We start from the raw sequence: 133,768 nt of genomic DNA, 5'->3' as shown, positions 1-133,768 counted from the left end.
TCCAGTGCTTCAAACTGTCAGAGCAAAGTGCCAGCAGTCAACTCATTTTTGAATGTCAATCTCCAAAGACATTTTGGTCCTGGGTACATACAGATAAACACAGCAGTGTTGTGAGAAGTCTGGATCTTCCTCTGAAAGTCACAATATTTTCCTATGTTTAACTCAAGGTTATCAAAAAAGTTTAATTTTTACACGTAGGAAGGTAATACAAGTTTATCTACTAGAGCTCTTTCCCTCAGTGCCAACAGGAATATAATTCTTTCCTCCTTCTGGTGTATAGCATGAGTGGACTGCCTAAGCATGTTTCTTATCTTCATACTTATTTTCAAGAAACATTATATATGAGGCTTTAGGTTATATAGAAAATGAATTATGCATGTGACGGTATGGTACAGCCCTCAGTCAGCCTATTTCTAGTGCCTACTCTGCCTCTTCTACCTTCATATATTATGATCAAAAATAATTTTGTTTTTCTAAAGTTTCTTTTTTTTTTTTTTTTTTCATATTACCCCTGGGGAGAAAATACTTCGTATTTCTCCCTAACAAATGTTATTTTCAAACACAATGAGGTTATTTTTAAAGCACTAAAGATTAACTAAAACAGCAGGAAGCCAAAGGAAGGTGATATCTCTTCAGAAAGCAAGACAACAGCTTGGGAAAGCTGAGGGTTTTGTTGCTATTGGTTTGGTTTGTTTTTGTTTTGTTAGTTGGGGGGAGGAGGGATTTTTTTTTTTTTTTTAAAGTGGGAGTACACAGGTTAGGTGAGAAAGTAGATTTATAAAAATGTCATTAGTTACTTGTCTCTTTCTGACTCCACTGCCAGTTATAAAGTTTGATTATTTGATACTGACAATTCTATTTATGAATGACATACTGATACAGTTGGTCATCTGCTATAGTTTGTTTTTCTTTAACACGGTAGGGCTGTTGGGTAAAGTCAGATGTAAATTAAAGACAAACCATCCCACAACAATGTATTGAGTTTTCTCTTTCCAGATTAGGAATTTTAACAATAGCAAATTTTTGGCTCACCTGGTGCCAAAAGCCTTTCTTTCTCAGGAATGTTTCTGAAGCTGTTCTCAGGCCAGACCACTTTGTAACACAGCAAAGCAAAACTGCAAAGATGGAAGCCTTTTGTGTAGTGAGTGAAGTTAATTGGCCTCTTGTTACTTCTAATGAGGGAAGTTTCTCTGCCTGTTTCCCAACATACAAAATTTTAATTTCTATATACAGCAGTCTATGGAACAGCACATATGCTGCCTTGAGTCAGTCTGGAACCATTCCACCTTCCACATCCCCACAGTTTTCTTAAGAGGAAGTGAACTGAATGCCTCCATCTGAAGCAATAAATATAAAAGTACTACAGAACAATCTACATCCTATCCCCCTTCATGCAGCACCAATGGCCATGCAGAGCCAGGAATTTCTACAAACAATTGAGTGTGTGATTAGCAGATGAAGTGTAATGGTCACTCACCGGTCTTCCTGGGAACCCAGTAAGTCTCAGTGTTGAGGATAAATACACAGTCATGTGAGGTATTTGGGTCTTGATCAAGAAAAGGATTCAGACATTATAATGATCAGGTGCCTACCCATACTGTGTGTGAGGAATGCACATTGCCAGTGGAAAGTTATCATATTCAGTATGGAATCCAAAGTGCACCTAAAATGCACAGAAAAAAACACATGAATTTGGCGTATCATGTGGAACTGGCAAAAGCTAACTAACAAATAAAGTGGAAGATCTTGCTAACTCCTAAACACTCTTCCTCAGTCATGGCTCAGATGGATCTCCTGAAAGTATCTTCCTTGGCAAAGCTTCTACCATCAGTCCATTTTACAGAACTAGAGTAGCAGCTCATGTGCATTTACCTGTGTCCTAAAACAAGATGTTCCCTCTTCCTCCATCCCTCGTGGAAAGTTGAGTCCTCTTCACTGAGTCAAAGGCTCTACCTAGCCTTCATTTTTTTCCAGTGGATGGTCACATCAATCTGTAGCTTTAAGCAAAATTCAAAATACATTTGGTGAGTACGAATGTGTGATATTTCTCCTGAGTGGGCTTTAGACACCTTACAGAGATCCATTTTAAATGGATCGCTGATCAATCTATAAGCTGTTCTGAGTTCTACTCCGTGGCATATAATTATTCTCAAGTATTGTAAAGGGAGAATGGAGAACAAGCATCCATCTTAAGTTGGTGTGAGTTCCTCTGTTCCTTATAAGAGGGAGGGAAAGAGAGGAAGGGAGGGCATTTTGTTTGTCTGTGTTTTTTGTTTTTGTTTAAATTACCTCAACACTGAAACTAGCTAAGGGTACAAATTACTGAAGGAAACAAAAAACAAACAAACAAACAAACAAAAAAAACACAAATGAACAAAAGTCATGAACTTCTTTTAAAATTCTAAAAGTACTATCTGAAGTGTGCAATGCCACTGGTGTTACAAAATTCAGTGACCTACAATAGCTGTTGTTGCTTTCATTGACCTATAATAATAATTGACCTGGACTGGAACTAACAACACTCAAGAGCACATTTCCAATTTTCCAAATGGTCCATTTATCAAGACACACACACACACATGCACATACACACACAAAAGTTGATGTTACCTAGCTTTTAGTCTGCTTATGCTTTTGGTAACAATAGAAATATAATCATAAAACTATAAGGTAATGAATTTAATATCAAATAATTAATTACAAATCAGTAGACAGCTGTATAGAACATCAAAGATAATTTTGTCTTCAAAAAAAAACAATAAAAATATCAATAATCATCATGTTACAATATACAGAAACAACAGTGTTTTTGTTTATAAAAGCTAATATAAGGAATTGCAAAATTGAAAGACGATGAATATAGAATCATAGAGTTATGGAATCATTTTAATTTGAAAAGACCTTCAAGATAATCCACAAGTCCACCCCTAAACCATATCCCTAAGTGCCCCTTCCACACATCTCTTAAATACACCCAGGAACAGTTAGTTATTCCACCACCTCCATGGGCAGCCTATTCCAATCCTTAACCAACCTTGCTATAAGGAAATTCTTTCTGATGTCCAGTCTAAATCTTCCTTGGTACAATCTGAGACTGTTGCCTCACACCTTATCACTTGTCACCTGAGAAAAGAGACTGATATCCTCCTGGCTGCAACCTCCTTTTAGGTATTTATGGAGTGACAAGGTCTCCCTCTAGCCTCATTTGCTCCAGATCAAACAGCCCCAGTTCCTTCATTCACTCCTCATATATGTTTTTTTCTAGTCCCTTCACCACTTTTGTTGCTCTTCTCTTCACACACTAGAGCAACTTCTCTAAGGAGTTCTCAAATTCTTCTTGTAGTGAGGGGCCCTACACTGAACACATTATTCGAGATTTTATCTCATCAGTGCTGCATAAAGAGGGACAACCACTTCTCTAGTCCTGCTGGCCGCACCATGTCTGATGCAGGCCACGCTACCATTGGCCTTCTTGGCCACCTGGGCACACTGTTGGCTCATGTTTTTCTGGCTGTTGACAGCTCCTTCATCTCCTTTTCTGCTGGCAACTTTCCAGCCACTTTTCCCAAAGCCTATACCCCTGCATCAGGTTGTTATGACCACCTTGTTGAATGTCATGAATGCCCATTGATCTAGCCTTTTTTTTTTTTTTTTTTTTTTTTTTTCAGAGCCTTCCTACCCTTAAGTAGGATGTTTCTGTTTCAGAAGGTTAAGCATGGCAATACAAGTGTGAGGGGAATGAAAGCCTCTCACTAACAATTTGTGCACTGCACATACATAAGGCATCATACATATCACAGATATTTCTGTTTTATGATCTTTAGACATCCACAAAATGGTTTCACTATCACGAAAATTTCTAGCTTACACAGTGCCAGCTACTTCTTTCAGAGGTTAATCTTCCTATTTTTATTCAGCAAAAGAGTAGACATAATCCTTAAAGTTTCAGACTCATCAGACAGATCTGAGTTAATATTAGATGGAATATGAAAAAAAATAAATATTATTTATTATACTCTTATATATAATAATATTGTCATTATTATTTATAATATATATATTTTTTCTTTTGCCATGGTTCACTTAGTATCTCTTCCCCTGTCTTGATCTTCCAATTTCTGAATGCTTTTAAAACTTAAACAAATTACTTATTATCATATGAAGCATTCTTTCAGGAAAAACATTTTAATGTCAATGACCATATGTGGAAAAATACCTTGCATAATATGCAGAACACACAGGAGTGATATTTTGGGTTTGTCTTTTGTAATTTTTTGTTTATTTTTTGCCTGTTTGTTTGATTTTATCTTTGTGGCATGATACACATAATCCAAATGTGAACATACTAAGTTTCGGTTACATTAAAGCTCTCTGGATTGTTTCTTTGTGTTCTGCTTCAAGATCTCCTCGGTAAATTTATTTATAGTACATATTCAATTGAAAATATTATAGTACATATTCTATTGAAAAGAAGACTGAGAGGGGATCTTATCAATGTTTATAAGTACCTTAAGTGTGGGAGACAGAGGAATTTGGCCAATCTCTTTTCAGTGGTTTGTGGGGACAGGACAAGGGGCAATGGCCACAAAACGGATCACAGGAAGTTCCGCACAAACATGTGAAATAACTTATTCACCGTGAGGGTGATGGAGCACTGGAACAGGCTGCCCAGGGAGGTTGTGGAGTCTCCTTCTCTGGAGATATTCAAGGCCCGTCTGGATGCCTACCTGGGCAGCCTGCTCTAAGGAACCTGCTTTGGCAGGGGGGTTGGACCCAATGATCTCTTGAGGTCCCTTCCAATCCCTACAATTCTGTGATTCTCTACATAGAAGTGCTATATAGGCAGATACCAATTTTGAAAAGATGTACCTAAAAGGCAATCTACTAAGTAAAAGTTATTCCAGCTGGCTGTACCATGCTCATCTTCATTGGCTAGACAAATGGAATCAAGATATTTATATCCTCAAAGAATAGGAAAATACTAACATCATAGTTGACGTGTTAAAACTGCCATTTGAGAGAGTACATTCCTAAAATAAAATGTGAACATTGGATTAATTGTTATTTCATCTATAAGAAGAGTCGTAAGGAGGATCTGGGGAACTACAGATCTGTCAGCCTGACCTCGGTGCCAGGAAAGGTGATGGAACAGGTCATCTTGAATACAATCACACACTGTATGTGGGACCACCAGGCCTAGTCAGCATGGGTTCATGAAAGGCAACTGCTGCCTGACCAACCTCATCTCCTTCTCTGATCAGGTGACCTGCCTGGTGGATGAGGGAAATCCTGTTGATGTAGTCTGCCTGGAATTCATCAAGGCCTTTGACACAGTCTCCCACAGTATTCTTCTGGAGAAACTAGCAGACCAAGGCTTGGACAGGTACGCTCTTAGCTGGGCCAAAAACTGGCTGGATGGAAAGGCCCAGAGAGTAGTGGTAAATGGAATGAAAACCATCTGGAAATGCTGGAAATGCCTTCTGAGTTTTATTAAACTGCTTGCTGCATTTCTGATGTCTTGAATTAAATGGTTATTATGTGGAGCCCTAGAAATGTGCAGCACTGAGGAAAAGGAAGAAGTCAAACAGTAAAGTTGACTTTTTCAGCATTGCTTAAAATATATATTTTTTTTTTGTCAAATGAAAGTGCTATCAAATTGGAGGTAAAAATTTCAAATGTATTCTTCCTATCAGGTATATTCTGAGTTAAATCTGATTTAATCTGAGTCCAATAATACACATATGAAAAAAAATGGTTTCAGTTGAATAGAGCTACTAGATCGTAACACAATGCATTGAGTTTCTGAAACTGATTTTTTTTTCCTTTCCTATCATATGTAATTATTGTCTAATATGGTTGTGAAGTAACATCAGAGAATATTTCTTGATTAATGATAAGTGTGCTGCTGTAGACCAATATTTAGTCTCTTCAGATTCAACAGGGGTCTCCAATTGTTAATTATTCTAAAATTGTGGTTTAAAGCCATATCTGCAGTGTAACTATTGTGACTACACACTCAGCATTCTCTTTCTTAATAATCTACAGATAAAAAACAGATAAAATTTAAATAACTATATCAGAGTTATTCCCTCTAGCCTGCATTTTTAGTCAGAAGAAAAACAGACATGTCCAAAGGACATTTTATCTCATCTGTTTGAGACACTTCTCTCTTTCAATTCCATAAAATATCTTTTTAGATATCTAAGTTAGATCAAGCAAATACTTCCTATTCTAGTGAGTAACCCTCTCTTTCTGTAACACATGAAAGCTGAACAAAAAGGAAGTAAGATTTTGATGTGACTAAAGGCTTTTGAAAACTCAAGAAAATCTGTTTATTCATTAACTTCAGGTAACCTTGGCTCTCACAGTTTGTTAATGTCTGCCAATAAAACCTCGTCCATTTGCAGAAAAAAAATGCTATTAACATACCTCAGTAGCAATTTGAGTGATCAAATCAACAATATGAAAAAAAAAAAAAAGAAAATAAATTAAAAAAAAAAAAGAAAAGAAAAAACAGTCAGCTACAAGGCTTCTGAGGCATAAAGCAAATATATTTGTTTGTTTGTTTGTTTCTTTACATAAAAGGTTTACTATGCCCTTATGCCCTCAGTTATTTAGTTTCACTGTCTTCATTTCATCAAGGGCATAAAAATGTACTAAAACCCACTAGGAGTTGGTCAATTCCCTTGTCTAAATAACAGAAGCAATTTATCACAAAACCAAGATCACAATATAATTATCCCAGTCTGGTAAAAAGTTTTTTGTGGTCTTTTTGGTGAGAAAGGAGTAAATTAGTACTAGGGAATTTGAGTAATCAAATCCATTAAGAATTTTTGCCTGAATACAGTCCAAGGGAAGATGATGGACTCTGGTCCCTTGAAAAATTCAAAATACTTAATTGTCAAGGAAGCGACTGTACTTTCTGAGTGGCCAAAGACCTCAGGTGAAACTACAACATAAAGTATGTATTTCAGAGCAAAGCTAAGTAGTTCATCTGATAAGGTAAAATATGTACAGCTGGCTGTTCCAGAGGAACTAAGAGAAGAGAAGCTGGAATACACTGGAGCTGCAACAATCGTGGGGAAGAAAATAATAATTAAAAAAATATATATCTGTATTACTGCATTGTACCCACTATCTGCCAGTTACCATTTTCCAATTTCCATCTCAGAAAACAAAATGGAATTGCAGTCTGTGATTGGAGGGGCAACCTGATACATGGAAGCCTACATGGAGACCAGAATAAAGATACAAAGGCACACACCTCTGTATCTGATAACCACTTGGCATACTTCTTCTGTGTTCTCCAGTACTGGGAGCAGTATGCTACTCAGCATTAGGAGGCTATAACTTCAGCTAAGAAGCCATCTCTTAATGTGAATGTGAAGTCAATTAAAAGACATATTCATGACACACTCATAATTTACAAGCAGTATGTAGAAGATTAGCTGGAAGAAGCTGGATTACTGTCCCCAAACTAATGTGATAAGGGCCATCACAAAGACTTAAGGTATTAATAATTTCTATCTGTATCATATTAGTTCTGTACCTCAGTATGTGCTTCGACTTGTATGAAACAAAAGTTGTATCGTTATTATTTTAAGCCTTCCAAAATTTCAGTGAAAGTGAACGTTATTACACTGTGTAACACAGTGTAAAAAGTAGTGGTTAAAAAGAGGAAAGAGATGATCTGGAATATGAGCTAAATCCTTACTTCCTAATTACTGCAAAAAAAAACGTATGCATAGTTGATAAGCTTTAGTTTTTCTTTAAAAAAAATAATGTTGTGATCAGACTAGAAATATATTTAAAGTAATATTTCTCACTGTCAGAATATTTTTTTTTCTAGACAAAAAGAGACATATGCAAAACAGCTGGGATCATATGCAAAACATCATAACCAAAGAACTTGTATTTTTATGAAACCTCAAAAGAATTTGAGGGAAAAGTTGGTCAAATCTATCAAATGCAGTTGGTTCAAAGACTGCAGGATGCTTTTTGTCAAATGTATTTTCTCCTCCAGTGTTTAACAACTGATATGTGTGTTAACAAGTAGTTCCCAACAGCTGAGATAACTAGAAAAGAAAGCCTCATACACATCTTTCAGCCTTCCTATCAAACACATGCAAGAGTGCACAAAGAACCAGTCCTTGAAAACATTACTGGAGATCTGAGCAATGCATATCCAAAGAGATGTCAATCTTCCAGATCCAATTCTTCTGTAGCTAATCTTTACCCCAAGTTTTTGACCATCTTTCAATGTCATAAGGGAAAACAGTGCCAAGATACCTCTCCCACTATGTGCTTGAAAACAGGATGATCATGCTTGGTCTGATCTACAGTGACATGGAATGATCACAGCTTTCAGTATAAATGTGCGCACCAGATGCTCAGCACCTCTGCAAGCAAGGTCACTATCATAGAGTATGACACACTCATAGAGTCTTTCACATTGTAATCCACAACCCTGCACAGGAAGTTTAGAATATAAGCCATTTCCTTACTGAGCAGCAAAGCTCAGTAAGGAAAAAAAAGTTTATATCACTAAGAGTTAAAAGAACCTCCTTGACTTGTCCTATATTTCTTGCAGTTCAAACTCTTCAGAGAAGTGACAGCCTGTTAGTAAGGTCTTGTACCTCACTCAGTTTTTCTGGGACTGGGAAACAATACTAACACCAGTGTTTCCACTCTGACTGAGTTTCCCCACTGAAAGGCACCTAGGGGTCACACTGACTACTACAGTAACTTTTTTTTTTTTGTCAGCTGAATCAGTAGAATCTCACTGATGGTTCTTTCGCACCACAGCCTTGCTCAGTAGAACCACAGGCTCTAACAGATAAGTTTTTTGGTAGGTTGAGAGGACTGTCTGTATCTCTTGTAAATGTTGGTCAGAGTTGCCAAACTTAAATAAAATAAAATAAAAAATTGCATTTGAGATTTCCTTTCAGAAGTGATGGTCCAGATTGATTCATCTGGAAATGTTTCTATTTTCCACTGGAACACTGCCCACAGAAACAAGCCATTCAATTGAGTATCAATACCTCCTATAGCCTCTTTAATTAAGTCAAATTAATACTCTGTTTTACCATAGTAATAATATACTTCTTCCCATGTATTATAAATAACTATGGCACTTCCTGGATGGCTTGTCACTTGACTTCACTCGTGTTTTGCAACTTACTTGGATCTGTGGCATTTCAGGAATCCCACAGCAATGCTCCTACTTGTTCCTTCTTATTCACTAATTACAAACAGAATCTTGGATGCAATACTCCTGTGGGTGGAATATACCTGAATATAGAAACATAATAAAAGCAATGAATATTTTCCTGGGACTTTGAAAGTGGCTCACAAAAACACACACACACACACACAAAAGTGCAAATATATCTCTTCTAAACTGCTTCTTTCCCACCCCTCATACCATATCCCATACACAGCTAGAATACTTCTCCTTAAACTGGAGATTTATTGGACAAATTAGTCTTCAAGGAGCCTTTAAGACTTAGATGTTGTTGGTATCTAACGAGATAAAATATTATAGAGGTACCAGCTGCTCCAGAAAACTTTACATTCTGCTGCTACACTTGTGGTTTAATAAAAGAAAATGTATCAGGTGTAATGAAAAACTGGCTACTGTAATAGCAGAGGCATAGAGGCATCCCTACTCTATCAGAATGGTTAAGAATGATGGTTAAGAAAAAGTGTACAGTAATAGGTCAGTAATTTTAAGAGGATAAGATGAAAGAGAGATAAACTGAGATATCAGTGGAAAATAAAAGTTTAAGATATAATTTTATAGGGACTTCAGATTCATTCGCAAAAAGACGACTGATTCACTAAAACTAGGATTATAATCAGTCTATGAAATTCAAACTCCACATATATCAGTGTCAAAACCTAACTGAAATCCAAATGAGTCAATATTTCTCCATTGAAATGAATAAAATCAGAGCAGATGTGAGTCAACTAAAAGCATCTGTCATGTCCAGCTAAAACTAACCAGAATGGGATTGAGTTTATGTGTGCTTTTCAAACTGAATGATCTGCAGAACAGTTCACATGGATGAGAATTTAGTAAAGGACTTGGATACTTCAGTTCCTCTCTTAAATTATACATGTTTGCTGTGAACTGTATATACTGTACTGACTGTTCTATTTGTGTTAAAATTGAATGGTAAAGATATAAACTATTTATAAGGGTAGTACATATTGAGTGGTTTCCAAACCCTAGAGATTAGTGAATAATAAATATAGCTGGCCCTCTTATTAGTACCGTAATGTTCTAATGTTTAAGTTACTTATGATTTTTGTGCTAATGTCATTTCTGGATTGAAGTGGATATTTAAATGGTAGTATATTTCAGAGGGATCCAGTGAATAAAACAGAGCCTGATTCTGCTGCCACTGACTTTGCAAAGAATAGGGCAAAACTCCAATTCAGACAAACTATATCATAGTATTTACATGTCATGGCTGGAGGATAATAGGCAAAGGAATTAATGCGATTTGTTTATGGCGTTGGAGGAAGTCAGTGTTGGATATTTATGATTCCATTCTGCTCTGCTGCATTCTGTTCTGTTCTGCTCTGTTCAGTTATTTTCTATTCTACTCTACTCTACTCTACTCTACTCTACTCTACTCTACTCTACTCTACTCTACTCTACTCTACTCTACTCTACTTTACCCTACTCTACTCTAATTTGTTTGTGCTGCTGCCTTCATCCCCAAAATATCCAAAAGCATCCCAAGAGCTGTTAAACATTATGATCTGTATTTTTCACATAGTGTTTGCTCTTGAAAGTTGTAGAATTACAAAGAACTTGGGCATAAAGCTGCCTTTGGACTCTGATTCTCATTGGAGTTGTGGGAGAAAAAGGGAAAAGTATTTTTTTGTTTGTTTCTTTTGGACTGACAGCAATACTTTTGCTGTCCTATGTGTCTTCAATATCCAAGCTGATGTCAAATGCTGGCGCAATCTGGTTGCCACAGACTGTGGAGGTGTTCAAGGTGGTCCTCAGACCATGCAATTTAGACAGTTTGATCTCTTGTAGAAACTTTACCTATATGAGGGGCAGCTCCACTGTACTTGACAAATGTGATTGCCTTCCAGAATCTTACTCCTTGAACTCTCATCAGTAGCCTGGGTCCAGACCACTGAACACTTTAAGGCTAAAGACCTAGAGCTTGCAGAGAGCCAGTGCAAGGAACACAAGGCAGGTTAGCTATCCTTTTGATAGTCTGAGATGTTAAGGAAATGTGTAATTGGTCTTGCACTATCTGAAGTTTCCCAAGAGATGATAATTTCATGACTAGTTCTATGGCAGTTTCACAGTCTAGACAAATGTGACTGGAGACTATAAAATGAGAGCGCATAATTTTCTGCCACAAGAGACCTCTGGGTTCCAAGCAGCAGGAAATTGCAGTCGCTGCTCTAATTCGGCAGGACGTGCACCTTGCACCAAGCAAGTAGTCACAGACTCCTCAAGACAGTACTTTCATTTCATGCAGACACAAGGGCTCAGCAACACTACTTAAAACTGAGCCAGCTTTTAATTCCTGCTCTGCCTGACAGCAGCCATACCACAGCATCTTTCCACAGAAGGACATCTCAGGATTTTAATTTGTTAATTTAATTTTTTATTTATTAGATCCATGGAAGGACAACTCGAGTTTCTTATTTATTTATTTATTTATTGAATCCACAGAAGGACAACTCGTGGGTTTTATTTAATATTTTTTATTTATTAAATCCACAGAAGGACATCTCGTGTCTTTTAAAAATATTTTTTATTTAAAAAAAATATTTTGATTTATTTTTTATTTTATTAAAAAATATATATATATATTTTTAAATAAATAAATAGATAAATAGATAAAGGACATATCTTGTTTTTCTCCTTACAGTTTCCAGACGGGAGCATCTCCTTCCGCTGGTGGTCCCAGTGCCTCCCTCCAAGCCCCCCAACCCCTCTCCCCTTGCCCGCCCGCCCTCCCTCTCCGCAGCCTCCACCGCATCCTCCGAGGGCGCGCACCCCCCCCCCCCCCTCCGCTCCCGCTTCCCCCTTCCTCTCCCCCTGGAGCGGCGGGGGAGTGTCGTGGGCGGTGCACAGCCCGGCTCAGCCCGGCTCGGCCCAGCCCAGCCCGGCACGGCGGAGGCGGAGGCGGGGGCATGGGCACGGTCTCGGGCTGCCGCGGGGAGGAGAGGCGCCGGGCGGGCGGCGGAGCGGGCGCGCTGCTGGGGCGCAGCCGGCGGCGGAGGCCGGGCATGGGGCCCCCGGGCAGCCGCGGCAGCACCAGCAGCGCCCGCGGCAGCCTCCAGGTGAGGGTGGGGAGGCGGGAGGGGAGGGGAGGCTCCTTCTTCCCCAGCCCGACTTCGCACGCAGGAGCAAAATTATATATATACATATATATATATGTATATGCATGCCTATATATATGTTGGGTTCTGAGTGCTTTTTTGTTGTTGTTGTTGTTGTTCCTATTTTTTTTTTTTCCACAATCGCAGCAGCCGCGAAAAGTTTTTTTCGCTGGTGCTGCCGGCTCCTCGGGTTGTAGCGGAGAGCGGCGAAAAAAAAAAAAAAAAAAAAAAAAAAGCGGTTAAAAAAAAAGAAGGGGGGGAGAGGGGAAAAGATCCCCCGGGGCGACGACACCCGAAGTTATTTCGGGGAGCCCCCTTCCCTCCGCGGGGCGCTGGGGATGCACTTGTCAGCCAACGCCGGCAACTTCCTTGGCGCTACCCCTTCGCGGCCCCTCCGCTCAACTCGTATTTAAGGGTTTTTTAAGCGGGGGGCGGCCCAGCGGAGCTGCGAGGTGTCGTGGGGACAGCCGGGGGACCGTGGTGATCAGGGGCATGCGGGAATAATGGGGCTTTGGGATCGGCGGGGGTGGTGGAGGGGGAGTTATAGGGACAGGGACCCAGGGTCGTGTTTCACCTTGCTGGTGTGGGATGGGGAGTGGGTGAGGGAATGTTTGGGAGTCTCTTGGGGTGGGAGGGTGAGTGCAGTGCTGGTGAGATGGGGGAGAAGGTCAGAGCAGGGGGTATTGGTGCCCTTGGGTCAGCCCTGGCAAGGGAGCATGTGCTAGGGTAAGTGCAGCTGGTGCTGCCTGGAGGGTACAGATGGTCATGCCTTGGGAGTAGGTGCTGTACTGGGACGGGGAGGTGAGGGAGGAGGACAAGATGTGAGATATCTCACTCCTATTAGAGGGAGAAGGCTTCAGGTTGCAGATGCTGCACTCTCTGCTCGCTGTGTCTGTAGGGGAGGCAGTGGGCAAGGGGGTGGCTGCCTCCTGTCTCTCCTCCTTCTCTAACACCACCCTCTCCCCACGCCACTGTACCTCTCTCTCCCCAGCACTTGCTCCTCTTCCTCCTCTTCGTTGGACCTTTCAACTGCTTCGCCAGTTACAGCCGCGCCACCGAGCTCTTCTACAGCCTCAACGAGGGGCTGCCCGCGGGGGTGCTCATCGGCAGCCTGGCCCGTGACCTGCGGCTGCCAACGGCCAGCGGGCAGCACCCCACGGTCCCCCAGCCACCCCTCTCCTTCACCCTGGCCTCCCGCGGCTTGGGGGGACAGTACGTGCGTCTGGACAACCGCTCCGGAGAGCTGCACACCTCGGCCCTGGAGATCGACCGGGAAGCTCTGTGCGTGGAGAGTGGTGGGGCCACTGTCTTTGGGGAGGCAGAAAGCACATCCTCCTCTTCTTCCTCCTCCTCCTCACTGTCATCTGAGTCATGTCTGCTGCTGCTGGACGTGCTGGTGCTGCCACAGGAGTATTTCCGCCTGGTGAAGGTGAAAATTGCTATCCGGGATGTCAATGACAATGCTCCCCGCTTCCCTGTGCCTCACATCCACCTCTCGGTGCCTGAGAATGCACCTGTGAACACCCGCCTGGCTATCGAACACCCTGCCCTTGACCCTGATGTGGGCACCAATGGCGTCCAGACCTATCGTCTGCGAGATAACTATGGTGTCTTCACCCTGGACGTGGAGGAGAACGAAAGTGGAGAGAGGACCCCCTACCTGATTGTCATGGGGGCTCTGGACAGAGAGACACGGGAGGAATACGTCACGGTCATCATTGCTGAGGATGGGGGCACTCCTCCGCTTGTGGGCAGTGCTACACTTACTATTGGCATCAGCGACATCAATGACAACTGCCCCCAGTTCAGTGACTCGCAGCTCAACGTCACCCTTTATGGGAATTCCAGCCTAGGGACACACGTGGCCACTGTCCACGCAGAAGACCTGGACCTTGGGTCCAATGCAGAGATCACCTACTCCTACAGCCAGAAGGTCCCTCAGCTATCCAGAGACTTGTTCCACCTGGATGAAACCACAGGAGCCATCACTCTCTCCAGTAAAATTGATGGGGATGCCCCAAGGCTCCACAGGCTGATCATATTGGGCAACGGTCCTGGTTGTATCCCTGCTGTGATCACAGTGCTAGTAACCATCATCAAAGTCATGATGAGGCCACCTGAAGTTGTCCCTCGTTTCATAGCTAATGAAGTGGAAGGAGTGGTGTACTTAAAGGAATTGGAGCCTATTAACACACCAATAGCATTTTTTACCATCAAAGACCCTGATGAAAAATACAAAGTCAATTGCTATTTGGATGGTGATGGGCCTTTCAGACTTTCACCATACAAGCCATACAACAATGAATACCTCTTAGAGACCACAAAACCTTTGGACTATGAAACACAGCAGCTGTATGAAATCTCTGTAGTTGCATGGAACTCAGAAGGATTTAATGTAAACAAAATAATCAAAATACAAGTTTTGGATGACAATGACAACTCACCAGTTTTCTCTCAACAGCTGATAGAATTATCCATTGAGGAAAACAATGTTCCCAATGCTTTCTTGACCAAACTGCATGCTACAGATGCTGACAGTGGAGAAAGAGGGGAAGTGTCCTATTTTTTAGGGCCTGATGCTCCTTCCTATTTTTCTTTGGATAAAACCACAGGAGTTCTTACAGTTGCTACTCAGCTGGACAGAGAAGAAAAGGAGAAATACAGATATACTGTGAAAGCAGTAGATTCTGGGTTCCCTCCAAGAGAATCAATAGCAACTGTCACCATCACTGTATTGGATAAAAATGATAATAGTCCAAGATTTATCAATAAGGATTTCAGCTTTTTTGTGCCAGAAAACTTTCCAGGTTTTGGTGAAATCGGAGTTATCAGTGTCACAGATGCTGATGCAGGGCAAAATGGATGGGTTGCCCTTTCAGTCCTGAATGGAAGTGATATTTTTGTCATAGATACTGGAAAAGGAGTTTTGAGAGCTAAAGTCTCCCTGGACAGGGAACAGCAAAGCTCCTACGTGCTGTGGATCGAAGCAGTTGATGGTGGTGATCCTGCCCTGTCTTCTACTGCAAAAATAACTATCCTTCTTCTTGACATAAATGACAACCCCCCTTTGGTCTTGTTTCCACAGTCTAATATGTCTTATTTGTTGGTTCTTCCTTCTACCCTTCCTGGCTCTCCCATCACTGAGGTCTATGCTGTCGATAAAGACACTGGCATGAATGCAGTCATAGCATACAGCATCATAGGAAGAAGAGGCCCCCGGCCAGAGTCATTTAGGATTGACCCTAAAACTGGTAATATCACCTTGGAAGAGTCGCTCATGCAAAATGACTATGGCCTGTATCGGCTGCTTGTAAAAGTTAGTGATCACGGCTATCCAGAACCTCTCCATTCCACTGTCATGGTGAATCTCTTCGTCAATGACACAGTTAGCAATGAGAGCTATATTGAAAGTTTATTAAGAAAGGAGCCTGATATCAATATAGAAGAAAAGCAGCCACAAATATCCATAGAGCCTACACATCAAAAAATGGAGTCAGCATCCTGCATGCCTACTTTAGTGGCTCTGTCAATAATAAGCTTGGGTTCAATTGCTTTAGTAACTGGGATGGGCATTTACATCTGTCTGAGAAAAGGGAAGAAGCATCACAGAGCAGATGAAAACATGGAAGTACAAATCCCATTAAATGGAAGAATTAACCTGCACATGTTGGAGAAGAAACCAATGGAGATTTCCAACATATGATGTTTCCTTGTGGATAATTCAAATCAATATCTGGAAAACCTTAGACAACTCTGAAACACCTAGCTGTGGGTCATATTGACAGAGGTTGCAGTGAAGGACCACTAATTTATAACTTAATAATATTATAATTGTAAATAGCTGTTTACAGTTTTTTAAATTCAAATTCAGTGTACAGCTTTTTTATGAAAACTTAGTACTAACAGCTAGCACCCTGTCTATAAAAACATGGACATCATTTGCAGCTTTCATTAATCGATATGATCAGTGACCGTAAAAAAAAAAAAAACGGGAAGGTAAGAATTCTTTAAACTCAAGTTTTAAAAGTATTTTTAACCACAAGAGGGCATCAGATGCTCCTGAGCAGGGAACTGGTTGATGTACTGTCCATAACACAAAGTATATTTTAAATATATGGATTTTAATATAAAATATGCTTCGGCATACAGAGATTTACATAGACACACACACAAAAAAGATAAATGTCTGTCCCGATGTGTGTATAATTAAAAGAAGAAGGACAGTAAAATGCACTAGTAAAGAAATAAAAAAAGAAAAAAGAATGTTTATTACCTCACTAGTAAAGCTTTTACAGTAGGATAGAAAAGGCATTAACAAGAAGTGCAATTCCTGTTGAGAAAGAATGCAAGATATTATAATGAGAATCTGAACTGCTGTGGCATACCATCTTTCATTTGCTCGAGCTTTCACCCACACTCATTTGTTCCAGAAGTCTGCTGGTCATTTTTATGGAAAATTGTATTTAATATTTCCTACAGGAAATAAAGACAAAACCCCATGCTTATCCTTGTAAACATGCCAGATACAAGGAAGCAAGGGAATGGTTAAATCTTTAGTTGTCGCAGAAGTGGTAATATTTTTGGTACTTTTAGCAATGTCGTTAGTACGCCATCAGTTTGGTTGTGTAATAGATTTTTCATGTGATACTTTGAATCTGATCTGCCAGATGAAAACAAAAATCACTTCATATTATAGGGAATTATAAGACTTAGTTTGTACTGACTGTTGCTCCTTTTTGGATTGGTATTTCATGTGAAAGATCTTATTTCTGACTTCTGGCTACCATTCCTGGCTCCTTTTCATTGGCTTTGATTTTGGATTAGATCCAAAATCTGACTTGTAAGACTGGCGGCATATTTTCTTGATAATTTATTCTTTGCTGTATCCTCTGCAATAAAGCAGCAGGTTTATCAGTGATGTCTCACTTTCACTTCATTTTAAGAACTGAAAACTATATTTTGTATTATGATTACATCAGATTTCTCTGTGTGAACAAGATAAATTAGTGTTATGCTTAAAACTGATTATTTTGATTTCTGGCATCGTATGTCTGTAATGTACCAAAAGTGTTTATATGTCTGCAAATTAAAGCTATATATTTTCATAATAACTTATTCTCTATCTATCTTATCATGCTGAATATTATTTTAGTTACAAGGAATATATATTTCACAAATATCTGACTGCTGGCTATGTTAGATCTCATGTTACTTCCCCAAATTAGTACACTTCAGAATCATTACTGAGGATTTATACTATCCTCCTTGATATTGCTGGTAAAGACAAACCTGATGTAATTTGGGCAGCAGCTGATAACTGCTTTAAAAAGTAGTGAGTGCAATTTGAGGCAGTTTTTGATTTTCTTTCTGTGAGTGGCACATTACTTCACTCTGGGCCTATTAAAATATTGGAGCAGATGTTGATTATGCTTAGCCTAAGTAAGTGTGTTAAGATAAAGTCCAGATTTTGTCATTCTACCTATTAGAAATAGTGATTTTTTTCCATTTAGAATATTTTCTGTTTGTGCACAGTTTGTTAGATGAGTTTCATGAAAAAAATAATTCAGCCTTTCAGAGGTTTGTGGTTAATCTTTTTTTTTCTTTTCATTTATTTTAATATTATTAAAATATGGAATTCCTGAAATTAATTTGTCACAGAGACATTGTTTATTATCTCTAAAAAAAAATGACATTAGTTCTTTGGATCTGGCTTCTGTATTAGAGATACTCTGTAATCTCGGGGGCAGAGGTGGTCTAGATACTCTGTATTTTTTTCTTCAGTAAGGAGACAAGGTAACTGTTAGAAAGACAGGGTTCTTTTAATTGTTCTTTTATTATTTGAATTAGCAGTCCAGTATCTTCTCAAGATGCTATGAACAGGAGCAAAACCAAGACTTAAAAAAATACAATAAAACCAATAACCTGATCCTGCAATATGTGTTTGTGTGACACCAGACAGTTATTTTTATTCAGATTTCAGAAATACATAGACTTACACCTCTTTAATTAAACTCACTGAGTTTAAATGTGCTGTTCTCATTGTTGCTTTTCTTTGGTTTGTTTCATTCAAGCACATTCTTAATGCGTAATAAAATAAAATGGTATGAGCCTGTAAAACCCAAAGTACCACTCACTCATGAAGCATTTCTCTCCCTCAATTTTCCACACATTTAAAGAAAATCAGTTTGAAATCGCTTCTGCAGCCCTACCAGCATCATGACTTGTAAAAAAAAGTCTGTACCCAGAATAATACCTCATAGAGCATATTTTTGCCTTCCTGTGAGCAGCTTTTAGGTAGGAAATGTCACTGAAAATGGTAAAATATGCATAGTGAGTTCTTTTAAAAAAAAAAAAAAAATACAGCTGGCAGCAGCAAGTAATAAGCATGATATATAAGTATTCAATGTGAATCCTAACAGTGATAAAAAAATAAATAAATAAATAATCAGAAATCTTAAATTCATAGCACCTGGGATTTTTTTTTTTTTCCTCCAGAAAATGTTCTTATCCTTTCTCAGTGGAAAAATGCTGGATAACAGCTATATAGCAGATATTTCTTTGACCTTGCTGTTTCCAAATTATCCTTTACAGAAATTCCTTTAACATAAAAAGAAAAAAAAAAAAAAGTAAATAAAACGAATATAACTGAAGTAAATTAGACTCAAGTATAAAAGGCCTATTTTATTACCACCTTGTGGCAGTGCACTTGCCAAAATATATGCAAATCTGGTCGACACTGGTAGTTGAGCTGGCACAAAAATAAATGTCTCATTCATTTACAATATTCATTGAACAATCTTAGTGTGAGTGGGAGCTCTTTGTTCACTTTAATAAAAAATTAGTGTCCTAAACTTTGTGTTGCCAAAGCGTCATGAACTTGCCATGCAAATTCATCAGAATTAACAAATTAAAAAATAAACAAGAAATCGACAGAGAGCCCAGTGTCATGGGCAGAGAAAATTAGCTCAATCTTCTTGATTTCTATTTCATTTTATTCTTTTTGAAAGATCTCAGAGTCCCATTATGCTTTGAAGTTACTGTTTTGATTCAAAATTAACCTAACACCTGGCTCAATAAAGGATGATACTTGAAAGTGTGGAAGGGGAAGTAGAGCACTTTGCTTTTTCATGTGTCAAAACTCATAAAACAATTAATCTCATGGCCTTTTAAGTACCTTTTTCAGTACCAAGGTTCAAACAGACAACTGTGCTAGAATCCACTAAGGACAATGTAAAATTTCCATTGATCTTAATGGGACATTCATGGGAGGCCACAGTGGTAGTACAAATCTTGTCTTCCATGAAAGCAATGACAGACCCCTGATTTGACTAGGATTTCCTTGTACATTTTCTGCCCCAGCTGCTATTTTGAGATGGTTTCATTAAAATACTTGTGTAAAGAGAATAATCCATGAGTAGAATTTCATTCCTTGATTCAAAGTAATGAACTCTCAGGGAGCAGCAGCCTGCATCACAAAAACGGTTTGCAGTTTGACATAAGTGGAGATAAACAGCATCTCTGCTATGAAGAAATCAGCAGCTGAACACGCAGAGTGTTTCCTTTCACAATGCAGGTGTATTATCAGAGCCATGCGGGAAACTGCTACCTTTTTACTGTGCTTGTCGCCAGCTGCTTGCAGCCATTAGGTTCTATGTATGTCCCTTCTCACTCAAGTAATGTACTCTGAAAAAAAAAAAAAAAGGGGGGGGAAAAAAAAAGGAAAAAAAAAAAAAAGAAAAACAATTGATTTTTAAATATCAGCTAGGTGAAATAAAAAACTTTGATTTAGATAACTCTCCTGCAGAGCTGCAGTTTGAGAAGCTAAGCACATCCATCTTCCTTATCAAAATAATTTGATTTTAAAGGGGATGTCTAGTTAAATTTTAAATGGAAATAAAGGTATTCAGAACCTCTATTTCCTACAGAGTACAGTCATACACTTTTTTATATGGGAAGTAGTTGCAGAGACAGATAAAAGTTGCAGGAATTAGCTACATGCTCTATTTTAAAGGCAGTGTTTTGAGGGAACCATTTGAAGGCTTCTAACTTATTATTTTTTAACAGGTCATTCAGAGTGATGAAGTTTCAGATGACTTGCAACATGCCATATAGTACAGTCTTATGAGTTAAAGAATGTGTGTAAATACCTGAACAGGCAGTATTGGTGTTTCCTTTTCAGTCTCTGGACCAGACTGAAGGTGCAGATAAGAAGATAAAACTGCCTTCTGCATTCTAAGATAGAGGGATTCAAAGAATTTGGCTCAGAAACAAATGTGAAGTTAAACAGTTCTGTTTTTCATATTATCGACAAGAAAAACACTTTAATTCTAATCAGCACAGATTGATAGGCTGTGTATCTCATCTAACATGCTGCATACCCATGTTTCAGTGTTTTCTGCTCTGTTCTCATTCCACTTTCGTCAGGGAATGAATTTTAAAAGCCAAATTACACCTCCTAAATATTTCTGAAGATACCGTTCTTTGAACGGGTACTTAGAAAACATTTTTCTGAATGAAGTAATATTGAATCATTTCTGATGCATTCAGTCATTCATTCCACTACTTGTGAAAATAAATATATGTTTAGTGTTAGAGTTGCAGATTTGAATGTTACTACCTAAAACTTCTGGTAAGCAGTAAGTATTTAACTCAAATACATTATATGGAATCATTTAAACTGTGTTCAGATGGAGACAATTTGCATTCTAAGCATCAAGTTGGATATTGCTCTCCTTGCTGCAGTCCTAGCAAGGGAAATTTAGTCTCCTATCCTTCTATTTTGTCATATTTTCCATTTCCAAAGTTTTAGCTAAATACTAATCTTCAGAGCAAGTCAATGAGATAAGAGCACTTACATGCTTTGCAGAACCCAAGCAAAGACAGTGACAAATTGATTCCACTGCCTATGTGTCAGCATCTAGTGCCACTTGAGATGCCTTCAGGTATCCCACCTGGCCTCCATCTGCCAATCTGGAAAGATGTAGGTTTTCCACCAATGGACTGTCATAACTACCAGCCCAGTGTGGATGCTCTTGATATTTTAGGAGGGGTTCACTAAACCCCTCTGTGTGCTGAAGTGAGTTTTTGATGGGATTCAGCTCCACATGTGCACAACTACATTGAAATGTCTACAGGCAGCTACCAACTTCTGAGCTAGGAGCCTAGGCTTCTATTGTGGCCTCTGACAGTCTCATCAACACAGTCAGCAGAACTAGAGGGTGCTTCAGCTTGCTCTAAAGTTGACATTCAGGGCAAGATTTAACTGCTCTGAAAAATAATGTCAAGTGCTATCTGGAATGCCCTTGAAATTCTCAAACTTATGCACAGGGCTGTCAGGAAACCTTGTGCCTGTTGCGAGGACATTTGTTGTCGACGGAAGGAAGACACAGACGCTCAATATGAGTGATCAGTGAACTTCGATTTATTGGATAGCTCAGTCGTCTTTTATCTAATTCAATATAATTAGCTCATACATATTGCAAAAGCTAAGCTCATGATTGGTTAGTGCATTTCTCTATTTTATCAGCTAGTTTCTCACTCCCATCAACCGAAATAACACACTTAGTACTTTCCCAAACCTCCAACGGATATCGTGTCCTTGTGCCTGATTAGCTCCCAGACGTTACGTACTTTCTCAGACTCATATGAGCTGCGTTCGATACTTTTTTAGCTCGCGACCTCCTAGTTGCTCAACATTCACATGACCTACTTCACTTAACCATTCCTCCACATGTGCCTTTCTGGAGTGTTATAGATGCCAAGTGCTAGATGCAAAATAGCACCTAAAAAGACATGAGAAAACTATGGATAGGTATGCATATACTACTAGCGGTGATACATTACATATATCAACCTCTCATCTCCAATGAATAGAGCTTTAGAGACTATAATAAGAACTTAAAATATAGATCATACAGAGATATGATCTAATTCCTTAGAATCAGAGAAAAAAATAAAATAATAAAAAAAACCCACACACCTAACTGATAAGCTCTAAATTCATTCCATTTAATTTTGTTGATTTTAATGGAGCTATGTGTGTCCTCTGCTATGAGTGAAGAGATAAAGGATTGACTTTTATTTATTTCTTTATTGCCACAGGTATTTGGTAAATACTGGAGTCGCCTACTTCTCTCCATTAACTTTACAGATTACTCAGACTAAGATTTAACTTCCATGTTTCAAAGAACAGAAATCTAGGTCATGAAGTGAAGTACAGATTGCAGTGCTAGGCCCTTCCTCTAGCACTGTTAATTCATGGAGAGAAATTGGTGTCTCAGACAGCATCAGAACATCAGAACACCTAGTGTGCTAAGGAGGAGGCCATTTGCTTTCAGTGTTGGTACCTAGAGCTCAGGTGACTTAAGGCCTGTCTTCCAAACACATTTTCATAGACTGAAAAATTCCATCCATTTGGTTTTCACTGTCCAAAATGTTCTCATGGCATTATCTTTTTTTTTTTTTTTTTTTTTTCTTACCAAAATATTTCATGCAAGTTGCTCATACAGAATACAATAAAAGATGTACTGCTCATTTACATGAAAAAAGGTGTGTTAGAGTACTCACTGAGGAACTGAGAAATTTTGTTATCCTACAGAGAGTTTTCTGTGTGTCGAGAGGGAATGCAAAAATTTTTACCATTTTTGGTAAAGACACTGTCCATCCTTCATTTCGAGACTGAGCTATCATATTTAAAACAAAGACTCAAATGTCAAAATACTCCCAGTTTGAGGAGACAAAAGCATGCATTGCCTATAGGGGACTAGGGACCCCTGGGCTTGAAGTGCTGCTGCAAGCACTTTCAAAGCTTGTCCTTAAACAATTCAGGACGGGGAGAGAGACAGACAGAAAAAAAAACTTTTATGATCAAAGATAACAACCAGAGAGCTAATTAGCTACTGCTCTAGCACAGACCAGTCTACTTCATTGCTTACAGAGATGTCAGTGACAAACCTTGGAGCATCATATAAAGCCCATGCAAGACCACACTGAAAAGTGAAGTGATCTGACCAAGCTCACATATGGTTTTAGATATGGAAATGAGAACTCAAACCAATTACTGTGCTCTTCCCTCCACGACCAGCTACTTCTGGCATGAAAAATAAATAAATAAATAAGTAAATAAATAAAATAAAAAACCTCTGGAATACTTACATTGTACATTGTAGATCTTCTTCAGAGGTGCTTGTCTCTTCATAGTTCAGGATTTATAGATGCACTAATTTAAATCCCATTTTCTTTATGCCTACTGTAATCCCATTAAAATTGCAATCTCAAGACAGTTATGTGGTAGAAGTCTGTCTCCGCTGCCCAAGGCTCTGTTTTATGAAGAATGTATTTATAAAGCATCTGACTGGCAATCAGAGTACAAAGCAGAACTGCTTTTGGGAATGTGTTTTACTGAGGACAGACTGAAATAGAAAAGAGCAAAACAGACCAAGTATAAATAAATGCAGTGAAAATGAAAGGGCCCTTCACAAAGAGTGCAAGTGAGAAACAAAAAGAAGTGGTCAGAAACAGTATAAAGAATTGTTCTGTGTCTACTGGATTTACTATGTATCATCAGCAGTGTTAACAGTGCCCTTTCAGCAGTATCTCATCCGTTTTCTTAACTTATAAGTATGAGCATTGGTTGCAGAGCATCAGGATTTCCTCACACAATGTGCTAGCACAAAATACATTAAAAACTGATTCTTATTGTCAGCAGGTCAAAGTTGTATAGAGAAATAAAGGCTTTGAGTAGAATATCGTTGAAGTGTCTGTTTCATTATGATAACAGCATTCTCTTTCCATGGTGATTTTCTGTAATGTTATTATGTTGGCTACGTTCATTTTTGCTAACTAAGGACAAAAAGATCTTATTAGAAACATTTGTATCTTCTCAGCCAAAATAAAAGCTGATACTGTGACATAACGTTTCCCCGGGAATAGAGAATGCTGCTAATGAAATGAGAATTTTTCTGACAATACATAAATACCAGATATGCTTCAGTGTTCACTTCCCTAAAATACAGAATGATAACATAACCTTTTTTTTTCATATCTATGTCATATCTAGATGTCTACATTTGGTCAGATTATCAACAGATTACTTGTTAAACTACTTACATTTAGTACGGTGAAATCTAAAATCATATATCTCATAGCACAATATTTATGCTGTAGATCTGAGATAGAAGGTTGTATACTGAAGAGAAGTAATTCCTGTGACAAAATAAAATAAAATAAAATAAAATAAAATAAAATAAAATAAAAACAATTTCACTTGAACTACAATGTAATGCCAAAAAGAAACCAAAGGGAAAAAATGTTAGAATGATAAAAAAAAAAAAAAAAAACTTTTTTTCTCTGAAGACAAAAGTAAAAGCAGAAACAGAAAAGTAATACTAGTCTGTACACAACATTATTGTTAGAACAATACTTTAGAACATTGTAGAAAATGAATTAAATTTAGAAACAGTAGGCTCTGTCTTTTTAACTTATGTAAAAGAAAGTAAAGATTACTTTGCAAATAAGCACTGAACACGGCACATTTTCTATTGGAACAAAAATAAAGGAGTAAAAAGTGGACATTTGGTGTCTTCAGATCAAGCCTGAATGACATGGTAAGGTTAAAGAAAACCAGGCACAACTAGACGTACAATATATGATGAACAAAATACAGACTGGATGTAGTGGTGCTGAACTTTTTGAAACTATCATATAGGTTCACTTTATATTATCTTGTATTTACCTCTTTTCCTTTCTTCCACTCCCCATGTTATTGGAGTGTTTAGTTGAACAAACTAGAAGCATCTTATAGTGGAATCAAATATATATATTTAGAAAGAACTTCAAAGGAAGATACTTTTAATAGTGTCTATAAAGAACTTTGAACTATAGTAATTGAAATAAAACCTATGGTCATTTTTTAATGGTCAGCTTTTTCATATATTTATTCATTGATATATTTACTAACTAGACATTTCTCTATCACTGCAGTTATTGGATACTTAAAAGCAAACAGAGAGGTTCTCTAACCACTGTAAATAAACTGTTCTCCATCCGCATATTTGTACATTTAGTGGCATAGGGTAGATTTAAGAAACAGATTAATATAAACAAATTCTATCAGACAAAAAACATAGATCATTATTACAGCAGAAAAAGCTTCCCCCAGAGTACTCCTTGGGATGAGACAAGGAAAGAATGAAGGGCATAGTTTGTTCTAAACATACAAAATGAATTTTGCCTGTAGTCATTCTTCATATACTTGAATATCAAGCATAATACTAAACCAAATACAAATGTATTAATATCATTTTGCACATTGTCAAGGTTCCTTAAGTATTTACTTTCTCTTGGCAAATTAATCTTTTTCTATCTCTTCTCTTTCAGCAGCTAGACAATGGAAAATACAATACAGTGCGGTATAGTGAATGTTAATATTTATGCATGCATAGATGTGCATACATATGTATATGTGAAGCATGTGAAAACTATATGACACGAATCCTAAATGGGAGACATGTACTTCAATTCTGCATTTAAGTATTAGGCTGTACAACCTTACTCTTGTCTCTTGCACAACTGAGCCTCCTCCTTCTGACCAGTAGCTTCATTGTTCCTGAACAACCTGGCCGTACAATTTCGTCTCTTGGTTAAACTGAGGTAAATCACTCTTGGACATTTGAAACAAGAGAACATTGAGAATCCCATATAGAGAAAGGAGAATCAGTGCATTGATTCTTGCCCATCATTCAGATTGCAGCACCCTGTGGAGTGCTCACTCTAGGTGTGTTAAACTGCTGTATTACATAAATGACTGAGGAAGGTGAGGTTGGGAAAAAAAGCTTCTACTCAGCTGCTATCAATTTGAACATTTAATAGTATTGAAAAGTCCAGTGGGATATTAATACTCAGTAATTACTGGACAGATGACTGCAATAAAGGCGGGAGGGGGTGGAGAATGGGGAGGGATGGATATTAAACAGAGGATCTTAAGCATTACTGTATAACTGTGACCTGGAGTGGTTTGAACTCAGAAGTGTTAGGTCCAATATAAAGCTATTACTCTTGTGAGACTGTCATTCCTCCCCAAAACACTACTGTCAATGATTATATACTGGCTTTATCATTGTCAATTTAGTAGCTTTGAAACATTTTGAATCCCCAAGTGTTTCAAGTGGAATAAGTGGCTGTAGTTATGTAATAAAATCATACTCAAGCTCATATTATCTGTCACAGATAATCAGTTTTAAATTGACATCAAACTAGCCAAGACTTTTTTATTTTTTTTAATTACAATTAAGCTACTATAACAATGACTTTTAATATTTAATATGCTCATTGTAGAAGTCCAGCTTTTAATTATTTTCATGTCAGCCAGTACCACCCTCTCAGCTGCTCTCTGTAATGGACAATTTGCTTCATTTTGTGTTGTAGGTCAACAGTGGGGCTTTAATTTCCCTAGCAGACATATTAAGGACCCAAGGATGTAAGAGTTAATCACTCTTAAATGCATACCTTGATGTATCCTAGGTTTATGAAAGACATCAGGCTGCTCTATGATATATATACTATGAAATGCTATGTATTCTAGAAAATGGACTGATTATTGCAATTTGCTTAATGCATTTTTACTTTGGCTTAGCTAGACAAAACAAAACAAAAACAACCAAACACCCTCACCCACCGAAATCATCAACAGTCTCATTAAGCATTCTTAAACTTTAATAAGTATTCTCCTATTCTGAAAGACAGCAGCTGTCAGAAGCAAATTTGAGGAAGGGATGAGACAGGAGAGTACACACACATACAAATAAGCTGGCACCCCCCATAAGAAAATACAAATAATAATAAAAGAAAATCCCAGGTCTTATCCCAGGTACATGTCGATGTATGTAGATATCTGATTCCTAAGGAGTGAATGAATTCCTTGTTTTGCTTTGCTTGCACTCAGAGCTTTTGCTTTACCTAGTAAACTATCTCCCACTTGTACCTCTGATTCTTTACCCCATTTCACCTGAGGAGACTGATCTAGCAGCTGTGTGGTGCTGAGCACCACAGGCTGAGCTGCCTGCTGGGTCCAAAAAGGACCCAAATATGGGCCTTGAAGGGTTTGAGACAGATGACAGATGATGACAGACTTAACTGAGTGTGAAGTGTACAGAAAAAAATTATAAATGTTATAGCTCTTTATCTGTTAGTTGGTGGGCTTCTGTGCTTGCTACAGGGATTGCTTACCTTACTGTATGTAGCATTCCATGCTTATTAGTGGCTGCTTTCCCTTCTGCACTTTGCCCCTTATCATTTTGCTTTGCTGTGCCTGGGAATATTCTGATAACAGCCATGGCCATGTGCCAGGGCTGGCAGATGGCCAAGGCATTGCTGTTGTTCCTGTGCTGCTGTAATGGACAGGCTGCAACTCCAGAGTGAAGTCTAGTCAGAGTGACTGTGACCTGTGGATGAGTCTGTGTGGGAGCACATACACTTCAAAATGTCTGTGGCCATGGATAAGTCCACTCCAGAGCAAATACAGCTCGAAGCACCTGTAGCCATGCAGAAGTTCATGCCATAGCAAGTACACCTTGCAGTATCTGTGGATTAGGTCATGGAATAACATCTCAAAGTGGCTCTGGCTGTGGATAAAAACATGACTCAGCAGGTGACTGAAGGGACCTCTGAAGGGACTGTGACATATGCAAAGGGGTCAAACCGCAACAATCGGGAAGCATTTCTTTACTGTGAGGGTAACAGAACAATGGAACTAAAGAGGTTACCTAGAGAGGTTGTACAGTTTCCATCCTTGGAGATATTCAAAAGCCACTTGGACTGTTTTAGTGGATGTAGGCATCCCTGCTTGAGCAAAGAGGTTGGACCAGATGACTTCCAGGGGTCCTATTCAACCTCAACCATTCCATGATTCCTAGAATCTATAATAATAAAAGCTTGTAAATATAGAGTTTTAGCAGTTTTTAATAACATTTTTTTCTATTAATTTAAACTTTATTTTCACTGAAAATTAAACAATAAATTGGTCTGAGATGGATATTTAGTCACACTGTTTCTCAATAGTCATATGTTTGCTAAAAAGAAGACTTAGAGTTGCTGAAAAAAAAGTCATACTGTTAAAGCAAATTTACTCAATCTACAAGATGTTATAGAAAAAGTCCTGGTCTTGCAGAAGAAAAATTAGTGCAATCAAAGGCTATTTGCTAAGGAAAAAATGCTGCAAACCAGGAAGGATATATCTAGAGAGCGGGGCCAAAGGACAGTCAGTTCGATGTCTGTGATAATGACAGCTATTCATCTGCCTGATTTGAAATCCTGAAAGCCCAGCCAAGGGAATTGTCTTTAAAAAGTGGTTTGGATTGACCTATATTTAAAATACAACCTTACACAAACATATCTCAACCCAATGAGAATTATTTTGGAGCACATGAAAGATTAAAGTTTTGGTTTCTTTCAAAAAAAGTAAGTCAGCAAGGGAGTGCTGATGGAATTGGAGATGTTACCACTTTCTTGCTTATTATTTATTTCATTTACTTCTTTTTCAGTCTCTGTGGGAGACCTGTACTCATATTTTTCTTTGCAAGAAGCTATTTAGACTTCTGTCTAAAGAAAATACACTAATACTATTGCTTTATTTGAGTAGGTGAATGTTCTTAATCTCTTTTACTGCTGTTATACTTTGAATAAACTATTAAATATTAAGTAGAGTTTAGGTGTCTTATCTGTCAGGAAAGAAAAGTAACCATCAGGCTCTTTCTCTGCTCGTCTGCCTGTGTTTTTTTGTTTGACGACAGTAGAAGTTCTTAATTTGCTGCTGATTTTTGTATCTAATTAGGTTCTTTCTTTGTGGATGGATAAACAAAGGAATAGATTTACAGTTGCTGTATTACAGACCAGAGTACTAAGCATTTTTTCAAAAGGAAGAAATAATGAAAGCATTAAAGAAAAGGATAAGATTAAGAGAGAAGAATAAAAGGAAATGAGTAATTAAATGACAAATAGCCTCTGTAATAATAGCCAGCTTTTACATCAAGTAAAATATCTTGTGTAATAAGCAAATCCCATACACAGTGAAGAGGCAGAAAGAAGAAATCCCACAGACTATCTACAGATATTGTGAAGCAGTTCAGTGATTGTTCCATATCTATGAGCAATTCGTAAGAGACACTATAATCATGTGAGAGAAAAATAGAGAAGCACTGAAGGTCTGACCATAGTTTCTGAATCTCACCATCCACTTCAGTGTTGGGCAGAAAGTAGCTCTGCTCTGTAATTCTTTGCCTCTGATATGGTTAACTCAGTGAACTCAGTACTTATTCTTCAGCTGACAGATGGACCTATTAAAAGTTTTCACTGCCTTACTCTCATTTTAATTTCCAAAATCCAAAATTCCCCAAATACTCATAAACAAATTCACTGCCTAAAAGTTCTTGACATTCTGGATTCTTCCTTTACATTAAAGCAACAACAATAACACAGATCTTTGATGATTTCTGATAAGCAGAATGGCTAGCAAGTAACCTGGCAAATGGACTATAACAAGCTTCTTTCAAATATGCTTTTTTTTGTCTCTGAGTATCTGAGTATTTAGGTATGGCATACAAAGTTAACAGCTTCATGGCAGTTAACTAGAGAGATCACATAAAAACAAACAAACAAACAAACAAACAAACAAAAAAACAAACAAACAAACAAAAATACTGAATGCCCTCTAAAAATAAATGACATAAATAAGTTGTGTCAGGAACAAGTCTTTTATATCTCAGGTAACATACAGAACCAGAGAGTAAGAGAATAAAAGGGAGCAGCCATAATCTGTCATATACTTTTGGGAGAAAAAAGATTGTCTAATTGTACTGGGTCTACGTAGCGGGGAGGCTGCAGGGATTCTTCTGTGAGAAGAATCCAGAAGCTGCCCCATGTTAGATAACGGCCAGTTTCAGCCAGTTTCAGCTAGCTCCAAAAGGGACCTGCTGCTGGCCTGTACCAAACCGTTAAGCCATGCTGTTCATGCCTCTGTGAGACCATTTTTAAGAAAGGGGAAAAAAATAAAAAATAAAAAATAAAAAATAAAAAATAAATAAATAAATAAATAAACAGCAACAAAAACCTGCTGCACAGCAGCTGCTGGGAGAACAAGGAAAAGTGAAACCCCAGACCCCAAGGTCAGTGCAGAAGGAGGGCAGGAGCTACTTCAGGGCCTGTGGCGAGGCCCCTGGTGGAGCAGGCTGTCCCCCTGCAGCCCATGGGTCCCACAGGGAGCAGATCTCCACGCTGCAACCCAGGTGGATGTGGCCTGGAGGAGGCTGCAGCCCATGGAGAGCCCCCGCAGCCGCAGGGGTCCTGGGGGGAGCTGCCACCCATGGGGGACCCGTGCTGGAGCAGTTTGCTCCTGGGGGATGGACCCCATGGTACGGAGCCATGTGGGAGCAGTTCTTGAAGAGCTGCTGCCTGTGGGAAGCCCCCACAGGCTCAGTTTAGGAAAAATGGCATCCCGTGGGAGGGACCCACGTGGAGCAGGGGCAGAGAGTGACAGTGAAGGAGCAGCAGAGACAAAGCATTAGGGACTGACCACTGCCCTCATTCTCCGTTCCACTGTGTTGCTTTGGGGGAGGAGATAAAATAGGGTTGGGCAGTCCCCAGCATGTACTGGTGCCTGGGGTTGTTCTTCCCCAGGCTCAGGTCTTTCCACTGCTCCTTTTTGAACTTTATGAGGCTCCAGTCGGCTCATTTCTTCAGATAGTCAGCATCCCTCTGGATGACAGCATGAACCTCTGGTATATCAGCCACTCCTTCCAGTTTTGTGTCATCTGCAAACCTGTGAGGGTACAGTTTGCCCCATATCATTAATGAACTTCTTTAACCAGATTGGACTGAGCATTGACATCTGGGGTACACAGCTTGTTTATGGCCTCCAAGTAGACTTTGTTCCACTGATCACCACCATCTGGGCCTGTCTGTTCAACTAGTTCATTTCAATGGGTTTATCCAGACCATTTTTTCAGAAAATTATCCTCCTTCTTGTATGTGATAGATAAATGATGATGACAATTAAAACAAACAAACAAACAAACAAAAAACCTATTCTGCTTAGTATCAGAGGGTGCAGACAGTGCTTTGAACAGAACATTTTGTATATTTTTTGGCAGATTCTGCTCAAGAGATACTGGCTTTCCAGTGCTTAGATAAATGCTTTAGTTCTTGAGGATTAAGCAGAGGGGGTATATCACAAGAGTTTTTCCGCATGAAAACTGTCAGTTAATGTGTCTTTCTGTGGATTTAGTTCATTTTCTCTCATGAAGCATTGTAGACTGGAAGACAGGTCAAACATATATGAAAAATATATGTTTTCCTACTTTTTTACAGTTACAGTTTTTAAGTTAAAGGAAATCTCATTTGTTATTACTTCATCTCTCCTTTTCTGCAGTGAACTTTTCTCATCTTTTCTCATCTTTCCTTTTCTGCAGTGAACTTTAGTCAAAAGCAGTATGGCATGCTGTTTTATCAAAGACAGATATTACAGACTCGACTACAATTTTCAGTTAATCATATGAGAAAGAAAAGAACTGTGAGGTTTCTTCTTCAAAGCATCTTTTTTAAATTATTTATTTCTTATATTTATAGCTCGTAAACCTGATCCTACTTAAGCTTTCCCATGTGACATTAGTGTCCTCTGCATTCAGAGGCTCTGTATATCATCGGGGTTTTACCCTAGTGCTTACATACATCCTTTCTGTGGATTAAAAATAGACCATTTTACTTAATGAACTGTAATATCTTGTCTCATCATAGTTCAAGTCAATATTTTCAGTATAACTTCTAGTTGCTGAAGTATCAGATATTTTTATACTTATTTCATATTGGTTAAATGCAATTATCTATTAATAATCTAAAAGTGTTTCAGAGGTCAATTATGTATATACATATATATGTATATATATGAAAAGGAGGAATGTAAATTCTGAGGCAATTTGGTTAGGTAAAATATTTAGTCTTGTCAGTCTTAAGATTTTTTTTTTTTTTTTTCTTAATCTATTCTTAGAACAATGTTAGCAGTTGGTAAATCATCAGAAGTAGGTATCCAATGGACAAAAATGACAGTGCAAGATAAGGCATTACAATGAAGAGGTAAATATTGACAAAGTCAATTTTAGAGGAAAAGTAGTTTTAAGCTTTCACTTAGTTGTACATTTCTTCTGTAAGCCATCAACAGTCATATAGCTTAGAATTAGTGCATTCTCTCTAGCCACTATATAAAGCTAATTAGACATGAATAGATCTAAAAAGTTGGACAGGAATTAGGGTGATAGAAAAATACCACCTGTTTAACTGAATAACTATACTCTATAGTTCTTTACTATAGTTCTATACTCTATAGTACTCAAAAAAAAAAAAAAAAAAAAAAAAAAAAAAAAAAAGTCATTGAAAGTTTCTGAATTAATCAGGTCTCCGCAGAAATTTCATTCATCTAGACATGACAGTAATTTGACCCTTATACTTCTAAATTCAATCTTGCTATTTAAAATATTATTTGATGACTGTGTCCATAGAATTTTCAAAAACAACCAGGTAGCTCCTTTCTTACCCAAAGACTTCATAAAAACAGTTTATCAGGTCAACTTATCCAGCAACCTAGATTACAATATGGTCGAAATGAAGAGAATGAGGCTGTCCAGTTCAGCTGAAGAAGCTGCATAAAAGAGGTGAGACATCAAGTTGTCCATGCATTTCTCCTTTTTATAGAGGGAACTCAGAGCTACTAACTCAGATCAAAATATCTACAGTTAGAGAGGCTGAGTCATATTCCCAGTCCCCTTTGATTTTCTACATGTTTACAAATTCTGAAGTCACAGAAGATAAATGCCAGGTCTTTTGCAAGACCCAGTGGGCTGTGCAAAATGAAGGCAATTCTTAAATTCCCAGTGGAAGCCCTAAACCAAAAGACATTTGCAATTTGACTTCAATACACCAGAAAGGAGGAATGAGACCCCCACAAAACTCAGTAATTGCTTTCTGATGCGGTGGTAAAGTTAGCACAAACCTCCTACATAATAATGAAACGGGTAGGGTGCTTGATCTAGAAGCTATAGGCCAATGTTCTATTCCTCTCCTGCATGAATACCCCAAATATGTGTGTGGCTTTTTTTAGATTTTCTTTCCTTTTCTTACACTTCCCCTGTATTAAGGGAACTTACAATAGGACCCTGCTGCTCTACTTCAGGCTAAGGGAAAGATTAAGTTCACTTTCATACCTAAAGTACGTCTTTGGTGATAAACGGTTGTGTAAGCCAAAGAGCATTTGTTTTTCAATAGTACCTTAAGTTGCCTGAATTCTGTCAAAATTATTTGAACTGATTTTTCCTCCATATCTGAACATAACAAACACTGTGATTTGAATTGCAGTCTATTCAACCTCACATAAGTTCTATGTGAGTTCAAATTTAAAGTCTTGTCTGTGTGATGAGTGCAACAATATAAGGTATCCATTGTTTCCTTCCTATAAAATAAATCAATAAATAAATTCAAAAAGGGTTTTTAGTTCTGGGGGGAAGATTGGGGGATAGGAGGTAGGAGGAGAAAAGGAAAATGCAGCACGATAATTAAAGAAATTGCTCAGAAATGAGAAAGCTGTACTCAGTTCCCTCATCTGCTTCAAGGTTCTAGAGTCCATATCTCCAATTGCCACAAAAATCTTTAGTATGTTCAGTTCTGTTCCTTTGTTTCAAGTGGAGTGCCCATGTAGCCTGGATTAACAGACTCAGAAAATTGACTCAGCCCTTCACGAACTTGAATATTAAACAATATGTTGGTCTTTTTGTAGACAAAAAAAAAAAAAAAAAAAAAAAAATTACCTCCCACAGCACTGGTTGTTAAAATTTGCAGAGAAGAAAATCATAAATATTTTAAAAGTGAAAATGAGAATATGGAAAGCTAGACTAAAATTTTCAACATATAATTCTTTTTTTTTTTTTTTTTTTTTTCTTCTTAAATGTTCTGCAAATGCAATGACAGAGAAGAACATAACATATAAGATGCTTTTAACAACAAAGTTTCTATTTATTTTGATAAATCAGTACAAAGTTTACATCTAGTCTACTAAGTGGTCCAAAACTTCTCAGAATTTCAGGTAAATTTTTCACTTTTCCAGGTCTTATGCTAGGGTTATTAATGGCAATTTTGTTTTGTTTACTTTACTTTACTTTATATTTTATTTTAGTAAAGTAAAGTAATGTTAGCTACTAGTCTGAAAATTAAAAATTAAATTGGTCTTTAAAGGATCAATTTACAAGTGAACTTTAGTGCCTGGCCCATTTCAGAAATTTGCATCCATCATCCATCAGTGTTATTTGCAGTCAGTGGTAAAACCAGAAGTTAAAAAGGAAACAGTATATCCATGTAAAATTAATTAAGTTCAGCCATGACCTCATTACATTGATGGAGTGTACTGCAGCTACCTGAAACCAAAACAAATTTATTTTGATTGCATATACTTCAGTTTATGAAAACAACATATCTCACCCAAGTCACAGGATTTGAGGAACATATATATGGCTTTTATTCCAAAGTTCAGCTTGCATTTATATTATGAAATGGAATCTCTCTTGTTCCTTTTGAGTCTGTGACACAAGCATTTGATTTGCAATGAACGCTGCATGATCAGTTCTTTGGCAGAGGTTTCATTTAATCGGATTTAATTTTAAAGTTCATGTATGTATTAACATAAGTATTAAAACCATCAGAATACTCTCTACTGACACCCTGAATCCTGTTAAAAAACAAACAAACAAACAAGCAAACAAACAAACAAACAACTATTAATCTCAGGGAGAACTTGGTAGAAAATATTTTTTTTTCCAGTTCACTAAAGCATTTGGAATTTCAGCAAAATTCCTAGACGGCAATGATATATGATACTCTGACTACAGCCTTAGAATTACTAGTCGCTGGGAACATGAAGTAAGAAAGCATTAAATCCTTCATATAAGGGATTTAATCCATGTCTTCTACATCCCAGATAAATATCCTTTCTACTAGGTTGTTCTTCTGGGATTTCTCTTCTTCACTTTTTCCTGCCAGAAATTCTATCCAAGAGCAGGGAAACCTTTCCAAAAGTATTTAATTGAAACCAATTCAATGCAGCAAAAAGGCATAGTTGGAAGAAAATTGCATTTTCAGGGGACAAATTCACTTTATTGAAATATTTTTGGTTGGCTATTGCTCACCAGCTCTGAGACTTATTTAGATTATTATATGCACAAATTTCTTACTAGCTTAACACAGAGAGAGAGAAAAAAAAAATAAAAAAGGAAAAACAGAGTGAAAGAAAAATCCACTGGGATGTCACCGATGCCAGCAGTACACTTTGCTCATGAACACAGCTTGCCGAAATAAATTTTGCCTCTGGTTTGCAATGCATGGCTCTGTGTTTTTATCATTTTAAAAACATTACACTTGATATTGACTTGTACACTGGGCATGGTATGCAGATAAATTCATTTTAAGTTTAGGTTCCTAACTAGATCTTCAGAAAAACGAGAATGAAAATAAAAGCAAACAAACAAACCAAAAATCAAACAACAATAACAATAACAAACATAGCCTAATGTTTAAAACAGAAGATGAAGAAATTTAATTGTAATCCTAGCTCTGCTAAACATTTTTTGCAGTGTTCTGGATAAATTACTGATCTCCTACTTCCCTATCAGAGGGAACAACATATTAATACTAAACACAGAAAGGTGAGATGATTCATTTGCCTCAGAGCAGTAAAATATTAATCTGTACAATCCTGTAGAACTATAATGTGATTTTCAAAAATAATTTCACCAAGAATCGAATAGCATTAATATGGCATTTCTTACGTCTTTAAAATGATACTTTTTTTTTTTTTTCTGTGAAAGTAGAGCTTAGATTTAGATGGGAGGCAATGCTATTACAGAAGATACTACATCACACATAGTGTCATCTTGTCCCTTAACACAAAAATACACTGACATAATAATTAATGAATTATGTAACTACTATAACATACTGAGAAGTGTTTTCAAATCAAATTACTGTAATTTACATCAGCATAGTTCCAATAATCAGGTTATATTTTTATACATAGCAATGAAAATTAATGCAGTGCTGTTGTTTCTCCCAACATCAACAACTTTTGCAATGGTAATGACTAACAGAAAATAAAGTGTACAACTTGAGACTGATAAATATTACTTACTATATTTTGCTGTGTAATTCTAGCACTCAACAGCCCTTCAGTTTTTCTTTTAACACTTGCAGATTATGCCAGGACCAAACTGTATGCTTATCTAACTTGTTGCATATATGTGGGATGTGTACAAAATCAGGAGGCTTTTTATAAGAAACACCTCCATTACGTTTAGAGTAAATATAACACGTTTATAATTGAACAGTGTTTTGCTGTTGTTTTTTGTTTGTTTGTTTTTCTTGTTTGTTTATTTTAAAGATACACTAAGTGAAGAATTAAACCATCTTTGACTAGTAGTATTGCTCCGACATGGAATTTCCTTCTCTTGCCCTGATTTTGAAGAGCAGTTAATATTGTCTTACCTCTGACAAAACCATTCTGGAAACTAGAGTATCTGAAATTACATTGAATTATTTAATTGTGTGGACAGCAAGTAGTTAGTATCACTTCTAGACTGATCAAATTTCTAGATAGGCATTATTGTTCTATCTATGTCATGAACAGAAACAATTACCAGGCCAATAAAGCAAGAGGTAGTGTTACATAGGATTGAAATAATGATCATCACATTGACCTGGTTATGATACAATTTAACTTTCTCTTTTGCTTCTTTTCTCTTTAATAATTCAGACCACCTTTTTCTACATTTTCTTGCTTATGTTCTGACTTTGCGGTCTTTATATTCTTGATTAAGTGGTATTGTTAACATGTTCTTTCTGACAATATTTAGCTGCTATGTTAAAAACAGCTTGCAAACAGTAGTTCAAATATACCCTGCAATGCAAAATAAAATTATCTATAGGCAAATATATTCTAAAACTGAAAAAACAGTTTTTGTTGTTGTTGTTTGTTTTTTACTGGTGACCCTCGAGGCTTTCATAATATGCATGTCTGCATAATGGGCAAATGCAGTTTATTGAATTCTTTACTTTTCTGTTGAGAAAATACTAGAATTCACAAGAGTTCACGAAAATATTTTCCACAATGAAAACGAACAAATGCATACTAGAAATAGAAAACTGCGGGAAACTATCATAATGGCAAGAGGTGCAGAAGGGAGAAGGAAGACAGGAAAGAGAGTCTAAAGGGGATGGAAAGAGTAAAAAGATGGAGAAGAAGGTGGTGTGTATGTTGAGGGGGGAACAATTCCTTTGAACAGAAAAGGATTTTTACTCGTGTTATAACTCTCATATAAAAATGTTCCAGAATCTTCAAGTAAAGAAACATTATAGATCTGTGTTGCTATCTGTAGCATATTATATAAGGGTTATTATGTTCTTTAGTAAAGGAAAAAAAAAAAATCTTTATCCCCATGCATTTTGTGCTACTTTTTAGTTTCTTTTCTGGTTTCTATCTCTCTTGTGTATAAATAGATTTCATGTTACATTAAAGTCATGGTGGAATTTATTACCACTGTTATTTTCATTCTGCTGTAAACTGAGTTTACACAATCCCCTCCTTTACAGATTTCTTCATTGCCCTTATCGTTTAATCTTCAGGGTCTGGTTAGTTAGCTCTAATCCATATTAAGCTATTTCCTGTAGTCTTTATTTTTTCAGATTATTACCATTTTCTAAACCATTTTTATACACTGAAAGTTTCATACTCTTACTGATATATTTTATGGTAAAATAATCTGAAAGGTCCTATCAAGATCAGACTTTATTCTTCTGCATGCACATTCAGGCATCGAAGTATTATAGTCTGCATTTCTAGAGGATGAGCACATGAAAATAATTATTAGATCTAAAAAAGTATTTTTACAAGTGTTGTGTTAAACACATTTTACAGCTAAATAAAATTGTCTTGGAACAAAGAGTAAGAATAGAACTGACTGTCCACTCTGTTTAATGGTAGCTCCCCTCCTGGGTTTCCTTGGTTCCTTTTTCAGCTGTTACAGCAGTCTTAAAACCAACTCCACTATAACTCTAGGCAGTTTGACTGGACACTATCTTGTGGTTCCTGTTGTCATGGGGACTACAGACTACTGTTTATCCACTTTGTACTCAGCAGTATTACCACTGACTGTTAATCTGCCAAGTGCATTAAAGAAAAGTGTTTAGACACAGTAGAGACTATGTACTTTTATTATTAAAAAAAAAAAAAAAAAAAGCCACAGATATTCATCAGAGATGGGAACTGATTCAAATCTGAATTACTAGGTAACCACAATTCACATTTGCTTCCTGAATTGTTATTTAGCATATTTGTCTTAGGTTTGTTTTGGTGCTGGTGCTGGTGGCGTTCTGTTGGACTGAAAGCTTGACCTGAGACAGCAGTACATGCTTGCAGCTTGGAAAGCCAACTGCATCCTGGGCTGCATCAACAGAGTAGTGGCCAGGTCAAGGGAGGCGATTCTCCCTCTCTAATCTCTTCTCGTGAGACCCTATGTAGACCCTACGTGAGACCTGCGTTCAGGTCTGGGGGACCCAGCACAATAAAGGTTAGATGTTAGGAGGAAATTCTTCACTCAGAGGGTGATGAGGCACTGGAATCAGTTGCCCAGAGAGGTTGTGGATGCCCCATTCCTGGAGGTGTTCAAGATCAGGTTGGATGGGGCTTTGAGCAGCCTGGTCTAGTGAGTTGTGTCCTTGCAGATGGCAGGGAGGATGGAAACAGATGACCTTTAAGGTCTCTTCTAACCCAAACCATTCTACATGTATGATTCTATGATATTTTATAGCCTTTATTCTATGGCATTTCCCTCTTTTTTTTTTTTTTTCTTTTTTTTTTTTTTTCTTTTTTCCCCCAGAACTTTAGTCATTTTAAGTGACATATATTGGCATATTGACATGATTCTCTGAAAGGCATTTTTAGGTTTGTCATTGTGTTAGGAAAACTCAGAATTGTAAGTACCTTTCTCCCCATGCAAAAAGAAGATGCTACCTGTCTGTGACTTAGAAATGCATACCTGAGAGCTGGAGAAGATGAGACACAGACACTGTATCCACAAATAGGGAGCTAGAGAAGATTTATCCCAGATTATTGCAAAGTCATGTCAGAGGAGAACTGCAAGGTAGTACAAGAGATAAGAAATGAAATGCTGTTTGTTAAGCCAAGAAGAGATGCACCATTGTTTGGTCTCACAGTGGCAACATAGTAGATGCCTAGAGAAGAATCATAAGAATGGGACAGGTATGGATTTTTTTTTTTTTTCCTGGTTTATCATCTGTTAAGAATGTCAGATTCTGCAAAAGAAAGGGGATTTTCTGAGGTGGATGTGTCTTTGTCTGTTCATGTTTAATAACACTTTCTTCCATTAGTTTTTCCAATATTTCTTTTGGACTCCATTAAAGGTTTTGGCATCCACATCTTGTGACAATGACATCTACAGTGTAATTACTGATTATATGGAAAAGTAACTCCTGATCTTTGTTCATAAACAGTCAGTTAATTTATTCTGATGAAATAATAATTACCTCCAATTCTTGTGCTCTTCACCACTTTCATATGATTCATGATTTTGAAAATCATCATGATGATTAAAAAAAAAAAAAAGATTTAAAAATCATTTCATGATTTTAAAAATCATCATTAAGTCAGTCTTCTACAGGCTCCATGCTCCCTTTTTTTTAAAGAAGCTTTCCATATCTCTGATCATCCTTGATGAAGTACCTTTTCAGTTTTCCTATATCTTGAAGTTGTAAAAGAATAAGCTTGAATAGACCTTCACAGTTACAGACGTGGACTCATCATGGGTTTAAGTACGGGTAAAATATTGTTTTCTCTTGTGTTTGTTAACCTTTTTATAATAATTTTAACATGCCTTTTTGAGTTCCAGAGAACACTGAGCTAAAATTTTTAAAGCACTACTCACCATGACAGAAAGATCTCTTCCTGAATGGTAATAGCTAATAGGTCTCAGCTTTGTGTGTATATATAGTCAATGATTTTACCCACATATTTATTTTTTTGTAGTGGTCAACACTGAATTTCATCTGCCATTTTACTGTCCAGTTATTCAATATTGTAGATGCCCCAGAGACATTTCACAGCTGATAAAACTAAATATATCCTGAAGGATTTTGTACTTAATTTTTAATTTTTGTTAATTTTGTTAATTTTTAATAATTGTTAATTTTTGTCAGTTTACCACATGCTCCCTTTTCTAGATGATTTATAAATCAATTGAATAGGACTAGGAAAAATCTTCCATTTTGGAGGCTGGTCATTTTTTTTCTCATCTCTTAACTAGGTATTTATCTATGTGGGGATCTAACATCTCGTATCATGACAGCTTCATTTACCTTTCATAAGTCATTTTCATTACTTCGACATGATAAGCTCTGAAAAACATACCTGGCTAAGGAGGGGTAAGAAACAGTTGTTCCACAGAAGATCTCATGCAAGAAGCATCCTCCAGCTATTGTAAGATGGCATTAGATCTACATTCTCCAGATCATCTGGAAAAAAATAAAAATAAATGATAATCAACATCCATCCCCCACAGAAAAAGATGACATGAGATTTTCCAGGCCATGGAAGACTTGGATCATGTGCTACTATTATTCCTATATATGTAACTAAGAGAATGCCCAACCCGTAAGCAGATTCATGGCACAGATCTTCTAACAGTAAGAACCACAGAACCAGCTGCTAAGAAACAGATAAGAAACTGAGCCATTGTCAATGCATACTGATGAGAAAACATGGAAAACATTCAACCATGCCACCAAAGAGAATATCCTGACTAGTTTAGATTAAGGAAATCTAAACTCTCACCCAACTAATTTCTATCTTTGTTTTGTTCCATCCATCATTTATACAGTAGCTGCTACAGTTTCCTCTGCTCTTCATATAACCAGTAGCAATTCATAGACTGAAGGGCATGCAAGCTTTCACAGTAGTAGAACATTTGCTAATGTATTCTATGATCACAGAAAGTAATCTGTTTGCTCAGACTTTAGTTTTGCTCCCAGACAGTTTCTCATGTTGTTCTGAGAGCAGAAGTCAGAGAGCAAGATCAAAGAATATTTAAATGTGGTTAATAAAAAATGCCTAGTTTAGGTGGTTTGCATTATTTATCCCATCCTTTACTCAGTCTGACACAACTCCTGGGTCATGGTAAAGAGTTTTTACTTTTCATCTTCATGGAAAATTGAGACTAAATTTTTATTTACCCATTGGCAACAAAATACTGCTATTTATCCCAGCTAATGAGGGGGAAAAATAATGTGACAATTTGTTACTTGAAGATAAGAAACAGTGAAGGATTCTTTCTCACTTTTTCTTCTCTGTGCCTGTTGTTTCACATTTGATTTATGTTCTTTACATTCCTTCCTTTCTCTGTTTAGAACAAGAACAATGGAGACATATGACAACATATCTAGCAAGAGGCAAGAATAAATACCAGGCATTTACATTAATAGTACCAGAAAGAATTTACAGGAAGACAGGATACATGAAAAATACTGTCAACCTGGATAAAAATGCCTATAAATACACATGTACAGCTCTGACATTTTATTCCAGTGCATGACTCAATATAACCCTGCAACAATGAATGCCCTTCTATTTCAAAAATGATCAAAACATTTTCAGCTGAATTCTGATATACTTATTTCAATTTAGTAAAAGTTTACTTTGACAAGAAATATAGTGACTTGGAACAACTTGTGGATCTGTTAACTTTTCAGAATATATGGAAGCATCAATCTGAAAATTAATTGCCAGTTAATTGAGAAACCTCACTCTGATTCTTTTATTTATCTGTTTCTTACATCTGATTTCTACTTACTGCAGAATAAAAAGTAAAGTAAAAAAGTTAGAATGTTCATATGATACCACCACATATCAACTAGAATGGCTATAGCTTTGCTTAAAAATAAATAAATAAATAAATAAATAAATAAATGCAACCTCTAATGTATATCTCAAATAGTGGAAAATATACCCTTGTCTCTTCTAACAAAAGAACTTCTAGACCTTGCATAACAACATTTTTAAAGGTTTGATTTTATGTAGTGAGAACACCTTCACTGTACACATTTTGTTTAACATTTAGATGTTTTTAAAGCAGTGTTTCAAAGAGATTCTAAATGTGATTCTGTGTGACAGAACAGGTGGAGCATAAGATGACTCACAGCAGAACAGAGGAAAGGACTATCAAAACCAGGATACTTCCTCCAACAGCTTCTTACACCAGACGTTTCAGAGGAATAAAATAAATAAATAATTCACTAGCTAAATGTGTGAAATTCGAGTAGGAGAGGTGTAGTAGGGAGTGCTCTTTGTGGAGCTTGGTTGGGTTCTTTTACATGTATATCACAACCATGATGAGACTGATGACCTTTACAACATCATCCGCAGTAGGTTATTCAAAAAGCCTACTGTTCAGACGACCACTTTGACCTTCCCCAATCTATCTGCTTTGATATACTTTGGAAGCAAAAGGCAAATATACTAAATAGTCTCTTATCCACCCATGCTTTCATATAGGGAGGTTTCCATTCCTGTCTCTATTTTGTGCTCCAGGCACATTCAACAGCACTGAATTCCACAGTTCAGATGAATTCACAAAGCAGATATTTACCAAAAATAAAAACAGAAAAAAGATGGAGTTACACATACTTGAAAACAATGAAAAGGACAGATACAAAATCAATAATTAAAAAACGTGTATTACAGAATTAAAAATACGTTTACATATACTCATCAATATATTTATTTGTAAATGACTGAAAAGTAATATTTATAGCTTTCTCATAGTTTATACTATGTTTATGCTATGTTTACATAGTTTATACTTTAGATTATTATTTCAGTACTATTTAATGGCCTGAAATACAGGAATGCAGTGTTTGGAATAATAGACTACCATAAGAATACAAGGGTGTAATTCACTGAAAGAACTTGGCAGATTTCATAAACTAGGATTCAAAAGGTTGATTGTTTTTTTGAAGTGCTGTAGAACTCAGAGACTGAAATATAGCTGGGCATCTAGTGGAAAGCCATTTATTATTATTTACAATATATTCCAAATATTTATCTGATCATATAAGGTTTTTCCAAAAGTAAACTTCCCCATATCCCACTTTTGCCAAGAACAGCGTAACATAGGCAAGTAATAACACAGATGGCTTCTTCTACATAACTCCATTAATGAGCTAGAATAAGGGCATATATGCTCAGAATATAACTGAGCATATATTTGCATATGTATGATAGTTTTTTTATTTACTCGATACTTTGTCCCTTTTCAGATATCATCAGTGAGTAAGACAGGTCTAGCTGTGAGGGAAACTAGATTGAAGTTATCACACCTCACAAAAGCCCTGAATGGTAATAACTTTTTAACATTAATAATTATGAGTTGCAGTTAAAACTCCAGGTTAACACATTTACAAATTATGGCAGTGAGAATCCCAATGTACAGCTCTGGTGAAGTACTGTCTGTAGCTGAGAAACAGCCAAAAGTTGAGACTCTTTTAAAATGTACCTATTATCACTGAAAATATTTTTTATTCATTTTTGTTAGGAAACAGTCTCTGTCTTCAAGCCATTAAAAAAAATAAAAATACAAAAAGTTTTTTTATGATTTTGTTTCCACCATTTTTTAACTTCAGAGGCCATATTTAGATATCAACCCAATCAAGGTTTCAATGACTTATCAGTCGATGACTTATGCCATTTCTTTACCGCATTCAATAAAACATAAAATAAAATAAAATAAAAAATTCTAAAATTATGGTAAAAAGGCTTGAAGTGCAAACATTTTGAGGATATGATATACCTACTCAACCTGGTAGGCAGAAGAGATACAATGTGTCCAAGAGTCATGAAGAATCTGCAGTTTTCAAAATGTGCAAAATTGATCTTTCTTATCTCTCACTGGAGTTAAAAAAATTGGCCAGGCTTCAGAAAATCTCTTTGGATTTTACATCTGAGAGAAAACAAGTAAATGCATCAGCTTTCTTATTTTGCACAAATACTTGTCATTTCAAGTAACTTGTCAGTTTGCTAGTCCATTTTAAGAATGTTGCTGTATTGATGAAGTACCAAAAGAAGTAATCAGGAAGAAAGATAGTTCCCATCCACAAATCCCTCAAGAATGTCACAAGTTGATTCTACTTTTAATGTTTTAATATGTTTCTAAATGTGAAATAAAAGAGTAGGTCTGCTGGGAGAAGATTCCTCAGAAAGATTCAAAAGATACCCAAGCTTTTCTAAACCCTAGAAGGTTTACAGGGGAATAATCCATTGTTAAAAGTGTAGAAAAAGTTGTAAGAGTTGTATTATTTTTAACCCTATATGTATTTTATAATCCACAGCATATGTGGTATTGAATGACATATTCTTTAAAATAGTGGAAGGACTAAATGCAGAGGTGAGAAGCTTAGATGAGTGCTATTTGTGTGGAAAAATACTAAATAAGCATCCTGCTTTTTAAAATCTTGTTGCATAGCAAATTAATGATGTTTACTCTGCATATTTCATATGAAATGGACATTAATTACCCATGCATGCTTTAGCGATTTGCAGTTCACATGGCAATACTTATAAATAATCATAAGAAAATGCTTGGGGAGATTCCTTCATTTGACAGAAAGAATCAAATTTCTGCTCTCAGCTGATAACTTAGGCAAGAAGTGCATCTGGGAAAAAAAAAAATTAAAGGCTAGAGAGATGGAAGAAATAGATGTTGGAGAACTATTATATACAGAGAAAAAGTTAAAGAACACATTCTTTTTAGCTGATCAAAGAAAACAGAATTGTCTTGATTACAGAGAGTATGGTATCTCTGGAGAGATGAAATAGTGAATATCAAAGGACGAATACCAAAGGACTCTTTAAAATGGTATATGCAAAAAACAAACAAACAAACAAAAAACATTGTGACCCCCAGATATTGAAGCTGTACACAAAAAGATTAAATCAACTTCCTTGAAAAATAATAGTGTTAAACATTTAGAAGAAACTTAAGTAGTGGATTTCTCATCTCTTGATGGCATCAAATTATGAAAATGTTTTTCAGGAGGATAAACTTTAATGAAAAACAGCTAGGAAAAAGCTACTGAATGGAAACTTGGTATATTGGGATTAGGTTGGAAAATGTTATGTTCCATTCTGTTGTTAACACTTCAACATTTCCTAAATACATTTATTGGTGAATTATGTGAATAATTTGAATATGATGGTGTCCTGGGATAGAGCTAATTTTCTCGTAGTTGTTGCAGAGCAGTGCTTACACTATGTAAAGATCTTTTCAGCTTCTTGTGCTGCCCTGCCAGGGAGGAGGCTGAGAGTGCACAAGAAGCTGTGAAGGTACAGAACCAGGACAGCTGACCCAAACTGGTCAAAGGAATGCGACGTCATGAGAGGCAACAAAAGTTGGCTGGGGAGCTGGCATTGCCTGGGGCATTGGTCAGCAGCTGGTGAGCAATTGTGCATTGCTTGTTTTGTATATTCTTTTGTCATCATTATTATATTTTTCCCTCCCTTTTCTATCCTATTAAACCATTTATATCTCAACCAATGAGTTTTACCTTTTTTCTGATTCTCTCCCTCATTTTACTGTGTCAGGAGAGTGAGCAAACGGCTGTGCAGTGCTTTCCTGCCTCCTGGGTTAAACCTCAACAGATGGACAATTTATCAGAATTTTCTTCCCTATTCTACAGAAATTTATGTTTATTTAGAAGTCTTTCTGAGTTTTGTCTTTCGTAATCATAACTATTACATCTCAGTGCCTTCCTGTTTTTCAAGGTATTACATTTGTAACAATATCAAAATAAATGTGTCTTTATCACCACAAACAGTTATATATAAAAGAATATTTGATAGGATACTTTCAGTTAGGTATCCAACCACAATTACAGTCAGGGTTAGATTTACTTTGCCAATGTCATCACCTATGCCAATATTATAACATGGATATATGTTTATAACACAAATTAAGTAGTTTTTGAAAGACTAGGTAATTTAAACTTAATACCTCATCATAAAGATAGGCAAATCAGAGAAAGAATAATGAAGAAGACATTTGTCTCATTTTAATCTAGCTCTCTAAAAGTTATTTTATGTTATCATTAGGTTCTTTCTTTAGTTATTGTGGCCAGGAAAATCCAGAGAACAGTTTTTTTCCTGTGTGTTAATACCTTTGGATGGGATGACTCAGCCTCTGGAGTAGGCTTGTATACCTCTGCTATCTGTGAAAACTTTTGGTTAGACTGGATACCTGCTTTTATGTAATTAAATATAGGCAAGATGAATGCCATCTGCAGCACTTCCTACTTCTTACTGTCTATTCAGTGTTGTTTTGATAGTACATGCCCGTGGATTTCTATTTCTCTTGGAAATCCATACAGATCCCAGAGCAGAAACTTTGTCAGCTGTCCAGTTACTTTTCTCACCAGGAGTGGAGAAGCCTCGACTTCTCTACTCAGTTGTCTCAGGCCACACATCTACTTTTCTGCTGTTGTGGGATATTGGGATCTTTGGACAAGACCACAAGGTTTGAAATGCTTATGTACCCCATAAGCATTTATGCTTATGCCCCAGTTGTGAGAAAAATGCTAACTCCCTCTTTTTAAATAAAAGATGGCCAAAGATATTACATTTTTTTTTCCTACCTCTGCTACACTCCACTTGCAGATTTGTGGTTGAATTGCTATCTCATACTGCCTTTGCTACTATCTTCTTTGTGTCCAAGCACTCTGTTAATAGTGCACTGTTAACAGTGCATCCACGGCAAGCAGTGAGGCTTTTTACCAGTGATGTGAGGGGGGCTGGAGTCACACCTGGCACTGTGACTACGTATTTCTGACAGAAATTGTTTGAGTTTATTTAATAATAATTAATAAATTAAATAATAAATTAATTTCAATAATTATCAAAATAATTATTGAAAAACATTTTAAATTTTTAAAATTATTAAAAAATATTTTCTCTCTTTATTGAATAAATAATTACTTCAACTAGAATATCACCAGTGGACCAGACAGAAAAACATCTTTCGAAAGCACTCTTCTGATTACTTCAAGCAATTTCATAGGGTTATGTTACCTCCTAAACTGGTATTAAAATAGCACCAAAATATTTTGTTTTGTTAATAGAACTGATTTTAATTGGAACTGACTTTAATTCACCTACACAAACAAATAGATATGCAAAAGTATGAAAACAAATATATATGAAAATATCTCCTGGAAAATCCAGATAGTCAGAAAGTGATTTGTTTCACTTTTAGAAATGATTTTAAATTGGCCAGATTATATGTTAACCCTGTTTTTGTACCCTACCTTGTCACTAATTCAGATTATTATATCTCTTACCCTACCTATGCTAGCATCTAACTGTGGTGGTTTCACACTGATGGGCAGCCAAGCTCCACCAAACTGCTCCATCACTTCCCTTCATCAAAAGAACAGGGAGAGAAAATACGATGAAAAAAGGATCAGGGGTTGAACTAAGGACAGGGTGATCATTCACCAGTTACCATCACATACAAAACAGGCTCAGAATAAGGGAGATTAATGCAATTTATTGCCTATTACTAATAGACTACAGCTATTAGAACTAGAAATAAGCTAGAAATACCTTCCCATCCCCATCCATCTTCTTCTACCTCCTCCACCAAAGCAGTGCAGGGGAGTGGGAAAAGGGGGGCTGTGGTCAGTCCCTAATACTTCATCTCCACTGCTCCTTCACTGTCATTCACTTCCCCTGCTCCACGTGGGGTCCCTCCCACAGGATGCTGTCCTTCCCAAAGTGATCCTGTAAGGGCTTTCCACAGGCAGCAGCTCTTCAAGAACTGCTCCCACATGGCTCCGTACCATGGGGTCCATCCCCCAGGAGCAAACTGCTCCGGCACGGGTCCCCCATGGGTGGCAGCTCCCCCTGGACTCCCTGCTCCTGCGTGGGCTCCTCTCCACGGGCTGCAGCTCCAGACCAGGGCCTGCTCCTGTGGGTGCTCTCCATGGGCCGCAGCCTCCTCCAAGCCACATCCACCTGCTCCACCAGGGGCTCCTCCACGGTCTGCAGCGTGGAGATCTGCTCCATGTGGGACCCATGGGCTGCAGGGGGACAGCCTGCTCCACCAGGGGCCTCTCCACATGCTGCAGGGGAACTTCTGCTCCATGCCTGGAGCACCTCCTGCCCTCCTTGTGCACTGACGGGGTCTGTAGGGCTTTTCCTCTCACATTTTCTTACTCCTCTCTCCCAGCTGCTGTGGTGCAGCAGATTTTTCCTTTCTTAAATCTGCTCTCATAGAGGCACAACCAACATCACTGACTGGCTCAGTTCTGACCAGCAATGGGTCCTTTTAGGAGCTGGCTGGACCGGGTTCTAACCAGCTGCACCTAACATGGGGGAGCTGCTGGGCTCTTGTCACAGAGGGTATCTCTGCAGCCACCATGCTACTAAAATCTTGCCACATAAACCCAATACGCTAATACAATTAGCAATTAGTCCTAAAGCCCTTGCATGCCCCCTCAGTCTCCTCACTGGCAGGGCAGCACAAGAAGCTGAAAATTCCTTACTTATTGTAAGCACTGCTCTGCAACACTACAGGCTTGGAGGAGAGCGGCTGGAAAGCTGTGCAGAGGAAAAGGATCCAGGAGTGCTGGTCAATGCTCACTTGAACATGATCTGGCAGTGTGCCCAGGTGGCAAAGAAGGCCAACAGCATGCTAGCTTGTGTCAGGAATAGCGTAGCTAGCAGGACCAGGGAGGTGATCGTCCCCTTGTATTCTGCTCTGGTGAGGGCAGCACCTCAAGTACTGTGTTCAACTTTTGGCTTCTTACTACAAGAAGGACATCAAAGCCCTGGAACGTGTCCAGAGAAGGGATGTGAAGCTGGTGAAGGGCCTGGAACGTAAGTCCTTTGAAGAGCAGCTGAGGGAACTGGAGTTATTACATCTGGAGAAGAGGAGGCTCAGGGGAGACCTTATTGCTCTGTACAGCTACCTGAAAGGAAGCTGTGGGAAGCTGGGGGTCGACCTCTTCTCGCAGTTAACCAGTGATAGGACTAGAGTGAATGGCCTCAAGTTGTGCCAGGGGATGTTCAGATTGGAAATTGAGAAATTTCTCCTCAGACATTGGAATCGTTTGTCCAGGGAGGTGGTGGAGTCACCATCCCTGGGGTTGTTTAAGGAAAAGTTGGACCTGGCGTTTCAGAACATGGTATAGTGGGTGACATTGGTGTTAGGGGGATGGTTGAACCAGATGATCTTGGAGGTCTTTTCTAACCTTAATGATTTTATGTTAGTTAGAAGCATTTTACTCCTCTACCTTCCTGATGGCAAAGAGTCACTAACATACTTCAGTATTGTTCCAGTGATCACAGACAAAAATATAATTTAATAGGACACAAATACCAAGTTTCATAGTTTTATACCACAATGTCAAGTAAAGAAGAGAAGTAGTTGTTTAATAGCCATTGTGTTAGCCCACACTTTAGGAAATAAACACAGTTTGTCTTCACAGTTTTTCTGTGTGATGTCCAAGCAAGTCATTCTCCTCAGACCATCATCTGTAAAGGGGAATGAAGAGGTTTTGTCACCTGACAAGAATAGTGAAAATATTGGTACATCATCTATACAAGTTTGATACTTTAGAATGAGATACAGCCTCTCTCAAATTAAGTTAGACAGCACCTGGTCCAGAGATGACTTGTGACTGGCCAACCCAGAATGCTGGAAGAGCTAGTACATAACTGCCTGTATCTGCTTATACAGACATGTTTAAATGGACACTCTTAGCCCATAGCAAGTATTTCCAAAGTCACATACAGTCAATCAACTTTTGTTCTTTGTTCAGGTTATCTGTCAGAGATCTAGAAAATAAACAAAACAAAAGGAAAAAAATAATATGAGAAGTCACTATCTTACAACAAATGACACAAACTTCAATTTCTTTAAGTATAGGTAAAGCAGCTGTAAGGAGATATGGTAAAACTGTTTAACTTTTACATTATGATCATCTCCAGATGAGCATAACCACCCATTCCACGAGATCTAAAATAAGCACCATGGTTCTCTCCGTCCTTCTCTTCTCTCTCTCTCTCTTTTTTTCTTCCCCTCCCAGAAAAACACCACAGCTGAAAAGAAAGGCTTTCCAGAATTGCTGTCTCTACCTCAACAACTTGGAATTTTAAAGGAAAGGATTCTGTTCTTCCAGGATATCAGTGGACTGCTTTCTAGAGCATAAAAGCAACGTAGAATAAGAATAACTATAGTAAATTATATCTTAACATGACCCTTCAGTAAGGGCTGATTTCACATGATCTTTGCGAAGCAAAACTCTGAGAATATGTTATAATACCATTACACAACATTAGCTTTTTAAAAATATTTTGGTGTGCGTATGTAATTTCAGAGAAGCAATTATATTTATATATTATTTCAGAATTATAAAAAGGAGGGAGAAACATTTTAACGATAATCCAGAACCATGTATGTCATGGCTGCTTCAGGCTTACTAGGTCAGCAATTCCCTGAAAGAAAACATCACACAATAAAAGTGAAATATAAGTCAGAGGAGAATTGGAAAAAAAAAGAAAAAAAAAGTCATAATGTACAAATAGGATCAGCAGAAGAGTGCACTAGAATACCTCAGGATGAAGACAACCCTTAAAACAGCAGGAAGCAAATTACACCATCTGTTTAAAAAACAAACAAACAAACAAGAAAAACACTTATCAAAGTACCTTTAGGGCTGCACATAAGAAGTGTCTCAATTGCCTTTTTCAGCATGTCTATTACTGCCCCAAAAATGCTTCAGAAGAACAACCCACTGAGACCTATAATCTGTAGTCAAAAGCAATCATTATAAATGCATCTGAAAACATAGCTGTTTTCAAAATCTCACCACGTATTTTCAATGGTATCTCAGAGTTCTAACTCTGATGTGATGTCAGAACCTACTAAATTTTAGACAAGCAACTTCAAATAAATATAAGGTATCTGAGCATTTACAAGTTATATACACAGATGATACAGCAATGCCAAGAAGATTTGATAGGACTTTTGTCAGTTTTTTTTCAAGAATGAATTTATTCCAAGGTTTAAAACAACACTTAAGATTCTTTATATACCAATATCTAATCTATGTACAGTATATAGATGAAAATTAGACTTAAATTTGGGTAATAAGCTATTTAAATAAAAATATACAAAGAAACAAATAGGGAAGGAAGTCTTTTCACCAGCTCCCACAAGAAAATATCTGAGAAAGAGCTAGGGAGAAAAATCATTCCAGATCTTTTTGTTGTTGTTGCTGTTCATGCTTGAAAGCTTAAAAAGAGTATAGATAAAGGAGGTATCTACTTAGGCAGAAATACAGGTATTTCATCTTTGGCCTGAATCACAACATGAAATTCTTCAAACTATTTGGCAGGTTACATACGGGGGCAGAAACGGGGAAACACACACACTAAAGTGATCAATATACGTATACTAAGATATTAAAATCACAGCCTCTACATGGATAACTGGTCTCATCCTTGGAGTTCTATACAGTTCTGTAATACCGTACCGTTGTTATTAGCCTTGAGCTTTATATTGAGCTTGAACAGCCTCAGAAATAAGGCTTGTCAAGCCTGCTGTGTCTGAACTTATCTTGACCTGCATACAGCTGTGATTTACTTAATTTAACTGTGACAGCCATTTTTCTAACTGACCAGGTGGTGATGGCTACTTTTTTTTCAAATTGTGTTTATCCATGTATAGTGCAAACATAATTTTATATAGATAGCAGTAAGAAGTAGTTCTTACATATAGAACAAAATATTCATGATTGTACCATAATGATGCAGTCTGCATCGTTACACGGACCTTGAGGAGTGGGGACACAGGTTGCAGAGTGGAGGACTGCAGGCATGGCATGATGAGGATTGGGGCACAGGCTGGTGCAGTAGACCCCACAGCTATGAACAACTCACCCATGATCAGTTACAGTAATGCTGACCAGAGCTGTACAAAACCTAAGGATAACAAACAGAACCATGGTATTTAACATTCCTAGGAGGCTCCACATATAGAACTTTCAAATGTCATATGGTGCCACAGACAAATGAAGAAAGAACAAAGGCTTAAAAGTATGTTAGAAAATATATTAAAATGTTAAAATTAAAATAGTACAACATTAAAATGGGTATGCTACAGTGAAGAAGAACCCATTAATATGAACACTCCACATTCTTCCCAGCAAAGTTCTTCAAGTGCTCATTATTCCCACAATGAACAGAATGAAGCCACCGATCTTAAAACCAAAAAGAATGGGGAGACATCCATACTAATAACCTGTGAGTACTGCATACCACAACCATCAAAAATACCTAATCACTTCTTTCTGTATGAATTAGTTATAGCTCTGAAATCATACATAGTGTTAATTCACACTGCGCATAATGTAGATTTGTTGATAAAAAGGGAGCCGGAAACACATATCCATTTTTCTAAATAAAGGAACATTTTTAATTCAAATGACTTCTGATATTTATGGAAATTTATTTTTATTTTCATATTGATTTAAAATAATTTTAAAGAATTTTTAGAGTGGTGGCAACCAAGAATTTTAAAACATTTATTGCATAAGTAAACCAATAGTTTAAATTTAGGTCATATGTATTTTCAGGAAAGTAGTATTAGTACAAATATATCATCAATAAACACTAAGATGCTAGCAGCTAGCATAAGAATTTCATTTTCAGTATTTCCTTTCAGTTTTTCTTGTTTCCTTCTACACCAGATGAAACGTCACTGTTTGAAAAATGTAAATAATGACTTTGTCTCCAGAAATAAATATATATTAGGAAACATGCATGAAGTCTAGCAATAAGATTTATATCAAATGCATTCCTTATTAAACTCCTCCCAGATATCAAGTATTTTTTCTCTCAAAAAAAAAAAAAAAAAAAAAATCAAGACTGCTACTTAACCTCTTATTGTAAAGATGTACTGCAACTACAGCAACATTCTTCCTTGAACCTTTTTGGTTTTCCAATAAAAAGTATCATAAATCCATTTTTCCTTCTACCATTTTACAATAACTACCTGCAATTTCACATAGCTTTTGGCTGTCATTTGTTTATTGAGACTATTTAAATTGAACTACAACACCTGTTTTTCAGTCGGGTCTTGCTTACATCCAATTTTCCAGCTGAGTTGATTCAAGCCCTAACAAGATCAAATTCATTCAATGGTCATCTGTGTTAAAGCAATATCCCTTTCAAACTTTTCACCTTATCTACCTACCACAAAAGGAGAGTCCAGTATGCTTTTAGCTACTTCTCAAAATAAAATGCCAAACGAGTATTCCTGTGTCAATAAAAAGTGAAATAAGTTGCTAATTAAAAAAAAAAAAAAAAAAAAACTCCTCCTCAAAGTAAAAACAAAACAAAACAAAACAAAAAAACTCCTCAACTCCTCTTGTTGATCAAAACATATAAATCTCATAAAAATTTATAGGCTTACATGGAAAACTATCTCTAAGATATTGCTAGGCTCTTGCACATAAACAGACTGCTGGCAGCTAATCTCTCTGATTATGCAAAGATGGAATTATAGTACAAATTACTGATGGGCTCATAGGCTTGAATTCCCCACTTCAAAAAGTGGATTCTTGCTTTTATATTCTGTGACAAATGACCTACCTAGCTGTTCACCCATGCAGTGGAACAAGCTCAGAAGCTGATAGGACTATTGGTACTGGTGAAACTTGATTGTAAAAGAAACTCATTTACCCTGACTGCTAGCAGATTGTCTCAATATAATTAATGTTATGTCCTCTCTGTCAGCTTTATGTTTTGCTTTCATTCATCACAGTGTTAGAACATGAGAGAAAGAAATAAAAATTGGATCAGACTTTGGTGGGGAGCCTTCCAAATTTTCACAAAATGAACACATATAATGGTTAAAAGACAAAATTAAAACTATCATCAGTGAAATTCAGTGAAATTGAGGGTGTCACTATAAACTCATTATAAACTTATAAACTTGTATTTTTTAAACTGTATGTAAATTTATCTGAGTTACATAAAAAAATAATAATAATCATTGGAATAGAAGAATATTACATAGAGACCAGATTTTCAAAGTCTCATGCCTTTTTGATATCCACTGAATATTAAGTAAAAACTCTGATTCCATTCAATATGTAAAAGAAATGAGCAGCTACTCAGAGGCACCTAAGCACCACATCTGCTAATAATAATGGCGTAGTATTGGTGGTTTGCTTTTTCATTGGCTTATCATTTTTTTCTTTCAGAGTGGAATTTATTTCCCTCTTCTTGTTCCCTACTACCCTTCTTATTCATATAAAAAATGAAATTAAACTTCCAGTTTCCAAAGAACTTGAGGTTGGCATACATTCACTAAGTATTTTCTGCCACTTAAATAACAATTGATCAAGGAGGAATTTTTAGATGGCCTTAAAGGACGAATACAGAAAATAATGCCAAAAAAATTATTGAAAAGTAAAGACTTGACAGATAGGCTATGGTAGATATAAATTTCCTTGTGTGATCTGAATTCTTTTTATTTATGATCCTCTTCAAAAGCAAGGAACTGGGGATGGAAAGAAGATTCCCAGGAAGACAGCAATTTTTTTAAAGGTTGTATAAAAATCTATACACAGGAAGTGTGAAAGCTGCATATACACAGGCTAGAGCTACTATTTTTTTTTATTTTTTTTTTTCAATTTGGATAGTGCCCTTAATACTATGCTTTATGTTTTGATTAAAAAGACGTACTGCTTTGGCCCACAAAGATTATACCAGTCATAGTGTAAATCTGCTTTCCGATTGGCACAAAGGAAGTTCATGCTCCCATTTTTGAATTTCAGAAGCTGAGAAAAGATATTCACTACTCTCTGATCTTTCAAACTGCAAGCTTTGAGCAGTCTGTTCAGCCATGAGAAATGCCAAAGCTTGAGAGAAAAATTGTCCACAAAAAATAAAATAAAATAAAAATAAAATAAAATAAAAAATAAAAAATAAAAAATAAAAAATAAAAAATAAAAAATAAAGTCAAGCAAAGCAACTACACATGGGTCATTCAAACCCATATAGTTATTTTTAATAGTTATTCTAGCCCTTCAATATAGTTATTTTTAAAGCTTAAGGGCCATGATCCCCTGAAAATGAATAATGACTCAATTCTCACAATATATTATCTCTCCAAAATACATCTTTGGCTTGACTCATTTTGTAACTCTTTCTTTGAGTCAGTAGGACTTCTTGAAGGAAGGCTGGAAGCTTTCTAAGATGATATCTGGTAATGATCAGTCCAAGCAATTTTAGACAACATTAAACTTATTCCTTAACACTCTGGTTATAAACTTGATTCCTAAATGAAAAATCCCTAGATTATTTCCCCCTGAAGGAATAGCAGCGTCATAAATAAACTACTGGAAGCAGATTTGTTGGCTCTGTACAGCAGACTTTAATTTTCTCCATCACTTTTAAAAAATTAATTGCATTTGCAAGTGTATCTACAGCACTATTTGTGAAGAGTGAAGTCATACATCTTTGTCTCCTTTACTTGTTTAACTGCTTCATGGTATGTCTTTGGCTAGCACATTGTAGGAACATTGTGTGATGGTGTGCTCCACCCATACTTTCCTAACCTTTATTTCCCGTAACCCTTCTCAAGAGATAACCACCAGTGGCAGTCATGATGGCTGCATCCAACTTAAGCAGATAACCATCAGTGGCAGTTGTGGTGGATGCCATCTGGTTGTGATGGCTGCAGCCAGACTGATAACACACACTAGCCAAGGGGCCAGTTGAGCAATGTGCTCACCTGACCACAATGGCGGTCATTATCTCCCTCAAATGAAATTTGACAGAAACTAACATCTGCAGTTGGTATGCAAATATGACTGTTAGTCAACCATTTAATCCCATAAATAGTGAGCAACCCAAGAGCCCATTGAGCTCTCCTATATGACAGTGGTCTGAACAACAGGATCTCCCCTTGGGCAGGGACTCCTCTCAAGGTTATGCCTTTATGCCTTAATGACAATAAATTCCTTGTGGCTACAGATCCTTGGTAAGTGATTAATAGCTGGATAAACTTTGTAAGCTTCACTAAGATTATATTTTAGATTGATTGTACACATGTAATCTTTGGGCATAAACCATTGACAAAGTTTTGGACTAGGATTGGATCCAGCTGCACCTAAGCTCCCTAACTTTTTGGTTCAAAGAATTTTGAAAGCAAGAGGGTCCATTCCAAACCTTGTGAGTCAACAGGGGTGTCTCTTCAACCTTTAGACATAAACTGTTGACCAAGTCTGGGACTAAGTTTGGATCCAGCTGCACTTAGCCTCCTCTGAGGAGTTTAGAATGCAAGGAGGTCTACTCTGAATCTCGTGACCCATGAGACAGTCTCCTGGATTAGTATGTTCAACCCTATATTCTATCCCATAAATGACTGAGTATAATTCCTTCCTTCCTTCCTTCCTTCCTTCCTTCCTTCCTTCCTTCCTTCCTTCCTTCCTTCCTTCCTTCCTTCCTTCCTTCCTTCCTTCCTTCCTTCCTTCCTTCCTTCCTTCCTTCCTTCCTTCCTTCCTTCCTTTCCTTCTTTTACATATGATTTTTTATCTATTCAGGTATTCATTCAAATCTATTTTAGCCCAGAAATTAAATGACTTGATAGTTTTAGTAAACTTAGAGAAGTTGATAACTTATATAACACAGATTCCATTCTTAAGGGAAAACTTGGATAATTTCATAACCAAGCTTCACCCGATATTACATCAAACTGTGAAAATGAATTGCATATGATTCAAAAGCATGCTATAGTCAATGATCTGAAATTCATAGATCATCATCTCTCATACTAAGCTGGGTTTTTCTGTTTGTTTGTTTTCAGCTGAAATTGATATCTTGGCATGTACCAAGATCTGTATCCAGTCTTTTGTCAAATGCTGTCTAAGGTCAACAAATTTTGGGAAAAAAAAAAAAAAAAAAAAAAAAAAGATAACCACAACTGCAGATCATATGTGATAGACTAAATTGCACAGCTTGCTTTCTTATTCCTCTTGAAAAATACCAACCCAAATCACCAATTCATAATTAAACTCAGGCATATTCTATACAGTTTCAGTTTGTTATGTGAATATTTCACATAGGTGCTATAAATATTAGACACAATTTACTGACATTAAACAGAAGCATAGAACTCTCAATGCTTACCAAGTAAGTCTGTTAACAGAGTCCAGGAATTCTGGTATTTCCTTTTTGTTCTGAAATAAGAAAATATAAACTATATATAGCCCATTAAGTAGTATTTTTATTTGTTTTTAAACGATATTAATAATTTATAGTATCACATTATTTTATAAGTTGCCATCTTCAGCATAAATTTATGCTTCTCATTAATTCAGAACAATAGGATAGGCAGAAATTACAAGGTGAGATGTTACCACAAAAAATAATTCACTGGGGGCATCATATGCAAGATCAAATGACAATGACAAGTTGAACGGTAACAGTTGGTTTCAGTAGTGAAAGTATATTAAAGTAAATTGAACTGGTTATTTAGGACAAAGCAAATGGTATTACTTATCAATCATCTCATGTCATTCAATTTTGTGGATGCGCTGAAATTAAACTTAATATTCAACTAACCTTGTACTTGACATCTTGGCTCTCTCAAACTGAAGGTATATTCTAAACACACATGTAAAGAATTAATGGTGAAAAAAATGACTACAAATGCAAAAAAAAAAGTGTGTCAATGACACTAGTTCCTTCAGGAATTCATTACTTGGGGGAGAATGCAAATGTAACTCAGACACTTATTTAGATAAGGAATGATGTTAAGTAAGTAAATTTGGGGGCTGGATGGAAGTGTGCATGTGGGGAGGGAGTCTAGAGGCAACTGTAACCATTAGCAGTATGACAGTTTAAATTATTTATCAGCTTTTCACCATAGTGACAAGACTTACTCTTTGGTTTCTCCTGGATTCGGGGTGGCTTCTCAATTTGGAGATAGCATTCAGAAAAAAAAAAGAAAAACATTTTTTCCACCTGTCAAAAAATCTGACAGCCCTTCCAAGGAGATACAGGAGTTGCTGCTTTGGTGTATGATTTTTTGTCTGTTTTTATTCTTGCAAATTATTTTACCCAACACTGGAAGTCATTTCTGAAAAGTTATTCTGTCACTTACTGCTAGTCCTATTGTATACCATTTGCAGCAAGAAAGTTCATGTGCTTGGCAATATATGCTGTTTCATTCACTTTAGCACTTATCTTCAAAAGAATGCTAAAATTCTTCTGAACAGAATATGTGCAGAACATAACTTGTAAGATTCTGTATGGAAAAAAGCTCCATTATATGGACATCTTTACTAAGTGAGCCTGGTCCATTTGCATAAAAATAATCAATCAAACAAAAAAGTAAGAATAAAAAGAATAAAAATAAAACCAGACTGATGGCTTCTTCTGAACATTTGACTGACCTTCAAGAAGAACTTCTCTGTGCTTATTCTCTCAAGAAAATTTGTCCATGGTTACTAATTTTGCTTATGGGATTTCAGGTGGCAGTGCGAAAGGGTGAAGATATGTTCACAGATGATGGAATCTCTTGTGCTCTCTAATTCCATGAAAGTCTTAAGAATGTATGTGTAAGCTCTCTAAGAATTACTTTTATTTGGAAAACAGTCATTTTTATAAAAGCTTATATATTAGTTCTTCATTTTTCCTTTTTTTTTTTTTTCTTTTTTTTTCTTTTTTCTTCCAGAACTCTACCTGAAGATCCTATTCTAACACACTCACTCAAGTAACACTGAGATCAATACACTTTTTACCTGAATAAGGAACACCAAGTTTGGAGAGGAGGTGTCATTCATAAGTCATGGAACAGCTTCTTTGTAAGGAGCTGTGAATCATACAACAGATTTGCTGAACAGAACACATATTGCTGTGGATGAAAAGCTGATTATTCCTGATTATAAATCAGATAATATTCAGCAAGGATAATTGCAGATTTTACAGCTCAAAAAGTCATTAGGGGTTAAAGATAGGGTTTAAAAAATGATAAATGAAGTATCCAAGCCAAGCTGGATAGTAGCAGTTCCTACTTGTTTGATATGACTGACTAAATCTAAGAGTAAGTATAAGCAGTCCAGAAAAAAAAAAAAAAAAAAAAAAAGCAAGAAAAAAAAAAAAGCAACAAAAAAAAGGCTGTAAATACATGCTTAAAATACTATAGACACTAGCTCAAACTACTATAGGCTACAGACCATGAAGAGCTGATCTATCTGTATCTCATGCCATATGCCTGTTTCTTTACTTAGTGTATTCTAGGGAACAGATCTTTTAGAGTTTAAGTCCTAAGCACACTTTTATCAGCTTATGGTGTGAGCATTACGTAGTACATACAACAGCAAGAAACTATTTAACACTAGCACTTTCTTTACAATGATAACTAAGGCAACAAAATGTGGTGGTCCTAGATTGCACAAATGTGAACCTAGATCAGCAAATGTATGTTAATAAAGACCTGCATCATGATTTTTTTTTCTCCCCACATGGATGTATATTTTTAAACTTATGTGTCTGATTTTGTGATAAAATATCAGTAAGCATAATCTACAGGCTTTATGCACAGTCCGCTGTAAACCATTTAGGCAGGTCATCGTAACACTCATCTAACTTTGGACAGTTTACAGAGTTAGTATTGTGTCCCTCTCTTTTAAATGTTTACCTCTGAGCTAGTTATCCTACATGTTCTTCATAGTTAAGAGTTGAAATAGGATAAGACAAAGCATATCCTCAAAATGTTTGTTTCTCCACTGACTACAAGGGGAGTTTAGGGTTACTAGCTCAGATATGGTTGTCTACATTCAATCAGATGAATTTTTTTCTAGGTGCTTAAATTAGCAACCCCATTTCTGCTGGCCACCTGTAAAGAGAGCCATGGCTAGAGCTTAGTGCCATACAGGACAAATAAGAACCAAAGCTTGACCAAGGTGTTCTGAACCATTTCTTAATCCATTCATTTTGCACAAAGCCTTACAGGATCCTTATCTCAGGCATCACAAGTTAGATAGTGAAGGCAGACAGTGTGAGTATCCACCCTCCCAGCAAATTAGGGGGAAACAGCTAATTTAATCTGGCATTGATTTAGAGCAGCTTTTATGAGTATATAAAGCCCACAGAAATTTAAACTGTTATATATAAACGTGGAAACAGAAATATTGGCTGTAAGGAACCTCTGTAGTTCATCCTCCTACTTGAAGCAGAACTATTACTAACACTAGATCTAGCCCTGATCTGCTTATTTAAGTCCTAAAAACCTCCAGATGTGGAGATTCCTCAGCCTCTGTGGGAAAACAGTTATTGTTCTGGACTGCATTTGTAATCAGTATATCAGTTCTTCAAGTTCTAAAATAAATTTGCATTATTTGAAAATGAGATGTCCAGGATGTAAACTACTCATATCAATAGGGAAAAATTCATTAATTCAGTCAAAACAATAAAACAGCAACAAGTACTTTGAATTTTTATAATACCTTTGCTTTAATGAACCAAGATAATTGTGACTATGTAGATTAGGAATATGTTTATTTATACCATATATTTTTTATAAACCATTGAAACACCCTTAAAATTCTAATGCTAGTGCAAGATACTGTTCCACATAATTTTATTGCATTTCCAATTATTTCACCTTTTTACTGTTGTTCTTGAACTAAGGAATTAATTCCTTAGTTCAATGTTTCAACAATAAAGTCTTTCTGACTTTTTTATTTTATTTTTTTTTTACTTCATGCTGCTGAGCCCTTGTGGTTCATACTTATTGTATTTATTGTTTATTTTCTACAGTCTTTTAGTGATTTTGGATGATGTAAGTGCTCAAATGTCACAATGATAAGCCTAGTATGAAACTTCAATAGACTAGGTTTTTCATAAAAATAACTGGATGTACAGTTTTTCACACAATTTTACAAAACTGGGCAATTTATTTATTTATTTATCAAGCTAAAGACCATTTAGAGTTTTGGAAGTACCCATAAGCAAATGGCTAAATGCTTGGGCGATTTGACTCTAATTTCTCAAACAATCCAATCTGCGTTGGATTCTACCCCTAAGCATGCCATTCTAGGAAGTAATATGTAGAAGAGTTTTAAAGGCATGTGGGCTAAGGATATATCATAAGTCAGAGGCAGCAGCTGTTCCCTTAGCTAGCCAAGCCATTTCAGTAATGTTTGCTCATCAGTTCATTTTTCCTTAACATGATCCAAGCACAGTGACAGAAAACAATGAGTGTCTCAGTTGACAAAAGGCTTGGATTTAGATATAACCACACTATTCTGCCAAAATTAAATGTTTATACCAAGTTCTGGTTTTGGCTTTTCTCCTCAAGAGCTGTTCAGGGATTCCAATTACCAAGGTCAACAAGGTCCCTACATGGGTCTTATCCAAATTAAGACAACTACAGATTGTTAAGTACCATTAAATTTTCAAGGACTATCAATAAATTCTGGAGATTTCTTTGGCTTACTAGCTGCAAAACTAACTGCTAATTCTTATTAAAAGGTCATTTTTATAGAGACTGGCCTAGTGGAAATGAAACATTTTTTCTTAACACCTTTTGTGTCCATTTTGGTTAATGAGCCAAAAAAACCTCTTTCAGCTTTAATGGCCCAGTCACCACCTGACTGTAGTCAACAATAAATGGAATCATCTAATTGCAGGAAGATATTCACTGAAGAAAATTGCAGTGACTAAATCGTTCTTCCACAAAGGGAAAAGAAAGAGCAAATTAAGGAAAACCTCCATTTTGTAAGGTGACTGGAAATTCTCAGTATAGAAGGCATAGCTCCCATCTCTCATCATAAATTACCAGCAAGTCTGTCGAGAACAATAACAACATCAGAAGGAATGGAAAAGAAAGAGATGATAGGGCAAGAGAGAGATTTTTCAAAACAGAATATTAGAGTCAAACCCCAGGCAGAACATATGCTCAGTTGTGTGAAAAGGGCAGTAAGGTCTTCCAGGAAGCTGACTAGTGGAGTTCAGCTCTTTTCCATGTCCTGTTAACATTTAAAAGCAACCTGCATACAAAGAACAAATTAAATGAACATAGTTATATTTTTCTTCTTAACAGCACTCTTGTGAAAACTGTTTATTTAAAGTTTACAATCTGCTTTTAAGATTAGAATGCAGCAGATAAGATATATTAGTTATTATTTAAGACAATAATCACTGGCATTAGACATCATTAGTAGAATGCTGCACTCTTTTAACTCTGAATTCTTAGTTTCATGAGATGCAGCTTTCCAAAATGTTTATAATTTGGGGAGATGCTACATGTAGCCCAACTTTGAGCAAAGACAGGTTTTTTTTTGTTTGTTTGTTTGTTTGTTTTTTGTCTTCAGGCTTTATAAATTTTGAGATCAATAAATATCTGTGTGTATCTAGCCTGGTGTTCAATATAACACATGACATAACATTTCAAACTGTAGTTCCTGCGTTCAGTAGAGAATAAGTCACAAATGAGCTGCATCTTCATTTTAGAAAAAGGTACACCTTGATTTTTCTCTTTTATTTTTTCTTCTCTTTTAGCAGAAAGTAATACTCACCATTACATTTTAATAAGAGTTAAACAACAAAATATACTTTTCCTCTTTAAATCTGGGTGGATATACTTCACCATAATTTATCAACTTTGCATCAAAATAATCAAAAACCAGGGACTAAAATTTTGCAGCATGAGATGTTTCATTAAATCCTTTATGAAAGGCTAGGAAATTTATTTTGATTTCATAAGAGTATACCTTCTTAGAATGCATACAATACCCTCGTTTCAGTATATATTTCCCCCAAGTACATAAAGTAAACTAGTGCTGCTACTAGGAACTTATTTGCACAGTAATGTGTACACGGTCCTACAGATCATGAAGAATTCAAGGGAAAGCTATTTGCCACCAGATTTGGAAATATAAAATTTAAGTTAGATTTCTGTGTAGGTATCAAAATTCAAAGATGATTCTCATCCCAGCTACTAAAAAGAAAGTAGAAAGACCCATATGAAGATGCTTTTTGAATGGTTTCTCCCCCTAGTACATTTCTCCCAGAGTTAGAAGCCTTGCTAGAGACCCAGCTTACTAGGCAGTAATATGGTTTATAGGGGCAGTTTTAAAAGCATGTTGATAGGAACTTCACTGTGACTGACACTGCTTATCATGCGTATTTCTTGCTTGTAAACAGACCCTAGATATTATATCACCAGCTTTTACAACTTAGAGATTGCTGAATAAAAAATTAAGTGTTCTTAGAAATCATGGAATGAAAAACACCTAATCAATTGTGACAAGTCACTGCAGATTAAGTATGTTATATAGAGTAAGAGTGTACATATGCCAGCAACTTTGAGATAAATAAATATTTGATCCTACAAAGGTCTGCATTTACTTTGGTGATTAGTACATGAGTACATGGGAATATTTCTTCTCCATAAGAAATGTATTCAGGATCAGGCTATTAGTTTGGTAGTTAATGGACATAGCTCCTAAAAAGCACCTAATAAAATTGGCACTGTTCAGACATATGCTACTAAATTAGCTTAGCTAACTTGCTCACCCTCTCAATTACATTGAAAGAAATCTATACTTCTAGAAAGAAAACATATAGCACAGTTGCTGATTAAAATCCCATTCCACAAGGCATTTTAGCAAGTGCTTAGTCTGAAACATCTGCTTAATTTCTACTGAAGTTAAGGACACTTTTATTCATGTTTTAGGGTTTTACTGAATAGAATGATTTGCCAGTTGAGGGGTAATGTTATTGAAATATGTACCACGGACAAAAAAGAACATGTCAGAAAAGGTGTGTCTTACAAGGCATATATCCTTAAACATACTTTAGTTTAAATGCAGAAGACTAATAATAATAATTGTTATTATAAAAATAAAAATAACAACAACAAAAAATAACAAAAATAATAATACATATGGACCACCAGTAACATAAAAGTACAGATACTCTTCTAAGAAATTGGTTTGCATTATAATGTATATATTGTTAGAGATTACAAACACTTATGCACTAGGATTATACACAAAACTTTGAACTTGTCACTCCCTATCTGTACAGTGCTCAGACAGACAGGCTTAACAGTTTTTCACTGTCATTCTCGTTATGGATTTATTATTCATTTATCCTATGAGAATTGTTTGATAAAATTAACAAGTAGTATTAAAGCATTTTAAAACAAGGTAAGCTACGACTGGTGATTTAATCACTAGAGATAATTGCAAGAAACAATTATACAGAATCATACTATTCCAGGGTATAATTCCACATGCCATTGTCAACTAGATAAAACTATCAGAATGCAATAAAGTAAGATACCTGTTTTTCTGCTGATCCACGTGTAAATCTCCTATATAAAATAAATATTAATAAAAGCTTGGAGATGGCAGCAATGTAAGTGACTTCAAAGAATGAAAGCCATCCTTTCCTTAGCAACTCTTATGTGTAGTGCTGTGTTTCCTTGTTTTTATTTAGCTTGTTTTGTGGCATGAGCTGTGAATATGAATGAGGATTGTAGTCTGTGTACATTTGCTCAGACCATACAATGTTATTTAGAATTCTTTCAAGAGCTATTACCAATAAAAGGAAAAGGAAACTACACCTCTTAATGTGCAGAGCATGAAGTCATTTAACATGAAACAGAGGAGACAGAGAGTTTTTAAGCTATTTTTGCCTCAAGCTTCTCTATGGGAAGATGATACAAAGTTAAAGAGATCTGTGGCTTTATTTATAACCCTTTTTAAATCACAAAAATAACTCCAATTTTTTCATAAAATATCTCATAAAAATATTGCTCCAGAAATCTGTTTTTAGTTTGCTTTCGATTAAGAAATTTGCATCTCATTGAAACTGGAATAGCATTATATATTGGGAACATATATCTTTATTAAAATGCTGTTAATGATACTGGGGGATGGTGAGTGAAAAGATAGAAAAAATATTTTTTGTAGAACATATGGTCCAATATTAATTGTACATCAAATATATATACATCAGGTCTATGAAACAAATAATATATTTACCCAGATAGGTGGCAAAATACTTTCCCATTAAGAGAAAGATAAGAAAACGGATTGTAGAGGAAGAATGGAGGAAGTAAAGAGAGAAATGGAAGAGTGGATAAAGAATATATTATGAGAGAGATGAGTATCACAGGTAATTTGTAATTTTTTCAATGGTCATACAGCAGCAGATAGATGATATGATATGATGTGATGTGATGTGATGTGATGTGATATGATGATGAGATGAGATATGATACGATAAATATAGTACGATACAATACGATGCGATATATTATGATAGAATAGAATAGAATAGAATAGAATAGAATAGAATAGAATAGAATAGAATAGAATAGAATAGAATAGAATAGAATAGAATAGAATAGAATAGAATAGAATATGTATTGGGAGAGGAAAAACCCATAAAGTACCTGTTTACTCCATGGAATATTTCGAGTCAGTATCATAGAAAAGTTCACTATCTGAATTCCTGTTCAGTCTCCAGAAGCACTTCTGATAGCAGCTTAAGGGAACTCGAAATTGCCCATTATGGAGCACAGCTCAATATGGTAGCTCTTGGTTTGGTAAGCAAAGAGTAAGAGAAAGTATGTAATGGAGAGGGACCTGTAAAATGGAGGCAAGAATAAATAAGGTATGTGGGGAAAAAAAAAAAAAAAAAAAAAGCAAATCGCATTTACTAGAAAAGAATTCCTAGTAAATGTGATCCTTGAGGAAGTTAATCTTCACTGTTGGTCTGTTTGGAGCAAAATACTTTAACACTCTCCACAGATCAAAGTGATAAGAATTCTTGAATCTCAACCCTACATCTTACCTAAATGTTATGTCTAACATTCAAATTGCATTTAAAAGAATTCCACATATTTCCAGTGAAAACATGATACCCTCTGACTTGGGAATGATGAATCTACTAGTTTTTCAGCCCCTTGAATATAAGCTAGATAACCTTCCTAGCTATTCTTGATTAGAAAGTTGAGGGCAGATGTTTCTGTTATCCTCTTTCTATGTGCCTGACACCAACAGCTTATTAATCATAACATCTTACTTAAAGCATCACCTTAGTTTGTAGCCCATCAACCTTCCACTGTCCAGTCTAAACTTCATAACCATGAGGAAGACTTAAATTTGTCTGACCAAGCAGCTGACTATAGATAGTAAATAATCTATATGAATTCCTTTGGCATTCTATGAATATGTTGAAACTAAAAAAAAAAAAAAAGGGGGGGGGGGGGGGGAGGAGGAGGGGAAGGATTGGAAGCAAGTCCACAAACTGAGCCCCTGGAATTCCACTTAATGTATTTGTTTAGACCACTCTAGGTAGTCCACTCTAGGACAAAGACTGAACACAGCTCTGAGATACTGTTTTGGGCACCATCCACAAAAAAAAACAAAACCAGAATTGAACTGCACAACTTGGAACTTGGCTACTTTGCTCAGAATAGTCACTTGGGATTTTGCACCCTTGAGGATCACAGGTTTATCTCATGCAACAATGAGGATTTGGAACAGTGTTGTGCTATGAAAACACTATTCTGGTAGGCTGAAATCCAACCTCCACATTATTGCAGACACATTGAGCTGAAAAAGCACAGAAACTGATAACTACTTTGTAAGAGCAAAAAGCTACAACATAGGGCCTAGAGGGCTGAGTGCAATGTAGCATGGATGCAGCTGCTCTGCAAATCAGCCTTAGGCACCACAGATATTAGACAGTCTACACCAGGTGCCCTTAGAGATGAAGGGACATAATAATATTTCTCTTTGTCAGTATCATCAGAGTCCATGTATCCAGCTATAAGTGCAACATTGGCTAATGAAATCTGTCAAATGAACCATCCAATGGATTTCTAAGAATTAATGAAAAAATGAGCAGCAGTGCAAAAACGTAGGGGTGAAAACAATGAACAATCAAAGAAGATAAAGAGCAGAAAATTCAAATATTGTTGCTATGTCAGTTCTAGTAAGCCAAATGTGCCTGGGACAATTCTGTGGCACAGAGAACAGATGGTATGAGATGACCTGTATCTTGCTAAACACTTTTCACCCTATGGTAGAGTAAGACAGCGTGCAAACTGACTGTTGAGAATGTTCTGTGGCATATGCTAACCCTTTACAGGTACTGAGGAAATTTTTCAAAAAAACACTAGTTAATACAGTAGCAGTCTAGTGTTTTCCAACATAGATGACTGAGACCTGCTGGGTGGAAGGATCAAGAATCACCTCTTCCAAGCTTAAGAATGGTTCAACCCAGAGAACAGGAACTAAAGCAAGAATGGCAAGAGGCCTGCATGGATGAATAAGGAAATGCTGAAAACTCAAATGTAGAACTGAAACATACAAGAATTGGAAGCAGGACCATGTGAGCTGGGACAAATATAGAGAAATATAGAGACATTGTCCAAGTATGCAAGGCTACAGCTAGGAATGCCAAAACCTACCTGCAATTGAACCTGGTGAAGGATGTGAAGGGCAACAAGAAGGGCCTTTACAGACAAATCACCAGCAACAAGAAGAATAGTGAAGACATGGATCCTCTCATTAATAGGTTGGGGGATGTAGTGAGAAAGGATATGAAACGAGATGAAGTACTCAATGTCTTCCTTGCCTCAGCCTCTGCTAGTAAGATCAGCCTTCAGAAATCTTCAGAAGGATAGTGTCTGCTCCTTTATTAGTATTGAGTCAAGGGCTTTTTTAAATGCATAAAAAATAAAGAGATAACAAGAAAAGAAAGGAGTCATAAACAAGAACTCAAGGGACACAAACCTGAACAACAAATGATAAGGGAGGCAGTGACAGGAAACCAAACCTGGCCAGTCAGACTAATTGTTGAGGAAATGTGAGACTATGAGAACATTTATTCCAGAAAGGTTATTTGATTGGGTTTCTTGTCAAATAAGAAACTAGGGGAAGAAGGAAAAGCCAGAAACAAAATAAACAGAGACATAGACCTGATAAAACAAACATAGGAGACAATGACAAGAAATAAGCCTCCCAGACACATAGATAACTTATGGGTTATCGAGAAACCACAGATGCCACTTCCAGTAAGATCAACCTGGACAACAGATAAGATTGTAAACCAGGGTGGGGGCAGTCTTTGAGGAGTCTATGAGGAATTGTACAAACCCATGAGGGGAAGGGGAGGGAAAAGGGGGAGCAGGGAGGAAAAAGTGGGGTAGACAGAAAAGGAGAAAAAAAGAGCCAGTTATGTAAAACAGGGTGGATCGGTATGTTTATCAGGCTGACCCCTGCACCTGTTCACCGCTTGTCTTGTCTTATTAAATCTTTATTATAACTGTTTATTATTATTATTATTATTATTATTATTATTATTATTAACTATCTTTCTGTGTAAACCGACTCTCTATGCTCTGTGTGTGTGCTGAAAGTGCTCAGTGCCAGCTACCAGGGGCTGGGCATGAGAAGAGTGGGTGCCAGCTGCTGGAGCCAGACCTGGGTGGGTGTGGGTGCCCTGCCCTGTGGTGGCAGCTGCTGCAGCCAGTGGGGTCTCAGCATCGGTTCCTGAAGTGTGTGGGGTGGGAGTGGTGTTTGTCCCCAGACCTGCTGCTTTGGGGGGAGGTCAGTGAGCCAAGTGAGGGGCTCTGTGCTGGCAGCTGGAGCAGGGTCACAGCTCACAGCCTATGTGCCTGGTGCTGGCTGCTGGGGACAGTGTCTGAGTCTGTCCCAAACTGGGTGTGTGGGGTGTGTGTGTGTATTCACTGACAAACTGTCAAGCAGGGGACACGTAGGGTGGGTGAGAGGGGCTGGTATATGAACAGGGGTGCTGGGTGGGCTGTGTGGGCACTTGGGGCATCCATGAGTGTGCATGTGCTGGTGGGCCTGGAGGTGTGTGTTTATGCCTGCCCCAGGGAGCTGCTGTCTGTGCCCCGCCAAGGGGAGGAGGAAACTTGTGTGCAGTCTATAGCGCTTTGTCTCCACTGTGCCTTTTCAGTAACTCTCTTCCCCTGCTTCCACAGGGCTCCGTACCATGGGGTCTATCCCCCAGGAGCAAACTGCTCCAGCACGGGTCCCCCATGGGCAGCAGCTACCCCCAGACCCCCTGCTCCTGCGTGGGCTCCTCTCCACGGGCTGCAGCTCCAGCCCGGGGCCTGCTCCTGAGGGGGCTCCCCATGGGCCGCAGCCTCCTCCAGGCCACATCCACCTGCTCCACCGGGGGCTCCTCCACAGCCTGCAGCGTGGAGATCTGCTCCGTGTGGGACCTATGGGCTGCAGGGGGACAGCCTGCTCCACCAGGGGCCTCTCCACAGGCCGCAGGGGAACTTCTGCTGTGTGACTGGAGCAGCTCCTGCCCTCCTGCTGCACTGACCTTGGGGTCTGCATGGCTGGTTCTCACTCCTCTCTCTCCCAGCTGATGTTCCCCAGCTTTTTTTTTTTTTTTCCCTTTCTTAAATCTGCTCTCACAGAGGCACAAACAACATTGTTTATTGGCTCAGCTGTGGCCAGAGGCAGGGCCCTTATCTAACATGGGGCAGCTTCTGGATTATTCTCCAGAAGAAGCCACCCCTATGCCTCTCTGGTACCAAAACCTTGTCACGTAAACACACTACATGTATTTATTTTTCAAAATACAATGTGACTCATCCTGGAAGTTGTTCCTATTCCATTCCTAGTTCACACAAATGATACCCAGCATGTTTTAAGAATAATAATTTTAAGGCTTTTGAAAATAAAATAAGATGAAAAAGAGAAAAAGAAAGGAAATGCCCTTTATACACCGAGAACTGAAATAGAGATTTAAATTACTTGTGGAATGTTCTAAAATTTAAATGAAATCTTTAGTTTTCAATATGAATAACAATATTGAATGTTGTATCAAAAAGGAGGTAAGAGTAAAAAAATGAAAAGATCCATATTTGAAATGACAGTAAATTCAAGCAATCCAGTCAGGGGTAAATTATTGTCTTTTCCTGAAATAATTTGCAAATGAAATTGCAAGCCAATGTAATGGCAACATTTTTTGAAAAATGCATCATTAGACGTAGATCTAAATTATCAAAGAATAGCATTCACAGTTAATGAACAGAGATGATCTGGACAATAACAAAACAGGCCTTAAAAGTATGCAAAGCTTTCAAAGGTATTTGGAAGGAAAGAATAATCAGAGACATGAAGGTAAATGGTAAATGGGATAGACTGTAATAAGGAAAGATCATGTGAGCTATATGTCTTTCTTTGACACCTCTTTTTCAGAGAAGGGAAATGTAGTAGATGAAACCTGTCTGGACTTCAGTGAAGCAGATGACATGTTGCCACAGGAGAAATTATTCATTGAACTTGAGAAGACAGCAATTCATAGGTAGAATTGGAAGTTGGAAAATGAAGGTTACTAGAACAAAAGCCTCATGGAACACTGTGAAAAATAAATGTGTTTAGTATATTTATTTCTTTTTAATGACACTCAAGAAATCACATCACTGAATGCTGAGAGGAGAGGAGAGGAGAGGAGAGGAGAGGAGAGGAGAGGAGAGGAGAGGGGAGGGGAGGGGAGGGGAGGGGAGGGGAGGGGAGGGGAGGGGAGGGGAGGGGAGGGGAGGGGAGGGGAGGGGAGGGGAGGGGAGGGGAGGGGAGGGGAGGGGAGGGGAGGGGAGGGGAGGGGAGGAAAAGTAAAATAAAATTTCAGTCATGCATTTAGGACAAAGTATGCTAATCTACTAAGTGCTGAGGACATTTGAATATGAAAGGAAGGATATATAGCATAGTATTTGGAAAAATGCAGTGCAGGATCAAAATAAAGGCAATATGAACTAGAAAGCATTCCAATTAAAACAGATATGAAATAAGGCACTCATTAAACTATATGTAGAACACCATATACAGTTTTGGTCAACTATCCTTAAGAAAGCTTAGCTTAGACTTCACAGCTATAAAAGAATATTTAACAACATATTGGGAATGGTAAATGTGTCTTACCTTCGCAAGTTGCAGACAAAAGAGCATGGTTTACTTACTGTGGCAAAAGGAAGAACAAAAGGGAGTAGGATTGCTATGTAAATTGCTGGGGAAAATACCAAGCAAAGAAAAGAACCATATTTTTTACAAGATGTATAGAAAACCAAGAATACATTTCTGTCATTGTTGGAAAAATTGCAATAATTTTTCATATAATGGAAGTTACATTCAAAACCAGTTTCCAGTTTGTGAGCAGACTTCTTTTAAGCAATCTCATAAACTTTGTATGAGGGATTGGATTAGATGGTTCCTTTGAAGGAATAAACTGGACTTAAAAATGCTGGAGGTATCTTCCAACTCTACATGCCTGTGAGAAATAAGAGACTATGAAACTTTCAAGCTGCATGTTTTAAAGCATTTTATACCTGATTATATAATCTGCAGCCCTGTTTCAGCAACTAATTTTCAGAGACTAATTTTCAGCAAGATTAAAACATTCTAAGGATCAAGGACAGGACAAGAAGCTTGCTACACCAGTTTTATCATTATGCAAGTTAACAGAGTTTAGGGTAATGATGACTTCTTATATATCAACGGCCTCTCAGCCAGTTCTGAGAAGAAAACACTCTAGTACCTAGATCCTAAAATGACACTGGCTTAACTGGCATAGGTAAGGAACAGGAAGCAAACTGGTATCCATCCTGCTTTTCTCCATAATTCCTTTTCTTTCATAATTCCTGACAAACGAGGGATTTTTTTCTGCATGGTAAAAAGAAAAAAAAAAAAAATTGCTTGCTGTCTTCCATGTAATCTGACAAATGTTGTGCATATAACATTTTTATTTCTTATTTGAGTTATGAGGATCTATTTATTGATGGTCCATAACCATTTTTAGAAACAGAAATCACATAACTGAAATCTCCACTTTTGCTCATGAAAGATTAATGATAATAAGTGAATACTTTTAAGTAGCTTAGTAACAGTGATTCATAAGTGAATAGCAGTATGAATGTTACAGATTAGGAAAGAATGAATAAATTTGTCAATTATGGCTGGACAGATATACTTGAACATACTGATCTAGCAGTTATTCAGACTGGAGCATCTCTTGGAACCCTCTGAAACTAGGGCATGAACAGGGACAATCCAATGAACCTCTGCATTTTAGTGTGATATAGGGTCAAAATTAGACTGTGTGACCTCAATAATCAGAAGCCTTCTTGCAGGTCATATAATGTGAACTCACTCATAGCCACTGCTGTCATTAGGGACAGTTACAGCTTAAGTATGAAAAGAAGGGTCAACAGCTTGTCAGTATGCCTCCTACTATCTTGTACTAGGCTTCACACTTCCACAAAAGTCAAGCAAATATCAAATCTACTTTGCTAAAAGTTTACCTAAGTTTTTAAATGGGCAATAATGTTGCAAAGATTGGAGAAGTTACAAAAAAAATCAATTACTGATGAGTATAATTTATGAGTATAATTCATTAACAGTCTCAAGAGTCAAATAAAACTTGACATTACTTCGCAAATATTCTTGCAATTAGTAGTACATGGAGAAAGTTGAATCAAAATAAAATAGTTCTGAGAAACTTTTCAAGAGTGTTTTGGTTTTGGTTTGGTTTTGATTTGGTTTGGTTTGAGTAAATGTATAGTGTAGAAATAAAGAATGTATATTGTAGAAATAAAGCACAAATTTCACTCCAGTATTATTTGGGCATCTCATTTTGTGTGGGGGGGTATTTTCTACAGTTAGTTTCAGTGACAAAAAAATACAAAAGAATTTGTTACAGAGCTTTTTTTTTTTTCTTCAACTTTTTCAGTTCAATCACATTCAAAATATCAATTTTTTGAACATTACTCATACAATTGTTAAAAAATGCAGTGACAACAAGACTAGAATTTGATAGAGAAAAATGTGTCATTCATCTCCCTAACTTTAGCTATTTAATTGTCATGTAAAGCTAAACCACTTGCCTAGGCTCTATCAATATTCAGTGGAAAAAAAGGCAATTGAAGATGACTGATTTGATCCAAACATGGTCATCTAAGACAGATGTCTTGTGGTAGTGAAGAAATCCATACAGGAATACCAGATATGGAGTAGAGCTGAGAAAACTCTGTCCTGGAACTGAGTCTGGGGCCTGCAGCAGCTCAAATGGTAGTCAAGGTAGATGCAAGATCTGAAAGGAGGCACTTCTGTTGGGTGAGATGGTGTATTTTTTAAATAAGCAATTCTGAGTTAAAGGACTGACAGACACTAACATGGATGCAAGACAAGGAATCTCTCTAAAATGGGCAGAGTATGCAAGTGAGAGAATGGTGAAAGGTAAGCGAGTTTATGTTCCTGCAATAGCTTTCATTAAAGCAGAGACACTTTCTAACAATTTAGCCAAAACTGAGGAGTCTCTGTATCTCATTGGATTATAAATCTTAAAGACATTGTCTATTACCTGTTGAATTAAATCAGTGTTGCTGTGATTGGTACTATTTCGTTGGCTGAGATATTCAGATTAAATAGATGCTGGTCATTATCTTATCATTAACCTGTAGCTGGATGTCAGGATATTTAGTTCAATGACAGTCACAGGACATTTATAAATTTTTGGTTGTTCAGAAAAAAATAAAGAAGTTTTCAAAATAACTCATATGGGGGAAAAAAATAATAATAATAATAATGTTGAGCTGTGTGGTACCCTCCATCTTATGTGTGGTTCAAATGTCAGAAGTGTTCAAACTAGAACAAAGAATCAAACTTTCTTTTGTAGTCTGCATAAATTCTCAACTTCATATAGTGTTACCAGTTCAGTGGAAGAATCTTTATACTGATTGCCTACTGAACCTTTTCAAGAAGGTTTGAATTTCCTCTGGATGAGGGCATTAAGCAGTTGCTTTCCATATGCTTGATGAAAAATATAATCACTAAGTTAGTGATTGATCAACCTTTATTACTGGAGAAGGATCCTTGTCAGCACTTGGAAAGAAGAGCTGACAGAAGAGCTTCTGGGATATTCATCCCGAAAAGATAGATGAATGTCCCGGAGGACCATTATTTCCAAATTATATGTCATTTCTCAATGACCATGCTGATTCTACCAACGGGATTAATATTGTAGAAAGCTACATCTATACTAGTAACTCTTTATAACCAATAGAGGACAATTAGTAGTTTTAGGGACTGATTCTTCACCAACTGCTGATGTCTGAAGCATGTTAAATGAATCATGACACACAATTGCCTACTCTGTAAACTTATAGGGCACATTTCAGAGTTGTAGAGTAATTTGGATTAGAAGGGACCTGTAGATGTCATCTGTCTCAATATTGTTCAGGTTGCTCAAGACCCTTCCCAGATGAGTTTTGAACACCTCCACAGATGGAGATTCTATATCCCCTATGGGCAACTGGGTTGTGTTTTACTGTTCTCACATTTATTTATTTTTTTCCTAATACAGGATCACAATTTCTCTGTCTGTAAACTGTGCTTGTATGTTTTATCTGTCACTGTACACATCCCAGAAGAGTCTGTGTCTATATTCTCCATACCTTCCCGTAGGGTAGTAAAGGTAGTAAAGATCTCAGTCTTCTAGAAGATAAGTCTTCTAGAACAAACACAGTCATTTAAGTTGCTACCTCTACATAATATGTTCCAAGTCCCAATCATCTTTGTGACCTTCCATTGGACTCACTCCAATTCATCCATGTTTTTCTTCAGGCTGCCCAAGACATTTATGCAGGACTGATAGAACTGACAAGGAACCTACAAGGACAGGAGTGTGCGTAAGTGTGAAATCCTTAGGAGTCACAAATGACACAAGACATTCTATATTTAGGCAAGTGAATTGCACTAAAAAATGTCAGCTGTAATTAATTTCTCTGTTGACAATTCATTTCTCACCAAGCTGGTAAATTTGATCACTTCCTGTACTTCTAATGGGAAGTTTCTCCAGATTACACTTTGTGTTCCTTTTTGTCAGGTTTACATATTGCAATGTCCTAACTTTTCAAAATCAAAGTTCCTTTCTAACAACACAGACAATAGTATGATTCACAATTCTTCAGTTTGAAAGTCAAGAAAGAAATGTTCAACAATTCATCTGTTTAAAGCATTCGTCATTTAATATAGTCCGATAACCTCTGATGCAGGTATCTAAATTCTCTTATACAACAAGCATATGACTAAGAGCAAAGAGCAGAGTATGTACATGAGTCCTCATGTACAGAGGGTTAATACCCTTTAACCTATCAGATAACTGTTCAGTAAAGTCCACTAACTACTTATAACCTGAATTGCTTCAGTGATGATACAGACTGCTTTCAACTAAAATAATAACTAAGAAATATCGAAATAAACAAGTAAGAAGCAGAACCAGATGGACTACATGCACATACTATGTTTTCAAACATAAGTAAAATTTTCTCTTTTGTTCATATTTTAGCAAGTTTCTGGCCAAATACCAAGTTTTTCACTCAGATAACACTGCCATGGATCTCAAACTGAATGAGATACTCAGATCTTTCTAAGATATCTTAGGTATCTTTTTAGTTTCCACACTGTTTATTTGCCTGTTCACTCTGTTGGCACAAGTAACCCCACCAAATAAATCCTTTGGATATAGCATCTTGTTATATCCACCATACCCTTCATTAATAAATGCAGTTCCACAGATACTACATGCATTATAAATAAAGTATGTTATAATTATTATAATCTGAAATCAGAAATGTTCACCATCACTCTTCACCAATTACTCTTGTATTTTGTAATCACCCTGCTTGCTAGTTTTTTTTCCCAAACCTTCAGGTCATGCTATATGTTTTTCTCCCTGGCAATTTATAGAAATTCCCTAACTTTAAACATTTTACTTCATAAATGTGCATTAATGTATTTTTTTTCAGGTTTTTGAAGCATGTAACAAAATGCTTTGAAAAACAGTGCTGAAATAGCCGTTATGGTATTAAATATTTATGAGTGAGGTGATTTGAGTCTAAATTAGTTCATCGTAATAAAACTCAGCATCTGAACAGAATCTTATCTGGTTTCCAAGGTACCTACAAATGTACCCAATTGTAAGACAGAGGAATTACAGTAATGTACAACTCTCTGCACAAGAATGTGCTGGGAATCAATGATGAGATAGTCTATAACTATTTCTTTCTCGTTATTTCATTTTTAAAATTTCAATGATTTTTAAATGTTCCCGCTCTATTGATATGATCTTCAACAAAAATTGATCCAGGGCTAAAGGTAAAAAGTAATGAGATTAGAAAAGTACATGAATCTGCTGTGTTGGTTAAATTTCTTTGCCTGCTCTCAATTATTTAATCAAAAGGTAGTATAAGCAGAATTATGTATCTGACGATAGGATTATCTGACATAAAGTAAAAGAATGACAGGATTTGCAGACTTTGTAAATTAAATTGTGTGATTCGTGCATTTTCAGAGGATCTGAATGACTTTCAAATGATGCAAGCACTTCATGCTCTTTAATCCTTCTTATGAAATAAATGGGAAAAATATGCTGATGTCACTTTTTCTAATAATGCTTTCACACAAGTGCCTTTGAAATACATGCACCAATCATTTTATGACTTTTTTTTTTTTTTTTTAAGTGGTCGTGGTGGTGGTGGTGTTTTGTTTTGTTTTTTTTTTTTCCACTTGATCAGAAATCTGTAAAAGTACTTAAAATGACCTCTCTTCTTCTGTGTGATATTAGAGCTTGAAGACTTAGAACGGTCTCCAGCTATTTGTACTAAAAGATTTTCTGAGGTAAAAATAAATTTTATTATTGGGTATTTATATGATAAGAATGCTTTTACAGGAACAGGAAAGAAGCACTGAATTTAATCCATGTGTGATTTTATTAACTGAACTGTAATTTAGTTAGAGTAGATGAATATATTTGCATTTGTCAGCTTTTACTCTAGTATTTGAGAAATGAACCTTAACTGAGAAGGAGTGCAGAAATGGGTTTGAAATATTTAATTGGATTTATGTATCCATGGACATTTTTCAAAGATAAAGGAGGCGGGAAGTTTGTCTGGTTGTGTAAGTAAAATACTAGACTTTAACTTCAGTCTCTAACTTTCAATACCATGAGACCAACAGCCAGTCCCTAAAAGACTGATAGTCGAGCCACAAAACCACATCAGTCAGCTCAGCTCAGCACTGAGCTATTGTAGTAAGGATACTCTGCTATGTTTTCACCTATCTCCAAAATGTCCTTCTAGCAAGAAAGGGTAAAGCACTGTCAAGATGATCTAAGGTGAAGAAAAACAGAAGTAGAATGTTTGCATTCTGACTCCCAGAAAAACAAATTGCTAGTACCTTCAGGGAATGAAATATTTTGTTTCCACGGAACAGTATATATTTTCTATTATACAAACATTTCATGGGAGTGGGGGAGGAAAGGACTGAAATAAAAGAGAGAATCTTTTACAAAGTGTAAAAGGTGATACATAAGTGCACGTGTTATTTAAGACCAGAATAACACTATAAATATTCAGATTTCTTTCTTTCCTGTTTGTTTCATCCCCATATTTCTCATCATACCTGCATATCTCAGTGTAAGTTCAGGATAAGATTCTTTCAACATTTTAGCATCAAACTTAAAAACTTCAGCAAAGCTAGGATTTTATGAAAGATTTGTAACGACAAGAATATATTGAATGAACATGTACCAATAGTACATCTCTTATGGTTTTGTTAAGAACTGTATTCTGTGTGTCTGACAAGATGTTGTGTTTGATGTTTTGTAGTATATTTCTAAGCTCAAATGCAAAGAGCCCCCCAGTAACAAACTGTATTCTTTTATTGTACTGTCTAAAGAAAATAGAGAATAATTGCTGAAAATACAGAAAAATAAATGAAGTCTTGTGAAAAAATTTTAAATGTAAAAACAAGTGTTGACCAGAAGGATTAACTTTCACCAAACCTGAAGTAATTATTATTACTTTTTACATAAATAAATTCCTGCAGTAAATTTCATGTCTGAGTATTTGCATGTGATATGATTCAATATACTGAACCACACTACCTCAGTGATGGACATACTGTTTTTTCTTTTTTTTTTTTTTTATTTCTTTTGACCTTCCAATATGATACTGACGAGAATAAAATCATTTTTCCTGTTTACCCACTTTTAGCAGAGAAATAGACCAATTTTGGTTCATTTTTGATTCATTTGAACCATTTGGTTCAATTTTGATTCATCACAATAACCAAGCTTTGGTTATTGTGATGAATCATTGACTTATTGTAACCTTAGGCATGCCTCTTCCTTCCTCAAGTTCACTTTCTGTAAAATGATTGTACAGGGATAGAATAAGAGGTGTTTAGGAGACAAGAGCTGCAGAAAAATAACTGCAAAGCATTAATGCTTTTAATTTCTTTAGACATGAAAAACACATTGTTCATTGCCCTTCAGCTTGAAAAAGGGATATAATAAAAGTATGAATTGTTTCCCTTGCTTTAATGCTTTATTTCAGTTAAAACCATGCTGTTAACTTGTTTTTATGTTGTTGGTTTTTTTTAAGTCCTAAGATCTGAAGCATTCCTGCTTTTCCAAGGGCCATCAGCCAAAGACTGATTTTCCCTAAAATTCAGGATACTATTTAATTAAATCTTTTAAGCTGAATCATGTTTATAGATGGACTTTATAAGGAAGAAAATATGTATCTGTTTTTAACCATTTTATCAAATTTTACAGAACTGTTTTCCTATTTTTTAAGATTAAAAACAAACAAACAAAAAAAGTTTTCTTCTATTGCTGTACAAATACTTCTAACAGTAATGGATGAAACAATTAACTATAGTGAGGTCAGTTTAAAGATTAACCTTAAAGCAAGGCTTTTTATATGCTATCCAAAACATAAGAGGCAGCGGTCCAGAACACCAGCTTCCATTCAAACCTGAACTGTTTTTTTCCTCTACTTTTTTAGCTTTCCTATTTTAATCCAATTCCTGGTAAGTAACAAGGAGACTCTTGTATAAGCATTTGCCAGAGAGGTTATAATTATCAGAAATTGTAATGAAAAGGGCTCCATCAGACCCTGAGACAAATATGTATACATATATATATATATTTATTATCAAGATTTCATGTGCAGCAGAACTGTTACCATCTACAGGTATATACAAATTTATGGAAATGGACGTTTAGTCCCAGTGACTCACAGAAAATAATTAATGAAACATTTATTACATCCTTCCCATACTGATAATTGTGCAAAGTTAGGAATGGAGCTTTGGATAATAACTGTTTGCACGTTTTCAACACAAAATGCTATGAGAAGACCTTAGCATCATACTAAATTTACAGTGGCTTCAGGAGGCAGGGGAGAACAGGCAGTCTATACAGCTCTTTTACTCATAAGATATACTTCATCTCACTCATCATGTCTGAGGATGGTTACCATAAGGGTCCTTTACAGCAAAGGAAGTGAATGAGGGAACTTCAGAGTATAATAAATTACACTGTTCCAATTTCACTTCTTCTCCTAGGCACCAAACTAGTCATAACAACCTTTTTGTACTCTGACACTTTCAAAAATCGTAACTTAACACTTCAGCTACATTTTTTTTTGAACTAGTTACTTAAACTACAATGCTTAGTTTCTAAGATAAAATAGTAATAATAATAATAATAATAATAGTAATAATTTACTTAAAGTCTACTGCAGTAGGTAGCTGAGAACATACTGTACGTACTTGTGTTTTATTCATCCTTTCATGATAAAACTCAACTACGTAAGCATGTGGCTTTTACATGAATTGTATCTCCTGAGTAGTAAATGACTGCAGTGTGAAGAGAAGTGATGTCATTCAACATGTCCAATCCTGAAGAGAGAGCTAGAATGGAAAGTGTGCAGTTCTCTTCCTTACAATAAGTAACTAAATAAAGATGATGATGATGATGATGATGATAATAATAATAATAATGATGATGATGATGATGATGATAAAGCAGTAGAAGAAGAAAAAGATGAACACATACAGGGGAAAGTAAGTCACAAAGAACATTAGGTAACTGTTTAAAAAAACAATCTAGTATGTTTTGAAAAAAGAAGCTATTTCAAATCTGTTGCATATAGTATAGAGTTTAGTAAAATGATAAACTAGGATACAAGATATGAAAGGTATGCTTTCAGAATGAAACTGACTTTTCATTACTAGAAAAAGTAATTTCTGTTCTCATATTTCTCTGTTACTCATTCACATATCAGTAAATATTTTACCAAGGGAAAATTATCATATAAGTGGTCTTCTAGCTTCTGTGAAAGCAGAGGCTCTCTCTCTGCAGTCTTGTGATGTGTTCTAAGACATAACTTTTGATTAAGTTCATGTGTCATAGAGGCTAGAATCCATTGGACTCAAGAGCATTGCCAAAACTTACTTCAGACTACTGTAGCAGTCACCTGTGAAATAGAGTTGGGGAGCAGTCACAAAAATAAAAAAGAGATGCTCTTAAAAGACAATCCTTATTTCAGTGAGATAAATCTACAAGTCTGAAGCAATATTGAAAAGTATGAAAAACTAAATTCTCCTACAAATGTGTTATCAAATATTTCTTTCAGGCTCACATAAAACAAAACAAAACAAAACAAAAAACTGAAAATAGGTTTGATCATTGTAATTGATTACAAATTAAAGGAAAAGCTGCTAAAGTAGAGAAAGCAGCTGCAGTGAATCTGTGAAATGGAAATGAAATGATGGCTACAGGTTACTGTGTGCTTTATAAAGGTTATTTATAACACACATTTTTCATTAAAGACAAACAACAACAGAAGATATCTTGAACTACTGTTATAATAAATACAGAGGCTCTCTCCATTTTTGGAGGGTATGGGGATGTGGGATTTTGATTATTGTGTCATATGCCTTAAGAACATTAGGAAATAAGCCACATATTATAGTTCAGTCATTTTGACAGTTACAAGGCTGCAAACTATTCCTGAATACTCTTACTAATATAAGGTTTTATCTTTCAAAATTAGCTGCCAGAGGCATGTAATTTAGTAAAATTTGCCAATACAATGCAATTTTGATTATCTAAATTTCAATCATGTATGATTCCCTCTTACCCAAAGCCAGACAGTATTCCTGGCATCTATATATTACAGTGAACATTTCCTCAAACTACCCAAAAGCTGTTATCTAAACTACCTTGAATCCTCTAGGACTTTTGGGAAAATAAGGTCACACTGTAGTCTAGTGCTAGTTGCACATTATTCTTCACTAATTAAAGCAATAAGAGAAAAGAGAGAAGTACTTCCTTCATTATGATAATTTTGTACTTTTTATTTTTAATTAAAATGACTAAAAATATTAACTTGTGGCATAACTGCCAGAACTTATCTGGTCAGACTCCACACTCAATCACATCCGCCATCATCCTGAACCCTTCACACCCCACATTGAACACCAAAAAGGAGAGATGTGGTTTAACCCTGGCAGGCAGCTCAGCACCACACAGCTGCTCAATCGCTCTCCCTAGGTGGGATGAGGGAGAGAATCAGAAAGGTAAAAGTGTGAGAACTCATAGGTTGAGATAAAGACAGTTTGCTAGGTAAAGCAAAAGCTGTGCATGTGGGCAAAGCAAAACAAGGATTCCATTCGCTACCTCCCACCAGCAGGCAGGTGTTCAGCCACTTCCAGGAAAGCAGGGCTCGTCATGCGTTGTGGTTTTGTGGGAAGACAAACACCATCACTCCAAATGTACCTCCCTTCCTCCTTCTTTCCCTCAGCTTCTATTGCTGAGCATGACACCATGTGGTATGGGATATGCTATGGGATATCTCTTTGGTCAGTGTAGGTCAGCCGTCCTGGTTCTGTTCCCTCCCAGATTCTTGTGCACCCCAAGCTTCCTCATTAGCAGGACAGCATAAGAAGTAGAAAAGTCCTTGGTTCTGTGTAAGCAATGATATGCAACGATGAAAACATTGGTATGTTATCACCACTATTTTCATCAAAAATCCAAAACACAGAAAATTATCTCTATCCCAGCCATAACCATAACACAAACTTAATATGGATCTATAAATTCTTGGGTTTTGGCTTTAGGGTGGGCAGGGGAGGGACAGTTAAGGTGGAAGGCTAGATCTTAAAGAATAATTTTGTATCTAAATTTTCACAGTTCCTTAGGTGACTTTTGTGGCACTGTCCTCTTGACAGAAATGTAGGAGTCTAGGCTCTATAGTCAGTATTTGAAAAGCATTAAGGTCTCACTAGAGGCCAACATATACCAGGACGCTGCAAATTCAGTGAACTCTGAATTTAACTGAAAGTTTCTATAAATGAAACACTAAGGAGAAATCTGAGTCTGAAATCCCACCTCTAGCTTACTGTGGACAAAGAGCCTATGTGACCATTAGTTGATCAGGGATGAGAACTCACTATCATTTCTTTCAAAGGATACCCTTTCCCTTCACCCTTTCCATGTCTGTCCACATAGGGTTGAGATGTGTAAGAATCCTCAGAGTCAGGATGCTGTCACAGCAAGAAAGAGAACCAAGTTTAGTCCTTTCTGCTGCCTGCTAAGAGCTCAGATCTTATTTTCTACTTGTTAGCACAGTACCCAAATAGCCAACCTAATGCACATCCCATAATGCCATAGTCTCAGCCATGGGCATAAAAGAACTTATGGCACTGTGGGTCATGAATAGCACAGAAGAAATTTAACCAACTAGTGCCTGCTCAGTGAGGAGTTCCCAAATCTGGGAGAGGAATTCTTCAGTGCACTGATTTCAGAAATCTCAGTAGCACATGCAGGATCATCCTAGAAAACGGGATCTGGATTATTGGCATCAGGACTGAGATAAAGAGTATATAGCATGCTCTGACCAAAGTGGACAAGGAGCCTCCTACAGTCTTTGGATTGCCAGCTTTCATGGTATGACACACTAGTATGTGGGATCACAAGTGCAATCCAGTAGGTGTCTAAGCACCACACAGCCATTTGCTCACTCACCCACAGCAAGACCGGGGAGAGAATCAGAAAAAAAAAAAAAAAAAAAAAAAAAAAAGTTGAGATAAAGTTTAATAGGACAGAAAAGGAAGGGGAAATAAAATAATAGCAACAACAACAGAAGATACAATGCAAGTGATGCAAATGCTCACCACCCACTGACCAATGCCCAACCCATCCAGTGGTGACCCTCCCTCTCCCCCCACACAGCCAGACACCCAATATATATTGTTCAGCATGATGCAATATGCTATGGAATATCCCTTTGGACAGTCTTGGTCAGCTGTCCTGGTTCTGTCCCCTCCCAGCTTCTTGTGCACCCCCAGCCTCCTCACTGGCATGAGGAGCTGAAAAGGCCTTGGTTCCGTGGCTCTGTGTAAGCAACAACTAAAACATCAGTGTGTTATCAACATTATTCTTCTCCTAAATCCAAACACAGTACATACCAGCCACTATGAAGAAAATTAACTCTATCTCAACCAAAACTGACAGCAAAGCTGCAACATCCCAACATGGAGATATGTGTCTGGGGCTTCTCTTTCACAAAGACTGGGGCAAAGAGGTACACATTCTGCTACTGCGAGGATAGCAATAGCAGTGGTCTCAGCCTATCTAGCAATAGCTTCTTTCTATGATCTAGGAAAATCTTTACCTTTTTGCATACTTTTTGCTTGAGAAAATAAGAAACAAACATCTTTCTGCTGCTCTGAGTCACAGGATGATTTTCTAGAAGACCTTTATGCATTTCTTTGATGTTGTTTCACTGACATTTAGCCCACCAAAAACATCTTGCTTCTTCTCAAGGTAATATGAGAATATATATCCCTGATGATTCTTCTTGAAGATATATTCCTGTTACTGTCAATACATTCAGAGAGTGAGGGACACTTTACTGGGACTTCTCATAAGATACCAATTTAATTGAACAGTAATGACTATTGCTTAATTGAGATAAGATTAGCATAAATTCCACCCAATAAGGATGCAGTCAGATGGTGCAAAAGCATTGCATGGTGTTTAATCAATGCAAATTTTCTAGCTTATGTCAATTAAAAAAAGTAAGTACATTACTAATAAAGTACTTTATTACTTTTAAAGTAATAATTAGCAATGTATAGCATGTGTGTTCAGTTTTCAAAGTACTGACTGAATATTGTAGTATTTGTAAGGTAGAAGTTACTATCATGAATTACAGGAAGAGAAATACAGGTCAAATAAAAAGGAGAAACTGGTAACATACATTGCAGTGATAATAGTGTGAAGATGGAAATACATGAGTGTTTTGTTTATCAGAGACCAGAATAATCTTGTTCTGTAGGCTGAAGCCCTCTGTACAGCATTAGCTTTGCACTGGAACAGGGTTGAGATCAATGATGGAGCAACAGGAGACTTCATAGCCTCACTGTGCACCAACAAAGGTCATCTTCCTGTAAGTATTCTTGCAGATTCCACTGCCTTTTAAAATTGTGTTATTATACAGGAGCTATTGAGAGTCAGCTGTGCCCACATTTGAGGGAATGAAGCCAAGCCTATAACCATAATGCCTCCTTTTCTTGGATCTGGGCACAGGCCCAGATTGAAGTTCCTTAGCAGAACACATAAAATGCAATTTTTCTGCTCTGGAAAGAACAGTTCAGGTCCCTACTGCTACCAGAAGTGGAGATGTAGGTCATGAGGGCAAAGATGTGAGAAAGACTGAAGTAAGAAATCAGGGTGCTCAGAAAAATGAAGCTTGCATCTTCAGCTACTTCAGCTATAGCCAGCCTGACCCCTTCTGTATACGTATATATAAATATATATATATTAAAAAAAAAAAAAAAAGACAACAAAAAAAAACCACCTAGTCAACACAAACACAGCTCTTAAATTGCTCAACTATTCAGCTTTTCCAGGCAGCAATTTTACTTTTTTTCTATGCCTAAAGGCAGCTTCATACAGGCAGATCACAAAAGCAGAGATGTTATGAAATAGCTTTTATTCCTCTTCAGTATCCGTTCAAGCTGTCTTCAAAGACAGTACATCCATTTTCTCAGTGTGATAAGTTTATTCAGTTTTTAGCTAATGTACCATACATGTACCTTTCATAGTGCGGTTGTTATTTCTGTGATGGTGTATTGGGTTTACATGGCAAGGTTTTGGTTGCGGGGGACTGCAGGGGTGGCCTCTGTGAAAATAATCCAGAAGCTGCCCCTTGTTAGATAAGAGCCAGTTTCAGCCAGTTCCAAAGGGACCCACTGCTGGCCAGAGCCAACCCAATAAGCAATGTTTTTTGCACCTCTGTAAGAGCAGATATAAGAAAACAAACAAAAAAGACCTCCTGCACAACAGCAGCTGGGAGAGTGAGGAGTGAGAAACAGCCTTGTAGACACCAAGGTCCGTGCTCCAGGAGGTGCTCCAGGCATGGAGCAGAAGTTCCCCTGCAGCCCATGGAAGAGCCCCCGGTGGAGCAGGTGGATGTGGTCTGGAGGAGGCTGCAGCCTGTGGGAAGCCCCCGCAGGAGCAGGCCCCGGGCCAGAGCTGCAGCCCATGGAGAGGAGCCCACGCAGGAGCAGGGGGCCTGGGGGGAGCTGCCACCCATGGGGGACCCATGCTGGAGCAGTTTGCTCCTGGGGGATGGACCCCATGGTACGGAGCGATGTGGGAGCAGTTCTTAAAGAGCTGCTGCCTGTGGACAGCCCCTGCAGGATCAGTTCGGGAAGGATAGCATCCCGTGGGAGGGACCCCACGTGGAGCAGGGGCAGAGAGTGACTGTGAAGGAACAGCAGATGACAAAGCGTTAGGGACTGACCGCAGCCCCCATTCTCTGTTCCCCTGTGGTAACTAACCATGGTGGGGGGTTGGGTTTGGGGGTGGGGGGTGGAGGAGGAGGTGGATGGCGGGAACGGAATGTTTTTAGTTTGTTTTTATTTTCTCACTGCTCTAGCTTGTTCATAATGGTATTTCCATGGTATTTTTTCCCCCTTTCCCTTTGAGGAGGGGGAGTGAGAGAGCAGTTGTGATGGAGCTCTGCTGCCCAGCTGGGTAAAACCAGGGGACCTGTGATACTAAACATTTGCTCAAACTATCATACAGTTATAACAATATATCATAACTAGCATCTGCAAAGTGTTTAGAAACATTTCAGTGAAAGCATTTTTCTTTAGTTTCCTCTCAGAGCACTAACAGTGCTTCTGCAGGTATAAATTCATCCTACTCTGCAGCCATTTATACCGGTTTTTTGTTAAAGTGACTTTGTTCCATCAAAAGATGACATACTACTAGATGACATTCCTCTCCTTTCTCTGTTTCATTTCCCTTGAAGAGATCTCATGTCATCAAATTGTTCAAGGACTTACACCTTATCTAAAAATTATCCTGCCACAGGACCAGCTTGTTCTTCTGGAAGTGAAAAATAATAATATAATAATAATAATTAAAAAAAAAAAAGTTTCTAATTAGAGGACCATGAAGAGAGAAATTCAGACATTTGAGGATTCACCAAAAATTATACAACATTAAATATTCTCTAGGCATTAATTTTGCTTTTTTTTTTTTTTTTTTTAATTTTAGATTTAAACAGTGAACTCCACTGCAGCTAGTACATAATGAATCAGTCAGCTAAAATGACATATGTAGGCTGGCAAATGGGAATACAGTCAAGCAAACTCTTTTATTCCTACCCTTTTTGTTAATGCTTCTGTGTAATTCTTTTGCAGCAGGTAGTGAGATCCATTATTTTTTTTCTTTTTACTTCCCAGATTGTTAGCTCTGCTATGTAAGTTGTGATTATTTTAATAAGATTGACTGAATGTAAGGAAATATAAGAACTACTTTCAGGAAAAATCTTATAAACACCTTTTAGAGATGCAAAAAACAGCTTGTTTTAATGGTTTTATTAGTCACTTCTGTCAACTCAAATACCTTCTGCTATGGAACAAAAATGTCCTTTAAAGACTTAGAAATACTTAAAAGATTCAAGTATTTGTTATTGCAGTGAACTTTTCCACAGATCTAATTCAATACTGTTTGAAAATAACTTTATTGACTTCTTAGATTAGGAAGTACTTGTTTTTCATAACAAGCTTAAAGCCTGTTTTTCAGACTTCTTGAAGGAAAAACAAAACAAAAACCACCTTTTTGTTTTCAGGAAAGACAGAATTGAGACTGTAAAGAGAATATGATTAGTTTACATGTCATATTAAAACTCATCAAAGGCTACATATATTAAAATTCTATTCAAAGTTCTTCAATGTAGGTTGTTATAAAGTGCTCAAGATCACAGTTTCTGAGAGAAGTATGACAAATAAGTAAGGTGACAAATATCTCTGGTGTATTTGTTCTTTGATATTCTTCCAGGGAAGATGAATTATATCCATTGATGCATTTGTTTTAAAGTTTTCAGTTCTTGTAAACACCTATATCTTGCCAGTCACTTGTTATAAAAAATGAGGCTAGAAAGGTGTACCTAGTGTTTAAAGTAGGAGATATGCAGCAGTGGTCCACAGCTTCTGGAGCTGCTGTTATTGCCTTTGTCCTGAGTAAGACCCTGAGAATGTTCTCAGGACAGACAAGCTGCATATTTTACTACAGGAAATTGTTTTGTACTAGAAAATTGCAACTGTAATGACTCTTTTGGATAGAGTATTTGATAATCCTTTAGCTGTGTCCACCACTTTGAGCCCTCAGTAAACCTCATAGTAGGAACAGAAACTTGGATTACGTACTAATACAAAACAGAAAGCAAGATCAGAAGACTTGTCTGATATAATAGCCATTGTTGCTGAGGAGATATGCTGTAATGTCCAGTACGCATTGAAGTTTCCTAAAACCTCATGGCAAGATATATTGTACTGCTACAGTCAAATTGAGAGGTAACAAAGGCATGAATAACTGAGACCAGGCCATTGCTCGCTATCATAGGACAGATTCTTCTAGATGGCCAGAGATTATAGGAAGCATTACTCATAGATGCTTCTATAGGAGAGGCTGATGTCAGTGGAGAATTTCAACTCTGTCAGAAAACTAAATTGTTTGTTTGAGAATGTGCACCTTCAACCAAAGGATATTGTGCCAGAGGTAGATCTAAAATTGTTTTATTTTCCCTGCCAATGGAACATTTGTCTTGCTCAGATTTGAGTTCTGAAAAGTTGTTTTATATCTTTGAACTGCCTACTACTACTGTCTGTAGTGTTATAACTGAACGTAGTGGAGTATTACGTAGTACATACTGGGTCTAGACACTAGTTCCAGGCCCAGGCAAACCAGGCAATTGACTATGGTAGTTACTGTTGGGAGTAGTAAAACAGCTTTGTTGATGATCTTTCAACATTCTTAAGACTACTTTGCCTTACAGAAAATGAAGATCAGCTGAAGCAGTGGCACATACTGCCTGAATATCTAGCTCTATCATGTAACTTCACAGCCTGACTTCTGCTGCTTCCACCTCTGAGAAAGGAGGCAACATGTGAGATGGTAACCACTACCCTGGCCTGGAAAGGTAGTGTGGATGCTAAGGATCACTAGATAGAGAATTGATCTTGATGGAATGCAGAAAGTTCATATGGCTCAGAGTAGTTTCTTGTTCTTTCACCTTTCCTGTGAGATTTGAATCATTTGGAGTCATTCCTCTGTACGTCTCAGTATCTCTGTCAACTCTCTAACATGAAATAAGATTGTATAATGATCAGTATTAACTTCTAGAAAAAGGATGCAGAAGGATGAGAGCCTTCAACTGATTCTACCCATCTTATCAGCGTGCTATTGCAGTGGTCTCCATCTTAGAAGGAACTTCTGCTATGCTGCATTTAATGTGCTTGTTTCAGTTAGACAAGATCAGAGTTTGGCATTGATCATGTGCTTTCTTAGTTCATTCAACATGATCAGTGTCAGATTATGTATAACCTATCCCACATAACCTTTTTTAGTTTTAGCCAGACTACTGCATGATTCTGAGAAGGGTCATATCCCTAACAGTCTGCTAAAGTTTAAAGTGCAGTATATACTGGAATTAAAAAAAAAAAAAAAAAAAAAAAAAAAAAAAGGAACAAAACAACACCACAACCACACAACCACCACCACCACCATGTTACCTGTTGCATCTGATCATCAAACTTCAAGATAAAACTAACTTTTCAGGCTACATTAGTCAAATCTCTGCATGTGACCAATGTCTCACAATCATTCTGTCATTGTCATCCTTATTTTTCCATAAAGAGACACATAAGTCTTTTGTGACACAGCTTTTAGATATTACATCCATTTGTACACAATCGGCTGGTTTTACTGAATAAATTTGAACAAACTAAGACTGTATACTTAAGCACCTTCCACTTTTTTGTTTACATATCATGATGATAAATTAAGGGCTTATCTTCTGTCCTCCAGTAGCTAGGATAAGATTAGCTAAATGTTTGCATTATACCACCCATATCTCAAAACACTTGTTTTTCACATGTTTACTTTTCAAGTGTTTATGCAATGAAACAGCCTCGTGTTTTTTGTTTTTTTGTTTTGTTTTTTTGTTTTGTTTTGTTTTCTTTTCTTTTCTTTTCTTTTTCCAGACAGAGTAGTTCTTCTTTTTTTTTTTTTTTTTTTCCTTTGCTGTTGATATCTTCTGAGTACATCAAACAGTTTATGGATCCAGGTTCTCACCAGGGAGGGAATTCTCTTATCTAGGCTGTTCTTGACATACAAACTATATTTAGCAGAATTCTGTAACGGCAAGTAACTTGTTTTAGTGGCTTTGAATTTGCTAATCCAGGCCATCACATCTGTATGCCATTCAGAATTCTGCACACACAAACCTGTTTGATGGCTACAGAATGGAGAACAAGTCTGCCCGTATCTCCAAGTTCCACACTTCTAACTTACACGCATAACTATGTTGCTTGCTGTTGTCACTGCTCTCAGCAAACCAAGCAAGGCCCATCAACAAGAAGCCCTTCCTAAGCCTGTTCTCTCCCTTTTACCAGAATACATGAAGTAGGCAAGAAGACAAAAGTCTTTCAGTATTCAACCACCCTCAGAGTAAAAAAGTTTTATTTCAGTGGAATTTCCTGTTGATAATCAACACAATTTGTGTTGATAATCTCTTGTGCTTTCAGTGGGCACTATTGGGAAAAGTCTGGTTCCACCTCTCCCCTCACACCCCAATCAGGACCTCCATCATACACCTTGAGAAGACCCCACAAGTCTTCTCTGGGCTCTCAGATCTCTTAGCCTTTCCTCGTATGACAGATGCTCCAAACCTTTAAACATTTTCATGGCCCTCCAATGGAGCCACACTCCAGCAAGCCCATGTCTCTCTTGTACTTCTGGGCCCTTTACTGAACCCAGCACTCCAGATTAGTCCCACCAGTACTGAATAGAGAGGAAAGATCCTCTCTCTTGACCTCCTGCAACACACTTTCCAATGAAGTCCAGGGAGCTGTTGGACTTATTTGCCACAAGAGTACATTGCTGGCTCATGGGCAACTTTTTGTCCACAAAAGCTCCCAGTTCCTTTTCTGCCAAGAGAATAAAAAGGAGCTAAGGCTCCAATTTCTCCGGGTGATGAGAAAGTAATCTTTCTGAAAGGTGCTTTCTTTTGCATCTTTTATTTTTGAGTGGTAACACATCACATCAAACACTTCATTACATTCAATTAAATAGGCTACACTGACTGAGTGACTTCTCTCTGTTTATTCCAAAACTCCGTCCAGACAATCTGAAAACCTCTATTCAGCAGCAGACTTCTTTGACTCCCATTCATACAAGGAAGATCACTGGGTCTGTAAATATATCTGCATGTTCACACCTATCATCTCCTACCATGGCATAACTACATAAAGGAGAAACGGTATTGCTTTATTCCCTCGCTTTCAGCAAATAATGATCCTCTCCCATAGGAAACTGTCCATTTCCCTTCCCCCTCTATCAATCAGTAAGCAGTGAACTAGCTGCAGAACACCAGAGGCACTGTGAAGTCACTTTGCATGGATGCAGGTGTGCTTTGCTGAGCCTTCAAAGCATGATCCATTTTAGCTAAGATAACAGCAGGGATCTCTAGTGGAGATTTCATTTCAGAGCCCAACCCACCCTTAGAGGCAAAGGACATGCTGTGTACATGGGTTCTTAGCTGCAGCCTCAGGGCAAATATCAAAAGATCACACAAATCCAAAGAAAATATATCCCTTCAGATCATGCTCTGGAGTCTATAAAGGAGACAACATGCTCCTCCTGCACAGCTCCAAACCTCCTTGTGGACAGCCTCCATTTTCAGTGTAGCTGAAGGCAAAATGGAATCTGAATCTGTCTGGAGACACACAGTGCTATGCACCATTGGCCAGAATTGATGTTCTGACACCTCTCCTCACCCCGAAGACAAATTTCTCAGCTTCTTATATGGATGCTTACACTGGATTAATTTCCTTACAAACTCAAATCATGTCCCAGGATGACTGCTTAAAGATGAGCTTTGGACAGGAAAACAGCCACTGGCACAGAAGTTAGTTTAAGTTAAGAAGAAATAATAAGACTCTAAGGTCATCTTAAAAGCTGTCAGCAAACTCTAGGCTAGATGCAGCAGAGAGGAAGGTGAAGGGCAGGCCAGTAAGTTCAGTAAAGAATTTGAAGTTATCTTCTGCAGATTGAATACCTGTAACTGTAAGTCCACTAAATCTTTACTTGATGTACAGTTAAGAAATGCGTGCTGAAATCTTAGAGCAAGAATTCTTTTTTTTTTCTCCTGTTTTGTGATTCAGCATGAAAGGTTTTCCAAGGATTTTTTAAGGGAATTCAAAAGCACCTGCTTTCTCTGGCCACTTTGGCCCAGGACTGCTCCTGCCTGGCTGCGGGAGCCCATCCCAGTGCCCAGGGACCTGGAGTCTCTGCCCAGGCAGCTACTGCTTTTCCCTTTTCAGGTTCAAATGGTAGCAAAGATGAGCACCTATCCCAGAGACAGCCATGCACATGCACACACACAGAACTGCCACAGACTGCCTTCAGCAGCACCCGCACACAGGCTTGCACACCACACCAGCACAGACAGTCCAGTCCCCTCCTCCTCTCAGGCTAGCAAAGACTGCAGCTCCCAGGTGCAAGCACACATAGACCCCTCCAGGCTCACCAGCAAATACATACTAGTGGGTGCCCCTAGCACCAGCATGGCCCCTCTGCCCACCCAGTACCCCTGTTCACATCCCAGCCCCTCTCACCCACTCCATGGGTCTCCTACTCACTGGCTAGTCCACTGTGGGAAATGTACACACACACATGGTTTGGGGCAGACACAGACACTGCCCTCATTGATCCTCCCTGCTTCCCCTTACCCTGCATGTCATCTTCTCGCTTGGCACAGTCCCACCAACCCCCCTCCGATGTCGTTCATCCTCAGGTTTGCATCTTTATTAGCTGCAAAGTCCTGGTTTGTGTGCAGTTTCACTGATATCATGTCAGTCCATGTGACTACCCAGATTCGTTTATGGTTACTGCCTTTGTTAACTCTTATTGGTCAGGTTTTATGTGTTTGTTTCCCTTCCTTTCCTTATCCTATTAACTGAAAAACAAACATCTTCACACTCAACAGATCTGTACCAAATCTTGTGAATTTCGGGTCCAGAGAAGGGCGACGAAGCTGGTGAGGGGCCTGGAGAACAAGTCCTACGAGGAGCGGCTGAGGAAGCTGGGCTTGTTCAGCCTGGAGAAAAGGAGGCTCAGGGGCGACCTTATTGCTCTCTACAGATACCTTAAAGGAGGCTGTAGCGAGGTGGGGGTTGGCCTGTTCTCCCACGTGCCTGGTGACAGGATGAGGGGGAATGGGCTTAAGTTGCGCCAGGGGAGTTTTAGGTTGGATGTTAGGAAGAACTTCTTTATCGCAAGGGTTGTTAGGCATTGGAATGGGCTGCCCAGGGAAGTGGCGGAGTCACCATCCCTGGAGGTCTTTAAAAGACGTTTAGATGTAGAGCTTAGGGATATGGTTTAGTGGGGATTGTTAGTGTTAGGTAGAGGTTGAACTCGATGATCTTGAGGTCTCTTCCAACCTAGAAATTCTGTGATTCTGTGGTTCTCTGAATTATCAGTATTGTTCTTATCAACACCTCCTTTACCACTTGTCCTTCAGATTTGTCTCTCTATGATCTTAGTTCTGGTTCCTTTGACTAGACACCCCTGGAGGAGCAGACTCCCTGCTTCCACATACCCTTACAGTCCTTCTATCTGCAGTCAACAGATGAAATCACCTTTAGGAGATGACTGATAATTTATCCATTCCTAAAGCAGTTATTTCAGGGACTAATTGCTAGTTTCTGGAGATGCAAATCTTTCTTTCTTTTTGAAAGGATGGAGATGACTGGATCATGTAGAACTTTTAAAGTGAATCCCTTTCTCAATAAAAGAAGGTTAATTAGGAAAAGGTAATGAAGGTGGCAGATTATCAGGATAGTGAATAAATGGAGAATAATTATAGTCACATGAGGTATTTACTGGTGCACTGGTTTATGTATATAATATCTTAGATGTAGTAACAAGTGCAGAATGAGACATTTTTAAAGTACTGAAATCCCTGTGATATCAAACTTTAATAAGTCTTTGGCATGTATTGGGGAAAATATTAGTTTTTCATGTTTTCTGTGAATTGTGTTGCAATTTTGTTGAATTATTGTATTTGCTGATTTTATTAGTATGATACCTAGCTTGCTGCATAAATACATATTTTTTCATCATAGTTTCAGACTTTATGTCTATTTCTCCGATTGCTTAACTGGGAAGAAAAAAAAAAAAAAAAAAGTAAAAATCATTACTTGAGTGATTTCTGTTTATAGAGATTTATGGTCCATAGAAACTAAAGGTTGTTTGGGGACTTTCATTCTTATATTTATCCTATTTGCCTGTGCTCTGAAGGGACTAATGAAGTACAAATGCACAGTGTCTTTCACTATTAGTATCACGCAGCTGACATTAAATCAATCTGAAAACAAAACATAGAATCAAGTTGTAATTAAAAATTATAGCAAATAAAAATGTCAGATCCTGATGAAAGCATTTTGAGTGTATGCACTGGGAATGTGCACAATCCTCTTATTAGTGTTGGTGGGTGAACCATTAAGATTCAGTTAAAACATAGATCCAAATATTGAAAATATTGATGTAGAACCACTCAGAAAAATTCTGTGACCTGTTTTATCTTCAGAAAGTTCAAGTAAATTGTAATGGTCCCTTTTGGTCTTAAACATAAAATGAAGATGCCCAACATCCACTGTGCTTCAAATCTGGTAACAGGTATTCTCCAGAGATTTCGTATTTTTCCTGGTTTATTTCATCATATTTCTTGTTAGAACAGTTTGCAAGTGTGCTCTAAGTCTTCAATCTGCAACTTATGTTTTATTGTATTTTTATTCCCAAGGGCAGCAAGGAAAAAGGAGAGACTTGATATGGGACCAGAACTTCATTTGAGGTAAATTGGCACATCTCTGTTGACTTTATTGCTTGTAATGTATACACTTGCAGTGTGACTTAAATAAATTTTCATCAGTTTTTGCTAGGTTTAGCTCTGATTTTCTTTCACTCAGCTTGCTTTTTTTTTCCCTAATATTTATCCAAGTTATTGATGTAAGTACACTTGTGTCACAAATAGTGATTTGTGATTAGTGATAATGTGATTGGATTTCTTGCAGCTATGGATGTCTTGTAGATATTTAATAAGAACCTCCTAAAATATAAAATTTCACTCTGTCCTTTCCCTGCTGTATTTCAGAGATGATGTTCAACTCCTAATAAGACCTGTCTGCAAAATGATAGAAGCCACCACAACTCAGCATTACACGGATGATGTACAAGGTCAGACCATGTGCCTGTACAGCTCAGTGTGTGTCAGTGTTTTATCTCAGACTCACCTTTCACATTCTCTGTTTTGGTGTCTGCTTTAGAAAAGAGAAATCATCACAAAATTACCACATCACTATCAATATAAACATTACTTTTGCTGTGAGTTTTGGTAGTTACCCATTTTGTTTTATACTAGCACCAGATTCTATATGGTACAAGCATGCAAAAACTTGCATGTATATGCACATATATGTGGTCTTCAATGTTACAAAAACAAAGTTAAAGAAAGAAATCTCACCTTACATCTCAAATGAAAACAATGAGAAAGAAACCGTGTTAAGGTTATAGTCTTTATTTTTACTGATGAAAGTATTTGCACTGGGGGAGTTTGTTTATGATACAATCTTTATGTCTTTTACGTAATATATTGATGGAGGTTTATGGCACTAAAATTTACTAGTCAAACACAGAGAAAATGGAATCAAAAGAATAAAAACAGGAAGAAAAAGAAAGAAAGAAAGAAAGAAAGAAAGAAAGAAAGAAAGAAAGAAAGAAAGAAAGAAAGAAAGAAAGAAAGAAAGAAAGAAAGAAAGAAAGTCAACTTAAAAAAGAAAAATGATATATGCCACTAATAAGAATGATTGATCATATTATTTAAGACTTTAAATTAAGTATTTAAAATAATTCTAGTAGCACCCAGAAATGTATTTTCATCAAAAATAGCTTAGTGTACAATCAGCTATATGTATTATACATGTAGATTTCATCATGTCTCTCCAAAATACCACATAATGATTAAGGTTGGAAGGGACCTCTGGAGGTCATCTGTTCCAAGATCACTTTTCACAGAAGATATTGTATTCTAGTTTAAGTACTTTTTTTTTTTCTTCTTTTTTTTTTTTTTTTTTTTTTCTGTTCTGATGCTCTTCTTCTTACAGCCAACAAGCTAAGTTTAGTCCATCCTGAAGTGCAAATATCTGTGCTTGCTTACCTGGCACAGATGGAATCAATTTCTGCTCAAAATCAATTTACAGCAGTACAGGAAAGAGTAATTTTTAGATAAAATGAAAACCTGGTTAAGTCATTTACATTTAGATCAAGACTAGCAAGCTCTGAAAGTGGCCATATATTTTGTTACTAATTCTTTTAATAAATAATACTTTCATTTGTTTATGAACAAATATTAAATAGAAACACATCTAAAACTAAAAAAAAAAAAAAAAAAAAAAAAGCTACAATACTGATTGGTATATGTACACACATCCAAAATTAACGGCATGATATTTACTTGCATGTATTTGTATTTTTGCAAACGTGCACCTATATATCTATGAACTACAAATATAAGAACTACACTGAAACAGATAGTCTTTTGGTTATGGAGCAAAGGGAAAGTTTTTTGAAGCACTAACATCAAGATGTGCATAATTTTAAGCCATGAAATGTAGTCATCTGAAGGTAAACCTCTAAATTAACAATGAGGACACCTGCCATCTGCTTCACTGTATGCAAATAGTATGTAGAATTTTGAATTTCTGGCTAGGCATCAGTTCAAATGTTGGGATCTCTTCTGAAAATAGCAGTGAATACCTAGGAGTAATAACAAGCATTCATGTATTTATTTTCTTCATTGCACATGGGTGCAACTGAGAGTAGGTGTGTTGCCAGTCTGATACAGTTAAGTCACAACCAAATCAAAACCAAAATATCAGCTGCCTTGCAAGATGCCATGGGACAATTAGTATTCAGCTAGTCTTCCACCCAAGACATCAATGTTCAGACAGCTAAGGTTAAATACAAAGACTTATCTCAGTCTGCCAGGCTTATGTATGCTCTGTACACTGATATGCCTAGTGATAGCTGTAGTTAAATAACTGAAATTCCCATATCCCGGATGCTCTTCATAATGTGGTTAAGTTATTGTTTAGCCTTTTAATTCTTAAGTATTCAAAATAAAACAATTACATTTTCAGTATATAGGCCTTCATATTCTGCTTATTTTGAACACTAAAGTGAGGAAAAAAAGGAGGACTGCTTCCAAAGCATAGCATCTTAGAAACCACTTCAGAATAGCCTGATATATACCCAAACAATATTTTTTGTTTGATGTGTAAGTTAAAGTTCAGCTCTAATAAGAATCACTTTTTCTTTTTCTATATATATACCTTGGTATAGGAATGCTGATGTAAGGTTTATTCTTTAATGCTCTCATTAACAGACCAACTGTCAAGGAAGAAGCAAATACTTATATTCCAGCCTACTGTTGGTTTGAGGGGGGCGTTTGCTTTTGTTTGTTTATTTGTTTGTTTTCCAGAATACTGGATTAATTTTGAAGATAGGTTATAATGTACAGAACATGATGAAAAATAAAAAATAAAAAATGTTTCCAGTATAGTAAACCACCAACAGGCAAAATATTTATCTTTCTCAGCTGAAGGAAATTCAAATCAAACCAAAAGCCTATAGATTAAGGATATCAAGAGGAATGATATCATTCAGAAAATAGTATCCTGAAACTTACATAAAAGGGTCTTCAGTTGCCATAGGAGAAAAAAACATTCATCTTGCTTATTCAGTGGGTTAGAGGTAATAAGAGATGCTATTAAATGGCCACAGATCCTACTGATATACATGTATTCTGAAAGGTTTGTAACACAAACAAGAAAAATCAGACAAGATTTTTGTTTTAATCAACCCAATAGAAAAACAAGTGAACTACATTAAGTGAGCCTCTGAATAAGGATTAAGGGAAAAGCAAACAAAGCAGACATCACTGAGGGAGTCTACCAGAGACCAGGATGACAATAATGAATAATAACTCTTTAAGGAAATAAGGGATGTCTCTGGATCAGCTGCCTTTATCCTTGTGGGTAGCTTCAACTTCCTAGACGTTAATTGAGAATACCACACAGCTGATACAAACAGGTGCAGGAAATTCCTAAAGCATGTTGATGGCAACTTCTTGGTACAGTTACTAAGGGAGCAACTAAGAAAGGTGCCCTCCTAGATTTGTTGCTTGTAAATGGAGAGGGTCTGGTGGGTGAAGTTACAATTGGTGGTTGTTGTGGTCATAGTGACCATGAAGTATTCCAGTTTAATATCTTTAGTGATACAAGGAAACCTACCAGCAAAATTTTGACTCTGGATATGGGGAGGGCAGACTTCAAGCTGCTCAGGGAACTAGTTAGTAAGGTCCCTTGGGAATCTGCTTTTAAAGGTGTTGGGATCCATCAATTTTGGTAACTTTTTAAGTACAACCTCTTAAGAGCGCAGGAGCAGGGAATTCCAAAGTGTTGGAAGTCAAGCAAGTGGGGCAGAAGATCAGCTTAGCTGAGCAGGGATCTTCTAGAGCTTGGGTAGAAAAAAGTACTTGGACACTGGAAGCAAGGTCAAGCAACCTAGGAGAACTACAAAGATCCCTGTTTGCCATTGTAAGGCATTAATTCCTGCAGCCACAGCTCAATAAGAGCTGAAGCTGGCCTCAACTGTGAGGAACAACAAAAAGGGTATTTCTGAATATGTTAACAGCAAAAGAAGGACCAGAGAAAACATTGGTTAATGTTGCACATTTGTGATAGACATTCAGAGTGATGACATTTGTCTTCCCAAGAAATCGTTACACATGACGAACCCTGCTTTCCTGGAAGTGGCTGAACATCTGCCTGCCAATGGGAAGTAGTGAATGAATTTCTTCTTTTGCTTTGCTTTTGTCCTTTCCTGGTTTCAGCTAGGATAGAGTTTATTTAGTGTAAGCACTGCTCTGAAACATCTAAAACATCAGTATGTTATCAGCATTATTTTCATTGTAAATCCAAAATAACACCATGCTAACTTTTAGGAAGAAAGCTAAGATCTTTTCAGCTTCTTGTGCTGCTCTGCCAGTGGGGAGGTTGCGGGTGCATAAGAAGCTGGGAGGGGACAGAATCAGGAAAGCTGACCCAGACTGGATAAAGGGATATTCCATACCATGTGGTGTCATGCTGAACTGGGGGTAGTTGGTTGGGGGAGAGCAGTGGAGAGGCAACCAGTGCTCGCAGACTGGCTGGGCATCAGTCAGCCAATGGTGAGCAATGGCATTGTGCATCACTTGCTTTGTATATTCTTTCATCATTATCATGATTATTATTTTCCCTTCCTTTTCTGTCCTATTAAACTGTGTTTATCTCAACCCACAAGTTCTACTTTTTTTTTTTTTTTTTTTTTTTTCTGATTCTCTTCCCAATCCCATTGGTGGCAGGGGGGATTGAGAGAATGGTTGTGTGGTGCTTAGTTTCCTGTGGTGCTGGATGAAACCACAACATGCCTGTGCAGCTTTTGTTTTACCTAGTAAACAGTCTTGATCTCAACCCATGAGTTCCTGTACTTTTACCTCTTTGATTCTCTCCCCCCATCCCAGTCTCTTGAGTTTGCTCAAGAGAATGAGCAAACGACTGCATGGTACTTAGCTGCCTGCTGGCATTAAACCGCAACAGTACCCAAGGGAACAGTATAAAGATGCATCAGGGGAGATTTGTATTGGATACTAGAAAAAGATTCTTCACCTCAGAGATTATATTTTATGTTTGAAAGCATCATTTGATGTCTGAATTGTGTTATTTCACTTGCCTCTTAAACACTATTAAAAACATTTCAAAATATCCTCTCCTTGATTTGATAAAATTAAAACTTCAAATAGCACGGCTTAATTACCACCCACAGTTACCACTTTGCTCTGTCATTTATTGATCTAAATGATTTCCATTAATTTTTACACATGTATTAGTACTCCATGGCAAAGTGTTGGCAGCAGGGGGCTGCAGGGGTGCGCTCTGTCAGGTGATGCTGGGACCGCACCATGCTGGGCACTGACAGTTCCAGATGGCTCCAGTGGAGCCACCAAAGGGCATGGCTGGGTCCCTCTGCCAAAATGGTGATGCACCAGGGAAAATATATTTCAGAAATTACAAAGTGCTTCATGCAATGAGGAAAATAAACACATTAGAAACAATCCTGCAGACATCAAGGTCAGGAAGAGTTATTCCAAGTGCTAGAGCAGATATTACCCTGCAGCCTGTGGAGAAGACCATGGTAGAGCAGATTATTTCTTGCAGCCCACGAGGAACACACTGCAGCACATATCCACACTGCAGCCCATAAAGGACCCAAACCTGGGCAGGTAGATATTCCCTGAAGGTACTGTGGATTGCTAAAGGCCCATGTTGGAGCGGGTTTTTGGTAGGAACTGTAGCCTTTGGAAGTAACCATGCTAGAGCAAGGGAAAAGTGTGAGGAGGAAGAAGCAGCAGAGAGGAGTTGTTGTGGACTGACCATAAACCCCATTCTTCATCCTTGCCTGCCCCACTCCGGGGTTTTGAAGGGAAGCTAAGGGATTCAAGAATGAATGAGTTAAGCAAAGTCTTGGAAAAAGCGATGGGGTTAGGGGTAAGGTGTTTTAATCTTTGTTTCTTACTATCCAAATCTGTTTTAAGTGGCAATAAAATAAATTGTTTTTACTTGAGTCAAATCTCTTTTGCCCATTACAGTAAGTACGAAGCAATTTCCCTGTCTTTATCTCAACCCATGAGCTTTTCATCTTATTTTCTCCCTGTCCTATTGAGGGGTGGGAGAGAGAGAATGGTTGTGTGAGGGTCTGGCAGCCAGCCAAGGTCAACCCACCACAGCATACAAGAGCATTTAAAATTTCAAGTCTGAAAATGACAAAATACACCAGATTTCACAGAAGTAAAGAAAATGATCTTTGCATTTATGCAGAGGATACTGTCACATCCCTTTAACTTCATGACATTTTATTATTGTCTTCTAGAGTGACATCAATATTGAAAACGAGATCTGACAGTTAAGTTTGTTGGGAAAAAAAAATCACTAAAAAACACTTAGCCAATCTAGGTCTTCAATCAGAATCATTGCAAGTTATGTAAAATAGTATTTTTTGCATGCTTCAGGAGAGACAGGCTAAACTAAACAGCAAGCTTTAATTAAAATTTGTTCAAAAACAAATATGTGATTTAGAGAGCCATCAATGTAAACTAGCATAGTCCCCAGGAAAGTTTCCAACTTAATTTATTTTGTGTTTTTTTTTGAGGATTTCTGTTTCCTCCAGATCTTTCTCCATACATCCCTTTTGTTGTATGTTTTCTTATATCCCTGCACTCAGAGCTAATATTTGTAAGAATAAAAAATGAAGGTGTTATCTCCAGAAACAACTTACTTCTTAATAATAATAATAATAAAAATAATAATAATCATGTATGAGCATTTATAACAAGATTAACTATATACACAAGCAAAAAGGCAAGATTAGACATGTAGGTAGATATGAAAATAAATGAGCTGTGTTAGATTATATACCGTTAAATAGGATATGTATATTCAAAACTTGAATATCATACAAATGTTTTGGCAAGTAATCCTCAGTTAAGTGAAAATAAATCCCTGGCTTAAATTTAATCCATTGTGTGTTAATGACGTCCAACAAGGAAAAAAAAAAGTCCACCTGCCCAATTGGATGTCTGCTTAGTGGAATACTTAAAGAAATTACTTGCTCTACAGAACAAGTCTTATGAGGAGTGGCAGAGGGAGCCTGTGTTGTTTAGCTTGGAGAAAAGAAGGGTCAGGGGAGACCTTTTTTTACTTTACATTAAAGGAGGTGTAGCAAGGTGGGGATCAGACTCTTATCAATTATCGAGTGACAAAACAAGGGGAATTGGCCTCAAGTTGCACCGGGGAGGTTTCGGTTGGATATTAGGAGACATTTCTTTTCTGTAAGAGTTGTGTGACATTGGAATAGACTGCTCAGGGAAGTTGGTAAGTCACTGTCCCTGGAGGTCTTCAAGAAACGTGTAGATGTAGAACTTTGTAGCACAGTTTAGTGGTGGACTTGTCAATGCTAGGTTAAGGGTTGGACTAATTGACCTTAGAGGTCTTTTCCAACCTGAATAATTTTATAATTTTATGAAATACTATTCAGTGATGCCATGCCAGGTGCTATTCTGTCAATATGAATAACATCCAAAACACTTTCTTTTTAATTAATTACATTTTTGCATTTAAAACAATTAAAAGGTACTAAAGGTACTGCTAGTAAACATAAACTTTATATGGTGACTGAGATATCTTTAATTCCACTATCTTTTTACTTAACTTTGAGTTAACTTTTCAAAGGACAGAAGAAAATTGACACTGTGTGGGGAAGAATGTTCAAATCAAACTCAAATATCTGAAATGATATGAAATGTGACTATAGGAAATCATAAAGTTAATAAGAGCTTGATCCATATTATAAGTTATGTATTGATTAATATCTGTAGTGTAACTAGTGTTTGATTCCTTTTGTTTAATGTAAATTATCAAAAATATTTATTTCAAATCAACCAAATGAACATGTGTCAGTTTGATCCTTAATATATATATATGATACACACCTTTAAGAATATGAGCAATAAACCGTTTGTTGATAGTATCCTAAATGTAATGATTGAAAAACAATACAGCATCAAAAAGTTCCCTGTCTGAAGAATTGTCTCATTTTCTTCAGTTGTCAGTATGACTTTAAGAATATGAGTAAATATTGAAAGTACTACTCATAGAAGATCTACATCTGGCATTATAATAACTCATTAAAGAAGTTAGATCCAGCTATCTTTTTACATTCACACCAAAGAAGAAAAAAAAATTATTAGCATCATTATTTTCTTTGAACAACCATACTCCAGAGAACACCCAAAACCCTGATTAAAAGCTACATACTAGTTTCCTAGACTTTCTGCAAAATTTGATTGAAATATGATAGCAAGTGAGAATAGCAGAGTCACTTATCCACACCCCTGCCTAGTTTAGAAGATGGTAATATGACAGCTCAGAAATAAATCAAACACCCTACAAGACAGTAAGTTTCAAAAATTACCACCACATTTTCATTTATTCCCAAAAAGCATACCAAGAAAGGACATTTAGATTCTATCAGTTTGATGTGCATTATATTGAACACAAATTCAGCAGAGCTGAATAATCAGGATCTGATCTCAGTATATAATAAGGTTTAAATGTTTACCAAATAGTCTATGTTAAATGTCTGAATTCTATTTAATACCTTGGGCAGTAAAAATTCACAAATTGGGAAAATTCCAAGAGATGTATAATTGGTAAGAAGAGCAGATTTTGACACTGACTATTCAATATCTACGTACTCACTTACTTTTCAGCAAGTTTATATTGCCTATATTCCGTCTGGTATGAAAAGTTTTATTTGTGTACTTCAATAAAGCCCATGTATAGACTTGGAATCTGTGAATAGTGATAGAAACAACTCATCACCACAGAACGTGTCTAAAAAGTTAACTTGACTAGTGTCCTAGGTATCTTATTTATTATGACTGCATCTTATACCAAGCTGGAGGAGGCCCTGGACAACTTGATCTTGTGGGTGGCATCCCTGTCCATAGAAGGGGGTTGGAACTAGGTGATATTTAATCTCCCTTCCAACCCAAGTCTTTCTGTGATTCTACGGTTCCTTGATTAGACCATCTTTAATAGTGGGTACCTAAATTTAACTGCCTGAAATAGCAGACTGAATCCAATCCTGTGGATTCTCATTAGCTGCCTAAATATAAGTGCATAGTGCCATTAGGACATTTCTGACACTCCAAGATAGCTGAAATATTCTCATAGGGATTTCACATAGGGCACAGAATCATAGAATTGTTTGGGGTTGAAAGGAACATTACATATCATCTAATTCCATCCCCCCTGCCATGGGCAGGGATACCTTCCACTAGATCAGGTTGCTCAAAGCCCCATCCAACCTGGCCTTAAACATTTCCAGGAAAGGGTCATTCACAGCCTCTCTGGGCACAGGAGGTATTAGAAACCCTCACTCTTCTGGAATGGCAGATGGTTTCCAGGTGGGAATGCCATACAACATACTAGGGGGCACCGGTTGTCTATGTGTAAATAACTGAATCCTTCTGAGTCTCTACAGTAGCTGCAGTTTCCCAGCTCTGTGATGATGCCCACTTGCCTTCCAGCACCCAGAATACTCTCATATGTTCCTGCATTAGCATGCTCAATAGCTTTCCAAAGGGTGATACACCACTTCCCTTATTCTTTTCAGATCGGCATAAAACTAATTTTGAGGGAAAAAAGAAAAGGAAAAAAAAAGAAAAAGAAAAAGAACAAAGAAAAAAAAAAAGAAAAAAGAAAAAGAAAAAGAACAAGAACAAGAACAAGAAAACACAAAGCAACACTTATCATCTCTTACACGGTCCTCAGCTACATCTGCACACATGGAAATGTTCTTTCACTGTTCTTTCCCAGCACCAACCCCACTGTTGACTGTTGGCAGTGCCAAGCAGTTACCCAGCAGTGCCAGCCTAGGTGAATGAAACCTAGGTGCTCTGCCCTTATGTTACTCATTTGTGTAAACCTATTTGTATACAGTCCAACACACAGGCCGGAGTGATCATACCAGATGTACATATTCGGCTTATACTGTTCTCCAATTTATGCTCAGGTTGAAGCACACTCAGCTGAAAGGCCCTGGGTGAAATGTCTATGAGGTTAAACTGGAAGTGCATGATCCACAGTAGTAGCAGGCATGCAAAAAAAAGATAATGCACACTAACACGCTGTCTCCTCTAAATGTGATGCCTTCTGCTGAAAAGGGAAGTTTGCCAAAGGCCCCTGTGTTACAAATGACCATAAGATTGTGAGAGTTAATTGTAGTGTCCATAGTTCTCCCAGTTGTTGTAGGACTTACATGTAAATGCATTAACTCTAACTGAAGTCACACAAATGTTTTTATGTTGCCTGAGTGGGCAAGTCCCACTCAGACTTACTGAGGACGTTTTGATTAAAAACAAAACAAACAAACAAACAAACAAAAAAAAGTAATGTGATAGGACATACAGTATAAAACAGAATTAAGCATTATGTTAGTGTATCTATCCAGGATGCAGTTTGTGCTGGGTCTGGCTGGAATGTTAACTTTCCCTGCAGCAGCCCATACTGTGCTGTACTTTGCACTTGTAGCTGGAACAGCAGTGTTATCACACCAGTGTTGTGTCTACTGCTGAGCAGTGCTGGCACAGCATCGAGCCTCTCTCTAACCCTCCTAGGGGGTGGGCAAAAAGTGAGGAGAGAAACATCACTAGGGCAGCTGACCTAAACCAACCAAAGGGATATTCCATACCATATGATGTCACACTCAGCAATAAAAGGTGGAAACAGGAAGAAGAGGGGAGGGGTGGGCTCTCATTGTGAAAATGTCCGTCCTCCTGCCGAACACCAGCTACATGTGTTGAGGCCCTGCTTCAAGGACATGGTCAATCATCGCTCCTTTGTGGGAAGGAGAGAGTAATTTCGTTCCTCTGCACTTCCACATAGCCTTCATTTGTTTTATTTGTTTGTTTTCCTCCCTTTTTTTTTTTTTTTCCCTTTCCCCCTCCCCTTTCGCCTTTCCCTTTTTATTTCCCTTTCGTTAAGTTGTTTAGTTCATAATAATCTTTAATTATTATTATTATTTCCCTTTAATTAAATTATCTTTATCTCAACCCGTGAGTTGTTCTTTATTTTACTTCTCCCCCTCCTTATCTAAAGAGGGGGAGTGAGAGAGCAGTTGTGGTGTTTAGCTGCCCAGCATGGTAAAACCACCACACAGTTGTATCATGAATAGGATTCGCATTTGTGGTGCTACCTAATCTTATGAAAGGTTAAGTAATCAAGAAGTACAGTAAGAAAGATCAAAAGAATTGAACAGCTTCTGTAGAAAGAAATACTTTAAAGATGTACATGTTCATTGACAATACAGTAAAAATGAAGCAGAAGCTATTATTCACTGTTTTTTCATAATATAAAAAGCAGGAGGCATGCTATTGAAATTCCAGGCTGTACTGGGTCTGGCTGGAATGTTAACTTTCCTGGCAGCAGCCCATACAGTGCCGTACTCTGTACTTGTAGCTGGAACAGCAGTGTTATCACACCAGTGTTGTGTCTACTGCTGAGCAGCAGTGGCACAGCATTGGGCCTTTCTCTAACCCTCCTAGGGGATGGGCAAAAAAGTGAGGAGAGAAACATCACTAGGGCAGCTGACCTAAACCAATCAAAGGGATATTCCATACCATGTGGTGTCACACTCAGCAATAAAAGGTGGAAACAGGAAGAAGAGGGGAGGGGTGGGCTCTCGTTGAGAAGACGTCGGTCCTCCTCTCGAACACTGGCTGCGTGCGTTGAGGCCTTGCTTCAAGGACGTGGTCAATCATTGCTCATTTGTGGGAAGTAGAGAGTAATTCTTTCCTCTGCACTTCCATATAGCTTTCATTTATTTTGTTTGTTTGTTTTCCTCCCTTTTTTCCCCTTTCCCTTTTATTTCCCCTTAGTTAAATTGTTTAGTTCATGGTAGTCTTTATTTAATTATTATAATTATTTCCCTTTAATTAAATTATCCTTATCTCAACCCGTGAGTTGTTCTTTGCTTTACTTCTCCCCCTCCTCATCTAAAGGAGGGGGAGTGAGAGAGCAGTTGTGGGGTTTAGCTGCCCAGCACGGTAAAACCACCACACAGGCATAAGCATTAAAGCAAACAAAGTGTAATGCTATCTACACCATACACGGTTAAGTAGTGGAACTTTTGCCACAAAATGTGTGGATAGAAAAAAGTTTAAGTGAGAGTTTAAAGTGATTAGAATAATTCTGAAGAGGAAAAAATTGTATAACTTCCAGCTAAGGAAGTCTCTGAATAGCAAATTGCCAGAAGCTATAAAATTGCCTTGTTCTTGCCCTCTTTTCCTAAATATCAATCAGTCGTTGCCAGAAGCAGACTTCAAAGCTAGATGAACCTTTAGCCTGACCCAACAAAAGCATTTTTAATTATATAAGTAAAGCAAAAGTTGAAGAGATGGAAAAAAAATAATAATAAAAAAAAAAAGGCAAAGCACTGAATAACAAAAATTCTGTTTTTATGCAATTGAACTCATCTCAAAAAATTAAAAGCTATCTTCAAGAAGCAGTTGTGTGTGGTTGCTAGGTCCAAACAAATGGAAATTATAAACCTTAGTGAGAAAATGATAGAAAATGACAGAAGTTATTACATGTGAATATGTGTAACTATGGGTACAAAAATTATATATAATTACAACAACAACAACAACAAAAGTTGTATGCAACTATGTATTATGCAAATTTTGTATCTTTATTTCATTTTTCCACAACAAGTTTTTTGGGCATATACTTCAAATGGCTTTAGTACATTGTTTCAGGAAAATCCCATTTGCAGTTCATTTTTTTAAATTTTATTTTATTCATTATTTTACTTTCAGTATTTTACAGGTATGTCTTGGTAGTGCTTTCTCCATAAAACCAAACAACAAAGATTGGTGCTACTGAAATGAGCTTTTCCATGACAGAGCTGGCAGGTACTTCAAAAATTAAATTTTTTTATGAGCCATTATATATCAGGATAGATTTCTTATAATGCTATGAGAAAAAGAAATGAAATATTTTTAAACTTTAAAAAGATGGAGGAAAGGACAATAGATTCTTTAGCTACTTGCATATAGCATTTAGCTAAGAGGAAGGAAAGGATGGAACCAAAAATAAATAAATAAATAGAGTGAAGTAATCCCTTTAAAAGAGCTAAAGTTAATATCATAGATATTTCTTGGAAGGCTTGAAAACAATGGTGAGTGCAGCTCACCATTGTACCTTAAACCAATTCAGCAACCAAATGATGGGGGTTTTAAATTTATTTTTAAGCTTTGGAGTAATTGCCAAATTGCCAAATTTGGGGTATTATCCCATTGCCTAAACAAACTTCCACCAGGGAAAAATAAAATAAAATAAAATAAAATAAAATAAAATAAAATAAAATAAAATAAAATAAAATAAAATAAAATAAAATAAAATAAAATAAAATAAAATAAAATAAAATAGTTTACATTGTGAATATCAACAAACTTATTGTGCCCCAGCATTAATTTCAAGAGCATTATGATTTTCTATTGATTTGAAAATCAATAGAATTTGAATAAAATTTGAATCCTGGTAGCCTGTTTTACTGTAGCATAAGCTCTATATGTTTATGTAAATTTCTGTTTGGTTTAATACACAAAAACCACGTTGAACTGAATTACCAGTTCTGTAATTTCTACATAACAGTTTTAAATGCATTAACAACTAAACAAATACACAACTCTTGCTAATTACATAGGTCCAAGAAACTGCAATGAATTCAATATGTATTGAGATATTTTCACTAAGTTCCCATCAACACAGCAAACAATTACAAATATAGTACTTTTAGAGAATACTAAGCAAACCTTTAAATGCCAGATTGGTTAAACAAAATTTACAGTAAGTGAATATATGATTTTCTTGCGATGACATCAAGTATTTGAAGGGAACTTCTCTTTGTGAGTGACTGAAGTGGGTTTGGGAAGCCTTGCTACATTTTGACAGAAGTAAAAAGGTGGTTGCATTTCTTTCACTTTGTAAAAAAGACTGTTTTTTGTTTGTTGTTGTTGTTTTTTGTTTGTTTTTCTAAATTGTGACACAAATTTATACTAGTGATATACCAAAGGAAATTATTCTTTTCTACCTGTTTTATTGTTCCTTTACAGTTTGTTTGTTGATGTTGCATGTTTTATTTTTGTTGTTGTTGTTGTTTTAAGAGTAAATTGAAAAATATTTTGGATTGGAAAATGAATGATAAATGAAACCCTGGCAGTTTGGCTGATATTTTTCAGCTTTTTTTCTGAAATGTTTTTGAAATTTCAGATCACCATTTTCATGGTGTATAATCTTTTGACAATTAGAATACATTTGTCACTGAATCACAGTGACAGAATTTGTCACAGTCATTGCAGTCACTTACCAACTACATGTGGCAGTGTTGATAAAATTCACACTCCTGGTTTCAAAATCCTCCCTATGTCTCAGACATATAAAATGGGATGTTTCTCTATTACAGATTATAGGGGCAATTCCCAGAATTACAATTGTGTAAAAAGGAAAGACTGGACTCTATACAACATTTATATACAAGTGTATATAATTCAGATCCGTATTATCCCATACTCCTAGCAAATATTTTAATCACAGGGTTAGAAGCTATTAAGAAATGCAGTTTCTTGCTAAAACTGTTCCAATTTATTTAAAAAAAAAATATGGACATTCAAGGGCTGGATATATTGAACTAGGAAATCTGTGATTGTCAGTCTGGTAATTAAGCCGGAGAGAAAGAGAATTAATTTCCATGGAGTTATTATTATGTTTTATTTGAAACCAGTAGGTTAAAATTGCTAAGTAGTATTTGGTACTGTAGCAATATCAACAGTGTGAAAACAGAGTGGTCCAGGGAATTATTTGGCCCTCAAACCAAGTAACAAAAGATTGTCTCTCTCTGTGGATGACTGGGCACATTCGTATGATAAACTTTGCAGTGATTTCTTGATAGCTTTATCTGATGTCCATGTCATATCACATCTCCAGAAGATTAGACAGCCCTTCCTTTGTCATAAGAATTTTACACAGGCTAGCTGAAAACACCAGTCTTTGTGTTTGCTATTCCATAGGCATCTAACAATAACACAGACTTATTTTCCAAGTCTCGATCAAGAATTAGCTGTTGCAACAGTGACTACAAGTCTTTAGTGTGAAACAAGCCAAGCAATTTTTAGTGGAGTGTCTTGACTGGATGGAAGGAGCCCTTGACTTAGTAGCAGAATGTCTTTTCAACTCTGAAGGTCCAATGATGAATGGCTAGGCAAGGATGCCATATATTTCATCCAAAATTCAAGCATAAGAGAAATGCAGGTATTTATTTATTTATGTATTTGCTTTTCTAAAGAGAGCATTTAGAATCTATATTGTAGTAGTGATCCTCTCTCTGGAACTGAAACACAGAATTCTGCCACGTTCCCAAGCGAAATTTGGAGACTCAGTTACTCAAAACTACTTATGTGCCTACCTGAGTTCAAAGGACATCATATACCTAATGAGTATTTTAAAATGTGATACAAATGCTTTGTTTGTATATTTTACAACATGAGTTCTTTCTGCTGCTCATGTGCTTAGTGACTCTCTAAAATTCTGTGACGTTTATTGGTCTCCTAGCACTGACTTCATCAGAAAGTCCATCATCATAAGTACATGTATATACCATATACCTACACACCATATGTTCTAAATATTTGGTGTAGACATCAAAAAATAAAATACAGTAACTGTTTTTCAGCACAGACTGACCTTGTGGCAATCCTGTAGGCAGAGTACCTTCCTATCTATGGGCTTAAATCTTCTGAACTTCGAAAAAAAAAAAAAAAAAGTAATTACTGCAGAATGAAAAGAGGACTTCCAGCAGCCAGTTTGCCAATATGAATAAAATATGTGTCAGCATTCAAGCTTTTCTGAGTGATTTATTTAATCAACTAATTGAATAGGCATAAAGCTGACAAAGACAGATAATTGATCCTATAGTTCACAGTTCATAATGCCATGCTTTCCCCCTGGCTTCTGTTGCACAGTACTTCATGCATAGTGCCATAGTTCTACAAGTTTACTCAGGGCAATATAAAATTTGGATTTTAAGTCTAGTCTTTTGGCATGACTTAAACTTTGCGTCTGTAGTTGTCCTGAATGAAAGTAAATAACTGCAGTTAAACATCAGTAATTTACTTCCTGACTTGTTTAATGAAAATCATATCAATATCTTAAGATGAACAAGTAGCCCTGTAATTGTGGTGAAATGACAAGGAGAATACCATAAAGCCTAGGGCTTGGGTGTAATTTTCATTTGTGTTTTTGTGTACTTCCTTATGAAAGGTTATCTGGTATTTCTAACTAATACATTGCTAAGATATTTCTAAGTATAGAAATGTGAATTATAGAAAAGAAAAAAAGCATACCCCCATATAAAAAATGCAAGAAAAAAAATTAAAAGATTATAATGAATTAAGTGTGAAGCTCTTCAAAACCTCAGCATAAACTGAATGTAATATAGCACTCTGTGACCTGTGTAGTTATATTGTCTTTTGAAGGTACAAACTCCTGCTTCAGACTGTGGTAACTCAGATATTAGTTGTGCTTCACACATATAAATGCAAAAAATATAGATTAAGAGCTGTGTACCCTAGGGTCCCCTTAAAGTAAATCTACAGTCACTTCTAAAGATTGCATCTTCTCATTCCATGTCCAAAATAAGTCTGATGGTTCAAACCAAAAAGAGTACAGAATAATTGTATCATAATTAAAGACAAGTGTTGCAGAAACTCCTACTAATCATTTTTTTTCTTTTCCTATTAATATGATCATTTATTTTATATCTTATGTAAAGAAATTTCAGGCTAAGATATATACAAACATTTAGGACTGATGTTGAAATCTCTAGCTATTTAAACTGAGAATAATAATTAAAAAATTATTAGAGTTCACTGCTTGGTTTTGGCTTCAGTTTGGCTTGTTTAGGATGTTGCTGCCTCTGAACTATATATTTTATAGCTTGATTTTTTTTAAATCAACTTTTGAAACAATACAAGTTTGTGATTTCATGAAGTGTATTAGCAAAGACATCAGAAGAGGAAAATAACATGAGAGTGCATCAGTCAAAGGACGAGGTAGTTAGACATAAACAAGGATATTTAAAGTGGAGTAAAGAAATGAAAAAAGCCAAATTTTGAAGTTCTCATAGCCTGTCCCATTAAACTCTTGCTTGCAGGTCCATAAAAATTTGCAAAGACATAAGCGTTTACCTAATCTGAAGAACAGAAGAAATCCAGCCAACAAAGACTAGAGTTCTGTCTCTCCCTTTTCTGTAAGTGGCTCTAATGAGAGTATTAGCTGGAGGAATCAGTACCAGCATGGAAGAAAATTAGGTGCTATTTTAGCACCTAATTAGGTCAAGCCCTGGTGACTTGACGTGTTAAAAATGAAAAGTAAACAAGTCTTGTTTTAAAAAATGGAAATTAGGCTGGATATACTCAAAAACATTCAGGAAAGCTACTGAAGGTAAGGTAAAGTAAAGAATCTGATGTAAACATCTGAGGTTTGGAAACACATGATTCAAACAACACAAGATTTTTGCATTGTCATCTAAAGCTTATTTAAAAGTAGATGAATGGGCCCATGCTGTCCTTTGTATAGAAGGAGGAAATTGACATTTCTGTATTTTTTCTGTATTTAAAATGCCTTCACAGAAACAAAAATTGTATTTGATTCAGTTATTTTTATTTTCTGGAGATAAAAATATAATGGCCCCATTACTGAACCCGGGGTCAAGAAAAGGATTGTTCTATTGGGGCATAAAAGAAAAACTATAAATAATGCTTTATATTGTGTCCATTTCTCTTTGCCCTCTTGTCCAGGAAACGCATTTAATTTTTTTATTTTTTTTTCTTTTATGGGGGCAGAGGTGGTATAAAAATTGTTTCAGAGTTCAAATATTCTCTTTTAGGGACTAGTCTGCACCCATACCTTAATTGCCTCAGAATTTAACACTTTTAATACTAGCTTGCAGATTAATTCTTCGGAATTACTGAGGTAGAAGTCATCAAATAAGCAGATATGTAAATTTTGCCCAGATTTTCTAAGCATACTATTGTTTTTACTTAAAGAATATGTCAGAAGAAAATATAAATAAAATTAAAATTACAATTTAAAAAAAAAAAAAAAAAGGAACAATATGGTTTCCAAACATGAGGTCTTTTATTCTGGCTCACCATTTCTCTAGAAGCCCTACTTTTCCTCTGGCTTTCTCTGTTTTATTTTTTCCCTTGGGCATACAGCTTGCCTTCATCCTTAGCAGAAGAAGACTAAAGCAGATCAAACTTATTTGCTTTCCTTTTTATAACTTTCTAGATGCCTAGTGAATCCCTGATCAGCCCTACAAGTTGTTCTCTGATCCTTCCCAAATGACTTTATTACCAATGTGACAAAACAATTCTGCTCAATGGGAGCTGATTTACTATAAGAGCAATTACATTTGAGTGGTGCATTTTAAGCCAGTAATACTACTGTTAGCCTTGGATCAGAACTCTAAGAATTTTAGTTAAGGTTCTGGCTAAACTAGAGCAGGAAAACAGTGATTGTCTTTATAGTTGAAAGAATGTTTGCAATTTGTCAAATAGGAACAGCCTCAAAAATGGACTCTGCAAGCTGTGCAGACAAAATTCTCAATCTATTTCACCAGCAGAGTAAAAGCATAGTATTAAGGTGAGAAAATTCTGACTTCCAGCTGAGAATGGGGCCATACAGGAAATACAGGATTGATAATTTCTAATGGAAATAAACTGAGCTCCTGTTCTACTTCCTAGTCACTGCCATTTTTTGTACTAATGCAGCAACTATATAATGAAGATACAGGGAAATGCTAAGAACACAATATTCTGCTAATGAACTTAGAAACGTGACATAATATAGGTATCATTAACTATTTACCATTATATTCACTAATAATAAGGGGCTGAGGGGGCCTCCTCTTTTCTGACTGACACAGGGCATAGGGAGCACTTGAGGAATGAAGCCCGAGGAACTCCATGATCATGAAAAGTTTCCGTAGCATCTTTGCAAAGGAAAACATGAGATATATTCACTGGCATAATTCAGTTTCAGTCTAACTCATTCTGGAGCACACTGCTCAAATCTAGGCCATATTTCTTGACCAAAAGCTATATTACACATTTTTTCCACTATTTTTACAGTAAATCTTCTGTTTCAATTTTATGATAAGATCACCTGTATGGTGGACCAAGGGAAACCAGCTGATGTGATTTTTTTGGACTTCAGCAAGGCTTTTGACACGGTTTCCCATAGGATCCTACTGGACAAAATGTCCACCATACAGCTAAATAAAAACATCATACGATGGGTGAGCAATTGGCTAATGGGCAGGGCCCAAAGGTTTATGGTAAATGGGGCTGCGTCAGGCTGGCGGGCGGTCACCAGTGGGGTCCCTCAAGGCTCCATTTTAGGGCCGGTACTTTTCAATATTTTTATAAACGATCTGGATGTAGGAATAGAGGGTATTTTGAGCAAGTTTGCTGATGACACCAAACTTGGAGGAGTTGTGGACTCAAATGAGGGCGTAAAGGCCTTACAGAGGGATCTGGACAGGTTGGAGAGCTGGGCGATCACCAACCGCATGAAGTTCAATAAGAGCAAGTGCCGGGTCCTGCACCTGGGACGGGGAAACCCTGGCTGCATGTACAGACTGGGCGATGAGACGCTGGAGAGCAGCCTAGAAGAGAGGGATCTGGGGGTCGTGGTAGACAGCAAGTTGAATATGAGCCAGCAATGTGCCCTGGCAGCCAGGAGGGCCAATCGTGTCCTGGGGTGCATCAAGCACGGCATCGCTAGTAGGTCAAGGGAGGTGATTGTCCCGCTCTACTCTGCGCTGGTGCGGCCTCACCTCGAGTACTGTGTGCAGTTCTGGGCACCACAGTATAAAAAGGACATGAAACTGTTGGAAAGTGTCCAGAGGAGGGCTACGAAGATGGTGAAAGGCCTTGAGGGGAAGACGTACGAGGAACGGCTGAGGTCACTGGGCCTGTTCAGCCTGGAGAAGAGGAGGCTGAGGGGAGACCTCATCACAGTCTACAGCTTCCTCGTAAGGGGTTGTCAAGAGGCAGGAGACCTTTTCTCCATTAACACTAGTGACAGGACCCGCGGGAACGGGATTAAGCTGAGGCAGGGGAAATTTAGGCTGGATGTCAGGAGGGGGTTCTTCACAGAGAGGGTGGTTGCACACTGGAACAGGCTCCCCAGGGAAGTGGTCACTGCACCGAGCCTGTCTGAATTTAAGAAGAGATTGGACTGTGAACTTAGGCACATGGTCTGAACTTTTGGGTAGACCTGTGCAGTGTCAAGAGTTGGACTTGATGATCCTTAAGGGTCCCTTCCAACTCAGGATATTCTATGATTCTATGAATTCTCTTATTAAAACCAGCAGCTCCACTTTCACTTTTCTAAAATGTAAGTCCTTTGGCTTCAGTTCTGCTCTGAACACTGAGTAGTTCAATATCCCCTCCTGCAAAATCATTTGCATTTTAACCTGTGAGGCAGACATTTCACACTTCAGTGAGTTTTGAATGTCTGATGCCTTCCAGCTCTGATCTGTATTTGTCAATAGACCATACCTTTTTTTTTTTTTTTTTTCCCCTGAACCTCATTGTATCTGTCTGTAACCTCCATCTGTAAATGCCTTATTATTACATAAATTCAGGGCGATGAAAACCTCATGTGGAATACATCTATGTGTATTCTACAAAATACACCTAGTGTATGTTAGAGACACATTGTTTGCATCTAACAAAATTAAGATCTTATTTATGGCTGAGCCCATTGGCACTTCTGTAATTTAAATAATCATTAAAATGTGTTTAAAGGCTAAAGATAAATTTAGATAATTCTTCCTGAACTCAGAAATTATGAGGCAAATAACATCATAAGTGCTCCCATCCTTCTTTTTTTTTTTTCTGTCTACATTGTGAAGGTTCAGTAGTTCACATCCTAAAGGTATAAATTGCCATAAATGGGAATTATTATGTCTATGGGATTATGCTGGCCTATCTGGCCAACTAAATCTTGCCTTGCTTCCAAGAGTGCCAAAACAGATGTAAAATTGTGTCAGTGATCATGGTGTTTCTGAGAGTTCAGTTAGGGCTGCTTTTCTATTCCACTTCCTATCTTAACAACAACAATTTTCTGAAGGTTTGAATTCTAAACACAATTTTGACATATGGACAAAAGAAGGGAAAATATATGTGAGATTAAAGCTTTATCTTTGTTGGAACAAGGAATCTATTGTTCATTTAATTGAAGATTATTTCACAGAACATCTAATGAATACAAAGTCAATTCTTTTTTTTTTTTTTTCTTTTTTCTGTGATGAGTGATATATATTCACTTTTGAAATGCAGCCTGAGCCATTTTCCCTTTTCATTTCAAGGACATTTTAGACATCTGTAAGATTCAACCTTTTATTATAATTTCATGCCAGGAAAGTACAAAGGATTGTCTGAGTCAATAAAAGACTATTCAGGGGAATAGACAAAACTTTAATAAGTCAGTGATGATATATCTTATTTTAAAAGGCACAGATGATTTCACCTGAGTGTGCTAACCCTTTAGCATGCTGTGTGATTAACTCTTCAGTTAGGATGCTCCACAGGAGCTAGTGATTTCCTCCCCATGAGCAATCTTCTCACTATATAAACCTTTGGTAAGGTGTACTTGAGAGAACTGCATGTTTAGCAGGACCCTTTAATGACTGCTGGAAAAGAATTGCACTGTCTGAACCGTCCAACTACTTCTTAAATGAAAGATACCTAAACTGTACTAGTATTGCCCTGTAAATTAAACATGATAAGGGTGTAATAATGGCTGAACCCACAAAAGCTCACTGGTCTGATTTCCATTCCAAAGCTACATAGTGGCATAATAAATCCCACTGACTCTTGTTAGATACTAATAGCACGATGTAGCTTTCCTTATAGAAATATATATGTATATTCCATAGTTGTTGCTATGTGTGATTTTACTTTTTTGCCTGAATCAGGTAGTTACTGTTACCCTCAGAGACAGGATACTTTTCTAGAAGAATCACTGGTCTCATTGGCAGAGCCTGTACTTGTATTCAGATCTTAAATAATCACATGTATTTTCTGAATAGCCAAGTCTGTTAATACTAGGTAATACTCAATTTACCATGAATGGCTGTTGGAAAGCAGGTCTGGGGAGAAAGACCTTGGAGTCCTGGTGGACGGCAGGTTAACCATGTCAGCAATGTGCCCTTGTAGACTAGAAGGCCAATGGTATCCTGGGTTTCATCAGGAAGATCAGCAGTCTGAGGGAGGTGATCCTCCCCATTTACTCAGCCCTGGTGAGGTCTCACCTGGAGTATTTTGTCCAGTTCTGTGCTCCCCAGCACAAGAGGGACATCAAGTTCCTCGAGCAAGGCCAGCAGAGGGCTACTAAGGTGATGAGGGGACTGGAGCATCTGTCCTATGAGGAGAGGCTGAGAGCTGTGTCTGTTTCTCTTGAAGAAGAGAAGACTGAGAAGGGATCTTATCAATGTGTATAAATTTATATAAATATCTTACTGGAGGGTGTCAAGAGGATGGGGCCAGACTCTTCATTGGTGCCCAGCAACAGCACAAGAAGCAGTGGTCACAAACTTAAGCTGGAAGTTCCAGCTTAATGTGAGAGGGGTGGTGTACCCTCATTACTGTGAGGGTAACAGAGCTCTGGAATAGGTTGCCCAGAGAGGCTGTGGAGTCTCCTTCTCTGGAGATGTGATCCTGTGCAACCCTCTGTGCTTGGCAGGAGGGGTCGGACGAGATGATCTCCAGAGATCACTTCCAACCTCAACCATTCTGTAATTAATTACATGATTCTGTGATACAGAAGCAATGAGAAAAGCTTATCTGTATACAGCAGTACAAGATGGAAGAACCTAATACCTGCACATTATTGTCATGTATGTATTAAATTCAGTTAGTTTAGTTAAATTAAATAGTACTGCAGGAAAGAGCAAATTCTTTAGCATTCTGCATTTTGTCTGCTTTTGGCATCTATAGAGAGGTGGCATCAGTTTGAAAAGCCATTAAAAAATTAGATCCGGATGTCCCCATACATTCAGATTTATGCTGATTGTCTATTTCTAAGTGACTATCAATGAATCATAGAATAATAGAATCACAGAATATCCCAAGTTGGAAGGGACCCATAAGGATCATCGAGTCCAACTCCTAGCACTGCACAGGTCTGCCCAAAAGTTTAGACCATGTGACTAAGTGCACAGTCCAATCACTTTTTAAATTCATACAGGCTTGGTGCACTGACTACGTCCCTAGGGAGCCTGTTCCAGTGTGCAACCACCTTCTCAGTGAAGAACCTCTTCCCTGATATTCAGCCTAAACTTCCCCTGCCTCTGCTTAACACCATTCCTGTGGGTCCTGTCACTGGTGTTTACAGAGAATAGGTCACCTGCCTCTCCACTCCCCCTCGCAAAGACTGTGATGAGGTCCCCCCTCAGCCTCCTCTTTCTCAGGCTGAACAGGCCCAGTGCCCTCAGCCTCTCCTCATGCGTCTTCCCCTCTAGGCCCTTCACCATCTTAATTCCCCTTCTCTGGACTCTCTCCAACAGTTTAATGTCCTTCTAGTACTGTGGTGCCCAGAACTGTACACAGTACTTGAGGTGAGGCCAGACCAGCGCAGAGTAGAGCGGGACAATCAACTAGCCCTCAATCAACTAGCAATGCTGTGCTTGATGCATCCCAGGATACGGTTGGCCTTCCTGGCTGCCAGGGCACACTGCTGGCTCATATTCAACTTGAATTACCTATCTGTTTCAAAATTGCACAACCCCCCCTTTGCTCCTAAAAGTAGGGCACAAATAAGTTCAAGCTTTCTCAGAGTTTTCAAAGGATGTAAATTGTGGATTGTGGGATTTTATTTTGAAGAAATAAATTGTTTATTTGAGTGCACAGCAAAACATTCTTTATGACATGAGAGTGATAATGAACCCCAAAGACTGACTCTATTTCATTAGATGATGCAGAAAAAAATGTTAATTTTTTTAAAGTCATTATTGCAATATAAATATAATTATTATTTTTTTAATGTATTATAAGATTGGCATAGTATTCAGGAATTAATCAAACAAGATGAGTGGGGAAGCAATGGATATGAATACAAGGTAGCAAAGCCAAAAGATCTCTGCAGAAAAATGCAAATATCTAACCAATGCCTAGAAATGTAACAAACAGTACAAAGATTTCATCAGTGACTATTGAAGGTCAATCATCCAAGCCACCTTGTAATGATTTCTCTTTGTTTTTTAAAAGTTTTAACAGCAAATAAAATGCTTTCAAGGAATACATGTTGCCAAGAGAAGTTGTGGAAGCCCCATCCCTGGATGCATTCAAGGCCAGGCTGGATGGGGCTTAGGCCAACCTGATCTAGTGGGTGGCATCCCTGCCTATGGCAGGAGGGTTGGAGTTAGATGATCTTTAAGTTCCCTTCCAACCCAAGCCATTCTAGGATTCTATAATACTATCACTTTGAAAAAACTAATTGACTGTAAATCCTGACTGAGCATATAACCAATTTTCATACTTCAAAATTAATTGCATTTCCTTAATGCTTTATATTTATTGGGATGATTCATCAATGATTTAAGCACATTCACTGTAGCCAGTTTCTATGGATAGAAAATTCTACTTTATTTACTTTTCTGCCTGTCTTTCACATATTCAACTTCAGCTGGATTACTTACTGGTCTTTTCAAGGATTACCTGGGATTTACCTGGGTCTACATATATTTTTAATGTGTTATAGTAATTTCTAAACTAGATACAGAGTTGAAAGTTCACTTGGAGGAATGGTATCAGTAAAACCTGGACCCTACTGTTTTATAGCAGAACTTAGCAGGACTTGCACAGAGTAATGATAGCCTGCTCAAAGGGTCCCAAGAAGGCATGGTATTTGTTACTGTGAAAGCAGGAGATCTATATAGGGCACCTGAGCTTCCAGTACATGCAAAACAGTATGAATACATACACTTAGTCTTCAAATATGTTGCAGAGCACCGTATGATCAAGTAAATTTGAGTCAGGAAGCATGCTGGGCTGTATCACCTAGGGTCATGAACTATCAAGTTGTTAAACATAAAATAAATATTTTTTTTTCTTTAAATGAAATTGTTCAAGAAATTTGAAAACCTTTCAAAATTCAATATTTCAGATGTTATGTTTAGGACAAGACAGTGTCATTTGTGGTGACTTAGCGCTACCCTTACAAAGTCAAGTACATAGTTATTAAGTATCTGCTTTATTAGATTCTCTCAGTTCTGGAAGTATGTTTCAATATCAGCCAATTTTGAGGAATGCTTCTTATTACTAACAATAAAATAACTCCTTTTTTTTAATTATCTTGTTAAACCATGAGAAGTTATTTAATGGGGTTTTCTTTTAAAGGATGGAGGATTTTCATTGGCATTTAATTGTGGGCCTAGTCAAAAATGATCTTTTCTTGAATTCTCCAATCCATTCCATAGTACAGCTTTGGGCAATATAATTCAACTGAAAAGAAAACTGAGCCTACTGAATGCTACATGGAAAAAAAAAAAAAAAAAAAAAAAAAAAAAAAAAAAAAGATTATTAACCATGCACTAACTTATAAATAGGATTTCCTTAATATTTCCATGCTAAGTATCTATACTTCTGTCATTTTGCCCATTTTGCCACAGGTTGTACTATACTTAATTATTCCCACAAATACAGATGGCCTGTGTTTTACAAGTCTCAGCTTTCCCCTTGATTGACCACACAAACCAATATTCACAAATTACAAAACTTGCACTCTCATTTTCTGCAATTAGCCTGAAACAAAAATAAATCGTGGCTTTGGACCTTTTCTTTCTTTTCATATAGCATCAAATCACTTCCAAAAATTTTAGAAATTTCATGCATATTATCATCTTATAAGAAATCATTTCTAAGTCTATCAGTATGTTAGTCTGTAAGATGTCTATATTATAAAGTATTGTATTAGACAATGGTTTTATTCCTAATACACTTCTTGCACTGCATTTTCATTGCATTAACCAGTGATGCTTACTATATTCAGTGAAACAATCAGTGCTGAAGGAACATCTGCTAGTTCCCATACAAAATACTCCTTTTTACACATAAATTGGTCCACTTCATGACTGTCAAAAATAATTTTCTATTGGACTTGTTCCACCAGACTGCAATGAATGCAAGGCCTTGGATCATGCAAACACAGATGAGTGTAAGCATCATTGTGATGATTTCAATGTGATTTAAATAGCTGTGTGCAGTTGCACACAGGTTAAAAGATGTGAAACACAGGTTAAAAGATGTGAGACACATTTTAAGATAGATCGCTGCTGTCTAACCTCATCCTGTGAGAGTTGTTCCCTTAAACCCCAAATTGTGTATCCACTGTTTTAATAACATATGACTTTTGTTTTCCATTTTTCCATGAGAATTCTGACTGTTAATATCAGGCCACAGAATAGACTAAACAGATAGCAAAGATACCAAGGGTGAAAGTTACCTCGTTATACTATATCATACATAGAAACAAAATAGCTGATATTCATTCTGTTGTTATACTCATTCTTAAACAAACAAAAATATTATGATTGCTATGATTTTCAGCCCGGAAGACCAGCTATGTCCTGGGCTGCATTAAAAAAGGGGTGGCCAGCAGGGAGAGGGGAGTGATTTTCCCCTTCTACTCCGCTCTTGAGAGACCCCATCTGGAATACTGTGTGCAGGCCTGGAGCCCACAGCACAAGAATGATGTGGAGCTCTTGGAACGGGTCCAGAGGAGGGCCACTAAGATGATCAGAGGGCTGGAGCACCTCTCCTATGCAGAAAGGTTGAGGGAACTGGGCTTGTTTAGCTTGGAGAAGAGAAGGCTCTAGGAAGACCTCATTGTGGCCTTCCAGTACTTGAATAGAGCATATTAACAGGAGGGGGAATGCCTGTTTACATGTATTGGTAGTGATAGGACAAGGGGGAATGGTTTTAAACTAAGACGGGAGATTTAGGTTAGATATTAGGATACATTTTTTCACTCAGAGTGTGGTGAGGCACTGGAACCAGTTGCCCAGAGAAGCTGTGGATGTCCCATCCCTGGAGGCATTCAAGGCCAGGCTGGATGTGGCTCTGCTGGATGTGGCAGGCTGGATGGGCAGCCTGCTCTAGTGGTTGGCAACCCTGCCTAGAGCAGAGGGGTTGAAACTAGATGATCTTTAAGGTCCTTTTCAACCCAGGCCATTCTATGATTCTATGATTTGCTGTATGATGTATATCTGATTATAAATGAAGAACTTTTAGGTTTGGGAATTTGTTGATACAACTTTCACATACATGTAAAAAAAAAAAATAGAAAAAAATGACAAAAATAAAACTAGTTACTTGTCTTATTTCTGATAGAACTGACATTATTCTCCAGTTTATTGCTATACCATATCAGTCATCACTTCTTCTAGTTCATATAAATGGCTCTGTCTCCTTCACTGGGTGAAAGTTTGGTCTACCCTCTCGCCTTTGTGTTTATTCTTCCATGTGATTTGTGGAGGCTATGTCGACCCATTGTTCATTCTCAGGTTTCTGCTGCTGCTGTTGACCTCAAATTTTGCTTCATCTTCATTCTGAGGCAGGGCTTAGGGGATTTACATGATTAAAATGTGTATTGAGGTTAGTTAGTAAGGTTTTGGTAGCAGGGGGGCTGCAGCAGTGGCCTCTGTGAGAAGAGTCCAGAGCTGACCCATGTAAGATAAGAGCCAGTTACAGTAAGCTCCAAAAGTGTTCTGCCACTGGCCAAATCCGATCCAATGAGCAATGCTGGTTGCACATTTGTGAAAGAAGATTTAAGAAAGGAAAAAAAAAATGTTGCACTACAGCAGGTGGGAGAGTGAAGTGAGAAAACGTAAGACAAACAACTCTGCAGAACCAAGGTCAATGAAGAAGGAGGAGAGGGAGGTGTTCCAGGCTCTGGAGAAATTTTCTGTAACATGTGGAGACATCCATGGTGGAGAAGTTTCTCCACCTACAGCCCATGGTGTACCATGGTGGAGCACATGTTCATGCTGTAACCATGGAGGAGCAGATGGATGTTTCCTGAAGAAGACTGAAGCCCATGGAAAGCCCATGCAGCAGCAGACTCTGGGTTGGAACTGCAGCCCACATTGGAGCAGCCGATCTGACAAGAGCTGCCAGCCACGGGGGACCTGTGCTAGAGCAGTCCATTCCTGAAGGACTTCCTGGCACAAAGCCATACTGGAGCAGTTCTTGAAGAGCTGCTGCTTGTGGGAAGCCCCTGCAGGATCAATTTGGGAAGGACAGCATCCCGTGGGAGGGACCCCACGCTGGGAGAGGAGGTAGAAGAGGGTGGGCTGGGGGGGGGGGGGAGGAAGAGGGAGGTGTTTTTAATTTGCTTTATTTCTCACTGCTGTAGTCTGTTAATCTCCCTGTGCTAACTCTAGTAATTGGTGAGTGATCTACCTGTCCTTATCTCAAACGATGAACCTTTTTTTTCCATCATATATTCTCCCCATGTTCATTTGAGAATGGGAGTGAGAGTGGTATGGTGGAGCTTAGCTTAGACATCACTGTGAAACCACCACAGAATGAGAGCCAAAGCCTTTCACAGATAGAGAGGACTCCCTCTTCATGCTAACCAAATAGTCCCTGAATGCCATTCTTTTCTACCACTGTTCTGAACAACTTACTGCTAGTTAATGTGGATAGAGGAATTCCAACACACTTAAAATGCTTTCTCATTCTCTCCAGTCTTTGCAGACATGCAGTAACTAGGCTGAATGTGACTTTGACCTGAACTAAATCTTCCACATCACCTCAATACCTTCATCCAAGCTAAGAGCATCTTTACACTCATCTTCAGTTTATTTTGCTATTTTTTTGAATAAACAGAAAATAAAAACTGTAATTGAGATTACTTTGGCAATAGTCAGCAAAGCCAGTATGTCTGCTCCACTGAAAACTGTAGCTATTCAGTCATCTTTAATCTACTGTTGATGGTCATGATAGCCTAGTCTGATTCCATTTGCTTTTGCTTACGTATGTGCACTTAGGAAGTCTTTAACCTATGGATCATTGACACAATAAACTGTAATTCTTTTTGTCCTTTGATCTGTTACTATCCATTTGGTCAATACATGCAATATATATGCATACATATATATATAAATAAAAATTATAAAAGTTTTAATTTGGTATACGCACAGCAGGTTCGCATAGTCAAAAATGCTTTCAAATAACAGCTAGCATATATCTGTAATTTTCTGGTGTTGTTTTTGTGTTGTTGTAGTGATTTTTTTCTTTAAGATTAAAGATTAAGATTAAAATTAAAGATTTTTTTCTTTAATCCAAATGACCATTTAATTTTATTCAAACTGGTAAGCACTGATCCAAATTACTGACTAATGTTTCTATCTGCAGAATACTTTTGAGGTTTACAAATTCAAAAAAGCGTGTAAAGCAATAATGTTAATATTTAACCTGGAGAAATTCTAACCAGGACTGGTATGTACTAATGACCAAAAGAATAAGAATATGTTCTGAAATGTCAGGTGTGCAGGTTACAATAGCCCCTGGCAGTCTAGCTTGTAGGTCTAAGAGCCGAGTAAATATCTAGTGACACTTAAATTTTTAGTGTTAATAAATTAATATTTTTGTCTTAGATAACTGCCCTTGTAATTTTTCCCCAAAATCTTGGGCATAAATTTGTTTTCTATAACCACCCAGCTCATGTGCGTTCCCTTCTGAAAGCACATGTTTTTATTATACCTCACATTCACCGTAGTTAAAAAGTAACAAGCATCACTATTTTTAAAACTGTCATTGTTTCTAATAGATCTATTAATCACATACTTGTTTTTCTCATCTTTTCCCAGCCTGTTAAAGGCTGCCCTACAAAAATATAATTCCTAGCACCTGATGATCTGAATTTTTATGAATTAGATATAGGTTAGGACCATGTACTTAATGGTTAATGTCTTACCGACTATACATGTATGATCTCCTCCAGTAAGAATTACAGTCCCTTTCCATGAGACGAAGTAATGATACATTGGAATATATACATAAAATTCTTATTGTGAAGCATCGTTAGACTTGTCCCTATAGTTGGCAGCTGCACTTGAATGACTCCAGGACTGACCCTATGTCACAAGCAACCAAAAATACAGCTTCAGGCAATAAGGCAAGCTTTGAGGAAGGCTTCTTAAACACATCACTTGATGCAGGATGGGTGCAGGAGGAAATGGGGATTCCCACACATTGGAATGCAGAAGACAGAAAATGTGTAAGGTTGCTTTTTTTTTTTTTTTTTTTTTTTTTTTTTTTAAAGAAAACTGGGAAGAAATAACATTTCATTGGGACATACATGTACATTGGTCACAGAAACAGATCAGAGGGATGGAACACCACCCCTATAAGAGAAGTGGAAAGAGTTGGTGTTGTTTAGCCTAGAGGAAAGCTCCAGGGAGACCTTACTTTGTCCTTCCAAAACCTAAAGGAGGCCTACAAGAAAGATGGAGAGGGACTTTTACTAGGGATATAGTGACAGGACAAGGGGTAATGGTTTTAAACCAACAGAGAAAAGATTTGGGTTAGATACAAGGAAGAAATTATTTACTTTGATAATGGCTAGATAATGGAATGGGTTGACTAGAGAAGTTGTGGATTCCCCATCCATGGAAGCATTCAAGACCAGGTTGGATGGGGCCTTGAGCAACCTGGTCTAGTGGAAGGTGTTCCTGCCCAAGTTGCAAGGTGTTGGTAGGGGGGTGGCAGCTGCAGGCATGGCCTTTGTGAGAAGAGATCAGGGTCTTATCTAAGTCAGGTAAGAGCCAGTCTGATCCAGCTCCAAAAAGGACCTGACAATGGCTAAAGCCAAGCCTATGAGCAATGCTATTTATGTTTCTGTGAGAGCAGATTTAAGAAAGGCCAAAAAATGCTGTGCAACAGCAGCTAGAAGAGAGGAGTGAACAGCCTACACAAAGGTCAGTGCAGAAGGAGGGCAGGAGGTGTTCCAGGCACACAGCAAAAGTTCCCCTGCAGCCTGTAGAGAGGTCCCTGGTGGAGCAGGCTGTCCCCCTGCAGCCCATGGGTCCCACAGGGAGCAGATTGCCATGCTGCAGCCCATGGAGGAGCCCCCGGTGGAGCAGGTGGATGTGGCCTGGTGGAGGCTGCGGCCCATGGAGAGCCCCCCAGGAGCAGGCCCCGGGCTGGAGCTGCAGCCCATGGAGAGGAGCCCACGCAGGAGCAGGGATCTGCAGGGAGCTGTCATCCATGGTGGACCCATGCTGGAGCAGTCTGCTCCTGGGGGATGGACCCTGTGGTAAGGAGCCATGTTGGAGCAGTTCTTGGAGAGCTGCTGCCTGTGGACAGCCCCCACAGGATCAGTTCGGGAAGGACAGCATCCCGTGGGAGGGACCCCACGTGGAGCAGGGGCAGAGAATGAGTGTGAAGGAGTGACAGATGACAAAGTGGTAGCGACACTCCTCAGGTAGGAGGTAGAAGAATGTGAATGGAAGGAAGGTGGGGTTTAAGTTTAGTTCTTTTAGTTCTCACTGCTCTCTACTGTTATCAATTGCCCATAAATTACATTAATCTTCCCTACTCTGAGTCTGTTTTGCTCATGACAATAAATGCTGAACAATTTCCCTGTCCTTAGCTCAACCCACAAGTGTTTTCATCATATTTTCTTCCACTATTCTCTTGAGGAGAGGGAGTGAGAGATCAGTGGTGTGATACTTGGCTACCTATAAGGACTAAACCACAACACCAAGGCAGGGTTGTTGGAACTAGGTGATCTTTAAAGACCTATTCCAACTTAAACAATTCTATAATTCCATGATTCTAGATATTGAAAGGGTCATACTGAATAATATGGAGGAGCTGGAAATAATGGAGAATAAATGTGTCCTTAAGAGATTGGTAGGGATCCTCCTGGCAGAGATTTTTAATTTCCTTTAGAATTCAAAAGTAAAAGGTATGGTGATTTTACTGTTTACTATTTATTTTAACAGTAAAACTTGTACTCATGCCCTTTTATTTTGTGTCTATTTTTCTACTCTCTCAAGATGTTTCCATGTTGCATGTGATCTTTTGTAATACGTGACCTTTCCAGCCTAGTCTAATATCACTTTAATTGTAGATACTAGAGGCAAACTAGTTGTTTTTATTATTTTTTTTATTATTATTTTTTTTTTATTAAGGGACATTAAGTTTAAACATAAATTTTAGGAAAATGAAATGAAATTTATATTCTAAGGGCATTTCTTAATTTCTCATTAGACAGTCTCTGATTAAGTTCCTGTGTCTGCTGATTTAAAGCTTGAAAATTAAAACCAGATTTTTTATTTTTTTTTCCCCAGACTAAACAGAATTATTGTTGACTGAATAATTAACTATAGCTATTTTATCTGAAACAGAAAAAGCTGTCTGTAGCTGAAAATATTTTCTTTAAAATAGAGTGATTCCAGAGTTATTCAGTTTAGGTCCCAAACAAAACTAAATTAAATCACGGATCTTTTGCTGTTTTAAAATATATTACTTCTTAAATTTCCCAAGTAACCAGGCCCTACATCAAATAATTCAACAGGGGAAGGTGCCATTTCTCTTTTGATAAACGTTTCAGGGAGACCATTTCAAGTGATGCAGCACTGTATGGTTGCTGTTCTATGGCTTACACAAGATAGTCATTATAAGGGCTTCGTTCTCCACCACAGGCAATCTTCATACATACTCTTTTAAGCTACATCTACTTCGGCAGTTTCAGATTAATCTAAACTGATTCCATCTACCTTATCCCCAAGCCCAGGAGAATATGGATTTGCTTGGAGGAATGAGGGCTATGTAGCTAACTCTCCCATTAATACAACCAAGTGCTGAAGTTATGTTACAGATTGAAAAATGAGGTAAAGATAAATTTATACTGCAGCCAAATCTCAGTAGATAGTCTGCATATCACTGTGCTGTGACTTTCTAGTCTTTGTCAGAGCTGGTATCTGTGAACCACGTTTCTTTTCATGATATGCTAGACTGTAGATACTGGTAGTAGTCTCTCTCACTAAAAATGCTACTCTGACAGCAGCATAGTGAAAAAGAAATTGCTATTATGAATTGTAGCAAAGCTTAGGAGGACTATCCCTGGGGAAAATGAAAGTATTTCAAACAAGATCAGAGTCACTGTGGTTATATGCTAACCACTAAATGAAAGAAGGCCATGAACTATGAATGTTCCTATGGAGGCCATGAATGTTCTAAAGCCAACTTGCACCAACTGGCATATATGTAGAGTGCTTAGGGCTCACTTCCTTCAATGAAAATTTCAATTAGAAACAGTTAAAATCTATTAATTTACAGTTGACTTCTAGATATAATTGAAATACCTTTTAGAGTTGAGAACTTGGCTTTATTTTTTGAAAGAAATTACAAGCAATGCTATAGTAGAAAACATTTAAATAGAGAAAAATCTGTAGAAAGACTGTGGACTGGATAGAAATGATTTTAAAGGGAGTTAGCATACTATTTTATTAGTTAATTTTTAATTAACTCTAATAACTACAAAATGCCACCCTAAACTACTACTGTAGGAGAGAGAGAGAGCGAGAATCAAAGGAGAATTGTCCCTGTCTCAAAATACTTATAAACTTTTAGTTATTTTTATTAGAAATATTCTTAGACTTCCTAATAGAAGACATCTGGGCTTAGGTATGTACATACAGATCTTACTTGAAAGTTAAGTGTTTAAATTCCCATTATAACCATTGGATGTCCAGGCTTTTTATCAGTGGACTAAAATACCACTTATGGTGCCACTGAAAAGCCATTCCAAGATGTTTTCTAGCTGGTATTCACTAAGGATATGTTTCTTCTGCTTCTGTCATATTTGTCAGCCCAGTGTGGATGCCTAAGGTGTATCAAATGACATTAAGATTTCAACTAAGTTACCTCAACATAACATAACATCCAATGTCATTTGGGATGTCCTCATGTGATATTCCCTTGTAGAATAGCATCCAGATATCTGGTGACATACCTTAAGGCATCGCATCACACCAATCACCTCTGTTTAGTCACGTAAGTCCGATCTCTAAGATGCCATTTAAGATGTCTTAAGGTGTCCTCACAACCCACACAGTCTTCTGTATGTCCCATGGTATATCTGCAACCTCTAACATGACATATCAGATTCTTTATGATGTCCTAGATGATAGTGGACTTCTTTGTTTAGGTAACTGTAGAGCTATTCATCTCACTCTGAAATAGATGTGAGGTGTCTGGATAGACGAAACATTATCCAGAACACATTAACTGGAATAGACATGGTTCAGTTGCCAAGAAGAGAGTCAGAGGGTACTACCTGCAATACCCAGCGGTACACATAACGTGCACAGGACATGCACAGTTGCTCCCACTCAACGTGCAGAGATTTACATGGGCAACTACATGTAGGTACCTCAGGCTGTAAACTGTATACCGCTCTGTGTAATGCTTATGTATTTTTTCATATTTTTAATAACAATACTATTCCATTTGAATCAAAAAAATGGTTGATTTCTATTAGTCAAACAAGTGGAGAAATTTTAATATAATCACCAAATCACAGAATGGCCCTAGCTCTTGATTAAATTTTAAATCACCTTTTTTTTTTGATTATTTTTTTCTTGCAGTACACATCTGCATTTTATGATTGCAATGAATAATTGTCTCTCTAAAGTCTGTTTAAAATCAATATGGGTGGATTTAAAAAGTCAGCACTGCAAAGGTACATGATGTGAATTTGCAGAAATAAAAGAGAAATTGTACAGAAAAGATTAAGGGTTTTAAAATATATGTAAACGTAAAATAGTATTTTCAATCAAAAGACTAATAAAAACAAAGCAACAGTGTTAATTCAGTTCTGGATCATAGTGTCACAATATGCTGATATGAAGCAAGTTGTATCATGATAAATAGTAAGAAGTCAAAAGATCTTTATTGAAATTTCTGTCATTTCAGAAATTATTCATCTGCATAGTTATGTCACAATGATTCCAAAGGTGGTTTACCTTTTTAGCATTCAGTGTGTAGGACCAAAGCCATATTATACAGTTTGAATGTGTTGTCATCTGAGAAATAAGTTAATTTTTTTTAAGTGTATTTTTCACTATAATAGTTGCACAATATGTGAAAAACAAATCAAAAAAGAATTTCAGGAAGGAAGTCTTTCATGGTTGGATAGATACCAACATAAATAAATGATATGCATGAGCTTCTTTTCACACTGCAGCAAAAGCATTAGCAATACTAGTATAACTTTATCACATTAAATCTCCAAAAAGACTCCAGTGAGAAAGAGCATTTAATACAAACCTCTGTGCATATCAAATTATGCTAAAGAGCCTTAATAGGCATAGATGCTTTTACAGAAAATCAGCATTTTAGTAATACATATCATTAGTGTGAATGTGGATAAGTACATTTAATTTGCATGACTGAGTGTATCCCCACCAATTTCTTGTCTCTGAAAACTAAATAGACATAAAATTAAATTTATTTTTTTTTTAGTCTGACCTTTTCACATCTTTGACAAAATTTTTTTCTCTCTTTTCTTGAAAAAAAAAAAAACTGCTAAAGAAATAAAATCCATGAATTTTCAACAACATACATGTTTCAAAGTTTCTGACAATTGTACTGAAAGAAAAATTCAAAATGTTCCTTTTCAGTTTACAAGAGTTGTCCTTCAGAATGGGAGTTACAGGGTTAATTTACATCTTGTAAAACTGTAGAAGCATTACTTTCTTTGTATTTTAACATTATTTTGTCTTGCTTCAGTAAACAGAACATTTACATAGTTCCAAAATATGATTATTAATAAGTGTTCCAAACATGTTATAATATTATTAAGGTGATGCATATGATACAACATGATTCTCCTGGCAAGGTAAATTTGACTGAAGAGTGAGATATGGATTAAAAGTTCAGTGCTGACCTGAGTTCTGGTATTTGGGGATTTTATCTAGGAATATTTTACTGATCTTCACTTCTTCAAGGAGAATATCAAAGTGCTTCAGTCAAATTCAGAAGCCTCATTTTTATAAACCCACATGTTTCTTAGATTTCTGTCCGATCCAGTAAAGATCTGATTATCTTTTTACTTAGACTTCCTTCCCTGGCATCATTATATTAGCAATATTTTCAACTGCAAGCTATAGAGTATATGCCGTTTTCTCATTTATAATAAGACTACCTTGCACTGTCATTTTAATGTAATGCAGTTGTAAAGAGGAATGTAAATCCACAGAACTCTTAATGCAAATGAGAAGCCAAAATAATGTGCTTAACATTTTCTAAGGTTTTGTCTGACCTTTTACTGATCATTTTCTAGCTTTCGTTAGATTTCATTAGGTCTCACATCAGATGCAAGATGTTTTATTAATGACATATCTGGGTGCTTGATTTTGGATGTTCAAGTAATTTTTTATAGGTAACGTTATTGTCTGAATATTCCACAAAGTATGTGGTACACAGGAGCATTGAATTCACAGGGAAGATACTGAAATTCATATTCAGAGCACCAAAACATTATTTCTATAGTGGCTGAAAAATGGACAGCATTTCTTTTCCCACTCTGGTCCCAGAAAATTCTCAGTATTTGATACTGTGTTTGCCCTTTTACCCATTATTGAGTTTCCAAGGAAAGTGTTCCTCCACATCCAGTGTCCTCTCCCCATGCTTGAGAGCAGAAAGGAAATATTGGCAGTCTCTGATCTTCTCATTTTCCCTTCCCAGCCACCAACCACTTCTTGGAGTGAAGTAATAGTGCTTCTGGGGGAGGTAAAATGGAACAGGCTAATGAATATGGCTCAGAAAGCATTTTAGAAACCAAATAAATATTGTAGGAGGCAGAGAAGTGAAGCTCCCCATGGCTGTTTTCTGATTTCTTTGATTTTTATTTTTTTTTCCTTTTAAATCTTCTTCTAGGAAAGATCATTCTCTGCTTCTAATTTATGACTCCTTGCTCTCACTGGAACATCTCTGTGGTAGAAACAGAGTAGTGTGAAAGATTCATGTAAATTAAAAACCTCAAATTCAACATACTGATGAATGCCTCAATGAAGTTAATGTTTGTTCCATTTCTGGTTTTACTGTAGAAAAGTATAATTGTCTGTGTTGACCTTAACATTTCTGTTTTTATCACTCAGCTTATTTGTTTACACTAAGCAACAGAACTAACATAGTTGCCAGGAAAGCATTTTGAAAGCATTAATATTTGAATGGATAATAGTTTGATCTTTCAGAATAAAAATATTGGGAAATACAAAATAACCTATCACCCAAATGGTTCTGCTAAATTACTGACCCTTATATTCATTAATCACATTGCTACTTAAATAGGAAACTCTCAATAAAGAGAGATATTTCACACCTCTCAGGTGATTGTATCAAGATTACGTTAGTCCAATGCACTTTACACTTGTTATGAGTATGAAAAATATGATGAAAAAGATAGTTACTTACAAATATTGTTTCATTTCCAAATGAGCAGAGGCTAATGTACCATATTATTCAAAAAGAAGACAGCGTTAAAAGTGGTATATGAAAGGAAACAGAGCATGACTGTGAGGATAAGATCACTCAGGTGGGATTTAAAGATTCAAGTAGGAAAGGAGAGAATGAGAGGTGTAAAATGAAACATCTACAAGAAAACTCAGTAAAAGCAAAGATGGCAGTCAGTGCCAACTCCGGGGCCAGTAAGAAATCTTCAGCTTAATATCTAATTAAGTCCAAACAGTACAATGAATGCTGTACCATGAAGACATACCTGAGCTGACAAATTAGCTTGTTTAATGGAAGTAATATAGCTGAGTTACCCTCACTCAGTCTAAGAAATCTCATTACTACAGAGAACTTATTCGTCCCAGTGGAAAAATACAAAAATGCAGTTAACCATGAGACAATGCAAACACTTCTGTCAAAACAAGGACAGAAATTGGGAGAAAGAAAAAGTATAACTGAGACAATCCAGAGGCCAAGATTAGGTTGAGTGATTTCTTTTGACAGAATTACCAGTTTATGCCAGTTTAAATTGTTCGCAGAATTACAGTCCTAATATAAAACATCACAGAGGGTAAGAGGTATTTCAGTACTGCAGGCACAGCACAGACTATCCCATTTTATTGGGTGATAACAATCAAGTTCAAAAGTCTGTTTCCTTAGCTGTTCTTTCATGGTGAAAGAGTTCACAGGTTGTTGGTTTTTTTTTCTTTTCTTTTCTTTTTTTCTTTTTTCCCCCCAGAATTCCTAACTGACCTAACTTTATTTCTCTTGCTAAAGGCAGCTTTGGCACAGAATTTCTTTATCTCAGCCATTTCAAAGTCATTAGCAATTTAATTCTCCATCTCATTTATTAATGGACCTACTTTATAGTGGTACTGATTTTCCCATGATACATTTACCCAAGCCTATCTCATTCTCCTGCCGTAACCTCATTAAGGGTGAGATTGTGCAGTTTGATTACAGGCAATAATAAATAGTACTTTTAAGCTTCCAGCCACTATGTAAGTTTATATTCTCAGTGAAGCACAGGTCCAAGACTGTGTTCAAATTCAGAACTGTCCCCGTCTCAGTCTTAGACCTATTCAAGAACACTCCCAAAAGGAAAAGTTCAGTCATCTCATGATGTATACAGCCACCATGCTTTTATTTTTCAGTTTTCTGGCCAGAGTGAAAATGGAGGATCAAAGCATACTATTTCTGAGTCTGGCAACAGATATCTTCCAAGAATACTTTTAATCAGTGATTTAAACTAGTTAGCATATGTTATTCTCCTGTAAAGGTAGGTTGTTTTTCATGGGCCAGTGAATTTCAGACACCGTGTAATTCCCAAAGGAGGCAAGTGGATTACCCTCACTTCTTTGAGATACTGGAATCTTACCAAAGACAGACTAAGTCTACAAAAGTTTCTTTCTATCTGCTTTTGTCCAAACACATAAAACTATCTT

At 37.2% G+C, this 133,768-nt stretch overlaps 1 protein-coding gene and 1 long non-coding RNA gene across 8 annotated transcripts; one reads left to right on the top strand and one right to left on the bottom strand.

Moving 5' to 3' along the window:
- The first annotated feature begins 12,196 nt into the window (after positions 1 to 12,196).
- PCDH20 (protocadherin 20) lies at positions 12,197 to 16,408 on the top strand. The gene is made up of 2 exons (XM_084532409.1): positions 12,197 to 12,321; positions 13,352 to 16,408. The coding sequence occupies exons 1-2, from the start codon at positions 12,268 to 12,270 to the stop codon at positions 16,061 to 16,063; spliced, it is 2,766 nt and encodes a 921-aa protein (XP_084388535.1). The 5' UTR covers positions 12,197 to 12,267; the 3' UTR covers positions 16,064 to 16,408.
- Positions 16,409 to 21,759: 5,351 nt separating this feature from the next.
- Positions 21,760 to 70,919, bottom strand: LOC311442848. 7 transcript variants are annotated; one of them, XR_014696898.1, is made up of 14 exons: positions 70,808 to 70,919; positions 68,010 to 68,257; positions 65,985 to 66,177; positions 64,868 to 64,898; positions 62,460 to 62,568; positions 59,317 to 59,387; positions 57,701 to 57,750; positions 52,442 to 52,483; positions 51,113 to 51,160; positions 50,157 to 50,335; positions 40,865 to 40,968; positions 28,122 to 28,274; positions 23,515 to 23,771; positions 21,760 to 22,142 (listed from the first exon to the last, which is right to left on the bottom strand). It is a non-coding gene; the product is annotated as an uncharacterized lncRNA (long non-coding RNA). The 7 variants fall into 7 exon arrangements; XR_014696900.1 differs by lacking the exons at positions 21,760 to 22,142; positions 23,515 to 23,771; positions 28,122 to 28,274; ... (5 more) ...; positions 68,010 to 68,257; positions 70,808 to 70,919 and adding exons at positions 49,877 to 50,032; positions 58,456 to 58,483; positions 68,978 to 69,000 and having other exon boundaries at positions 52,335 to 52,483; XR_014696902.1 differs by lacking the exons at positions 21,760 to 22,142; positions 23,515 to 23,771; positions 28,122 to 28,274; ... (7 more) ...; positions 68,010 to 68,257; positions 70,808 to 70,919 and adding exons at positions 49,877 to 50,032; positions 51,209 to 51,308; positions 53,441 to 53,577 and having other exon boundaries at positions 52,335 to 52,483.
- Between the last annotated feature and the right edge of the window lie 62,849 nt (positions 70,920 to 133,768).

Source organism: Aythya ferina (genome assembly GCF_964211825.1).
Source record: "Aythya ferina genome assembly, chromosome: 1".
Lineage (NCBI taxonomy): Eukaryota > Metazoa > Chordata > Aves > Anseriformes > Anatidae > Aythya > Aythya ferina.
This window is presented reverse-complemented; position numbering and strand designations above follow the sequence as displayed.

Bases quoted from the DNA above. Each gene is read 5' to 3' on its own strand.
- PCDH20 (XM_084532409.1), top strand. From the start codon at position 12,268: ATGGGGCCCCCGGGCAGCCGCGGCAGCACCAGCAGCGCCCGCGGCAGC. The intron at 12,322-13,351 runs GTGAGGGTGGGG...CTCTCTCCCCAG, and splicing joins GCGCCCGCGGCAGCCTCCAG to CACTTGCTCCTCTTCCTCCT.